Source organism: Canis aureus, chromosome 16, assembly GCF_053574225.1.
Source record: "Canis aureus isolate CA01 chromosome 16, VMU_Caureus_v.1.0, whole genome shotgun sequence".
NCBI classification, from domain to species: Eukaryota; Metazoa; Chordata; class Mammalia; order Carnivora; family Canidae; genus Canis; species Canis aureus.
Genome location: NC_135626.1, coordinates 48,342,392 through 48,461,598, shown reverse-complemented (window position 1 = coordinate 48,461,598; position 119,207 = coordinate 48,342,392). Strand labels below are relative to the sequence as shown.

Genomic DNA, 119,207 nt, shown 5'->3' with positions numbered 1-119,207 from the left:
CACTGGGTAGTTCATGGTGTGGGAGGTTAGTGGCCCTCTCTCAAAAGTGAAATGTGTAGGTATGTATGTTGGATGAACTCAGCCTTCTCAGACAACAAGGAATAGTTTTGGCTAAAACAAAGTTTTGCCCTTAGGAGGGTGCATGGTGTAGTGATCAAGGAGCATAAGCTTTAAAATCAAATTGTTAGGGGACGCCTGGGTGGCTCAGTGGTGGGATCCTGGGTTCCCAGGATCGAGTCCCACGTCGAACTCCCTGCATGGAGCCTGCTTCTCCCTCTGCCTATGTCTCTGCCTCCCTCTCTCTCTCTCTGTGTCTCTCATAAATAAATAAAATATTTTAAAAAATCAAATTGTTATGAGTTCAAATCCCAGCTCTGCCTGGCCATCTATTAATTATGCAAATGTAAACAAATTACTTAATCTCTCTGAGCCCTGGTTCTGATTGTCCTGGGACTTACAGCTAAAGACCAGAAATAGCATTCCCTACCTTTTAGGACTGTCCCGAGAACTAGAGTTAAAATGTCAAGCCCTGCCTGTGGTAAGCACTCCCTTATTAGTAGCTCATGTTATTCTCAAGAGGGGAGATAAATCTGGATTGTGAGATGTCACAAGGAGCTTGAACTCCACCAGACTGTCACTGTCTTGCTTAAAACCCATCAATAAATTGGATTTCTTTTTTTTTTTTTTTTTGATTTCATTAAAATTTAAAATGCCTCCTCCTTGAAAGACAGGAAAATAAAAAGGCAAAATATTCACAACACATAGATATGAAAAAGGATTTAAAGAATTCATATAATTCATTAGTAAGAAAACAATTTTAGAAGTGGGCAAAAGATCTCAACACTTTATAAAAAGAGGTATAGTAATGGTCATGTGAAAAGAGGTTCAACATCTTTGGTTATCAGAAAAATGTAAATGAGGGGCACCAGGGTGGCTCAGTCAGGGTTAAGCGTCTGCCTCCGGCTCAGGTCATGATCTCAGGGGTTTGGGATCAGGCCCTGCATCAGTTTCCCTGCTTAGCAGGGAGTTGGCTTCTCCCTCTGCCCCTCCCCTTGCCCCTCTGCACATGTGCTCTCTCTCTCTGCCTCTCAAATAAATAAAATCTTTAAAAAAAAGTTTTTAAAAAGAAAAGTGTAAATTAAAACCACCATGAATTATCACATTTCTACTAAAATGGCTAACATTAGAATGAGTGACAATAACTAGGATTTGAAGTAACTAGAACTCTCATACGTTGCTGGTGGGCATGTAAAATGGAAAATAGATTGGCAGTTTCTCATAAGGTTAAAGATATATGCTTATCACATGATCTAGTAATTCCACTCCTAAAAGGAAAGCAAATGTCCATAAAAAGACTTCTATGCTGATGTTCCTAATAGCTTTATTCATAATAGCCCCAAACTGGAAACAACCCAAATTCTGTAAACATGTGAATGGAAAAACAAACTGGCATATTCATAGAATGAAATCCTACTCAGCAACATAAAGGATTGGATTACTGATACAATAACATGGATGAATATGAAAAATATTAGTTTGACAGAAGTCAGACACAAAAGTACCAATTGCAGGAATCTTTTACAAGAAAATCTAAAACAGGCAAAAGCATTCTGTAATAACAGATCATGGACTAGTGGTTGCCTGAGTTGGTGATTGAAGGGGCGAGCACTGACTACAAAGAAGCAGGAAAGAAGCATTTTGGAGCGATGAGAATTTTGTGTCTTGATTGTGGGGAAGGTCATGCAAATGTGCCTATTTGTAAAAACAAACAAAAACCAGAGAAACAGACACTTAATATGGGTCCCTTTTATTCCATAGAAAGTTGAATTTTATTTTATTTTTAAAATATTTTTTATTTACCTATTTGAGAGAGCATGAGAGGAGAAAGAAGCAGGCTCCCTGCTGGGTGCTCCCTGGCTCCCCTTAGGGCTCCATCCCAGGACCCCAAGATCATGACCTGGGCTGAAGGCAGATGCTTAACCATCTGAGCCACCCTGGAGCTCTAAAGTTGAATATAAAATTCAACTTTATTTTTCAAAAAAAATTCATTTTTATTTTTTTATAAAGTTGAATTTTAAAAGAGCAACAACAGAAGAGAAAATCTGATTGTCAGCTGATTGGTCAATGGTCGTATAAAAATATATTAAGTGCGTTAAAAAGTTAACTACAATGAGATACCATTTTATATTCATGTATGAAAAGTCTGACAATATCACTAATTGGTGAGGATGTAGGCCAATGCCACAATGCAAAGTGGAGCATTCACTTTGGGAAGTTATTTGTTATGATTTAGAAAGTTGGAAATGTGCCTACGTTACCACCCAGCAATTGTGCTTCTATATACCTACCCCAAAGAAATTTTTTTGCGCACACACACAAGAATGTTCAGAGCAGATTCATTTGCAATAATGAAAGCTGTAGCTATTTTAAACATCCGACATAAAGAGATGTGTAAAGTGCAATGTAATTGTGTACTGAGATGCTACACAGAAGTGAACCTGGTTGCATTACTACAATTACTGACTGCATATATACAATGTGAATGTCACCAATATTAAGTAATAAATATAGTAAGTCATAGAAGATGCATATATATTCTATTTCTATAAAGCTCAAGATCAAGCAAAATTAAATAATATATAAATATATGAAGGAAAAAAAAGGAAACAAGACAAACTCCAAACTCAGGATGGTAGTTTCCTCTGAGAGTGTGCGAGGGAAATGGAATGAGAAAGGGCAGAGTGAGCTTTAAAGCTATTGATAATAAATAAATAAATAAATAAATAAAAATAAAGCTATCGATGATGTCATTTTTCTAAAAGTGGTGAGTATATGAATGTTCAATTTGTTAATAATCTCCAAACCACACATATGTTATATATGCTCTTTTGTATGCAGAGACATTTCATACTAAAAATCTTAAAAGGTAAATATTGTCACATTGGGTTAACCATGATAAGCCAACCATGTACCTCATACAAAGGACACACTGAAAATAAAATAACACAGAAAGGTTAAAAATAAAAGGATGGGCAAAGTTATATCAGCAAACACAAACAAGAAGAAGACACAAGTAGAAGTGCTAATATAAGACAAAATAGAACTAAAGGCAAAAAATAGGAGTGTTATTTATATTTATATATTTATAGATACATGTAATCCATGATGGACTATCATCAGCCACAAAGTGCAATGAGATAAATAACATAGCCTCAAAATATACAAAGCAAATAATAGAAGTTATCAAGGAAAATGACTGAAGCATAATTTTTTAATTTTTCATTTTTAAATGTCACACTGTAAAGTGAAACCTTCTGGGGGTATAGTTCTATGAATTTTGATAAATACATAAAGTCATGTAACCACCATGATCAAGATACAGAATAGTTGTATCACCCTCAAAAATGCACTCCTGCTGCAACTTTGTAGTCAAATGCACCTGCACTTCCAATTCCTGGAAAAATCTTTCATCTGTTTCAGTTCCTATTGTTCTCTATTTTTAAAATGATTTTATTTATTTGAGAGAGAGTGTGTGTGAGAGTATAAGCAGAGGGAGCAGCAGAGGGAGAGAAGCAGACTCCCCATTGTGCAAAGGAGCCTGACTCAGGTATCCATCCCAGGACCCTGAGATCATGACCTGAGTCAAAGGCAGATGTTTACCTGAATGAGACACCCAGGCACACCGCCCCCATAGTCTTCTTTTTTCTAGAATATCATATAAATAGAATCATATCATCTTTTGAGTCTGGTCCCTTTCGTGCAGCATAATGCCTCTGAGATACTTCCAAGTGTTGCATGTATCAATAATTCATTCTGTTTTATGGTCCGATAGCATTCAATTGTATGGATGTACCACAATATTGCTTAAGATTCACCCAATGAAGGGCTTTTGAGTAGTTCCACTTTGGAAGCATTATGAATAATGTTATAAATATTTGTGTATAGGGATTGTGTGTAAACATAAAATTTTGTTTTTCTTGGGTAGGTTGACTTTATGAGAAACTGTGCAAATTCTTTTCCAAAATGTATGTACTATTTTGCATTCCCAAATAATAATGGAGCAAAATTCTTGTTGCTTTGCATCCTCCCCAGCATTTCATACTTGAAACATAATCTTAACAAATCGCAGTCAATGACAGTACATATACCCTCCTGATCAAGAATAAAATAGATAGATGTTTGGACAATATGATTACAACACAATTAAGGTTGAATTAATAAATACTTCATGTCAATGTACATGATAGTGAAAACATCTCCATTCCAAGAATCCATGGAATATTTATTTATTTAAAAATATTTTTAAAAGGTTTTATTTATTCATGAGAGAAATAGAAGCAGAGACATAAACAAAGGGAGAAACAGGCTCCATGCAGGGAGCCCGATGTGAGACTCGATCCTGGGACTCCAGGATCATGCCCTGAGCTGAAGGCAGACACCCAATCGCTGAGCCACTGAAGCATCCCTCTTTATTTAAAATTTTGCTTATTGGGATCCCTGGGTGGCGCAGCGGTTTAGCGCCTGCCTTTGGCCCAGGGCGCGATCCTGGAGACCCAGGATCGAATCCCACGTCAGTCTCCCGGTGCATGGAGCCTGCTTCTCCCTCTGCCTATGTCTCTGCCTCTCTCTCTCTCTGTGTGACTATCATAAAAAAAAAAAAAAAAAAAAAAATTAAAAAAAAATAAAATAAAATTTTGCTTATTTATTTGAGAGAAAGAGTGCACTCTGGCAGGGATGAAGGGAGTGACAGAGGGCGTGGGGGGCAGGGAGGGTTGTGGGTAGGCAGAAGGGTAGGGAGAGGGAAAGATGGAGAGAGAATCTCAAGCAGACTCTATGCTGAGCTTGGAACCCTTCTTGGGGCTGGATCTTATGACCCTGAGATCATGACCTTGAGCTGAAACCAAGAGTCGTCCAATGCTTAACTGACTGAGCTACTCAGGTGCCCTGAGAATCTCTGGAACACTTATAAAAATAGATCATATTCTAGGCCACAAAGAAGAGTCGTATTCTTTTCCTAATGTAGAAACTGTACCACAATGTAATAAATATAGAAAATAATAACAAAAATTTAAGTAGCAATAAGAATGATTGCATAGAGGTCATAAAACCATTTGTCAAAATAATAATTACTTTGGGTCATAGAGGAATTAAAAATTTTAAAATTTTATTAAAGATTTTATTTATTTATTCATGAGAGAAATAGAAGCAGAGACATAAGCAGAGGGAGAAGCAGGCTCCATGCAGGGAGCCTGATGTGGGACTTGATCCCGGGACTCCAGGATCACACTCTGGGCCAAAGGCAGGTGATCAACCACTGAGCCACCCAGGCATCCCTTTAAAAATTTTTTTGAGTAATTTTTAAATTTAACCAAAGACTGTGTAGAAAATAATGAAAATAAGAGCACTTTTCAACTACAAGCTCAGGTTGAAATGCTCTTCTTATTACATTTTCTTTATTAAATTAGGAGGAAAAAAGGAAAAGATCTCCCAAAGAGAACATTGAGGAAATAAAGAAAGCCAGATATTGTGACAGTCCAGTTGCGGTTCTCTCTCTGGGTAGATCAAGCTCTTACGGGGCAGGGCCATATCATTTGCCATCACAGTTGACCCTTGAAGAACATGGGTTTGAATTGCAGGGGTCCACTTTTTTTTCCAATACATACCGTATAGCACTGCAAATGTATTTTTTCTTCCTTTAGGAGCTTAAGAGGAAGAGAGGGAGAGAGTGTCCATGAGCAGGGGGAGGAGCAGAGGGAGCAGAGAGAGCAGAGAGCATCTCAAGCAGGCTCCACACCCAGTGAGAGCCCCATGTGAGGCTGATCTTAGCACCCTGAGATCAAGACTCAGATGCTTAACCGGCTCAGGTGCCTCTCCTTTATGATTTTCTTAATAACATTTTCTTTTCTCCTACTTTACTGTAAGAATGTAGCATATAATACATGCAATGCACAAAATATCCGTTCACGGGCTATTTATGTTATCCGTAAGGCTTCTGGTCAACAGTCAGTACTACTAGTTAATTAAGCTTTGGAAGAGTCATAATTGAGTAAAAAAATTTCCACTGCCTGGTGGTGGGTGCCCCTAACACCTCCCTCATCCCCTTCCTTGTTGAAGGGTGGTGAAGAGTGTGCCTGACTTTCAATATGAATTCAGTACTTGGAAGTACTTTTCACCTTCCCAAAGTTAGCCATTCTCTCCTTGGTGCCTCCACAATAGGGTATTTTAGCATTTATTAAAGCGCTGCACTCACATAAGCTTCCCACATCACGGCAGTCCTTTATTTATTTATTTTTTTAATATTTAATTTACTTATTCATGGTAGACAGAGAGGGAGAGAGGCAGACGACACAGGCAGAGGGAGAAGCAGGCTCCATGCAGGGAGCCGGACCTGGGACTCGATCCTGGGTCTCCAGGATCACGCCCTGGGCTGAAGGCGGCTCTAAACCACTGAGCCTCCCACGGATCCCGCAGCAGTCCTCTAAAAACAATTATTCTGGGGCACCTGGGTGGCTCAGTCGGCTAAGGATCCGACTCCTGAGGTCATGATTTCAGGGTCACGGGATCCAGCCCCACGCTGGGCTCCGTGCTGAGTGTAGACTCTGCTTTAAGGTTCTCTCTCTGGGGCACCCGGGTGGCTCCGTGGTTGAGCATCTGCCTTTGGCTCAGGCCGAAATCCCCAGGTTCTGCCATCGGGCCCACATCAGGTTCCCCGCAGGGGCCTGCTTCTCCCTCGGCCTATGTCTCTGCCTCTCTGTGTGGCTCTCATGAATAAATAAATAAAATCTTTAAAAAATGATTTGGGGGCGCCTGGGTGGCTCAGTGGCTGCCGTTGGCTCAGGTCATGATCCCAGGGTCCTGGGTTCCAGCCCAGCATTGTGCTCCCTGCTCAGCAAGGGAGTCTGCTGCTTCTCCTCTCCCTCGGCCTGCTGCTCCCCCCTACTTGTACTCTTGTCAAATTAGTAAATAACCTTTAAAAAAGATAAACACAACTGTTTACCACTCAGAATGCACCAGGCAACTGACGTTACTTAATCGTCATAACTTTTTTTGATATCATTTTCCTCAAACTGAGGATCGTATCACAAATTCGTCACAAAGACAGGATTTGGTTGCACACCCTCTACTTTCAAAAACAGGCTCTTTTTTTTACCCAAACAGGTTTTCAATTCAGGAACGAGGTTAGGCTGCCACCTAGGTACGCTCAGCTCCTCGCCTAGCTCCTGGCACGGAACATCTCAAACAAGTGAGCGCCAGCTGCGTCCCGTTTGCAAACTTCCCTTCGGTGTACCGTACAGAGACACGCTAATTACGAGCACCCGATTTACGCACGGAAAGAAATCCACAATTTAGGACACAGCGCGCCTTGCGGCCCTTCTTTCACGCCCGTCTCTATGGTTGGCAGGTGACCACTCTACACTCTGGAGGACTCAGCGAGGACAGCCTCTCCTGAGGCCCCTTTACCAGCACGTGACCGGAAGTCTGGCTTGCTATTGGCTAGAGCCGGTAGAGCCCGCCCAACCGCCTCCTGTCAGTTCCTTTAAGTAGAAGCCAGAGGCCCCCGCTCGGCCTTTCGGGGACTGTGACGCCGGACCGGCCAGGTGCGTTTGTGTTGGGCCCCGGCGGGCCGGCCCGCAGCCTGGTGGGTCGCGGGGGGCGGCCTGCAGTGATGACACTCCAGAAAAATGCACGTGTTAGACTGCTGACGCGGGTGATGCGAACTACAGTCTGAGTCGGGCCTCCGCGGCGGCGGGCAGGAGACGGGCAGGCCCGCGGGCGCGCAGCCGCTAACCACCGCTCTCGTTCTTGCAGGTTCCGGCTGGGCCGAGGACGTCGGAGCTTCCTGCCCTCCTCCCCGCCCACCTTTACCCCGAAGCCTCGCAATAAAATGGTTTGATCCAGCGCTGGTGTTAAGCGTCTTCGTCGTCCCGACGCGCTGCCTTTGAGCCCCCGCCGCGCCTGCGCGTGGCGCCGGGGGTCAGGCTGCAGCGCCAGAGCACGCGCTTGCGCATAACTGGGGCCGCCCGGTTCCCCCGCCGGCGGCCCTTTTAACCGCGAGCGACACGGCGGCACCTGCAGGGGACGCGAGCGTGGGGCGGGGGCGATTTGCGACTCCAGCCTCAGCCCTTGAAGCCGAGGCTGAAACGCCCCGGGCAGACGCGGCGATCCTCTAGGTCCCGGTACTCAGGGCCCTGCATGTTTCCTGGAAGTCCTGGCCTCCGTGGTCTTCGAGACCTGCAGGCTAACCGCGGCGTGGGTGGCCTCTGGAGGGAGGGAGGGAGGGGGCTGTCCGTGAGCAGCTGGAAGGGCCGCTGTATACTTGACGGGAACTGGTTTCAGTCTTGAATGCTTCCATGAAGTTACCTCACCTGGTTAAGGTGTAGCAGCGACCCACTTCGAGAAACTACAATTTAGGGTCAACTGCTTACCTGGATACTGTGCCAAGCATGGGAATAAAAGCTTTGCAGTTTAGCCCAGTTAGCCTAAACAAGGTAGTTCAGATGAAGTAGATCTTATGCATTGCCGGGCACATCAGGCACCTAAGTAAATGCACAGTCCTTCCCGGTCCGGATGATTGGTGGTGGTCTCCTCTGGGTTTGGGTGAAATATGCAACTTCGAGTACCAGGCAGCTCTGTTGACGGGCAAGGATGCCCAAGTGCAGTGTTTAACCTGCTTTGGCATGTAATAACTGGGGCATCCGAAGTTAACAGGATTACTAGGCTATTGAGGGTGTAAAATCCAGCACAGAAACAAAGACGGTCGCCCTCAGGTTTTTAAAATCCTTTGAAGATCACACCTACCTCCTAATATTAGAAAACCCATCTGGTGATCATACCAGGAAATGGAAGCTGCTTTGGCAGCTTGAGTGCCCAAGTGATCTGTACACCTTGTTTATCCTCTCCCTATTAATCTAAAAAGGAGGATTCAGCAAAAATAACTTAGATGCTTATCTAGTATTTGACATTGAGATATTTATTTTGTGAAACAAAGCAAGCGATTGTAAATCCCCACATACTATTTGAGTGCAATAGGGTAGTCGTGTGTAATCTCTTTACACAGTAGTGCATCTAGTCCTTTGCCTTTAGTTATTGCACAAAAATTATAGACCAGTGAACAAGACATGCGGACTGACAGGCAAATTGGCCTACACATTGAGAAATTAGAAAACAGTACACCAACTGGAATGATCAAATAATTTAAGTCAAATGTTTTAATGGTGCAATTAAAGTAATCAAGGGTTCAAATATACTTTTTCAATATATTAGTTTCTTTATCTTTAAAGTCCTGTTCAGGCAAGGTGCTGTTTAAAAAACCACTATTAGCTTTGTCCACAGATGTTATCAAAAGTTATCCACGGTAGTTCTGATGTTGAATGCAGCTTTAAACAATAAAAAATTGTGTTTAAAGAGTACTTCTCAAAGCAAATTACATACCTAGGGAGCCCCAAACTTATAAACTAAAGATTCTGACACAAATGCACAAAATAAAGTTGGCAACATTAAAGAAAGGTCACATGAATTTTGAGATAACGTAGTGTTTAATGTTGAGCAAACTTGGTCGTGACTCTCAAAAGTGATAGAGTTCTGTTTTGGCTGTCAGAGGAGGAAACTGCCCGCAACCTCAAAATACAAATCAGATTAACAAAGCATTTTAGATGCCTATATAAAGCACAGAGCACATAGGAAGTGCCAGATAGAAAGATGGCTCTGGCTTTCTGCTCCCACCTCAATCCATTATGTGCAGTATTTGACATTTTCACATCTGCTCGTGTCTCAGGAAAACATTTGGGATTAGAAACCAGGTGATTGTACCTCATTGGTAGAAGGCTTTGGATGGTTTGATCTCATGGCTTTGCCTAATGTTCACATAAATCCCACTGTCCCCACTCGAGCTGATAGTATGTTAGTGTGTGTATGTTCTATGGCTACTTGCTTCCAAAATGCACAATAGGAAAAAAGTTGCTATGCATACCTCTTTTTTATCATCCATGAAATGGTTCACACAAAATTCCACTCCCCACCCTCCACACATTCCTGAATTGACATTCAGGAAGTATGGAGGGCTGTATCACCTATAAACTAGGAGGAAACGTTCCATTGTGCACTGGCCGCCTGAGGAAAAGCTTTGGAGTTGAGGCAAGGGGAAAGCCTTCCAGCTGTATAGCTTTGCTCTTACTGTGCTCTTTGGCTGCCACAAAAACTGGTGGACTCAAAAAAGCCATGGTGTGAGTCATCTGTAACCTCCAGATCCACTGTGGTGACTCTTCCACAGTCTTCTTTGCTGAGTCAAAGCTTTGCAGCAAGGCATTTTGGGCCCCAGTTCCCAGATGCGTGGAATGACGACACGTCACAGTGGAATGGGCACCAGCAGGCAGAGGGCAGAAGCTGTGGCACGAGGAGGGGCCAGTGCTACAGCACGGATGGCAGCCAAGAACCCCACACCTTGAGCTAGATCTAATACTGGGAAGGTCGGATCTTCACCCATCACAACTGATCAGCAGCCTCCACCAGTGAGTCTTTGAGGAGGCAGGAGGCGGAGCGAGGGTCCATGGCTGAGTGCATTATAGGGATATAGACATCATCCATGTTTGGCATGACAAAGACTTTCTGAAGGAAGAAAGAGACATGTAGAAGAATGCTTTTAGATAAGTTTTAAAAGTACCTTTTCACATACATTCTAAACTAGCTCCTGTCACATTTAAAGAGTTGAATCACATCAGCACACGAATACAAGAACCCAGTAAGTCAGCTCTGAGGCAGAAGCGCCTTTGATTTCATGACATATAGCGACATTACTCATGAATTCATCAACCTTCAACACCATTACTTTAACAGAAATGGCTTAACCTGCTCATGGTATTTCCAAATACTATGTCCAGAACACATATTCCAAGTGAATTTATTCATTTAAATCTTAGCAACAAAATGTAAGCTAAGTTTTTTCACCCCCGAACAAGACAGCTATATAAGAAGGAAATCCTACTCTAATGAACACACGAAGAATAGTGATTGATAGTAATGGTGCTTTGCCTATCCTGCTTATAAACTAATTTTACATAAGTGAATTTTGGCAATGCACTCATGAAGTCTCCAGTAATACCCTCTTATGAAAGCATATATGAAAGCAAAAAAAGGTGGCTATGGGAAGTGGTAGCAATTACCCATCAACTTCCCAACTTGCCTCAAAATACCAGGTGCAAAACACATATGGTGGCTTCCAGAAGCCTGGGTGGCTCAATCAATTGGGTGTCCAACTCTGATTTGGGCTCAGGTCGTGATCTCAGGGTTGTGAGATGGAGCTTTGAGTTGGACTTCAAGATGAGCTCTGTTCTCAGCAGGGAGTCTGCCTGAGATTCTCTCTCCCCTCCCCCCAATAAATAAATCTTCAAACAAAAACAGGTGCCAACCTCTGTCCCTTTGTCTTGTCTTTTAGCTCCTTGTACCCCAATACCCCTGAAAGAAATGGCCTCCTCTAATTCCTATTATAGGATCTAGGAAAAGGAAAAAACTAAAGGTTCAAATTACTTTTCCACTTGGTGATATTACTAAACTTTACAGAAACTGGTTTTCAGTTAATGTTAGTCCATAGCCTTTAAATATAAGCTTTTATTTATAAATATAAACTTTTAAAGGCAATAGCTCAAAGTATACCATGGCAAAAATTAGTCTCCTTCAAAAGGTGAAGTGCATTATGAAGTAAATTGTTTGCCAATCCATAAAATCTCAAAACACAACTGTGCCTCGAATGTGATAAAAATTTGGTAGAAGTAGTCATCCCAGGGCCTCGACTACATTGCTTTTAGCTCTGGTGACAGAAAACAAGGCAGACATGGAGAATGAGTTCTGGCTTAGTGACTCACCTTTTGGGTTTCCTCTGAATTACTTAACAGGGTTCTGTGGATAAGGTTCAGGATTTCTGAAACTGGACCTAAAATGTTATGCCTGTTCGATCATGACAGGTACTTTCCTAGGATGAAGGTCCAAAGCTTTCATTAGCTTCTCAAAAGAAGATCCTGACCCAAATGAACTTCAGAACCTCTGTTCTGCTCTGAGCTTTGAGAGTCAGGTGAAACGCACACCAGACAAACACCACATGTTTACCTGAAACTCTTGTTCCAGTTTCTTCTCTATCCAGTCTGTCACATGAACTAAAGTCACTTCTCTCTCTCCAAGTTTTGGCCGAGCTTTCAGCTCTACATATGGTGGCTTCCGGAAACCATACCTTTTGAAGAAGACAAGTAGTAAACAATTACATTTAGACATTTAGATGCAAAGAAAGGAAGGACATAAGTACCAACAGCAGACCTAGTTCACTTGCCCAGGGCTTTATCACTATTTTAATTGTTCTCTTACTCTGAAGATCCCCTCTAAAAATGATGCAAAGCAGCCAACGCAAATTGTGAGCTCCCACATCCCCGGGCCGTGTGTAGGACTGTGATGATCTGACAACAGTCCTGACAAAATGGTAAAGTCAGGAAGCACCACTGGAAAAGTCTGTGACCTGGGCACTGCTTTCCGGTTTTTTGTTTTTCCTGAAACAGCAAGGATCTTTCTTGTTTCTTTTTCAATAAAGGTAGTGTACATACACTACAAAACCCAAAATATACATGTGTATAAAGCATAAAGGGAAAGATACTGCCTCTCTGAATCTTACCCCCAAGACACTGAGAGAAGGACTACTGAGAGAAGTGGGGTCGATTTTCCCCACACTCCTACATAAATAGAGAATATTCTATAACCTGCTTTTACGTTCCATACCCCACGGCATGCTTGTTAAGGCTTCCTAATGGAGCAGACTGACACTCAGCTGGTAAAGGATCCAGACAAGAGACTGTGTGCTATCAAACTACCTAGAAGTTTTTCGTCCATCTGTCATGGATCGATGTTTTAAAAATTACAACAAAAATGTCAAATTGCTATAAGCATTTCTAAATCTCTCAATATCTATACTTAACTTTATGGATTAATAACAAATGCAGTGGGTAGTACTACCCCAGAAGCCTTTAATTTTATCTTCCACTTGGGCCCCCTGCTCAGTAGTGAACCTGCTTCTCCCTCCCTCTGTCACTCCCCCTTGCTTATGCTCTCTTGCTCTCTGTCAAATAAATACAATCTTAAAAAATTGTTTTCTTTTCTTTCACTAAGCAGTAGCACCTGTAACTGATTTTTTTTATTTGTTCCCACTTTTTTTTTTACAATGAAAATACTACTGTCTCACAACAAAATCTATAAAGGTATTTTAAAGTTTTTACTGGGAAACACCAATATCATCATCAAATAGTCAATTCAAAAATCGCCTTCTGATCATTCTTATAAACCCTTCCTAATGCCAGGGATATGCACTAGCATGGAAGTTTCACTCTAGGATAGAACAGAGCTATCTTTTTCATACCATTGTAATTTCTGGTACAATGAGACCTCCTACAATCACTGTGTACACTTATGTACATTTTAAAGGACCTAGAATGCCAATCTTAAACTTCAATTCACAGATAGTGATTTTCTTCTACAGGACCCATGAATAACAGGTTAGTTCAGTGGTTCTCAATCTTGGCTTTGTCCCCCAGGCCCTGGATTCTGGGGACTGGGTGCATCTTTGTTCTTACCAAGTCCCCAGGTGACTGTGATATGCAGGCAGGGTTGAGAACCACCAGTTCAATGACAACTCCTTGGACAGACCTCCTACCACAATTACCAAGTGCATAAGCTCTGCCTCCTTAACATCTAGGTCTAACCCAAGGAGTCTTCCCTAAGCACCACAGGCTCTGCTGCATGCATGAACCCCTTGTGTAAGGTGGGGTAACAGTGCTACCTATCTCTGCAGGATGCTGTGTGGACTGACCAGGTGAAGCAGCTACACCCCAGGCCAGGCAGAGAATAAGAGCTTTACAGATGGTGGAAAGAGCTGGCTTTAGAAGACTGAGAAGAAAAACATATGAAGATAACACTTAACATGTGAACGAACCATTCACAGAAGAAAATAGAGTTGGATTTACAACAGACATTACGTTCCATGAAAAAACGTGTGAAAGTGCTTCTGCCCAAGAGGAGGTACTTCCCATAATGTCAAGGGTAAGCATGCTGGGATCTTTCTAGCCACACAACAGGCTGTACGCACCATATCCGGTCAGTCGGCGGAGGTGGAATGTTGACTGCCAGGGTTCCTCTGCATTCTTGTACTTCCACAGTTAGCAGCAGGGGTGTATTGGAGACTTCTTCAATCTTCTTCTTAATGAACTCTGTCTCAGTTGCTTTTTGGAAGTATTTTGACTTGGTAATCTTATCAACAAACCTCATAATCTTACTTGTTCGATGACCTCCCACATACCTTTAAATGAGGGACACAGACAGGTGTTAGTATAAATTTTGCTCCTCCACACACACAAACTCTGTGGCTCTTCGTTCACCTCACTTTAGACCAGAGTTTTTCAACCGAAGCATTACTGACATTTTGGACTGAGTATTTCTCTGCTGTAGGGTCTGTCTTGGGCACTGCAGGATGGTTAGCAGCCTCAACCTTCTAGATGTTAACAGCAGGCTTCCCCCAGTCATGATAATAAAAAATTGTCTCTAGACATTGCTGAATGTCCACCGGGGGTGGGGGTGGGGTGCCGGCAGGGGCACAAAATAACCTCTCAGTGAGAAACTACTACTTTAGAGATGGTATGGGGATCAGAACCCAAGTCTTGACCCATGGAGAGACAAAGTTGTCACAGTGCAGAGAAGACATCAGACCTTTCCTCCTTAATAACCCTCTGCTAGTGACTGTAAATCCTGTGTCCTCTTAGAGGAATCTCCCCATCTCTACACTTCAAAAAGGAAATCATGCTGCATCAACAGAGACATAAAATACAGTATTTAACTGACTGTCTTTTAGGTGATATATCAATTTTAAATGGCAACTACTTTTCAAAGGGCTTAGAACTTCTTTCTAAAAAAAAAAATGCTAATCAAGCTGGCATGCTAGCAGGTCAAGAAAGCAAGCTTTTCTATCAGGTCATAGTTACCATAAGACTGCTTTAAGAAGGGAAGATATTTGTTTTTTAAAAAACGCACACATGGGCAGCACGGGTGGCTCCAGTGGTTTAGCGCCGCCTTCAGCCCAGGGTGTGATCCTGGAGACCTGGGATCGAGTCCCACATGGGGCTCCCTGCATGGAGCCTGCTTCTCCCTCTGCATGTGTCTTTGCCTCTCTCTCTGTGTCTCTCATGAATAAATAAAATATATATTAAAAAAAACCTGCAAACTTTAGATATCAATTTCTCAAATGTCTGGATTCTTTTCATATTCTGTAGGATTTCAAAAGTGAATAGGCTGATATCTTCTTACAAGTGCTTCTGAATCTCTGGTTTCTTTACAATCTTATTTTCTTCAACTCACCTTAAATAACTAACAGATCCTTACAGAGAAGCTATTTAAGCACTCTGATTATTCCAGAGTCCACATAACAGTCAAAGGGAGCTCTGAAAATGAAGTCATGATCTAAAAGATCAGCTAAGTGACCCACATCTTTAAAACACACCAAAGAAATCACTAGACTGTTCCAGCCTTGCTAGAAGGAACTGGCAGGCAGCTCAGCATAATTGTGACCCGACTGAAGGGGAGCAGTGCTCTCCACCCGGCACCAGGGGGAGGTGTTGTATAAGCTGTGCCCCTTGCGAGAAGCTCGCCTTTCAATTCTCTATGCATAATTTTCTTATATTCAAGTGATGCATCACTAAATTCTACTCAAACTAATACTACAATATATGCTGAACTTGAATTTAAATAAAATCTTTAAAAAATACTTTTTTTTTTCAATCGCCCAAGAAAGCCATCCAGATGGGGACCTTCTTAGCTAAGAAAAGCTATTTGGATCTTTTGGCTGTGGGGCCTGGAGTTTCTAGCCACTCTGGGTTCTTAATGCAAAAACCATTCACTCGATGTGAAGGAGGAAGAAAGATTACCAGGAAGAGGGGGAAAAAAGCTCACTCCCAACTTGGTACCCCAACCCCTGGAGACCCTCAAAACTGGATCCACTCACCCTTCAGCCCCCGGGAGAAGTGGTTTGTCTCCTGCGCTGGGCTCTGGAGCGTCGTCTTCATCAGAGGAGCCAGCACTGGAGGACTCCTCATCGCTGTCCGCCAGACAGTACGCCCTGGGCCTGCAACTGATCAGGGCAGAGTCACCACCGTAGCCTGTCCTTCAGGCTCTGCTTAGAAAGAGAACACACATGCTCCACCGCTAACAGGTCCTCAGTCTCCCCACTCTGCCCAGAAAAGAAGAGGCCCAATCCAAGAGTCCTCGGATTGGTCAGGCTACCCAGGAGGCTCTTCAGTGCCAAGTTCCCTAAGAGCAGTGCAAAGGACTTGGACCTCAAGAGTTCTATTTTGTGCATGCGTCAGGACAGGTGGTGGGAGTGTGATGCAGTCCACACAAAATGCAGGGATCTCATCAAAGTGCAGCAGGAGCCAAGTGGGAGGGTGAATGGAAAGAATGATGGTTGCAGGGGTGAGGTGACAGCTTATGTTGGCGACATGACCTCCCCTCACCCATGACGGGGATGTTCAGGCAAGTCCCTTGACTCTGGCTGAGTTTAACAGCTATGATGCTTTCTTATTCACCTCCACATTAGTTTTGACTCGAGACTCCTTTCTAGTGAAACTACATATGTTACCCCATACCTGCCCTAGCCCCTAAAGGCCATAGAAAAAGCTAACAATCACACATGACAAATCTCAAGGGACTCGGGGAATCAACTGACAGGAGAACCCAGGAAGTTTTCTGGAGAAATACAAATTTAAAAACCATTTTAAAAATAAAGTAATAAAAGCATGTCTAGGTGGTTCAGCAGTTGAGCATCTGCCTTTGGCTCAGGTCATGATCCCAGGGTCCTGGGATACAGTTGCACATCGGGCTCCCCACAGGGAGCCTGCTTCTCCCTCTGCCTGTGTCTCTGCCTCTCTCTGTCTCTCATGAATAAGAAATAAATCTTTAAAAAACAACAACAACAAATAAAGTTATACAAAGCCTCATCAACAAGCAAAGTCTCTCATTCATCTTCCCAGGTTGAATACTCAGTTTCCAGAGGCATAGGGATTACTAGATCACCAGCAGTGGCAAGTGCCCCTCTAATGGTATGGGACAGGGGAGGAGGATTCTTGGCTGAGCTTCAGCCCCATAGAAGGCAATTTCCTTCCTGGATGGTGGCTTTGCTTCAGAGAAGCAGAGAGGCAGGGTCCGTCCCTGAGCCTCAGAGACTTAATTGGGATGAAGCGAACAAGAGACAAAGTAGTCTCTGAACACACTAAGCAACCAAATAGTCACAAAGCAGAGGCAAGGCCTTGTATTTTTGATAAGGACAAAATTACCAGGAGAGAGGAGGGCAGTGGAGCTTAGGTCCTATCCTTACAGGTGCAATGCCTTTGAGGTCTTCCTCTGATCTCACATCGAGCAGCCATCCCTTGGCCAATGGGGACCAAGGGCACCCAGGGCAGAGTACATACAGGAGGGCAGACTTAAAGGCCCAGCAGAGGCCCCAGCCCTGGAAGGGTGGGGCTGAAATCTCCACCCCTGAAACAGGAGCTTGACTGTAAGAAGACCCCACCAGTGTCCTCCCTGGCAGGACACCCGGATCTTCCTCAACCCCAGCTCTGAAACATGAGAGCAAGCTGTTTCAGCCAACAGGCTTTCATGTACAGTTAAAGGGAAACTCCCCCTGCAGATACAAAAGGGCATGGGGATAGCATCTAACTGATTCTTTCTCCTTCCGTTAGAATCCTGGCTAGTCCAGGAATGTATATGGGTGCTCATTGATCACAAAGCCATTTTGGAGCTTTCCATGGTTAGGCAGTCCTTACAGAGATCTTCTCTTATATAAAATGTGCACAGCAAAATATTATTCCCAAGAAAGCCCAAATTGGGTGTTGAGATGAGGAAAGTTGGGGAGTCAAATCCCCAGATAACACAACCAGCTGAGACATCCATTTTCCTTGTCCATAAATACAATGACTAGGCTCCCTGGGTCTCAGACCTAGAGCTATCAGATGAGGAGTCTGTGTCCTGACTGCACAGGTAGCCTGTTCCCCATCCACGCAGCACTAAAAAAGCTGCCTTGAGATCTGGGACTGCAGTGAAACCTGCTGAGCCACCATCCCCTCCTGTCCCCACTGGTATTTGTCATCTGGCAGCCTCCAGACTTGAAGCAAAAGATGCCAAAGGCTGAGCACTGCAGAGAGCTCTCAGGTTCCCAAATTAATCCTCTGCAGGATAGAGAACAGGATAAATTTTTGTGGCTGAAGTTAATAATTTAGACAATGCCCTATCAGTTAAAGTAGATTAGGTGACATGAAATTCTGATTTTGACCAAACAGTACCTCTATGTGGCACCCAATACTTAACTAATTAAATGGGTAACTAAATGTTTGGCTGTTACTCAGTTTTATAACTGAACATGCATTTTATGATATCATGATGTCAGTATGAACTTCAGAGAAAAATACACTGCACATTCTTAAATAAGGTGTGCTAAACATAATAAGCCTAATTTTTAAAAATGCTTCTTAGAATCCAGCTATGATATCCTTTCAAAGAGCCACCTTAAAGGGCTAATTCTAGTTTTGCTGCCTCTGCTAAAAATCTATTTGGATATGAGCTTGGAGTCAGATACATAAGAAAAAGTGAATTAAGCACAGCCCTGGTGGCTCAGCGGTTTAGCACTGCCTTCAGCCCAGGGCGTGATCCCAGAGTCCTGGGATCGAGTCCCACGTCAGGCTCCCTGCAAGGAGCCTGCTTCTCCCTCTGCCTGTGTCTCTGTCTCTGTCTCTCTCATGAATAAATAAAATCCTAAAAAAAAAAAAAAAAAAAAAGGATGCATAATTAGATTAAACAGCACAGTGAGGTGGCCACACAGGAGAATGTATTTTCTTGGGAGTGAAATTGGCACCATTCATTTGCCACAGACATGCATGTGCGTATACCCACAGAGCGAGACCAAGTCACAGTGTGGGCTGCAGGCACTTGGCTCACAAAACACAGGAGCTTCAGGGTTGTGGTGGTTGGGAGTATACTGTGACCTAGGGACCCAATTCAGAGGTCACAATGGCCCCCCTATGGGGACTGTCCCACCAGACCCAGGCTGCAGTGGAAGAACATGAACTGGCCAAGTGCCTCCAAAGCCACAGTTCCTTTAGAGAGCAGCCAGCCTGTAAAAAATTCCCCTTACTGACTCACTCTGGTCCTCTTCAAGTCATTTCCTAAAGTTACTACCTGAATTCCACTTTGAGCACCTTATTGCCCCAAGGTGATGTAAACTACAATATGTAAGAGGGTGGCTATTTGGGAAATAGAGACTAAAGGAAAAATATCTACAGATATAAAGACATATTTCAGAGAAAGGACTTCACTAGAATAAAGCAACACAGATTGGCATTTCTCACTATCATCCTCAGGATAATAACGTGAGGACATGAACAAACTTTCTAACAATAAGTGGGGCTTCTCACAGGTTGAGCAGCTTCTTCTAGAGACTCCCCAGGCCACAGTCATTTGCACACTTGAAGGGGACTGAAAAGAAAGCCATGAAACAAAGCAGAGGCCCAGCCACAGCCTCCACTTTGGAGAGATTTGCCAATAAGGAATTTCGGTCTCTCAGTATTTAGACTTAGGGGGATTCTGGTGTGCTCATGATTGAGGAAGTGATGAAGTGGGTTCTAGAATCTCTTCTGGGATTAGGTTCTTAGTTATGGATGGGCTTTCAGAGGCTCTCAGTGCTCCCAGAAATTGTGAGTCAAAACCGTACAGGTATAGACATTTTCAGGGAGGATCCAGAACTCCTGAATTCCTAAAGGGGTCCTTTATATATATATATATATATATATAAAGTTAAAGATCTATCTTTCTAGGCCTTTTTCTCTCAAATGAAGTACTTGGAATGGGTTTTTTCCCTTGCTTTTAAAATTAAATGACAGCCAATTACCCATCAACATATAACGTAACACCATAGGAAGAGGCAAAACATTTTATACCCGCTCTACTAGGACAAAAATGGTACTTCAGAAGTATATTACAAAATATACCATCATATTCCAAAAGCAGAGGATTTTTTTTTCATGTAGTCTGGAGAAGCACTGCTTACTCAGAAACATGCCCATCCTCTTTGATCAGCCAAGGTTTATGAACTTGAAATTGTGCCAAGAGAGTCACATGAACGTGGCACACCTAAATGGCCAAGATCTCAGGGACCTGGCTGTGTTGGGGCCCCGTCTGCTACCCAAGACACCCCTTTCTAAGGAGTCCAGTCACCCTGTGCTGTTGAGAATGGACTCCTTCCACAAGGCTTCTGACATTTGCTCTGCCCTCTCCTGTATAGTTAGAACTCACTTTCAAGGCTGCTTCTGCCCATGGTGCTTTGTCTTACAGGCTGGGCAGCTAATACACAGCTGTGCATGGCAGTGGGGTGGGGGCGTCCAGACACAGGAAATTGAGTCTGATTAGAGAACTAGATCAAAACACCAGCAACTCAGATGAGGGAAGTTGGCAAGACTTTCCCTCCCAGGAAAGCCTCTTATGTACTCTGACCTCAATCCTCTTAGGTCTACAAACTGAGCCTTTATGTTCAGGGACATGATGAAACGACAAGCTTCCTAGTGGCGTCACATGGGACCAAACAAGACTCAGCACCTACAGGGTATGAAATGCTACATGGAGAGTTGATAAACACCACTCACCAGAAAATACAATCCACAGATTGCCGAATCCAAACACATTTTAACAAATAGCAGAAAAGTGAAAGGAAAACAGCACAGATACAGGTTAGATTGCATACAGGTAGGGAAATTCTCCAATTGTTAAAATAACATTTCATTAAGTAACTGGGAGAAATCAGAATAATCTAAGTAAAAGCACATTCTCAAATGTCTAACCATCCCCCCCTCTGCCAATCTGCTATGACCATATGTATGAATACAAGCACTAGGTCAGCATCATAACCAAGCAAAAATCTAAGAGTCTGTGTGTCTTATATATAGACCCTGCGAAGGTGGCTCCTTGTGGGGTTTTTCTGTCATTGTACTGTTAATTCCATGCCAACGGATAAAAATGTGAGAAGTAGACTCTAATCAGTATTTTTAGTTTGGTCAAAACAATAATATAAAGGAGTATTTTAAGGCATATGGAAAACTAAAGTTCCAATTTATCCATTCTAGGCCTCTAAGGGGGAAAAAATAAACCTTTATTACCTATCTCACGAATTTGAAATATTTACTAAATCAAACAAACTGTGGGCAGCAGATGCAATATCTTCTACAAAGAGAGGAATTTACTAAGTAAATCAATATTTTATTATTTAAGGAAAATACATCTCAAAACACTTTAGAAGCACCCTGTTGGCTACAAGATCAATTGAAATAATTTAGACTTTATGATTAAAGCAGATGGACCGACCCCCCCCTCCCCCCGCCCCCTCCAGGGACCTTAGCCTTCCCACACAATGCTGTTTGTGGCTGCAAGTTGACAGAGGAAGTTTCTGAATGAGGATTCTTTTCACAGAGCATTTTCTTGTGCAGATGAGCCTGTCCTACTGGTCTGAGTCAATGATGCTTTCTGAATAATTGCTCTGTGTGCCCCCCTGGCAGCAATGAGGCCAAAAGGTGCTGAGCAGAGGTGGGGACTCCCAGTCTTGGGGAGATGGAAGTCGGGAACCCCTCCCTGAAATCCTCTGTGGTCCAGAAGTACATGCATGGAAGCTCACTCAACATCCGAGGCTATTACACATCCAAGTTGCTTCCCAAAGGCTAGAGGAAGAGGTTGGTTCCCCGGGGATGGGTTAGTAAATTTGTATGGCCCCTTACCCTTCTTTGCCAATTTCTCCAACCTTCAGGGCTTCAACAAGAGGCTCTTTACCTAGTTTGGTCAAATTCATTTTGGTCTCGAGAGTCATCAGAAAGGACCCATTGTAGGACATTTCCAAATCAATCCACAGTCCTGGAGAGAGAAACAGTGAAAAAACAGAAGGTTCCCATCCCTGCCAAAAACACGACTATAAGTGACAATATAAAAACTTACATTTTAAGGTACTGAAGTAGGTATCACATTGAAAGCCTGTAGATTTATATTGCCTGTACTATCAATGCATGCAACAGGAGGTCATGTAAAGAAAAGCTCCTGGAAATGGTTCAAGTGTTTGTCACTTTGCCAACATGTGAATATCCATTAAAATGGTGAGCTCAGTGCAACCTGTCAGTCCTGGAATGGTCCTGTTCTCTGGGTTTTTCTCGCATTTATTTATTTAATTTTAAAAATGATTTTATTTATTTATTCATGAGAGACACAGTCTTCTCACATTTAATAAGAAAATACACTCCCAACAGGAGGATGGCTTGACCTAGGGCAAAACCAGGACAAAGTCGCTGATTCCCAGCCAATTATGAGGAAGAAGAGAGGTGCGGAGACCTCACTGAATGCTGGGCTATTCTTTAAAGCCACACATGAGAACCACTGCCTTAAAATAACCTCATGTTGGTGGGGGAGTGGAGCACAGGAAATGTTTCAGACTGAGCTCAGTATGATTGGGATAGGGACAAACATTTTTAGCACCCTATTCTTTCTGGAAATTGCTTAGTAATGGAAACAAAAGAATTAATGTTCAAGCACCATAATTATCCAGATAAAGTGGGATAACTGCTTTGTACCTTAGTTTAAAACCCTGTTCCTTAGAAAAGACACCAGTATCAGTGAGATCGTATCTAAGAGGGTTTCAACTTTGTGGAATTTCAGTGGGATGGCCCACCAACAGAAGCAGTCACTGACCAGAAGTCCAAAATGCAATCAGAGATTATCTCCTGACCTTCCACACAAGGACTCTAGGATTTGGGGTAGAACATGCTACGTTGTGATTTTTAGACTCAAGGTTCTGTGACACTTCATGGACTTTCAGTCAAAATGTGATTGTTCAAGTGGGTGTTTAAATGTTAATCCACTTTATAGATCCTCATAAGATGCATGACAACATCTAAAAGGAAGCAGGAAACTCATCTAAAACCATCGCTGACACAGAGCAGCATTTCAAGCAATTACAGTAAATAATCTATCCCCTATTTGGCTACCATTTTAGATAAAAGCTTTGCTTAACCTCAAGAAGCACTAATGGTGTAATTCCTCACTACAGGCAGAATAATTCCCATTTTGTTTTCAACAAATTCTTTTTATCATAATTAAAGGTAATTGTTTTCCATGAATGACATTAGGTGACATGTAGGTCAATTGTGACTTTGTTTGTAGCAACTCACAAAACTGCTTTATTTCTTGCTTACATTAAGCAGTTAAAAATCATCAATTAGCTTGCTCTTCATAGGTAGTTACTGGAAACAAAGGGTACATCTGCTTTATTTATTTTTTTTTTTAATTTTTTTTTTTAAAGATTTATTTATTTATTCATGATAGACATAGAGAGAGGGAAAGAGGCAGAGACACAGGAGGAGGGAGAAGCAGGCTCCATGCACCGGGAGCCTGACGTGGGATTCGATCCTGGGTCTCCAGGATCGCGCCCTGGGCCAAAGGCAGCCGCCAAACCGCTGCGCCACCCAGGGATCCCGGTACATCTGCTTTAATGAAGACATTTAGTCATTAATCACTTCCAGTGGAAAGGGAATAGGGCAAAAAGCCAGATATGAATAGGCTTTAAATTCAGTATAGATAGAACATCAATAAAGAAGGTATTTATTGCTGTATAATATGTCGACCTTTTTTAAACTTGAGAATCGATAGACCCCAACTACCTGGCTGTTGTTATGTATTCAGAAATAACTTCTGAGAATCCTGGTCAGGTTTCTAATAAATATTAATAGTGTATGTAGTGCCTTTGAAGATTGTCATAATAAAGGCAATGCAGAATTTTCCTTCTTATAAAGTCCAAGGTTTTGTCTGTCTGTTTTTTTATGAGGAGGTGTGGATACAGCTTAGTGCACTGCTGACTTACACCCTGGTAACTGGAACATCCTGCCCAGTGACATGTGGTTCAGCGCTCCCTCCGCCAGGAGTTGAAGTGAGGCAGGCAGAGGGAAGATGCATGTGGAGCCCTAGCACATGGACCAGGGCTGGAGTTCCCTTGCAAGTTTCTAGATCTCCTCATGTGCACAAGGGAGGGACTGCACTGCCTCTTCAGGGGAGGGCTATGTCCATCCTGGCCAGGGCTCGTCCCTCTGCTGTCACCAGCCCCATGTCCTTACTTCCAGGACTCTCTGCTCCAGCCTAGTTTTCTGCTGCTGCCAAGGCAGATGGGGACTGAACGAGAGAAGGCCACTGGGCCAAGGGGACACAGGGCAGGCAGAGAGCCCTGTCTGGGCTGGGGAGGGTATGAAGCATGGACATCTGATCCAGCCTCTGCATGAGGAATGGGGTCGGTTTTTTAATGTCATTATACAGGCCCCAACAGGCCCACCCCCAGGGCTATGTCCAGCCCTGGCTGGCGGGGAGAATATGAAGGAGTCAAGAAGGTCTTGAAAACTTTAAAAAACAGATATAAACTGCAACCATTCCAACAAATTACTTGACACACTTGCTTGCATTTAGATGAGGGTAAGGAGACTATTTTAGCATTAGGTGCAAAGAACAACTTGCTTCTGTGACAATGATTTGGCGAGCCAAAGAGCCCCCCGAGAACCCTGGAGCACACACAACCTGGAGCCGAGAACGACCAGTCACGTCACGGGTCAGTTGGGAGGCTCCTGCCTGAGAGGACTGGACAAGGAAATTAATGGCACCTGGGAGGCTGTCTTCTCCTTGTGGACAAATGTGTCAGCAACGTAAGGATGGAGACACACCCTGTTCCACCAGCGGTGTCTTAACCAAACTGAAGGCCACTCGCCTGGATGAACGTGGTTGCAGAACTCTCTCTTTTGTGCTTCTGACAAATGTTAAGACTCCTGTGAGGCATTCCACTTAAAATGCTGCTTTCTGTCACGATCTGCTCTTGCTAGAGCTCAGGGACAAAAACCAGAAGTTGAGCAGAACAAATTTTTAAGCCTTTAATAGGAGTAAGGCTGTCAGTGCATTCAGAGGTCTCCAGAAAGGCCATGAAAACAAAGGGTCTTTGTTAGTCTGCTTGGGCTGCTATCACAGAACACCACAGATTGGGCGGCTTAATCAGCAGGCATTGGTTTCTTGAAGCTCTGGAGGCTGGAAGTCTGAGATCAAGGCACCGGCCAAATCAGTCCCAGTCAGTGTTCTTCTGGCTTGCAGAAGGCCACCTTCTCCCTGTGTCCTCACACGGCAGACAGAGAGAGCAAGCTAGCCCACTGGTCTCTGCTCATGAGGGCACAGTCCCATCATGAGGACCCATCCCTCATGAACTCCTCCAAACCTAATCACTGCCCCAAAGCCCCACCTCCAAATATCATTACATTGTAAGTTAGGCCTCTAACATCTGAACTGGGGGGAACAGGGGAACACAAGCGTTCAGTCCATAACAGATCCTCCCCCACACAAGAAAGGGTCCTTGTGCAAAGAGGATGTCCAGTGATGAAGAGTGGCAGCTGATTACCAACAAGTCCCTACAAGACGGCACTTCATCTGGCAAGATGGGGAACAAAGTGACGATGACAACTTCAGTCAGCTTTCATGCCAGAACCTGTGAGGAGCTCAGATGGCTGCTTTTCTGCTCTTCCGCCAAGGGCAGGATCAGTTACCACCATCACCACTTGGAGGGACACTGCAGCAAAAGTTACAGCCTGTTCCACTGAAAATGTTTCTCGAATTCTCAGTGCAAGACATTACGGCTAAAGACACTGAGATACATCCCCGCCTTCAGGCACCTTAGGCTCGAAGATGAATAAAGATGGCCAGGGGCACCTGGTACATGGGAGATAAGCATGTCTTAGCATGTGTCACCACGGACAGCATGAAAAGAGGCCCTTCAGCCTTCTCTTGGTATTCTATTTGACAGACACCATGCCTCAGAACAGTCTAGCTGTGGCCATGGATATCTAGTCATTTCACTCGGCAGCTCATTGTTTTATTATTATTAAAATAGCTAAAAGGCATCAGTCTCACTGGAGTAGGCTTAACAGGATACCTGCTGCTTAAAAGGGGTAAGAGAACCCAAAGCCTTGCTCACCTGAGCTTGGCCCTTATGTTATCTGCTCCTCCATTTCCCTCTAATTGTGACTATTACTGGTTGATTTTCACTTTGAGAGGCACCATTTGTCATCCAAAGAACAAACTTCTTAAAATGGCACATTTAATAACATATCATGAACAGATGTTGGTTAATGGGTTCTTAGAAAAGCACACCGGTGATTATTTTGTTCCTGGTGCCATATTGCTCACTCAAATACCACAGAAAATTAGCATTCCTTGTATTAGGATGTATCTTTTAGGACAGATGCTCTCTACCTGCAACTGTTCTCGGAAACAGCTCTGCCTCTCAAGATTGATCTAGTCACAAATCAGAGTGTCCTCTCTTCCACCCCAACAGAGTTCCACAAAATGGTATTTTTCTCTCTTTTCTGGAAAAAGTAATTTTTCTTCCTGCAACATGATCTGGTTAGAGTGTGTGGGTCCATTCCTGTCAGCACTGAGCCCCACGGTCTGGCCCTGTCGCTGTGCTCAGCCCTGGGTTGGCTGCTATATTTGCTCTTAACAAGGGCATAGTGGAAGGAATGGGCGGGCCACAGACGGACTCTGGGTCCAGTTTTCTGCAATACTCAGGGGCAAAGTAACTTCAGTTTCAGCACTGGATAAAGGTACCAGGCACTAAAGGTTAAGGTCCAGAAGATGATCTGTAGATGGCGGACACCAGCAGTCACAACCAAGGGCATCTCCGAGAACAGACAAGGTTCCTGTTCCTGTGGGACACGGTATTCTTGCCATAGAATCCAATACCTTCTGTCATGTGTTAAACACATGCGCCGCACACCCTGGAGACTAAATGAATTAATCTGAATCTGAGGGGTCACAGCCCACATCCATGGTTCATCCTGACATTGGGTGACATGCCTGCGGGTACTGCCCAGGTGTCTGGGCCCACTGTGCAGCCTAAAGGAAGAAAAAAGACCTATACACATCCCTCAGTCAAAGGTGCACATGGAGTGAGCAGGGCTCAGAGATGAGGTGGGAGGTGCACAGCCAGTTTCCAAGGGACAAATCTTCTCTATCTTCCATCTACCTGCCACTGGTAGGAAGTGAAGACGCCCCTGGGAAAGGTGGTCATTCAACCTGAGGAAACTGGCTGTGTGTCCTGGCACTTGGACAGGCCAATGGTAGCCAACATGTGATTTCAGAACTATAGGCGTTGCTTAGTGGCAAGGCCACAACAACTGAGAATGGCCTTTTTCTTTCCATTTATTCCTGTAAAATGGGTCAACTGGGCACCAGAGCCACCCACATTCTAAGCTCTCCAAGAGCAGCAGCAGCAGCGAAGGTGCCACTACTAATGGTAAAAGTAACAACAGCCGGCACTTCCCACGCTCCTCTTCCAGGGGCCTTTCATGCACTAACCCACTCCACCCTCAGACCAGCCTAGCCTACCAAGTCATATAGTCTCCTCACTGGAGAGAGCAGTTAGCAGGGTTTATGGAACCTGCCCTAGGCTGCAGAGTGGTGAATCCCAAAGCCTGACCCCAGAGCTGTGCTCAGAGCCACGGGTCATCCCCTCATCCCGAGGATGGAGTGATCCAACCAGCTGTGGTCCCAACAGCCAGCCCCCTCCACCCCCTGGCCAGGTGCTTCCAACAAACACGCACAAGTTAGGAAACATTTAAGAAAGAAAAAAAAAGGGTATGTGTGGGGATTCCCTCCCTAGAGATCTGGTGGCCGCCTTTACAGGGCTTGCATTTCCTTGGAAGGTGAGCTCTGCTTTCCAGAGTCAGTGTTAGCCAGTCACCACTGATTTTCATTTCCTTCAAAGAAAAGTTTACCTTAGAGCAATGGAATCCAAAACAACACATTTCCTTTATGTTTATTTCTATTTTGACTATCACATGCATCCTTTGCAGACTTGGAAAAGCCTAATTTGATGGAACTTTTAAAAACCACAGGCTTTATGTCTTTCATCATTCCTTTCTTTCGTAACATTTCCTCCCTTGTTACATAAGCAGGCAGACGTCTAAAACTTGCCCTGAAAGGAGTTAAATAAGAATCAAATGGATTAAAAACCAGCAAAGCTTTGATCTGGGTAGAAAAATGTCTTGCCCCAGAGGAAGAGGAAAGAGACTTAAGCATTTGGTGAATGTCACTCAAAGCCTGACAAAGCTGCCCTGGGAGGCCGCAGAGTTCAAAGCTATAGAGACACTCCTTAGATGCCGCAAAGCCCAGTTATGGCCCTGCTTCTTTCTTGCTGGAAATTTCTACTAATGCAACAAAGGACAGAGATAAGAGACTGCTAACACATTAGGAAATAGAGCATGTCCACATATTATTTACTTTATTTAAGCTTGACTCTGTGGAGGTGTACATTAGCTGATCATTTACCAGCTTGTTACAATTCCTAAAAGGGCAAACAGCAGGGCAGCCCGGGTGGCTCAGTGGTTTAGTGCCGCCTTCAGCCCAGGGCGTGATCCTGGAGACCTGAGATCAAGTCCCCCTGCATGGAGCCTGCTTCTCCCTCTGCCTGCATCTCTGCCTCTCTATCTGTGTTTCTCATGAATAAATAAATAAAATCTTAAAAAAAAAAAAGAAAAAGAAAAAAAAAAGGCAAACAGCAAAGGCGAGTCCAAAGCCCACCAGAGCCAGAGGAAGGCAGGCAGCCATCAGGTGGATGAGGTGGAGATCCTGGCTAGGTACTCACCACACAAATAATGTATCTTTTAACATTTCATATGCTGTTAAAAGAATTCTAGCTAAACTGTCTGCAAATTACCTTTTCTAGTTTTACCCTCAGTGAACCAGAAAACAGCTAAATCAGGAGCACATGGATTCAATAAAGTATAGACATGGTCAAGGGGTTCCAGGTGTTCTCAACACACAGGTATTAGGTGGACTTTGGCATTTGCAAATAATACTCTGGTCTATCTCTGAAATCCACGGGATGCTAAAAACAAGGAAATACAGGCTCAAAAAAAAAAAAATACAGGCTCACTGTTGGCTGAAATACTGCTCAAGAGATCATCAGAGCTGCTAATTGTAGGGCTAGAAAAAAATCTCTGTATTTACATCAAATGTATACAACACAGAGAGTGATTTCACTCAACATGATTCAAGAGCCATCTGATACAGCCATGCAGAAACAAAAGTAGATGCTATAGTCTCTAAATTTACAAAACATTTACTTTGAAACAAATATCAGTCTCAGAAAGTTGTAATTATTTTCTCCCCTACCTTGGTCCTGTGCCTTTTGAGGAATGATGTCAATCCAGTTTAGGTGGAAAGAGGTATATAATGAAAAGGACTACTACAGAAAAGAAGTCAACTGCTTCCACGGTGGGAAGATTTTGCCTGCCCGTTCACGGACTATTCTGACTTACTGGCCTCATGCCTATTTTCACCCCACTCCTGTGTATTAAATTTTCCATCATGGTCCTTTTAAGCCCATGTGCCACAAAAGACACATAAATCTTTACATCATAATTTTATTTAAATGCTATATATCCGAATCAACTCTTCCTGCCCCAACCCACAAGAGTAGTTGTAAATAACGTGTCAGGAGTAGGTCTTATTTTTTTTTTAATTTTTTATTTTATTTTATTTATTTATGATAGCCACACAGTGAGAGAGAGAGAGGCAGAGACATAGGCAGAGGGAGAAGCAGGCTCCATGCACCGGGAGCCCGACGTGGGATTCGATCCCGGGTCTCCAGGATCACGCCCTGGGCCAAAGGCAGGCGCTAAACCGCTGCGCCACCCAGGGATCCCAGGAGTAGGTCTTAAAACTCAAATCTGAGCACCTTCCCCCAGCAGACAACCATATTCCCAAAATATTGCTGACAACACCTGTTTTCATTTTTAAAACACTTACTGAGCACCTACTAGGTGTGGAAAGGAACAGCAAGATGTAAAGCATGAAGGTCAGAGAACTTGCAACCTAGGGGTTGGGTCAAGGCAAAGGTGTGAGTGCGCACAAGGAACAGTGGCAGCTCTTGGTGAGAGCTGAGGGCTGCTGGCTATTTTCTAAATCACATAAAAGCCAACAGGTATAAAGCCATGTCTGGGCTGGGGCAAGAATGGTAGTGATCCGAGAGACTAGAAGGATTAGCAGGGAGATCTATTCCTAATCTGTTCCTCATCAGCTGAAAGCAGTGACTTAACAACAGAAAACAATCAAAGTAAGACAGATGCTTAAAATGTCCCTGAACTCCCTCCCAACACAAAGCTTTCGTATTCGATCTGCAGAGATGGAGACATTTCGACACTCATATAAATGGTCAGTTCTCTGCGAGAGATTATTAAGAGTTACCTTGGTGATCAACGTAAGGCTTGAAGGCCTGAAGGATTTTTGGCATAGCCACCCCCATGTCAAGTTCCGTCAGAGTTAGTTCATTCATAAAGTAGGGGAGCTGGAGGAGAAAAGTAAACAATGAATGAGACATTAGTAACCTGGTCAGTGTTAGAATTCAGCATCTGCTCAGAAGGAGAGAAGGTCAAGGTTTTGGGGACACATTCATTTCCCTGAAATTTACTGAGTACATACTGCATATGAGGCATCATCCTACAGAGAGAGCTGTGGACAAGTCAGGCAAGCTCCTTGCTATCCTGGGGTTTATGTTGGAGAGGTGGTAACAGATAAATAAGTAGATAAATAAATAGTTTGAGAGAGTGGTTAGTGTTACAGAGACAGTAAGGCTAGTGGTGGGACAGAGGGAGCCAGGATGTGGGTCGGGGGTGGCTATTTTGGAAGTTGGAGAAGGCTTCTGTGAAGAGTGCCGATTGGCCAAAGACCTGACTGAGGAAGGGGGAGCCAGCCATGCTGGTCAGGTTAACAATGCCTGGCTAGAGTGTGGGAAAGTGGATCCCTCTTAGACTACTAGTGGGGAGTTAAGAAATTGCTGTAACATTTATGATAGGCAAATTCACAATATTTATTAAAATGCTTGGAAAAAAAGAAAATTCACATCCCTTGATACAGTGCTGGACATTTTCTGTTTGCACCCCCTGGATTCAAGTTCTGAGAGGCTGGTCTGTGCAAAGCACACCGATGGGCTCTCCTGCCCTCTGGCTTCTGGTTGGGCTGGCCGATGGGATCCACCAATGCGCAGGGAAGAGGGGAGGTATTTGGAAAAGAGTGCTGTCAGGTATTTGTCCCCTCCCTCTGTTGAAGGCCACAGCTCCTGTCAGACAGGCAACCTCTCCACACAGCCATGGTCTGGTAACTGCTCCCTGCTTTCCCCCTACAGAGAGTGCTAAGAGCTCCCCACTGCTGCCAGCCCTGGGTCCTGCCCTGTTCTTGGTTTCCTTACATTGCCCCACACATTTATAAATCTTTTCCTTAACAAACTCTCCTCTCAGGTGATGCCACTTGAGTGTGCCATTTGTTTTCTGCTGGGACCCCAACTAATACAGTGTCAGTAGGAACCTGCTCTAAAGGAAATAACAGGAGTACTAATATCATGCTTAGAAATTCCTACTTTGCCTTGAGACTGAGGAATTAATTCATCTATTTCTTTCACCTGAATTTAGGTATGTGTATATATTATTATTTTAATTTGTAGTCTAGTCTTCATTTTAGTATAAGATATAAATCAGGGATCCACTTTAAACTTTTTTCCCCAATGCCTTCTCAGGCGTCTTATTGAACAACCAATACTTTCCCCACTAACTCGTAGCGCCATCTTTATATATGAGATTCCCATGACACTGGAGCCTATAATGAGCCCCCAGTTTTTCTACCAGCATCAAACTGGCTTTTTAAAATACACATACACTGAACATTTCCCATAAAATGTGGTAACATTTAGCCAGGCATGGATTTAATGCCTATTTTGGCTGGACCTCTTCAGCTAAGTTGTACACTTTGACAATTCACCAGAGAAGTTTCTCCTTCTCTGTTTTTCTGCAGGGGTGGGATAGTTAAAGAATTATGACATCTGTGATGAACAAAATGTGACCAAAGGCAGTACTCAAATGTGCATTTTGAATTGGTGGTTGCTGGATATGGAAAACCTTTTTTCCAAGGCATCACTGTTATGTGGTGGCTGACCTTCCAATCAGCCTACTTGGCCAAGAACGTAGCCAGATTCTTGCACCTTTGCCCCAGACTGTCTATTATCATCACTCTAATACCCAGTGAGTCAGGAGCATGCTGGGTTTCTATGGGAACAGGAGTCCAACACTGATCAAGGGGAGTGGATGCAGAGATGGCATTCCCAGTCCCCTGTCCAACCTCCCAGCCCTCCCACTCTGTACTCTGTGGTTCCTACAAGGGTAGAGGAGGGACCTGAGACAAAGGGCTGAGGGACCAGGGACTGGGAAAGACTCAGCAGGGTTGGGCCAGGCCTAATCATCAGTAGGCAGAATGAGGAGGGGCTCTGCAGGGCCCAGATTCCTACTTATTCACCTGAGTGCCTAACTCCAAGATTCTAGAACATCTCTCACCCTTCCCCTCCAAATCACAACTGCTTTGAATAAAAACTCTTAGAACAGGCCCCAGCCTAGTCAGCCTCCTTCCTACTCTGCAGGGGAAGGCAAGGAAACGTCACTCCTTCTGCTCTTTTCTACCAGAAACTCTCTTCTTCCCACCCAAAGGCATCACAGAGAGACAAGAACCCACTGCATGTTCTTTACCCTCTTAAGTGAACCCAACTGGACATTCAGGTGAATGGAACATTCTCAGGTTGGTGGGAGGAACTGCTGGAAGCTGTCTGCAATAACAACATTTGCTGACACAGGCATAAGAGGCCCATGACTGAGGGCCCCGGGGCAGTGTTGGGAGGGGCCGGCTGAAGCCAAGAATGTACTTGCTGTTGGGGCAGAAACCCAGATTGTTTTAAACCATCACTGGGCACCAGATACACACACAGGGCTGCTCTTTCACAACATGAGTCATTATCACATGTGAGGGTGACAATCTGAGACCGCAGGGCAAAGCCAGCAAAGAGTTCTCCATATGTCAGGCCTTGAAGGGAAACCAGGAGATGGGAGATCTTTGTCAAAGCTCAGGCTCCTCCGGCTATTCTGGCTCTTGTATTGGCCATTAACCAACACTCACTACTAGATTTAGTTCTTTCCAGAATATGTGGCTTTCCAGAATATGATGATCAGAGTCTTTTTGGTAGGGGTGGCAACAGGTTCAGAATTGGTAGGAATATCCTGCTGCCTTTCTGTTTATTCCATTATATCCAGGGTCTCCTCTAGTCTTGCAGGACACTCAGGTATTGACCTGCTGGTACTACTGGAGCCAGGCCATTTTTTCCATCCTAACCTTCTAGCACTTCTGACCTCAGTTTTAAGTCTGCAAACTGAAAAAGCCCACATGACCAGCAAAGGGAGAAGATGAAAATAAAAGACTTTCCCTCAGCTTCCTCTGGAATGAGAGAGCCTATCATTCTCCAAGACGGTAGAGGATCCATGGACTTCCAGCACTCAAGAGAAGCGTGGGACAAGACCCTGCCTCAGTTTGTTTTGGAATGTGTGTAATTGGGACAGCAACGTCCTGTCCGGAGTTGAGGCACGCCCTGCTTTCTGCCTCCCACTGCCAGGACTCCCAGCCCTCATGTTCAGGGAAGGGCCCCCAGCAGTCTTTGGGAAAAGAAGAGGGCCAGCCCCACTTGCGTGTCTTTACCCAGAACTCATCAAGCTCTCCATAATTTTCTAAAAAGGGGGAAGAGGTGGAGTGAGCTCCAGCTTGGCTGCTTGTGTGCGAACATGGAAGGGTCACTGCTGCTTCCTACTCCCAGTTGGACCTGGCTAGCAGAGTGGTTTCAACCCTCAATCTACCTGAGAAACAACAGGCTGACCCAGGTCAACTGAGCCCTCCCAAATCCTTGCCCTGAATTCTGCACGAAATCCACTCTTCCAGCTCAGATGGTGGTCTCTTTTCTTCATGTCCTCTTAGGGAAGAGAGGACATGGGCCTCCAGCTTGCCAGAACTTGACTGAGCCCTTAAGATCCTTGGTTTGCCACCCAAAGGAATTACACAAGTCACACTGAAGTTTCTTCATGCCTGCATTTTCTAATGAAATTTTACCTTAGCCCACAGTTCCTAACCTGGAGTCCTTGAACTCTCTGAAGTCATGGGCAAAATTCTGCATCACTGTGCATTTTTCTAGGGAAAGGATTCATCTGTTTCTGCATCTCAAAGGTATCTCTGACCCATAATGATCTACAGCTGCTGACTGTGCCACTTCTCAGTGAAAATTTGGGGACCAAAGGGACTCCTCCTTGGTTGGGTCTTCCTTGGGTCAGAAACTTACTTCTATGTAACCTTAGTAAGGTCTCTGGGTTGGCAGAGGTGGTACTAAATGAGTCACTTAGTGGCAATCATGAGGAATATTTATACAGTTTAAACTTATTTCCAAGTGGACCTTGATCAGCACCAGGACTGGTGTTTTCAGCAAAGAGAGAGCCCAAAATAAAATACCATCTGGCCACAAGTAAAGGTCAGACCCAGACACATTTGGAGTGCCATGCTAACTTTCCCAGCTTGGAGAGAGAGCATGACTTGGGAAAGAGGTCTGTAGTCTGGCACTTTCTGCAGCAGAGATAGAACAGCCCCCAGACTCTGAGGCCGGGTGGGCTCCTGAAGTATGATTTAAGTTCCTTACTGATTTAAAGACAACAGAGGTCTACATGACACACCAGCTACAAAAGCTCCCATTTTCCCAAACCAAATTCTGGATTATCACCTAGAGTGGGTAATAATGAGGGGCACACAAAGGAAAAAGTAAACAGGCACATTCACTAGGGTCCCCAGGTCGGGTGAGTCCTACAGTCAAGGTCACAGCTCAAGATATACTGTGGTTCTCATATGTTATATGCTTTAAGCCAAGTTTTTGTCCCCTTAGGATATAATGATACAAAACTTCAAAATTAAGAAAGATGAAGAATTGGAAGCCTCTTGGGTGGAAAACGGTACCTTTATTTTGCTGAGTTTCATTTGGATTTTCTTAGATACCAGGTCAGACCAATATTTCTCTCCTAAGAAGTCCCAAAACATTCTTCCAAGGAAGGCGTTCACCCAGGCTTCCTGTTCTTCCTCCTCAGAGGGCGGAGCCTCTGGCAACTGGCAAAAGAAAGAGAACCAAAATTAGCTGGAAAGCAACTGGAGAATAAGACAGGTGCTTATTTTTACAAAGTCACTGAAGGTCCTTCCCTATAGAGATGGGCGGCCACGGGAGTTTTATTTCTCCCCTACAAATTACAAGCCTCATGTTATGTCAGTGAATAGAAAAAGGGAGCAACAAAAGCCACCATCACAGATAAAAACTCCTATTTGTCTCTTTTCTTTTTCTACCAGTCTTCCTGTGAATGAGCTAATATTTCATACAATTAGCTCAACCAGATTGCCCTGCCTCCCAAATGAGCTTGGTACCCACTTCTGATTAATGACACCTCTGATCAAATGTCTGCCTGTCTTCTTCCAGCAGAGGCTCCCTAAAACATATAACCATCAGGCTGGTCCTCCCAAGGCAGCCCCAAAGCCTCTAGGCCCAGGACTCCCTCAGTCAGCTGTGAACACACAGCCCTCTTGGGCGTGGGGCAGGGAGCTGTTTAAAAACACTGGTGCCTGGGCCCTACACCCAGAGGTACTAATTTAAGTGGGTATCCAAATTTCCAGCAGCTCTCTCACTGATGTAATGAACAGGTGAGGCTGAGAACCACAGCCTCAGATTAGAGAGAGCCTGTTCTCAGGAATTCTGTGAAAACCCCTCCGGCTGTTCTCCCCAATCTCAGCCCAATGACATACCCTAGACCTCACCACCGCTGGGTACAATCGGTCTTAAACATCTAGCACAGCCAGTATGCGAGGCAGGAGGAGAGCAAACGTGAGTTAGTCTCTGATTTCCAAGGCTAATCATCAGACGATGGACCCTTGCCCAGAGAGGGCCACGTGGGGTGAAGCAGGAGGGAAAAATAGGTGGCAAGGTACCAGCAGTGCAGGTAATGCTTGCAGACCACAACTGTCGTCACAGGTGCCACCAACTGACCCTGCGCCAGGCCCTGATAAGACAACTTCTCAGGCTCCCTCATTTATGCCTTACAATAGCCCAGAAAGACGGAACCTTTACTTCTATTTTAGGGGTGAGGAAATGGACTTGGAACCATTCATGTCCTGCCTGAGGCCCCTCGTTGATCAGTGCAGCCTGACTCAGAGCCTCTTTCCAGAAGGTGGTGTGACCAGCACCTGGTGTGACAGACATTTCCTTATGCTGAGATCTCTAATTAGACTACAGCCTTACTGAAACAATTAGCCTGGAAAGCAAAGACCAAAAAACCCAGAAATGCAGAAATGAGCAAACTGTTTACCCTTTCTCTTCCCTCTGCGGTTTGTACAAATGCATCTGCCCTGACCTCCGGGCTGCCTGCAGCCATAACACACATCAGACTCCTGCAGTATCTCCAGGCTTGCTGCATGAGCTCACGCTAGGGCAATCTGTGGTGGGCGGCTGGGTCTAGGCCAGGGGGACTGTACCCAGGTGGCCTAGTGCTCATGCATTTGACACCTGGAGATGTGATGACTTGTGAGTACCCCAAAGGTCTATGGCATGTACCCGTGTGTGATTTTTCTGGAGCCTGGAGCTCTGTGGGTCTGAACCGCTCACTGAGCTTGTGCAGGGACTGGTGGACTGCCCAGCGCCCACCTGTCCACTAGTCTTGTCAGAGCAGGCGCCGTTTCTCTCTTTGGGGGTCTGGGAGTTTGCTTGTGTTTTTATATTTAATGTTCTCACGTATAAGGGGAGATATTTTATGTTCTAGGAGTCCTTCAAGTGTGGGTGTTTTTGCAGGTCTCCCTTAGGAACGTTGGTGGGTCTCATTTAAAAAAAATTAAACTCTGGTTTAAAAAATAATACATGTTGGTCATTCCATTTCAGAAGACATGGCTCTACCTCACTGGTTTCAATGGCTGTACAACGCCTCTGTCCTTTCTAGTGCTGTAATATCTTTTGTTATTAATCAATACTTTTTTTTAAGATTTTATTTTTAAGTAATCTCTATACTCAACGTGCAGCTCAAACTCACAACCCCAAGATCAGGAGTTTCACACTTCCCCAACAGAGCCGGCTGGGCACCTCTCACCCAAGACACTTCTACCACCAGGTCTTGGGTACAAGAGCAGAAGTCTGTGATCACTGGGCATTTGGTCATGCTACAGGTATTACATGTTTTTTGGAATCACTTTTCTCTCTGCCTGAACATCTGCGCCCACCCCCCATGGGGATCTGGTCCAGCTTTTCTGAGGTTACGGTCTTTGAGTCACATCAGATTATCTACACAGACTTCCGAGTAAACACCCATCCAAGGACGATGCCCTCCTCCCCCAGGTATTTAGGCAGTGCCAAGTTGTGCCCACACCAGGCAGTGCATGTCTTGCTTAGATCTGGAGGCAACATAAGAGAATTGGTCACTTTCCCCCCTCTATTAGCCTTTCTTTACAACCCTAGATATTCACAGCAAACAGGTTTGGCACAAAAATAGCAAGGAACAAAGGGCTATTTCAGAATTTACGTCCAAGCCGAAGGCATATGATGTGGAAACACATTTCTGAAATAACTGACAAGCAGGTTGTTTTTTCTTTTCAACAGTTCCTTCTGCAGGCTTCTCTCCACAGATTCACTGGGAACAAAGAAAAATCCAAGAGCAGCAGGACATTGACAATGCATCAAAGCAGCTTTATGAACAAAATCTGGATTCACTGGACTACTAGAAAGAACTCACTTCCAATGAACGTCATAAAAATTTAAGAGCTTAAAGAATAAATATGCATGCGTTTCCTAACACTGCCATTTGCCTGCAGGAAGGAACGTGAGAATATTCATTTCACCATTTCAATTGCACATGTACATGTAGATAGGGTACCTTTCTCAAAATGACTGCCAAAAAAAAGGTCTGGAAGGTCTGACAGGCAGAAGCTAAAGGAGGCTACCAGGCTTGTCTGAGTAGCTTTTGGGATATAGTTTATTATAAGCTAACCTCCAGAGTAAAGTACAAATTTACTTAATTTTTTAGCCTAATCTTTGCTGTAACAAATGGCCAGGAGGCCAAGGCCAGCCCAGCTTTTTTTGTTCCAAAGAGAGCTTAGTGCCTCTGCTCTAAAGGTTTGGTCACACACAATCTGGTGCCACTAGGGTTTCACAGAGGACTACTGGGTCCAGAAGACACAATGGAAGACCTTTCCTCCAGATCTGTTAGCTGTTTTCCCAATTATAAAAACAATACATATTTATTGCAGAGAACACCCATAACCCCACTATCCAAATGTAAGGCTGATGAGAATCCAGATAGCTGACAACCTAGGGACAAAAGGAATTTGGGGTAGGGGGATTCACTGGTTGTAAGAGAGTTCTATTTTCTTTTTTCTATCAGTTTTTTTTTTTCAATGTATGCTTTTAGGATACTTTTTAGGATACAGAACTTTTTAAAAAAACAAAATTGGATCAAACTAACATGGTTTTGAATCTTCTTTTTTTTTTTTTTTTTACAGCTTTACAGAGATATAGTTTACATAACACACAATTCACCCATTTATCTAAGAGTACAATCTATGGTTTTTAGCATATTCACAGAATTATGAAGCCATCACCACCATCAACTTTAGAACATTTTAAAAAAATCTTTGAGAGCGAGCAAGCACACACACACATGTGCAGAAATGGTGAGGGACAGAGGTAGAGAGAAGAGGAAGCAGACTTCCTGCTGAGCTTGGAGCTCCCAGTGGGGCCTGATCTCTTGACCTAGAGATCACAACCTGAGCTGAAATCAAGAGTTGGATGCCTGACTGAGCTACCCAGGTGCTCCAACTTTAGAACATTTTAATTACCCTCCAAAGAAACCCTGTATCCCTTAGCAGTTACTTGCCATTCTTCCCCAACTCCATCCCTGCTACCACCGTTCCCACCGGCACCATCCCCATTAGCCTCATCCCCAACACCAACACCTCTCCCCACAAGCCCCAGGCAACCAACCACTAATATATCTCAGCAAATTCACCTATTCTAGATATTTCATATAAATGGAATCCTGCAACATGTTCTTTTGTGACTGACTTCTCTTGTAAGCATAATGTTCTCAAGATTTACCAATGCTGTAGCAGGTGCTGGCACATTATTCCTATTACAGAATAACATTCTATCGTGTGTATACACCATACTTGATGTAAGTTTCAGTTGCTTCCACTTTTGGCTACTGTGAATAATGCTGCCATGAACATCTGTGTACAAATTTTTGTGCAGACATAGGTTTCTATTCATTTCTCTAGGATATATACCTAAGGGTGAAATTGCTAGATCACATAGCTATATGTTTACTTTGAGAACCTACCAAAGTGCTTTCTACAGCAGCTGAATCATTTTACATTCCCACCATCAACCCAAAATGGTTCTACTTTCTCAATATTCTAATACTTGCTATTTATTATTATTATTATTATTATTATTATTATTATTATTATTATTAATTCTAGCCATCCTAGTGGTTGTGAAGTGGTATCTCATTATGGTTTCTTTTTTTTTTTTTTTTTTTTTTAATTTTTATTTATTTATGATAGTCAGAGAGAGACGGAGAGAGGCAGAGACACAGGCAGAGGGAGAAGCAGGCTCCATGCACCGGGAACCCGACGTGGGATTCGATCCCGGGTCTCCAGGATCGCGCCCTGGGCCAAAGGCAGGCGCTAAACCACTGCGCCACCCAGGGATCCCCTCATTATGGTTTCGAATCGAATTTCCCGGATGACTAATGACTGAGTATCTTTTCTAGGCTCACTGGCCATCTGTATTTCTTCTTTAGAGAAATGTCTATTCAAATCCTTTGTCCATTTTTTTTAAGGTTTTATTTATTTATTTGACAGAGTGTGTGTGTGTGTGTGTGTGCACAAGCAGTGGGAGCTGCAGAGGGAGAGGGAGAAGCAGGCTCCCCACTAAGCAGGGAACCAGGTGCAGGGCTTAATCCCAGGCAAACACTTAACTGACTGAGCCACCCAGGCATTCCCCTTTGCCCGCTTCTTAATTAGGTCATTTACCTTTTAAGTGTTCCATTTTAAGTCCTTTGTTTATTCTAGGTAACAGAATATCAGATACATGATTTGCAGATATTTTCTCCCATTCTATGGGTTGTCTTTCACAATCTTATTGGTATTGTTTGCAGCACAAAAGTTTTTAATTTTGACGAAATCTAACTTATCTTTTAAAATGTTTTTGGTTGCATGTACTTTTGGGTATCTTATCTAAGAAAGTTTTACCTAACCCTAAACCACAGAGATTTACTCCTGTGTTTTCTTCTAAGAGTTTTATAGTTTTAGCTCTTATATTGAAGTCTACAATCCTTTTGAGTTAGTTTTTGTATATGGTGTGAGGTAGGGGTCCAACTTCATTCTTTTGCCATGTGGATACCAGTTGTTCCAGCACCCATTTGTTGAAAACACTATTCTCTCCCTCCTACCTCCTTGAATTGTCTTGGCACTCTTTTCTGTATCCTTTCTAAAATTTATGTTTATTTTTTTTTATTTTTTTTTAAAGATTTTATTTATTTATTCATAGAGACAGAGAGAGAGAGGCAGAGACACAGGCAGAGGGAGAAGCAGGCACCATACAGAGAGCCTGACGTGGGACTCGATCCAGGGTCTCCAGGATCACGCCCTGGGCTGCAGGCAGCGCTAAACCGCTGCGCCACTGGGGCTGCCCTAAAATTTATGTTTAAAATGGCTCTATGGCTTCATATTTTTTATTCACTGTATGAAGAGCACTTTTTAATTCTACTTTTAAATGTCTGAAAAGCTGACTTTGAGCAGGAAAGGGGAAGCCTTGGAAAACCACTCTGCCAACTAAGATTTCCTGGTTTCTGTTGGATTCCTATTTGCTTTTTTGGGGTTCTTGTCTCATGATCCAGTTAATAGGTGACAAGATAATTAGTACAACTGTAATAATGAAAACAGGGCTCTCCAAACCTGGGAAGCTTACATTATTTCTAAACATTTAGGATCTTCCCTGAATGAGTGTGGAAGTGTGTGACATGATCTGAATACTAGAGCCTTGCACCTGCCTCAAGGATAGGCAAAGCACTGCCCCACCGATGGTCCTCTCTCCCAGGCAGTCCACTCTGGGGCACACAGAATTAGTAGCCTCTCTGGCCTCACACCCCTGAGCAAATCTGCAAGCAGCCTGTGTGGTCTCCCTTCTTGAGGTAACCACACTAGGGGTAATACTATGCCACCCTTAGACTTTTTTTAAAAGAGAGCTTCCCTCTTAACATACAGTGTGCTCTTAGTTTCATAAGAGTTTCCTTATTTTCTGGTTTTCTGAATTACTATTAAAATCTCCTCCTCCAACCAAGCCGACTACCTTGACAAGACAATAAAGCTCTGGTCTCCCCAGCCAGCCTCATGGTCTCTCAACTACTCTAGAGGTTAAGTTGCCTGAACAGTGAGAAAATGGCTCCAACACCACAGAGATTCAGAGGCTTGCACAGTCTGTGGCTGCGGGACAAAGCAGTCACAAGGGCAAGTCAGGGCTCAGTGGCTGGTCACTAACCACTACACATCTGGAGAACCAGGCCCTTCCCCCAAAATAGTAATTTTATGATTCCAATTTTGAGCTCCAAAATGGTTTCAATATGCAGAATCCCCTGGTTATGTTTTTAATAATAAATATTTGTATTTATTATAATAAATAATAGTAAATAATTTAATAATAAATTATACTTTAAGGAAGGATGATCACCAAAAGTGTTTTAGCATTGTTTAATGCAAACTTTGTCTATATTTACTAATTATACCCTAAGTGTTTTTAACAGTGGTTTGACTCCTGAGCCCCAGTGGCCTTATTTACCTCCAAACCTAGCTTAGCAGTGGGTGACATGTCAGAAAAGAGGCCCAGCGGGTGGAAGTTGCCATTAGTCTCAGAGCCCTCAGGGTAAGATACGCTTTGACCATGGCCAAAAAGAGGCAGCAGCAGGGGGAGAGTAGGGAGAAGAGAAGTTGAGGCAAAATCTGGAGCTGTCTCCCCAAGCTCCCTCTCTGAAAGAGGAAGGGGCCTGCTACTCTGGGTAAGCTCTGGCTGGTGGCTGACACTGACTATGTGACACTGTAACATGAAGAGATGTCAAAGGTTCATTTGTGTCTCTGAGCCCTTTGAGTTTCTCCTAGACTTGTGATATCAGAGGCACAGAGTAATAGTTAAATAACAGCTTATTCAAGACTGTCTTAACTAGCAGACCACCCGAGAGCCAGGACATGGCCCACACACGCTTCAGGCAGGTCAAATGGATGCGGGAGCCCAGCAACGGACCTCATGTGCTTTCTTCCAAAGATCCTTTTTTTAAGGACAGTCATCCTGTTTGCACAATAATTTTTTTTCCCCCCAATTCTGGCTTTCTGGTTTCCCAGCCTACACAAACTAGAATTGTTATATTAAGGGTAGGGGTGGGAGATGGGCATTAGCACTCAAGGAAAATCCACTAGAAGGACATATACCAACACCAGCCAACAGACAATCCAGAGAAACTACTGCACAATCTGCAGCCTGGGATAGCTCAGATGGGGGTGAAAGGTCTCCAAGCTCAAGTAGGCCTGCATGACGACAAGCCTGAATTTCTGTTTGTTAAGTCCTTAAATTATCAAGATTAAATCATCCATGCCTGCTCTGCCTAAGGGGGCCAGGAAATGCAATGTGGTTTTTAAAGATTTTCATCAGATTTAGGAAAGGAAAGACATGTTTTGGTGCTTAAAGAGGTAAATGCCAAGTACTCAGAAAGGAGGTTTGCACTAGAAAACTCTCCCCTGCTTGGGGGGCAGCAATGCTGGGTGGAGGGGCTGTGTTATGTGCCATTGGGGCCTCCCAGCCCATCGTGGGGTTTCCATAGACTCCAGCAAGGACAGGACACATGTACAGGTAACACACTGAGGAAACTATGTTCAAAGACATGTTTTTGTATTTTTAACTTAAGGAACTCTTTTAAAAAGCAAGCATTATCATTAGACAATTTTCTTACATTAGTATACAATTCTCCCCCTGATTTCCCTGAAGCTGATGAGAATCCAGATAGCTGACAACCTAGGGACAAAAGAAATTTGGGGTAGGGGGATTCACTGGTTGTAAACAGGACATTCCTAGAATAGTCTTTTATTACCCAACTCCACCCTAGAGGAAGGCCTACTTCCCACTCTAGTTGGTAACTTAGGTCAGAAAGCAGAGGCAGTGAGGAAGGGACCAGCTGAGGCACAGGGTCTTTTTGGCCTGACAAAGTCAGCTGAATGACGGTTCAGGGGCCTCTTTCCCACTGAAGAGGATCAACAGAATTAGTCAAAACCCATGACTGACGAACAGCACAGAGAAGGCACCGAGTGCTTCCCATGAAGAACAGAGATATGGTCACTTGAAGAGGTCAAACATTTCAGTAAGTTACTGAACAGGAGAAAAACGGGTTTTGTGCTACACAGGCCAGAGGTGGTGCTTAGAGCATGAGTGGAGGAGTGGCAGGAAGCCTCAGGTCCAGCACCAAAATGGCAGTGGTGGCAGCTGGGGGCCTACGAGTGTCAGATCAGGTTTTGTCTACGCCATCACTTAGCAACTGTGAAATTAAGCTACTTAATTCTTGTGAACCTGTTTCCTCATCTACAAAATAGAGAATACCATTCATCTGCAAGACTGTTGAAGGGGTCAGAGTAATTCTATTGCAGTGCCTAATAGAATCTGGCATATGGCAGCTTAGATTAGCTATCTTATTGCAAATGATCCTGAGTCAATGGCCAGCTTGTTACTCTACAGGAGGAATGCTCGTGGTAAATCTTCAAAAGCACTGGACATAGCTAATGAGTCCAAGAATCTGAGAATACAAACATAACTGAGGAATTAAGACCTTTATTACTAATGATTCTGAGAACTTCCCTGATTGCCCAGTTGCTCAGGTCAAAGGCCCCTCTGGTTCTCTCATACCCACATCTAATTCATCAGCAAATCCAGCCAGCTCCCCTCCAACACATATCCCAACTGCAGCTGTTCTCACCACCCACTGCTCTCCCTCATCACAGCCCCATCCCCCACAGCCCCAAGGGTGCCCCCTGCCCCCCCACTCTCCATGGACAGCCATTTTTAAACTTAAATCCTCCTTAGAACTGATCCCATGAGGCCCTACCTCTCCGTCATTGCAGGGCCTCATCACAGTTCCTTATACTCCAACCACATCCCTGCTTTGGGGTCTTGGCACTTGCTGGTCCCCTCACCTGGAAGGCTCCTCCCACACACAGCCCAGGGCTCACTTCCTCACTTTGGTCAGGTCTGTGCCCAAATGTCACCTCCTCAAGGAGGCCCTCCTGGACCACCACTCTAAAACAGCAGTCTGGCCACTTTCCATTCCCCCTTACTTGGCTTTATTTTAATTCTTGCCACCACCAGATGTTTGTTTCTTGCTGTCTCCCTGACTAGAGTATAAGCTCCCTGAGGGCAAGGCCCTTATCTATCTTGGTCATTACTGTGTCCCCAGTGCCTAGAGCAGTGCTAAGTGCTTATGTATGAAGAAATGAGTTTGAGTAGAAAAGCAGTATAGCCACAGCCCAGGCAGCCAGCTTTACCTTCTTCCCAGCCGTGGGGCTGCTTTCCGCACTCTGCACAGGGCTCCTCTGGGGGCTTCGATTTTCCTGGGGGACACATCTGGCCATGTACACACTGTAGTCCAGAAGCATCTTCTGCCGCACACTGCCCACCAGCTCCTTCTGCTTCGGCTGGGACATGATCTCCTCCACGCTGCCTTTGCTGCTGCTGCGGCTGTGGGTCAGGTGCCCTGAGGGACTGTTGTGTCTGCTGTGTGAAGGCAAAACACCTGCAGCAAAGAGGGGCTGGCTGTTAATGCACGTGAAGGAAACAATTGCAAAGTCAATGGTACATCAAACAAACCTCCCTGGGCTGAGTTGAAAACTAGCTAAAATGCTAACAAGTGAGTGTTTAAAAAAAAATATTTATAAGGTTATTTCCTATCTTGGAAAATATCTTCCACTCTAATAACAGATCATTTTTTTTAAAGTTTTTATTCTTCCCTAAGACAATTCAGAGGAACTGAAAGCCATGAAGTCCATGTGGTAAGTACCTTTTTCTTTTTTCCTTGTGATCATTTAAGGTCAAATACGGAACTGACATACCCCATGGACAAATGAAAAGTGGGCAGAAAGCTAACTGTTCACCCATAGCTCATGGCAATTCCAGACCTGTCATCTTTCATTTAACAAAGATTTTTATCAAGCAGTTTCTCTGGGCCAATTCCACATGAAACAAAGAATAAGACATAATCCCTGCCCTTGGGTTTGGGCACCTAGGCAAGTAAATCACAGCCCTCTATAAAAATCATTGTAACTGAAGCATAACTAAAGGACTTTCAAGACAGAAAGAAGAGGGTGACTATCTCCACCCAAGAGAGACCAGGACTAACTTTCACAGATAGTGTCCTCTGGGCTGCCTCTGGAAGAAATAGTTGGCATTTTCCTGGTGCAGGTGGGAGGAAGAACACTCCAGGTAGAGGGAAGAGCACATGCAAAAGCAATGACAGATCCCAGTATGTCTGGAGAATGCTGAGAGGTTCAGTGAGGGTTCAAGTGGCATACATGGGGCAGAAGGACAGGAAATGAACAGAGGCTCATTTATCAGTACAAATATGAATCAGGAGGCCAGGGGACTCTGCATTTTTATGGTGATCTCAGGTTTAGAGAACCATGTTTACAGCCAGGAGTTTGAGAGCACTAATCTGATATACTGCCCTGACTCATCCATCTCCTTATCACAACCAGGATTCTCCTGAGGTTTCTTCTCTCAGAGGAGTCAAAATATAAAGTACAAATAAATATAATCCTAAGGAACCAACAGAGGTGAAAAACTATATATCTGCAAGCTGTTCCAAAACTGGTTAAATGGTTTGGTACACAGAGCTGCCTAGAAGTGATCAGCACAGTGATCAACCTAAAAGGTAAACAACTCCTAGGTACACTCCTTAGGTAGCAGACCATCATCAGTTCAGGGTGGCTTTCCTTCCTTCCTACCTGGGAATCTCTCTCCCTTGCCTATGTGCCTTTTAAAAATACTGGAGCATTTAGCACGTGTCATTACCTGGTTTACTTCCAGAAACACCAGGTGGCTTCTTGATTTCTGACTTCAGTTTAGATGCCAGAATAAATCGCCTAAACCACTCCTCTTTCTCTCGGCCAGTTCTCCCAAAGAGATATAGTATCTGATCTCGCTGGCCAGATCTTGTTCCCTCCTGAGGATGGGGTGGCTTCTTAGGGTCCTCGCCTCCCAGCTCTCTCTCAGCTGGTGGCTTTTCTTCAGAAGTCTCTTTATCAGTCTGGGCCTTAGACATAAAGTCATCTTGTCGACCAAGTTCAATGCAAATGGGGTACTTTTTATTCCAAATTCGTTTTCGAGCCAAACTTTTAGGCACAAGATAAATCTACAGGAAAGAGAAATGATGATTGACATAAGAAATTAAGAACTAGCCACACTGTGCATTAATATTATGCAGGAAACAAATGCAAACTTTATAGCTTTTTTGACTAAAATAATGAGCGTAAAATAATTACCACCCATCTACAACAGGACTATAGAAACTGGGATAAATTTTTAGAAGTGACTTGTTATTCTTCAAACCCATTCCAGAAGTAGATATTTAAGAACTTTGCAAGAATTACAAGTATCTATAATTTTCAGGTAACAGTGGCATAAAAATTATTAAGCAGGTTATCATCAACTAAGTTTCATAACCCTGGATCAACTTTAAATTTGAAAAAAAAAGAGTTTATCGAACTAGATCTAGATGGGAAGCTCAAGTTTATCAGTCTCAAGTTAAGAATGAATTTATACAAAAATGATTTTAAATACTTCTGTCATTCAGGGTAAACTTAAAGCTCACTCATTTGAGTTATAACAACAGAGAACATATAGCTTTTTTGGAATAATAAACAATTTACATTCTCACAGTAGTATATAATACTTATCAAATGTAGTTATGTTGCATAACCATAATTTTCAGAGTCTTCATTCATTATTACCCTAGCACCACTACTCATAGCTTTTCATTGGACTGAAAAAGTTAACTCTCAAAGTCAGATGAGTGTGCTATGCCTTTGTTCCTCAAAGTGTGGTCCATGGACCAGCACCAGAGTATCACCTGGGAGCTCATAAAAATGCATCCTCTCAGGCCCTATTCAGACTTGCACTTAGAATCTGCATTTAAAAAGATGCTTGGGGGATTTGCATGAAGGGTACTGCCCTAAATTATAATAATACTTTAAACACACGCGTGCACACACATATATACATATTACACAATACACATACACCTTTTTGAGGGGAAAAATGCAGTAGAACAACCAAGATTCCAAATGCTTTTCTTTCATTTAAATTTCTCAAATTAGCAGGCTTACCTTGCTGTCTGAAAGGTCGTAGATTTTCTGGCTGATGTAGGTAACCTCTGGCTTTGTTTCATTGTAGCTTGCCCTCCTAGATATATTTTTATTGGGCTTTGAAAGTCTTAAGGTCCCACCCTCAAGTCGAACAAAGACTGAATGTGTCAAAGTTGCATGGTAGGTTTCTGGATCATAGTTGTAAATCTCATTCATCCATCCCTGATGGAGAAAAACTTCCATTAGTGAAATTAGAATAAACACAAATCTTATTCGATACAAAAATGAAAGTATTCGGGACACTGAAACCAAATCTGTGACGCAAGTATCAAGGCATTGGTAACTAGAGGTTGCTAAGACAAATGTGAAGCTTGAAGAATGATAATCAGTGTTGAGGTGTAATCTGCTAGGTTTTTGATAACTAAAAATCTGAATTTGGAGGGATAATGATAATGTCCATTTCTCTAAATAAAAGGTTCCTTTCTTTTTTATTAATTATTTTTTAAAAGATTTTTATTTATTTATATGACAGAGAGAGAGTGAGCACAAGCAGGGAAAGTTGCAGAGGGAGAGGAATAAACAAGCTCCCTGCTGAACAAGGAGCCTGACATGGGGCTTGATCCTAGGACCCTGGGATCATGACCTGAGCCAAAGGCAGACACTTAACCAACTGAACCATGCAAACTTTCTTTCCTTTTTAAAAGATAACAAGCAAATCAGGAAACTCAAACGTGGTTTTTTTTTTTTGTTTGTTTGTTTTTTTGTTTTTTCAAACGTGTTATTCATGTAAATAGAGAAAGTCTTTCAGCCTGACCTCTAGGTGTGAATAATCCCACCCAGTCTGGCCTTCTTCAATTTGCCAAACTCATCCTCTTCTCAGCTCACCTGCAAAACATCTTTGGAATTTTACAGATCATATTCATTCACGCTACCATTCCAGGACTGAGAGAACTACCACTCCATTACTAACTCACTGAAATCACACAGTAAGGCAGATGGTATTAGGCATTAAGTATTATAGATATATGATCAATAGTATGTCAAAATCAAAAGATATATAGTAACTTAAATGAGTTATATTATGCCCCAGGTCCCCCTCAATCAACACAAATGTACTTATACATTGATCTTCAAAAGGAGCACATATATTAATATGTACGGACAACACACCATAAAATTATGCTAAAGCTATTCTCATAACAATACTCAATATTTATCATCTAATACTCTACCTGCCCCACAGTCCCTTTTCAGATGATATAGTGGCCCAGATCTTTTTAAAAGAAGTTCTCTTGGGAATTTTAATTGATTCCCTTCCATACCCCTCTTTTTTTTTTTTTTTTTTTACGATTTAGAGAGAAAGTATGCATGTGCACATGGGGGAAGGGAGCAGAAGAAGAGGGAGAGAGAATCTCAAGCAGACTCCCCACTGAATGAGGAGACCAATGCAGGGCTCAATCTCAGACCCTGAGATCATGACCTGAGCTAAAATCAAGAGTAGGAATGCTTAACCAACTGAGCAACCTCAGCACCCCTATACTCCCCTCATTTTATACATGTTTTTGAACCAGAGAGGTACTAAAAATCACAATGCAACTGAGAATGTCCTTCTTTTCAAAGAATGGCCATTTCCACAATGTGTACTTGAGCCTCACACTGAAGTCCCGACCTGAAGCCTCTGCAAATGAGGAATCCTTAGAATTCTTTTTTATTTATTTATCCATTCATCAAAACATGCACTGAGTCTATATCCCAAGTAATGTGTTAGGAGTTGATTCAAAAATTTTTTAAAGGACAGGATTTTTGACCCAAGCATGCTCCCAAATCAATAGAGAATTAGGTCTTCATTTTTACAACCCTCCTGGAGTAACCGTTAAAAGGTCATCACCAGGTGCCTGGATGGCTCAGTCAGTTAAGCATCTGCCTTTGGCTCAGATCCTGATCCCAGAGTCCTGGAATCGAGCCCTGCATTGGGTTCCCTACTCAGCAGAGAGCCTGCTTCTCCCTCTTCCTTTGCCCCTCCCAGCTCGTGCTCTTTCTCCACTCTCTCTCAAATAAACAAAATCTTAAAAAAAAGAAGCAAGAAAAAGGTCATCACCAAGAGTATTCTGAATGTTAAGTAAAAACAGACAAAAGTACTTTTTCGTGGGGTGTGTGTGAAATTTATGAGCTAATTATATAATTTTATATATCTTAGCACAGTTTTATGGGGGTTTTTATTTTTTGTTTTTTTTGGGGTTTTTTTTTTTGCATGAGTTAGGAATATCTCTCCTTCCTCCCAGTGCATCACTGCATTCATTAAAAATGTTGAATGAGCAAGCAGTGGCCACAGGAAGAGGGTGTAATCTAGGTGTTACAATGATCAGAGCAATGAAATGAACAGGGGACAAGCGACACAGAGCACAGTGGGACCTGGAGTGGACTGTACTGCCAGGGTATCAGTTTGGGTAGGTTTATTTGGCTAAGTATAGAACCAAGCACATCTTTTGGTTCATAGTTTTTTTGCCTTTTTACTTAGTACATTCATTGATTTTTGAATGTTGAAACAGTCTTACATTCTTAGTAAAATTATGTATTGGTCACAATGTGCTGAAGTTGGATTATCCCAGCTCACAAGAGCTAATTCTACACATCTCTTCCTGACTCTGTGCTTGGGGACCTCACAGTGGTAGCTTACAACTGGCCGTGGTGGGAGTTTTTCATTTTTTTGTGGGATTTTCTATACCATGGAAATCAGTGAACAGTACAAAGAGGGCTTCCCCTTAACCCAGAGAGCCAGTTTACCAGCACAGTACTATAATTATCCTTTTCATACATTGCTGAATTTGGCTTGCTAATAATATTTTGTTCACTTGTCCCTCTAAGCTCATAAGGGAAATTGATCTATAGTTTTCTTGCAATATCTTTCAATATTAATTAGCCTCATATAATAAGTTGAGAAGTGTCCCTTCTCCTATTTTCTGGAAATTTGTATAAAATATTTCTTCCTTAAAGGTTTGGCAAATTTGCCAAGGAAGCTATCTCAGCCTGGAGTTTTCTTTATAGAAAGGTTTTAAACTATGAATTCAATTGAATTTAAATAACATAAAAATATAAATAAATAAATAATAAACTATGAATTCATTTAAGTTTCTACTGGAAATTACACTATTTCTTCTCGAGTGAGCTCTTGTAGTTTGTGTCTTATAAGGAATTTATCTATTTCATATAAGTTGTTCAACTTCTGGGCATAATGTTTGTAATATTTCCCTATTATGCTTTTAAGTCTGTAGAGTCTAGTAATATTACCTAATATCAGTAATTAGTACTTCTAAAATGAGCACTTAATGCTATTAATTTCCCTCTAAGCACTGTGTCAGCTGTAAATTTTGATATGTTATATTTTTAATTTCATTTCATTAAAATATTTTCTACTTTCCCCTGTGGCTATCTTTGGACCAACAGGGTAATTAGAAGTATGCTGTTTAATTTCCAAATATTTGAGAATTTTCCAGATATCTTTGTTATTGGTTTTTAGTTTAATTTCATGATGGTCAGAAAACATGCTTTATAAAATTTCCGTTCTTTTAAACTTTATTTTTTATTCACTAAGTTTTTGAAGTTCGTTAAATTCAAACATTCACTATAATATGGTGTATCAGGTGAATGTTCCATGTACACTATAAAAATATAGACTTTCTATAAAGAACATGAAGCAGATCTGATTTTTCTGGACTGCTTCAGAGCCATGCTCGAAGGCCAGGCTGTATTTACTTGCAGAACTACTAAACCCAAGAAGAATCTGTGGAGGAAGGGATGGAAGGACTGGTGCTTAAACATTTCTTAGTCCCAGGGAATGACAATGAGATTTCATTTATTTTTCATTTTATCGTGTCATTTATGAGCCATTTAGCCATGCAGTCCTCACTTGGGAATGCTCTTCTTGAATTATTTCACTCTGAGTGTACATTTCCTACCTAGAACACAGGCTATTTGAGGTGACACCCTCTGTGGGGTCCATATTATATCTTAGCTGAGATGTTAAACCTTTATTTAACTGATTATTCAGTTATAATAATAATTTGATATGTCAAAAGTTTCTACAATATCTCCATATAAGATTTTTCATTTGTTTCTAGCTATGTAAAATTATAGAACTAAAAAGCCAATAGAACTAACATGATACTGGAATTTTGGCTAAAATACCCAGCATTATAAGTTATCATCTAGATATCACCAGATTAGAAAAGGCTGAAAGAAAAAAAAAAAAGCATATTATGAAGTTATTCTCAAATAACAGGACAGTTTCTGAGAAATAGAGTAAGTAGTGTGAGCGGTTTTGAAACTTCTGAGATTGCACAGGTTAAATGATTTATGAATAAGAGACATTTTGAAAAAAAAAATTAAGAGACATTTTGGGGAAAAAAAGGTTGTTTCTCTCCAATTGCTTTCATTTTATTTTTCCTAGTAAGTCAGAAAATGTAGAGTTGTCCCGGGAAGCACTATCTGTTGGAAATATAATATAAACCATAAATATGCATCATGAAAATATCTAATTTTAAATTGTCTAGTAGTAATAAAAAAGAAAAAAGCAAGTGAAATTAATTTTAACAATGTATTTAACTCAATACAGTTGACCCTTGAACATGGGTTGAATTGTGCAGGTCCACTTACGTGCAGATTTTTTTAATGAATACAGTATATTAATGTAAATGTACTTTCTCTTCATGATTTTCTTAATATTTTTTTCTCCAGCTTATTTTAAGAATATGGTATACAATACACATACTGTACAAAATATATGTTGACTATTTGTTATTGGTAAGGCTTCCTGATCAACAACAGGTTATTTGTAGTTAAGTTTTAGGGGAATCCAAAGTTATACAAGAATATTCCCGACTGCACAGGGAGTTGGTTCAGTGGTCCGTATACCCAAATATTATCATTTCAACATATAACATTAACAATTTCTAATTATATTTTACATTCTTTGTTTTGTACTAAGCCTTCAAAATCCAGCACATATATCACACATAGAGCACATCTCAGTTTGAACCACCTGCACTGCAAGTGCTCAACAGCACCATGTGGCTAGCAGCTACTTATATTAGTACACATCCAATACATAGGTTCTGGCTTTTGAGCCTAGACACCAGGCTCAAGCAGATCGATCAACATCCTCCTCTCTTCTCTTACTGTACTTCCAGGATTCTAAATTTTATTTTATTTTAAGCAATCTCTATGCCCAACATGGGGCCTGAACTCATGACCCCAAGATCAAGAGTCATATGCTGTACTGACTGAGCCAGCCAGGTGCCCTTCTTGCTCAAACCTCCAACACAGGCAGTTTTATGCTGTGTTCTACACTCTGCTTTACCAAATTACATGAGAGAAGATAATCTAAGTAATCTCCAGATGAAACATCCAATCTTAGAAATTCAAAACCACTCTAAAAAGCTAACACGCAGGGCAGGGCATCTGGCTGGCTCAGTCAGAAGAGCACATGACTCCTGATCTCAAGGTCATGAGTTCAAGTCCCATGTTGGGTGTAGAAATTACTAAAAATAATAAACTTTAAAAAAAACTAACATGCAATCTTAAAAAGTATAGAAGTAATCTAAGTAAAAGGCTAAAGTTTTTGAAAACCCTTACAGTTCTATAAGATCATTAAAAGATACTCAATTTGTGAACAAACTTACAGTAAGTTTTTGCTTATTCCTCTGTTTTTTTTAGTAGAAAAGACAACAGAAAAAAAAAAAAAAAGAAAAGAAAAGACAACAGGACACACAGGCACATGTATTAGGACATAAGCATGCTTCAGCTCACCTGTTTACAGGATCACTGGTGAAGAGCCATTGCTCAGTACTAGTCTAACGAACTGCTGCCCCATTACTATTCCTGGTAAACTTCCTTTATCTGGTTAACAAGAATAACCATTTCCACAGTGCTTCAAGGATTTGCTCTCGACCTAGCAGCCTGAGCTCCTACCCAAGCCAAGAGCCAGCCCTCCAGAATTCTTGTTGGGCTACAACCCAAGACCCCCAACATGGCCACAGTTCCAAGATGATATGTGATTGTCCTTCGCTGACTGCTCTGACAGGTCACTCTCTACCACTTGCCAAATTGCAGCAATATTAGAACCACTGGATATATAGAGGCATGTGGAGGAGAAAAGAGTTTCAAGTCCTACACAGTTTAGGAACAAAACCCCACACCTGACCCATGAGAGGACACAGCAGTGAGAGGCGAGGGTAGGCCTAGGGAAACATTCTAGGAGATGCCTTCCCTTGGGAAAGGTCATGGGGGCTCCAAGTTCCCTTCTGGTTCAGGGCTGGCTTGAGCCTCCTCTTCCCCACCCACTCCTTTCAGAACCACCAGTGGCTGCATTCCAATACAAAGGGCCCTGTGACTTTTCCTTCCTTTTATCTTCCTGCTTCCTGTGCTACCATTTTCTTTTCTTCAGGTTCAGGAGCTATCAGAGGCTAGAGCCCACAGCTGCCAACAAACAAATAAATAAAACCCATGAATCAGGATTTCAATTGCACGTCTATTGTAGACAATCATTTGTTAGCTTCAGTGAGGCGTGACCTTGATTCAGTGACGCCTGAATACTTGATTACATGACAGACTGCTGGTCAAAACACATGCACTGCAACCTACCCACAAATATTAGCAGAACTGCTGCATCTGACACACCTGCATTCCAATCCTGGCTTCACCACTTTCTAACTGCCAGGCTGGATGATGCTTATCCCTAGACTCTCAGTCTTCAGGCCAGTGAGATGGTCTAACATGGCTTACTCCCCAGTTCCATGCCTCCCCCATCCCCACATCACCCTCTTCTCTGGCCATTATGAATTTCTCCATGCTGATGGTACTTTATTGAGGTATAATTTGCATGCATACTAAAAGGAAGAAATCTTACTCATAGGATATTTAAGAATAATTGTAATAATAGTTGACATTTGAGCTCCTAGTATGATCCAGGCATTTCAGGTACATTAGCTACCTCAGCCAATTACCTAAGATTTTCTAAGAGAGGTTGAGCGATTTGCCTAAAGAATGGTTAAAAAAAAAAAAAACAAAGTGGCCCAGAGAGTGGCAAAGCCAGTACTTAAGCCAAGTCTACCTGACTTTGAGCCCAGTCTCCTACCTCCTCTCCATGGCATGGCCCACTTTCTGTCTGGCTAGTCATCCCCTAGGTCGTGGCAAAAGTGACATTTCTTCTAGGGAGCCTCTCTGATCACTGAGGCTCTGTTTTCTATTACCTTCCTCCTATCACTGTATCTGTTAACTGCCTGGTCTACTTAAGTACAAACACTGCAAGACCATTGGAGTTATAACAAATGTTCGTTGACTCAATACATGACTGTAGCCTAATTTGGACAGCGCCTGTGGGGATTACATGAAATCTGTACAAGTGAGTTGGACAAGCTGGTGTCCCCTTCACAGCCTGCAGTAGTATTCTAGCTGCTAAGTAGAAAGAAGCACAGAGAGTGGCAGAGGTTACTTTGAAGTAGAAGGCTTGACCACTGCTCCCAAGGAGAAAAACCAAGTTATAATTGCACAAAATAGCACAGAACAAGAGAAAAGGAAACCTCAGGAAGAATCTTAAAAGATGTTAAAGCTTTTCAGGACAAAAACTGAATTAGCTACTACTCCTCTGTAGCAGAGAGAGGCAGGTGTGATGACTGGTGCTCAGGTTTCCTGATCCTCATGCAGGGCTCCTTCCAGAACATCACAAGCTTTGAGAGGAAACCTGGAGAGACTCACAGGGGCTGCTACTTGCCCCATGTCAATCAGGCAACCAGGATGCTGATGGCCATTGGAGGCTTGGGCCAAGAGGTGGCCAGGTATGATTCTCCCGCTTCTGTTCCCAAACCACACAAGTCTGTCCTTGCAGAAAGTGATCTCCCAATTGCCTTTTGATACCATCAATCAGCCAATTTCTCCCCTGTGGCTTGACCACCGCCCCAGATTAAGCTGCAAGTAGAATTTCCAGAGCTAAGCAGTCAAAGATCAAATCTTGAGAGCAGTGCAGCAACTTCAAGGCCTTCACTTGGTTCACCATATAGTGCCCAGCTGTCTACTGCTCAGCTGTTCAATAACTCTTAACCCTCAATTTCTCAGTAGGTAAGATATTTCTCTAATTTTATTTTGTTATGGGACATGGTAGTGGGGATAAAGAGTTATAGTATAGAGTTAGCAACTCATTCCATTTCAACAGCTCAATTAAAAAACTCAGAGATGCTCTCAACCCACACTAAAGCAGCTCAGACAAGCCTTGTTTCTTTCTGAGGCTGGAAATGTTAAAATGGAGACAGTGCACACACTGGGGGGACAATGACCACAGTCAGCCGGGCTGCAGCTGTCTGGCCCACAGACTGGTCCTGTGATCCCCTCTGTAAAAGGTCAGGGGTTTCTCTTCAATTCTCCACTGGATTTAGAAGTCATATCTCTCTGAAAATACAAACCACAATCTATAAATGGACTCATTTAATGCTTGGAAAGATTAAAAGCTGCAATTAACCTTTTGCAAAATAATAAAGTCTGCAAGAACTACTACTGTGTCTACTTTCAGTTACAGGGCCAACCAGTAGGTCAAGACCAATGCTCTCTTGGTCAGCTTGATGCTGTGCGGACCAGAACAAAGTGCCAGCCCTTTGGCCTGGGGAAGCTATGGGGCTTTCCCTATCTATCTTCAGTGTCTTGTAGGCTGACATTCCGCCATCATATGGCTGTGCTGGTATTTGAGGCTGCCTGTCACTCAGCTCCCCTGCATCATTCCTTCATCTAGCCTATCAGGGAAGGAGCAAATCCTAAACAGAAGGATGGAGCCAGGGCTTGGGGCCCCTGCTGCTGGAAATCATCTCTGAGGAAGATAAAAAAGTCATTACTTTTCTGTCGTCCCCAAAACTAAAACACAAGCAAGGTTTTCTCTTTGCAGGTTTCAACTCTTTTTGATGTGTTAATGGTTTAGAACTGGAGTCATCAGTCAAAACATGATCTCACAGATCATGGACTTAGAGAATATGGCAGGAACAGTCTCCTTAAATTTACAGAACTTTAGACACAAATTTGATTTTACCTGTAAAAGACAAAAAAAAAAAAAAACCTACAGACATATAGACTTCATGCTATGAATTATTGCCTCAAGCAAATAATCAACATTCAAAATAAACACTCTAAAAGACCTCATCAAGAAGAGAAAAAAGCCCATCAGGGGAGAGAAGCACCAGCATCAATACCATCCACATCCTCCAACTGCCTACTTCACAGCCACATCACTAGAAGCAATGGAATCAGAGCTAAAGGCACAGACTCTGCCTGGCAAAATGGCCTTGATCTCAGCTTTTCCTATCCTCCAGGGTAGCATCTACCCAATTCAGAAGACCAAAGAACACTTTTTAAAAAGTTTTTATTTATTCATGAGAGACACAGAGAAGGAGAGAGGCAGAGACACAGGTAGAGGGAGAAGCAGGCACCATGCAAGGAGCCTGAGGTGGGACTCGATCCTGGGTCTCCAGGATCATGCCCTGGGCTGAAGGTGGCACTAAACCGCTGAGCCACCCAGGGTGCCCCAAAGAACACTTTTTAAAACATACTGGTAAATAGTAGGAGAAGTAAGAAAATGAACATTCAAAAAAAAAAAAAAATTGGGGAGGGGGGCAGAGGGAGAGAGAGAGAATCTTCAGCAGACTACACACCCACTGCAGAGCCCAATGGGATTTCAATCTCACGACTCTGAGATCATGACTTGAGCTGATATCAAGAGTTGGACACTTAGGGACGCCTGGGTGGCTCAGCCGTTGAGCATCTGCCTTCAACTTAAGGCATGATCCCTGGTCCAGGGATCAAGTCCCACATCAGGCTTCCTGCAAGGAGCCTACTTCTCCCTCTAAGTCTCTGCCTGTCTCTCATGAATCTTTAAAAAAAAAAAAAAAAAAAAGAGAGTTGAACACTTAACTGACTGAGCCACCCAGGCACCTCTGGACATTCAAATTTGAAAGAAAAATAACACGATCTCAGATGAACCAAAATAACCAAGGTCTTATTTATGTTAATACATGATAACCATTAAATCATATTAACAAGTTTTGAAATTATAAAACAATAGATTAGCAAGCCAATAATTTAGTAGCCTCTAAACTTTTTAGATCATACCTCCTATCAGCTAAAAAAGTTTAAGTATATATCCACAATATGTCCATTTACTTATAAGTTATATATATATATATATTCTATCATATTACAGCTTTTATGAAGGGTAAAAAATAGGAATTAAGAGAAAAAGATGAAATAATTAGCCTTTTGGTAATTTTTAGTTTTTCCTTCCTGATAGCTTTGTACTCTGTTCAGCCGACACCTCAATGCATAATAATATATACTTAGGGTAAAGCTCATCATTAATGATAATGGATATAAATCTGTATTTCAAATAGTCTTTTTAAAAAAATATTTTATTTATGAGAGAGAGAGAGAGAGAGAGAGAGAGAGAGAGAGAGAAGCAGGCTCCATGCCAGGAGCCCAACGCAGGACTCGATCCCAGGACTCCAGGATCGCGCCCTGGGCCAAAGGCAGGTGCCAAACCGCTGAGCCACCCAGGGATCCCCCATATTTCAAATAGTCTTATTGATAATCATATATTGACCTTTGCTGAAATACTTAGAAATTATCTGTATGTTAAATATTAGCAATGCTTATTTACTTTCTTAGATGGAAAGAATAACAATATATACAAATAGAGACTTTAATACTTTCTTCGTGGATAGTGTCTTCAGCAACTCATCTTGGAGACCATTGAAAAGAAGCAAAAGAGGGATGCCTGCTTGAGGGTTTGCCTTAGGTTCAGGGCATGATCCCAGAATCCCAGGATCAAGTCCCACATCAGGCTCCCTGTGTGGAGCCTGCTTCTCCCTCTGCCTATGTCTCTGCCCCTCTCTCTGTGTCTCTCATGATAAACAAATAAAATCTTAAAAAAAGAAAGAAAGAAAGAAAGAAATGAAACAAAAGAATGAAACAGTTTACAATAGCAGCCTCAGGAACCTCAGGAACCTCCTTTCCTTGTCTTTGGGGATACAAATATCCTCTTAAAGTTTAGCTAATTTTTGGGGTGGCTGGGTGGCTTAGTCAGTTGTGTTGTGACTCGATTTTAGCTCAGGTCATGATCTCAGGGTCGTGAGATTGAGCCCTGCATTGACTCTGTGCTGGGTGTGGAGTCAGCTTTTCCTATATTCCCTCCTCACCCTCTACTCTCTACCCCCACCTCGCACATGCACACTGCTTCCAAATAAGAAAAAAAAAAAGAAGATTCTCTCCGCCTCTGTCCCTCTCTGCCACAGGCTAACTATTATATAATAAGAATAGTCTTCAATGAACTTAGTACCTTTTTTATACGTTAAAATAAATTTTAGAGTGAAAAGATATCTAGCATTGATTTTTTTCCATGGTTAATACCCTACTCTTCCAAAAAATATTATTGAGAACTTTCAGGCCCACTGTACCCACAGTCTCTCTCCCCACCCCATACATAAAACCTACAACAAAACTAAAAAGCATAGTCCTGAAATACCTAGCCAGAATTCAAAATACATTTTCTCAAGGAAATGATGCTATAAACTTAGTCATATATAAGTGAACTGGAATTACTGCTTAGTCATGTTATAAGCTGATAAGTTGAGTGAGAAATTGGCAAAATGTTGATAATTGTTAAGATGAGGCTGGGTGTTGGGTACATGGAGTTTCATTATACTATTCTCTCTACTTCTGTGTATGCTAGACATTTTCTACAATAAAAAGTTAGAAAATGAAAGTTCAAGAAAAAAAATTGTTCTGTAGTCACCTGACCTCCTTAGCCACATTGTTCCTATGTAATTCAGGAAGCATTTTCTACAGAGTTAGCTCTCCAACCAATTTTAAAACACGGGTACCTGCTTGTGAGGGCTGCCTGCAGCTGATACTTCTCAAATGACAAGGGATGCTGGGAAATAGCCATGTTTATAAAAGCCATCCATAAAATTCAAGTGACAGGATGCCTGGTGGCTCAGTGGTTGAGCATCTGCCTTTCAGCTCAGGGAGTGATCCTGGGGTCCAGGATGGAGTCCCACATCAGGCTCCCTAAAGGGAGCCTCCTTCTCCCTCCACCTATGTCTTTGCCTCTCTCTGTGTGTCTCTCATGAATAAATAAATAAAATCTTAAGAAAAAAAAAATCAAGTGACCCATTACGGGAGCAGGATATTTTCAGTTCAGTATAATATAGAAAGAAATGTTTTTAAAAAAATAATGTTCTCCCAACAAAATTATTTTTACATATCAAAACCAAAGCCTATATTTAGAGAATGCAATTATTTAAAAAATCTATCCCTCTTACTAAAAATCTAAATGTGATATAACCCAAGGAAAAAAGGTTCTCCAAAATTCATTTGTTAGTCTTGCAATGGTGGAAACATAATTTTAGTCGGCCTTTTGGGTCATATCTTTTAAAAAGAGACAGATCATCATTCCAGAAACCAACATTCTACTGTTGTGTTCTGCAAGTGGTTTGAAAGTCTGAGATAAAGAATTTACCTGTGAATATAATTCAAAACTGTATGAGTCATATAGGCAAACATAAATCCAAGAACCTTATGAAATCTTCAGGAAACTTATCATTACAGACATGTAGAAGCATCAGTGAGCAGGAATAGCACTGAATTAATTAAGTACACTCCTGGTCAAGTGACAAGTACATTCTTCGAGAAGTAGCAACCAATTTGCTTAAGAATGCTCAGGAAAAACAAATATCCCAAATGCAATGTTAACGCTAAATGGCTCACTCTCCCCATGCCCAAACCTACTCTTTCCCAGGGTTCCCAACTCACAGTATCTAGCTAGTCACCCAAAGTAAACCTCCCAGAAGGTTACCACACAGGAGCTGCTGCTCAAAATGAAGCCCTGGGACTCTGCAGCACACACACGGCTCTGCCTTGAGCTAACAAACCCAGGCTGCCAAGCTTTCAGGCACATTAGCGTCTCCTAACATTTTGGTCTCACCCACTGGCTTTCACGCATTCCACTTGTCACTTGGTGCCTGTCTAGCCACCTTTCTCCTATTTGCCGCTTCTCAGCATCAGCATGAATGTATGAATTCATCAAGTATGAAGATTAATGTATGAACATTAAGAACAAGCAGGCCTTGGAGGAGGCTCTAAGAGTCGTTCTGTGGGCTCTGTGACAACTATTTGGCCTCATGGAGGTTTTGACTGCTTCCGTGCCAGTGGAGAGAGCTGCTGACTGGCAGGGTTGAGTGAGAGATAGTGGAGGGTCATGAGGCCAAATCAGCTACATACCAGTCTTTGAGAACAGCTACTCCTTGGCCACTAACCAATCTTTGTGGCTCTCCATCCTACATACTCACCACAGCAGCAGGGTCATTCTTTTAAAGATTTTTAAAAATTCATTTGAGAGAGAAAGAGAGAGGGAGCAAGAACATGAGCAGGGGGAGGTCAGAGGGAGAGGGAGAAGCAAACTCCCCACTGAGCAGGGTACTCAATGCTGGGGCTCAATCCCAGGGCCTTGGGATCGTGACCTGAGCCAAAAGCAGACACTTCACTGACTGAGCCACCCAGGCGCCCTTGTAGCAGGGTCATTTTAAAATACAAATGTCCACACTAGATGGAATGGTAAAATCACCTGGATAAAGTACAAAAGAGCTTTACTTTTCTCCTTCCTTTCATCTTCATGTGAAGTCTCATTGAAGAAAAACTGCAGTGCTTTCTGAATTGTTTATGGAGCCAATTTAGGACTCCGACTCTCAGTCCTGGACCCATCAATGAGAACTTACATGCCTCAGAAGTTTAAAAACACACAGTCTCCTAAAATAGTCCTGGAGCACTAACTCTCCGGCCTGTCTGGTTCATGGGGTTCCCAGATAAGAGTCTGCTTAGGGCATGAAGTGCGTAGGATCACTGTCAATGGGCTGTGCCTCTATACTAGAGATCTTTATCACAGGCAGGTTTTATAGCCTATGTCTGTGAATTTTTTTTTAAAAGTTTCCATACCTTCCCTCAATAATTGCACCATTACATCCTCTATAAAAGCCAATGGAATAGTACCAGATCCACAGAAAATAATTCAAAACTGCTAATTCCCTAAACCAAGCTATTTTCAAAAAGTGGCTTTTTCAATCCTAGAACAGGTTCACAGATCTGTTTCATAAAGAAACCAAGGCCAATCTCCTACATCTCTTTTATTTTATTTTTTCCCCCAGTTTGTCCCCTTTTTAATTGTACACAGAAGGCAGAGTCGGGACAATCTACATCTCTTTTAAAGCCATAAATCTAGACAGCAGAAATCTAGAACCTGCCACCATTTCCATTTCTCTAATACTCGACTCGGCAGATGCCAGCAGTCATTTTCCCTTGAATTCAGGAGGCCCCCACTGTATGAGTGCAGGTAAGAGAAAAGCAGACTTGCTGCCAGATGATTTCTAAACAGTAAACACCAATTTCCAGATCCTGTCAAAGATGGACCATCTTGGCCTTTTCACTGCAGTAGGAAAAGAAAAAACTCTTCATAACCTTATTTTCTAGTAATTATTTTTTGTCTTCTTAAAAGACTACCCCTTTCAACCTGACTACATTTTTTCCTTAAGTAACAGGGATTTCTTATAAAAAGCAACTTCATTAGGAGATGACAGGGTCAATATTGCCTCACCAGTTACATTTCCTAATAAAGCCTCATTCATTCATTCATTCACTCATTCACCATCCATCCATCTACCCACCTATTCATCCAATAATTATTTATCATGTGCCCAATATGTGCCAGGTGCTAAGGACACAATGATACAATGGACATGGCCTGTGCATTCATGAAACCTATGGTTACTGGAAGAGATGAACAATAAACACGCATATAACTAGGGCTCTTATAAGTACTATGAAAGTGAGGCAGAGAAGGCTAGCTGTGCTTTCAAACTTTGGGCATTTTCTTCCTCTAGCTGTTGCAGGGAAGAAGCTGTTCATCCAAGTCCCAGAACCCCGGACATTTTGGAGGACCATGTGACTAGCTAACAGCGGAATGTGAGTAGAAATCACGTGTGTCACTTTCAGGTCCAGGCATCATCAGAAGGTATGCCTTCTTCTGCTTTCTCCTTCTCCTTCTGCCAGCTGAATGAAAGAACTCTAACACCCTAGGGCAGGGGTCAACAAACTGAGCCTGAGGCCTATTTCTACAAAGTTTTATTGGAACAAGGCCACACTCATTTATTTATACATTGTCTGTGGCTGCTTTCCTGCTACAATAAAAAGTTGAGTGACTGCAACAGAAACTCATGACCCACAAGCCTAAAACATTTACTATCTGGATTTCTGAGAAAGTTTGCTGGGCCAGAAGCTGGAAGGAACTTGGGCCTCTGAATCAACACGTGCGGATGGCCACCCACCCACCAGGAATAGCCATACTGAACTGTTTCGCAGGCAAGATACAAACTTCTAATTTGTTAAAATAGCTAGTGTTATCCTACCTCATATAGAAAGTAAAGCACAATGTCCAATGAGAAAATATAACAAAACAGATGCTCGAAGTTAGACTCCAGCATACTTTCCTTTTCTCACTACAGCATTTGAGTCCTAAATTTAATGTCAACACTGCTAAATACTTTAAAGTTGTCATATTTTTAAAATGGTTCCCAAGAGTATGATCTCCAACTCAGTAAAATTAATTGGCCCAAAAAACATTTACATTTGAAGTCTTTGGCTTACAATATACAACCTACCCTTCTAATCTGTAGTAGTGTCCCTTTTTAAAAATAAAGTATTTAGCCAGGTTTCTAAAAAACAGCCCTGTATACCCAACAAAAGAACTCAGGCTAAAATATAACTTTTCCTCAAGAGTAATGAAGCCATACCAAACAAGCTAAGGCTAAGAAGGAAAAAGAATTACCAAAACAATCAGTATTGTTCAAACATCAATCAGAAAGAATATTCATAAAACAGCATAAGATAATTTGTCAGTCCATGACTGCATTTAAGGAAAGTTAGGGCAAAACATCTTCCTCTTTAAAAGAATAATTAGTACTGCTTGGCCCGACCACTCACAGGCTATTAGTCAGGAGCAAGAAACCTAACTTTCTGTGCCTCCATTCCTCATGAGCACTCCCTAATTAAAAAGGGTTGGGATGAGAATTAAATGAGAGAATGTACCAAACACCTTTTTCACTATAGGTGCTCAGCATCCCAGGGATGCCTTTACTGCTTCAGTGATGCGATCAAAACAACCATACATATTTTCATAACAAAAATGAAACCATCTTTGAACTACTAAAAAACTACCAAAAAACAAAGAAATAAACACACCAAAAAACAAGCGTTGGCAAGGATATGGGGAAATTAGAACTCTTGTGCTCTCTCGGTAGGACAGCTAAAATGGTATAGCCACTGTGGATAACAGTACAACAGTTCCTCAGAAAAATAAAAACAGAATTACTATCTGATCCAGCAGTCCTACTTTTGGGTATATACTCAAAAGAAATGAAAACAAGATCTCAAAGAGCTATCTATATACACCCATGTTCACAGCAGCATTATTCAGCGTAACTATAACGTGGAAGCAACCCAAGTGTCCACTGATGGATGAATAGATAAGGAAAATGTACCATATATACACAATGGAATATTATTTGGCCTTAAAAGAAAAGGAAGTTCTGACTAATTCTGATTATACTAAATAAAATAAGCTAGTCACAGAAAAAGACAAATGCTGTCTGATTCCACTTTATTCAAAATCAAAGAGTATTCAAAATCAAAGATGAGTGAACTATGGTTGCCAGGGTCTAGGAGGAAGGAAGAAATGAGGAGTTACTGTTCAATAGGTATAGAGCTTCTGTGGTACAAGATGATAAGAGTTACAGGGGTGGGTGGTGGTGATAAAGTGCACAGCAACGCAAATGTACTTAATGCCACTAAACTGTACTCTTTAAAATGGCTAAGATGGTAAACTGTATGTTATTTGAATCTTACCACAATTAAAAAAACATATATAGGGACACCTGGATGGCTCGGTGATTGAGCATCTGCCTTCAGCTCAGGGTGTGATCCCAGAGTACCAGGATCGAGTCCCACATTGGGCTCCCTGTATGGAGCCTGCTTCTCCCTCTACCTGTGTTGGGTCTCTGCCTTTCTCTCTCTCTGTGTCTCTCATTAATAAATAAAATCTTTAAAAAAAAACCCCATATATATATATATATAACGTGTATGTGTGCCTATGACTTACAAACTATATAAGCTACAACTATATATTGTGTATATTTTGAGACACATACACAAAACCCAGAAGCTTTTTAAATATGCAAAAGTAAATGTGAACGGAAGTTCTAATATTTTCTTCCTGCACCAGGATGGATCAACCTGACACCCCTTGAGAGGCCCAACCTGAAACTGTCATGCACCGGAAAGTGAGGTCTCTTTCTCCAGCCCACATCTCACTGCACACATAGGAAAGAGCAGTGCCAGCCGTGACCAGCCACTGACATCAATTTGCCTTCTCTTTCTCCTTTCCTTCTCTGGCATTCCGGGAGTGCTGAACCCTTCTCCAGGGTCTCAGGAATAGGCAATCCTAACAGTCTTAGCTATAACAAATCCTCAGCAAGTAACAAATCCCTGGAAAGTTTAAAGACTGAAATACAAACTGGATGTAAATGCTACTCTCTAGCATCGCGGAGATCCTTGAAAAACTACTTGGTGGATTGGTAAAACCTGAACTAGGATGAGATTTACCAGAGAAGTCTCTCGGGCATCCCAAAAACAGGGAGATCTAAAAGCCTTAAAAACAGTGCTGTGTGAAAACCCACAACAATCAACTAAAATAATGAAGTTGGATTTAAAATCAGGCTGGATGGGAGAGAGCACGTGTGCACGCCAGCTGCTGCAGAGACTTACCTTTAGTATTTCTGGTTCTTTGATCTCCAGAGATCTTGTGTTCCGGTGTTGTAGGTTTTTATGAAATCTGTGATATTTATGAGCACTTGGTGGTGTAAAAAACCAAATCATGCAAACCGCAGTCATGAATCCAAGACCAATTCCCAGAAAGAGTCCACTCACATAGTGGGGTAGAGGGAGGATGAGGTACCCATAGACACACATTATAAAGAAGCCCAGTGTCTTCACTGGTAATTCTGGGTGCTGCACGGCCAAGTGGGCCTCGTCCTCACTGTCAAGGGTCAGACCATCATCTGCCAGCACCTCCGGCTTGAGAGGGACATCCGGGAGCTTATCAACTGTACTCTCCACCTCCGCTTCCAAATCAAAGTCCTCGGTGTACAGTTCGCAAAACTCTTCATCTTCTTTGCTCACTAAGGCAGACAAGGAGCATTTCTCGAGCACAAGAGAGCTGGTCTTCAGGCCTAAGTCCTTCAGACCGCTTCCCTGGGATGCTTTAGGCTCCGCCTCTCGAGAGGGCTCATCCGAGGACCTGGGGTGGTCACTTCCGGGGACACTGGGGTCACTCCCGGAGCCGTCCCCCTCGGAATCACACTCCTCCTCCTTGATGCTGTAGTTGTTATTGCTTTCCAAGTGGCCGTTCAGGCTGGACAGATTGGAGAGTTCTGAAGCACTTGAAGATAAGGCTTTGGGCCTGTGGCTGCCACTCTCTTCCCCGATGATTTTACTGAGGAGCTGAAGGGGCTCACATATGACTTCTGAAAGGCGGCGCTTCGTGTCCTCAATTTTAGCCTCCATTTCGGGCACTTTAAAAAAGGAGCGTGTGTCAGAGGGAGAAGTGAGTGGGGAAGAAGGTGCAGTTTTGGAGTCTCCCCCTGTGTTTCGCGGCTGTGTGAACTGCTTGAACAGGTGTAAATTGAGCTTGGAGTCGGGTGGTTTGTAGGACACGGTATCTGACTCCTGCCTGGAGGTGTCTGTGGACAGAGACTTAACTAATGTCTTCATCAAGTGCCTGTGCCGCGAGGGGTGTGGGGATTCTTTTGGCTCCACCTCGGTCGACAGGGACTTCACAAGGCTCATGAAGGGTTTTGCACTGGAAAGCGTGGAGGATGAGGCACTGGATGAAAGGATTGGAGACTTGGAAGGAGAGGACAACGGGGAGGAAGAACTGGTCTTCTGCTCCGAAAGAGATGACACGCTGGGAGAGCTAGCTAAGGGCCCTGACGAAGACGACCCTGGGGAAAGAGCCAATGGCACTGTACTTAATACTTGCACTGCTGGAGGAGGGGACTCCAACAGCTTTACAGTGTTCTCGGAGACGGGCAAAATGGCAGGGGACACGGACAGTCCATCTGCCAGGATGGGCTGGGCGGCAAGGCCAGTGGAGTCATGGCCACCCTGGGATTCAAGATAAAGGTCTTCCTTGGCTTCGAGCCCCGTTACAATGCTTTGGTCGTCCAGCCCCTCCTCGAGGTACTCCCTGAACTCCTCCTCCTCTTCCTCCTCCTCCTCCCCGGATGCCGAGAAGTGAATGGCGATAGTGTCTCGGGACACGGACCTCTGCACGTGCACTCTGGGGGCTGATGGTTTTGGCATGTCAATGGTTTTCTCGGCATGGCGACCATCCAGACTTGTCATTGCCGGCTTCACGAGGGCTCAGGCTCTGTGGAAACAGCAAGGAAACCAGAAGTCAGAAAGCCTTTTCTCCACAGGAGAGGCTGTCATGTGCACACTGGAGCACAGATGAAGCTCACTTCCAAATGGTGATTATGTTTTTACTTGGCAGATGGCCACGGTTTTTCACTTGAGCAGGTTTGATGGTTTAATTTTCACCAGATAAATCCCAGTTAGGCATTCTCTTTTATGAGCAAACTACAAACCGGTACTATAAATGCCATGCAATCTATCTGACTTCACAACATCTGAGTAATCGTTTCCTCCCTCTTAACTGGCTCATTTCTACCAGCCATTCTATATTTCAACACTTGGAATACCCGCACAATAGATGTCACCAACATTACTTCGGAAGTCCAACAGGATAGAATGCAGCAGCCTGATGATTTTGAGGATCTTGGAACAAAAATTTCACCACTGTTTTCTAGCTATAAAAAGCCAACCCAGGAGGATTATTGCTTCCATTGCTATTTTCCCAGCAATCCTAACAATTATTTGGCTTGCTTCTCCCACCAGGACTCATAGTATCCTGCCACTGCAAAGCAGCAGCAAAGTCTCCAAGGGTGGAAAGGGAAATCTCTAAATGAATTGCTATCACCTGTTGGCTTCTTTATTCCCCAAACGGCAGAGTACTTAGGGAGCCATGAAGACATGGCCATATTCTGGGGCTTCAGGATAAAGGAAACATATTTTAAACTGAAACCAGGATTCAGAGGGCAGGGAAATTAAGTATCAATGCTGCAACCTACCACCAACCAAGAACTCTGTTAAGGGCTATGGTGAGAGACATGGAAGCTATGCTTCCTGCCCTTCTGGAGCTTAGCAACCAGCTGGGGAGAAGACAGCTGAAAAGCTGGGGAGCAAAACAGAAGACACCAAGCTGCCCCTGTGACATCTAGTACATTACCTCTCTCCCTATTCACTAAAGGCCCCTTTACTGGACACCACACATCGTGACCCTACAAAATGGAAATTAATACCACAATCTGGAAAGAGACCCTGTCAAAGGAGCTAAAACACACTTGCGGAATGAACTTCAGGTGTTCTGAGGAGGCTGAGACCAGTGTGGGAAACAGGACACCTGCTCAACTTTTAAAACTGATGGGTAAGGGACACCTGGCTGGCTCAGTCAGTACAGCACATGACTCTTAATTTCAGGGCCATGGGTTCAGGCCCCATGTTGGGTGTGGAGTCTACTTAAAAAAGAAATAAAAATAAAATAATAAATGGATGGGCAGGTTGTGGAAGAAGGGGCATGATCAGAAAGCAGTGAGAAGGTGTGAAGATGAGCATGGGCATGATATGTCCTGCCAAATGGGTCTATCCTTTACCTCCAGGAGGGTGGGTAGGTGCTGGGGAGCAGTGGGAGACCACCAGTACAAGAGCGGCATCATGGGGAGTGGAAGAGCAGCCTTGGGAGCTGCTGGTATATATATGCTGGCAGGCAAATAGGGCTTCTGGTACTTGCTCCTTTTCCAGCTGACTCTGTGGGACCTTGAACAAGCCAAAACTTCTCTGGTTCTCAGAATCTTCATCTGTAAAATGGAGGATCAAGAGTTCTTTCCAAATCTAAAATCCTACATGTTTATAGATTGTATAAAACCCAACATTATACCCTTATACAAGTAATCTACAATAGACAATCAATGTTACATTGCTTGCTTGTTTCTTTAGTATGAAGAATTCCTATATTTGAGTCTTCCGTCAAATATTCATGTTCAAAATGCTGGCACCTGATACAACCAACAAGAGAAAAAGTAAACTTTTTGTGGGGGTAGAGGGTCAGTGATCCTAGGTCACCAGAACAGAAAATACCCCAATAATGAGGAGAGTTACCATCCAAGAGCACAGTCACAACATGGACACATCTGAAACTACGCCTTTTTAGCATCAATACCTAAGAGAAGTTACGTTCACAGAAACTTTCCAACAGAATTTTGCCCATGCTCACCATGACCCTCAGGCTCTCCTACCCCAGGAGATTCAGGAAAACGAAATGATCTTTATGGACAAAGCAATTTAAATCCAGCAGCTGAAGGCAAAATGAAAAGACATAGGACAATCCTTCCTGGTTATCTTTACACCAACAGGTTTATAGGCTTAGTAAGAAGAAAAATACCAAAGTGCAACACATGTTTTTCATTTAACTTTCACCTAGTTTTATAAGAGTAATTTAAAAAGAAAATTATAGAGGTAATTTAAAAAGAAAAGTATGATACTTGATAATTCTCAGTAGGCTGAAAAACTAAGCTTCACTTAAATTGCTTTAATAATGGGGCACCTGGGGGATCCCTGGGTGGCGCAGCAGTTTGGCGCCTGCCTTTGGCCCAGGGCACGATCCTGGAGACCCAGGATCGAATCCCACGTCGGGCTCTCGGTGCATGGAGCCTGCTTCTCCCTCTGCCTGTCTCTCTGCCTCTCTCTCTATCATAAATAAATAAAAATTTAAAAAAAAAATAATAATGGGGCACCTGGGTAGCTCAGTCTGTGAAGTGTTCTACTCTTGGTTTCGGCTCAGATCATGATCTCAGGGTTGTGAGACTGAGCCCCAGGTTGGGCTCCCTCCTCATCATGGAGTCTGCTTGAGATTCTCTCTCCCTCTGCCACCACCCCCCACCCACTCACACTCTCTCTCTCAAATAAATAAATAAAATCTTTAGATTGCTTTAATAACATAAAGGATGACCTATAAGGTTCTGCTATTCTGAGGCTGCTCCCTGGGTAGCAGTGGCCATGTGTTAAAATGACTGTGGGCACAGGTGTAAAGGCAGAGCATCACTTGGGGGGCTGAACAGTGTGAATCGCTCCTCTGGGGGAGCAAGGCAAGAACGGAGAGGCCTGTCTGTAGTTGAGGGTGGGATGGCCTGGGTATCTGCAGACAAAGTCAGGTCCAGGCAGCAGCCAAGGGGAGAAAATAGTAGTGTATTCAGCAGCCTGTGGTAAAATGAGCAGGCACCTGCCCAGGATAGACCACCATCAGGGGCCTACTTGCCCAATCCTCCTTCACACAGTCAGGCCCCCTGACTTGGCAGTTGAAGGGCTTCTACTAATCTCTCATCAGACTGTCTCAAGGCCTATGTCAGCCAGTAGAGCTCAAGCTGGACCCCAAGGAGAGCTCAGTGCCAGGTACCAGCTAAGGGCAGGCAGCCTGGCTTAACATCCAGTGTCTTTCTCCAGAGCTTGGGTAGCAGTGTCAGAGATCTGGCACAAATTCCCCCACATCCGAACTGACCAAAGCCTTGCTCTACTTAACCAGTTTGGGGTTTTTTGTATGCTTATTTTTATCTGTTGTATCTGGTAAAACATTGTTAAAACATACCCTGTGAGGCAAAAGCAGCACTTCTATTGCTTAAATACAAGAAAATCTCAGGACCCTGTTTGCTCATCTGCAAAATGAGGGGATGAGGCAAAAGAAAAACTGCTTCTAGACCAAAACTGCTGGATACTTGAGGGAAATGGGACCAGAGTCAATGGTTTTGGGTTCTAGACAAGCCATTGAGTGGTCACTCCATCCTTGGGGGCTAATGCAAGCACCCACCTTTCTGTTCTCCAGATGGCTAGCTGCTGGGTCCAGAAAAACCCATCCTCCCACAGCCACAGCCCTGCAGGACAACCAAGATCAAGAGCAAAGAGCACCTGACTGTTGCCCAGGAAGATAACATGGTTTGTCTAAGGCCACAGCACTGAGAAGGGGGAAGGGAGAGACAGTTAGATGTGGGTTTTTTCTTTTTTTTTAAAAAAAGATTTTATTTATTTATTCATGAGAGACACAGAAAGAGAGGCAGAGATACAGACAAAGGGAGAAGCAGGCTCCCTGCGGGGAGCCCGATGTGGGACTTGATCCCAGGAGCCCGGGATCACAACCTGGGCCAAAGGCAGATGCTCAACCACGGAGCCACCCAGGTGCCCCTAGACGTGGGCTTCTGACACTGGTGTCCTGATGTCTTTTTCACCACAGCAAACTGCCTCCTCCAGCATGTCATGCACATTCTTTAGGACTGCTTTGTCCTGGACTTGGCATTCGCCCTCTATGCTCCAGCACAGACAGCTCTCCCAGGAACTAAAAGCTCAGTTCTCACCCACCAGCATGTGACCAGCTGCATGGAGAAATGAAGAGTCATCTCATTATCCATCTGACAATCTAGTATCCTAAAAAAAGTAACTAGCTCCTGCCCTCTACTATTGGTACAAACTCAATTATAACCGGACTTCAAAAAAGGAGAAAACCTTATCAAGCCCTCAGCAACTGAAAGGCCAGAAAAAGAAATTTCCTTCCCAAGAGGTCTCCTTCTTCCAAAGTCACCAGCAGATCACAGGGCCCTGGGCTTTTTTGATACTGGCTCCTGAGTCCTACGAGGGGTGGGCCTATAGCTCCCCTTGCCACGTAGGTGGATTTGTGGATTTCCTGCCAGAGGTGTGTTGAAGCAAAAGTTTGATTTGGTCATGAGCAAAGTGAGGCTGAAGAACCACATCCAGAATGAATGTGGATAGCAGAGGCAACATTGATAAACTGAGGCCAGAGGTCTGGTGTCTAGGAAGGCAATGTCTATCACCAGGCTCACCATTCTGCTGAAAACAACTAACACTGAATTCAACATTAAAAAGAAAAAAAAAAATTTTGGAAAGCACTGAAACTTTAACCACTGGGAAAAGAATAACCAGGCTGAGACTAAGGCAAATGGGAACCCAGAGAAGAGCTCTAGACAAGCCACTCTAGCCCTCAAAACACTGGACGACTCTGACAAATTGGAACGTTAATTTTAATGATCTCCTGAGCAGAAATCAAAGTTCAGGCCTGGCCAAGATGAAGCCCTAACTGAAGACCCTTCTACAATGAGCTGGAACCATAAAGAGCTACTACATCTACTCAGCAACGAGGGAACGAGAGGCAAAGGGGGCCCTCCCTAGATTTGAGAACTTTGAGGACGTTCCATTAAGTGAAGAACGTACGTCAGTCACAAAGAGACAAATACTGAATGATCCCACTTACCTGAGGTATCTCAAGTGGTCAAGCTCAAATAGAACACAGAATGGCAGTTACCGGGGGCTGAGGGTGGGGGAATTGGGAAATTGTTCAGTGGGTACAAATTTTTGGTTTTGTATGATCAAAAAGCTCGGAGATTGGTAGCATAACAATGTGGATATACTTAACACTACTGAATTGTACATGTAAAAACAGCTAATACGGTAAAATTTTATGCTATGTGCATTTTACCATAAATTCAAAATAAAAAATGTTTTTAAAAATATTCATTCAAAACTTTACAATGAAATAATAAAACTGCCAACTGCCCTCCCTATCATGAAGTCTCTCAAACTTAGTACAGTCAAGGTTAAAGTATGAACCAGTTATCATGCCAACTAAAACAATTCTACTCAAAAAGTTCACATTGTTACTTAGCATTCACCCATGGTTACGTTCTAAGATAACAAACGCAATTGTATTTATGTTCCCATACTTCTTGGGGGTCCAAAAAAAAGCTGTTTAGACACCAGTGCTCTTCGAACCTTAGCCTTGGTCAGGTTTATGTTTCAGAGAAAAAGGACATTTCAAACTTTTGCTGATGGGTCTTTCCTAAGGTCCTGACTACAATTCTCCACCAAAGTTCCTATGCCTTGTAAAGATGGCCACTGTTCTAATTAAGACTGAGAAAGCCTCCTTTATAAATAAATAAGTGGTGCCTGGGTGGTTCAGTCAATTAAGCATCCGACTCTCGATTTTGGCTCAGTCATGATCTCAGGATCGAGAGATCGAGCCCTGAATCAGGCTCAGCACTCAACATGGAGTCTGCTTAAGATTCTCTCTCTCCTTCTTCTTTTGTCCCTCTCCCCCCTAAGGCACATGCTTGCTCTCTACATAAATAAATTAACAGACTGTGAGAGTCTCAGAGAAGGGCTTTTCTCCCTAGCATTTATGCAGGATTCTATTCTGTCCAGACTAAAGACAAGGAATAAACTGATGGCTTAGCTCCCATCTAATCTGAACTCATTAAAAAAAAAAAAAAAAAAGGGCTTTAAACAGGAAGCCATTAGTCAACTGCCCTATCATGAAGTCTCTCAAACTTAGTACAGTCAAGGTTAGAATATGAAACATCCATGAAATTTATTTTATTTCTAGTCACTCAAAAAGGTTAGCATCATTAATTAGGCCATGAAAAACCAATCAACAATAAATCAGACTATATAATGAAAAATGAAAAGCTATTTCAAGATTCAATGTTGGCATTTATTAACTCAGATATAATAACATCCCTGAATTCTGGTGATTTGGAGGGGGGGTAGCTAATTTTCTAATAAAAAATTGCCCTTCCTACCTCCAATTGTCTTTGAAACAAGTCAATCCTGGGATCCTACAGAGCCATAAACAGAGAAAATAGCTCCTTCCAGGTCACTCACTTATCAGCAATTCATCCACTTGGTCCTCTCACATTAAAACAAATAGTGAGGGGCACCTGGGTGGCTCAGACGGTTGAACATCCAGCTCTGGATTTTGGTTCAGGTTATGATCTCAGGGTCCTGAGTTATTTTTTTTTAAGATTTTATTTATGTATTCATGAGAGACACACAAAGAGAGAGGCAGAGGCAGGCTCCCTGCAAGGAGCCCAATGCAGAACTTGGATCGTGGTATCAGGACCTGAGCCAAAGGCAGACACTCAAGCACTGAGCCATGCAGGCATCCCTCGGGGTCCTGAGATTGAGTCCCATCGGGCTCCACGTTTGGCAGGGAGTCTTCTTGGGATTCTCTCTCCCTCTCCCTCTGCCCCTCCCCAGCTCACACACTCTCTAAAATGATAAATCTTTAATAATAATGGCCACATCACTACTTTTTTAATTTCTAATTCGTATACTAGATTAGAGGAAGTGCTGGAGGAAGGAAAATGAGGAGAGAAATACGGAGGGAAGAGAACAATTTTGACTGAAAACTGAACCAGTCTCCAGAGAAAGAGTGCACAGTAATATAGCAAATCTTAGGAGGCAAGCCTGTTTGGAAAATGCCTCATTTCTCAGGAGCATCACTAATCCTTCAAGATCATTATTAAAATGCTTTGTCTTTGTAAAATTCAGCATGTTGGATATTTGCTGCCTCTGAACAAACTTGCACTTGGATATGTGATGCTAGCATGGGTTGTGTCAGTCAATAATTTCAATTCAAAAACTTCTCTTGCCAGGGGAAAAGAGGCAAGCTGCATTGTGTGGTGGAGGATGGCTTAATACCTCTTATCTGTGTATTTTTAAATAGGATTTGGTTTTTTTTTTTTTTTTTTTTTTTAATTTTATTTATTTATGATAGTCACAGAGAGAGAGAGAGAGAGGCAGAGACACAGGCAGAGGGAGAAGCAGGCTCCATGCACCGGGAGCCTGACGTGGGATTCAATCCCGGGTCTCCAGGATCGCGCCCTGGGCCAAAGGCAGGCGCCAAACCGCTGCGCCACCCAGGGATCCCGGATTTGGTTTTTATAAAAAGTAGTGACGAGGCCTTAAAACTCCCATTTTAACGCCTTGATGCTGCAGAGGAAACAGCTGAATCTGGTCAAATCGACCATAATGGGAAGGTCTGATCTAGCCTAAAAATTTCAGGTGCGTCTTAATAGCTGTCTCTTGATTCATTTAAATTCAATGAAGCAGCTCAGAATTGCTAGCAGCCATTCTAATCTGTTACTACTCCACCTTGCAAACAAAAATCAATATTGACATTATAGATAATGAACTAATTCTGGCCTTAGTTTCATTTAAAAAAAGAAAAGAAAGAGGAAAGAAAGTACCCTGCTTCCAGCACAGGCAACCCTTCCAAGGCACTTTGTCAGAAACTCAGAATGCCTTTCCCATTAGTTATTAGGTTCCAAGACCCACACTCCAAAGTCTCTTCCAACCCAGCAGGGTCTTGTACCTCAAACACAGGCTTTCGACTGTCCACCCTCTTCAGCCAATGCATGGACCCTCTACCTACCACAAAGAAAGCCCACCCAGGAGAAGTGCCGTAACTATGGAGGAGAAAGGTGTTCAAATGCATCAACCCAATTAGAATTTTGCATTATAGACTGCTAGCTGGTTCCAATAATGAAATCCAAGTTCAGTTCATAGTATCTCATTCAAAACCAGGTCACACCTCCAGCACAGCCACACAAGGCCCATGGAGGCCGAAAAAGGGTAACACCGATGCTACCCATTGTGGGGAACTCAGGAGATAACAGGTGGATATTGTGTATGACATCTTGAAAGCAAGAAGACCCCAAAGTAAAATAAAAAGTTAGAACAGGCTTGCCCCAATCAGGTGGTGGTAATCAAGTAAAGATGTCTGGGAATATTTTCTTTTAAAGCAGAAAAGTCATGTCTCTGGCCTAGACATGAAAAGAATATTGCAGATATGAAATATGAATGCAATGGCAAGGCACTTGGGACAGAAACAAGTTAGAACAAGAGGGTGGGTCAACAGCTCAGTTAGCTGTGGCTGTGGTACCTGGCAGGAAGGTGAATATCTGAGTTTAGGGGCAGGGAATCGATTATTCAAAACCTTTAAAGGCTAAACATTTGGATTTATATTTAAATCTTAGGAAACAGAACCCCTGTGGATTCTTGAGGAATTTGAAAACTGGGTGTAGATGTTTTTGCTCAGTGAATGCCTGGAACCTAGGAGACTGGTGCTGGGAATCTGGAAGGAGGGTAAGAAAATAGTTTGTTAGTGGTGTGGTCCCCACATAAATGCATTTCAACAACTGACGTTCATGGGGTCAAATGTTAACAACAGGCCAACCTGGGAAAGGGTATATAGTGCTCCTTATTCAGTTTTTATTTTTGCAACCACTTAAAATTTTGACATTATTTCCAAGTTTAAACAAAAAAAGGCAGTGTTCCCTCGCCCTTATTTGGCTTTGGATCAGTTGTCAAATGTTGCTCCCTCCCACCTCCCACTGGCTCTACTAGTCAGAATGATCAAGGCCAGGTAGAGGTACTAACAGGAGGGAGCCTGAGTTTTAGCATACCTTGAACTTTTTTTAAACTTTATTTTGAAATAATTAGAGGCTCGCAGTAAGTTGCAAAAGTAGTACAAAGAATGCTATGTACCTTTCGCCAATCATTCCTTAAAATTTTTTTATTTTTACTTTTTTAAAGATTTTTTGAGAGAGAGGAAGGAAAGAGGCAGCAAGGAAAGAAGCAGAGGGAGAAGAGACTCTCTGCTGAGCAGGGAGCCCCACTCAGGGCTCCACCCCAGGACCCCAGGATCATGACCCAAGCCGAACAGATGCTAAACCCACTGAGCCACCCAGGTGCCCCATTCCTCAAATTTTAAGGCCAAATCAATCCCAAATGGTTAAGAAATCAGGTTTTAAGCACAGACCACCAATTCATCCCTGTAAGAAAAATGCATTCCACCTGAGAGTGAAACTTCCCCTTATAATAAGGACTGATAGTTTTTCTTAAGGTCTTAAAAATGGTCAGGTTTAGGAAGATACATATCATCAATAGGTAATTCCCAATATATCATCACAAGATACATAAACAGACAATTCACCCAAAAGTTCAAGTGGCCAACACACAAACAAAAAAAGCTCAACTCATCAAAAACAACGGCTGGGAAACAAATCAGTGAAACAATTTTGGTCATCAACGCCATCATTCCATCATTAAAGTGTGATGCTGTCAAAGGCACATTGAGACAAACCCACTATTGCACTAATGGTTGGAACATAATTAATAAGAACTTTTCAGAAACCAATTTTGCAAGTTCCTCATTCCAGGGGCACATGGGTAGTTCAGCCAGTTAAGAGTCAGGCTGTTGATTTTGGCTCAGGTCATGGTCTTAAGGTTGTGAGATGGAGCCCACAATGAGCTCCGTGCTCGTCTGTCCCTCTTCCTCTGCGCCTCCCTCCGCTGTGTGCACGCTCTCTCAAGCAAACTAATCAAATCTTTTTTTTTTTTAATTTTTATTTATTTATGATAGTCACACAGAGAGAGAGAGAGAGAGAGAGGCAGAGACATAGGCAGAGGGAGAAGCAGGCTCCATGCACCGGGAGCCCGACGTGGGATTCGATCCCGGGTCTCCAGGATCACGCCCTGGGCCAAAGGCAGGCGCTAAACCGCTGCGCCACCCAGGGATCCCTTTTTTTTTTCTAATAATGTTCATTCCACACATACACCAAACAAAAATACTGTTTTAATGTCAGTTTTGCTTATCAGTAATTTTTATTTTCCAGTTTTAGGTGTTTCCAAATATTTTCATAATCTAGAAAAATTACATGTAAATGCATGTCAATCTTTAAAATAAAATCGCGATCTTTGGAAAATAAAATTGCACTAGCCCATCCCCCTCAAGTTATCCATCAGAAAACTAAGGCACAGAAAGATTCATTTTTATAAAATAAGACACACCATATGCATTCATGCAATCTGTTTTTATGCAAGATTATACAGTGATCTAGCATATAGGTATCAATGAGGCCTTTGGCTTTCAGTTCCACCAACCTAGGAGTATGACCCTCAGGCAAATTATTTACAATAATTAAGTCTCTGTTTCTCCATCTGTAAAATGGGAATTGCAAAAGACTTCAGATTAAATAAAACAATTTATGTAAAGCACTGAACGGTCCTTGATACAAATTAAGCATTCTCTAGATGTTAACTGTGCTTATTAAGTATTTCCTCAAGTCAATAGAGATTCTTTTACAGGTGATTTTAAATAGCTACATAAAATGAATTTTCCATAACATAACCCTTTCAACACAGGATACTATTGGAATATGTTGCTGTTACAAACAATGCTACAATGCATTATGATTCTATACTAACTTTTGGCTGCCTCTGATTATTTTCTCAGTAAACGGTTTTAGAAGTGAAATTACAGGGTTACATAGCATCTATACATTTGTATTCCATTTAAAAAAACAAAACAAAACAAAACAAAACAAAACGCAGTTTTAAGCTCATTCTAAAAACCTTCCAAGGGGATCCCTGGGTGGCGCAGCAGGTTAGCGCCTGCCTTTGGCCCAGGGTGCGATCCTGGAGACCCGGGATCGAATCCCACATCGGGCTCTCGGTGCATGGAGCCTGCTTCTCCCTCTGCCTGTGTCTCTGCCTCTCTCTCTCTCTCTGTGACTATCATAAATAAATAAAAATTTTAAAAAAATGTTTAAAAACCTTCCAAAACTGTTCCCCTCAAATCAACTGCTTGGAATGTATCTTTCCTAAGAGAAAAGGAAAAAAGAAAAGAAAGAGGAAAAAAAAAAAAAAAAGAAAAGAAAGAGGAAGAAAAGAAAGAAGAAAGAAAAGAAAAGAGGAAAAAAAAGGATCCTTCCTCCTGGTCCTTTTGTATTTATAAACAAACAAACACATAAAGCTGTTTGTTTTTAGTCTGAAAGATCATACTATACATACCATTTTGCAGTTTGTTTTTCACTATTTTTCCTAAGATTTTTATTTATTTATTCATTTGAGAGAGAGAGAGAGACTGAGAGCACGAGCACGAGTAGAGGAGAGGGGCAGAGGGAAAGGGAGAAGCACATTCCCTGCAGGGCAGGGAGCTCGATGCAGATCTCAATCCCAGGACCCCAAGATCATGACCTGAGCTGAAAGCAGACAGGTAACTAACTGAGCCACCCAGGTGCTCCTCGCTTACTATTTCTTGGATTTTTTCTTATGCCTATATATATAAATTGACAGGTATACATATACACACATGCTTTCTCTACATAGTACAAATATACCATCATCCACTTACTCATTCCTTTGGTAAAAATTAGAGTTTTTTTTAGTTTTCACTATTAGAATTAATGTTATCTTGAAAAGCCTTCTATATAAATCTGTACAAGCAGGTCTATCTGTAGGATACATTTCTAGAAATGGAATTGATGGATCAAAGGAGGTGCATATTTACAATTTTGGAACTGCCCTGCCAATTTCCCAATTTAATAATTACACTCCTACCAAAAGTGTAGAAAGTGTCCACTCTGAACTTTTGTCAAGACTGAACATTTTTAATTTTTGTTCATCTGATAAAAAGGCATCTCGATGCTTTAATAATCATTTCAAGTTTTCCCCCCAACTGTTTCCCTTCTTCTGTTAACTGGTCATTCATAGTTCTCGCTCAAAGATTTTTCTTATTCACTTTTTGAGTCATGAACAGTTACCACTTTCTCTGTCTATTGCAAATATTTTCCCCCATCTCTGACCTGCCTTTTAATTTTTAAATATACAAAAGTTTTAAATTTTGAAGTGCTGAATCTCTCAATCTCTTATAGTTTCTGGGTTTTACAGTCCTGAGGAAGCCTTTCCCATTCTATCAGCATAAGAGCATTAAGTCTGAAATTATTGTAGAAAACAATGACAATGGTAGATGTAATGTGCATATTGTTCTCTGGTTCCCACACAAGGATCAAACTCTTCATTTTAGAAAAACTGACAGATATGAATGATCACTTCTCTGTACTTTCTAACTATAATAAATAGCAAAAGTATTTGGATTTTTACCCCTCCAAATCATATTAGTAAACTGGAAAACCTAGTTCACATACCTGAATCTATTAGTACCTACAGACTGTTCAGCTTTTCCATGTAAGTAAAGTATTTCAGATTAATTTTTCACAAATTAGTAAAACTCTTTTTTTTTTTTTTTTTTATGATAGTCACACAGAGAGAGAGAGGCAGAGACATAGGCAGAGGGAGAAGCAGGCTCCATGCACTGGGAGCCCGACATGGGATTCGATCCCGGGTCTCCAGGATGGTGCCCTGGGCCAAAGGCAGGCGCTAAACCGCTGCGCCACCCAGGGATCCCACAAATTAGTAAAACTCTTAAAGAAAGGAAGCAATGGGTGGAGGTAGGGGAAGGTGACTTGAAGTTTCCCAGAGGTGTGTGTGAGTTGGCCCTTGAAGACTTGACAGGCTCTCGCCAAAGAGACTCAGTGTTGAGAGTACATTCCAAGTGAAGGACAGCAGCCAGGAAGCAAGCAGCCACACTGTGGCTCCCTCCAAAGAACATTACTTGCCTACAGGCCCCATCAGGTAATGTTCCCCACCCCATCTCCTGCCATCCTACTCAACCACCATTGAGGGTGACAGGAAGGACGTGACCTGAGAGCAGCCCAATGATATGACGCAGCCCAACAGTTCTATCCAAGTGTGTGATTTTGAGAGTTGTTCAGCTAGCAGTGGAATCAGCCACTGAAAACTCATACGAAGTGAAGCCATGAGGCAGCAGGGCCAGGAGCTCTGAGGAGGACCAAGACCCTCCAATGACAGTACCCAATTCACTTCCCTGACCCTGAACTCTTCCACTGTAAACTGAGGGGACTCTCCTCATCTTCAAGGAGTTTTCCAAAAGCTCTAAATTCTATGTCTATGGTCTGTGATTCAATGTTCATGGAACAGAACCTACTGAGAGTTCCTACTTTTTCATTTTGCCCAGAGAAATCCCTGGCAATCGCTCAAGTCAAGCAAAGGAACCAGAGTACACTTGAAATGATTAACATGCCTAAGGCAATTAAGTCAAAATATTTTTCTACTAATATTGAAACAGTTCATCTTGCATTAACAAATACTTCTAAATCTTGTCTTGCTTTTAGTCCAGCTGTGGAAACATCCCTCACTTCTGGTCATAGGTGGAGAGTCTGCCCAGTCTACTAAGAATGAGATGCAAATAATCAGCATTTGCATGTGCTGTAGCAACAGAAAGCCCCACCCTCTTGCGGATTCAAACTGTACCTCCTTTATATTCCCACCGATCCTCACATAAGGCCACAACTCCATACCCCCTCCTACTCTGCCTGGCTCTTTTTTTTTTTTTTTTTTTTTAATGAGAGAAGAGAGCAAGGTAAGAGAATGGCTGGCCTAGTTTTTAAGATGAAACCACCATCTGTATTTTCAGACCAAACCACCATCTGTACTACTCTCTAAATCATTAACACTGCTATCTACTGCCTGCGAGACATCCCCCCGCCCCCATGCCAGCAAGTCACTCCCACTGCTGGGGATCTCCATCCCAGCTAGGGAGGGTGTTGGGGGAGAGGGTTGGGTGGGGGTTGCTTCAGATCCTAGTCAGGAGGTGAGTACAGCATGCAGACCTAGCATAGGACATGGCTGTTTCCAGAAAATTCCTGAATTAGTTCATTGATTTCCTGGTCCGATCCCCCCCCCCCCCCCCCCGTGGTGTGATTCCAGGTCTCATCTCCCATCCGGGCATCCAATTTTCTCTCTTTTCTCCCTCTAAGCAGATGGGCTCGCCCCTAATTCACTGGGAAGATGGTAGGAGTTGCCATCTTGTCTCTCATACCTAACTATAATACACGAATCACTATTCCCATCCCTTGGCTAGAAATTCTTCTAGCTGTTCCTCTCTAATGTACACCCACACACAGATCCTATCTCAGTCCAAAGAGGCCTAATTCTAAACCAAATGAACCCATCTGTCCCCTCATTCCTGCCCACCCAACCCGACCCTATACTAACTTCCTCTCATCCATCAAGGGACCACTGATTTTCCAACCACCAAGGCTCCAACCCCAAAGGGTCATCTCTGATGTTCTCCTCTTCTTTATCCTCCAAACCTCTTTTGTTCCCCAAGTCTTGTTGATGGAGTTTTTGTCCCATCTAATCTCTTTGGCTTTTAGGCTCCAAAGTAACCCAAGCCCCTCTATCCATTCAACCTTATTTTCAGTTACTCTCCAGTGTGTTCTCAACATTCTGGTTGGGTCTGATGATCCACTGGCTCATATAAAAACCATCCACCTTCCCACTTCCTCTCATGCAGCTCCCTGTATTGGAAATCCCTTCCACTCTCGCCTCTGCCTCGTCAAGTGCCAATATCCTCCATGAAGCTAGCAATGCTTGAAATGAACCCCAGGCCTTCCTCCTAGACAACTCTGGCCTCTCAGCTGACCTCCTACCAATATTTATGCCACACAAGTAATCACAGAAAGTGAGTTCTCACCCAAGAGTAGATTGTGTCTCAAAAGTTCATCAGCAAAAAGTTCAATTGTTTGAAATTCAAAATCCATTTATCCTGAAGGAAAATACATGGGAAATAGGTTCCTAGGCCCACAAAACTTATGCAATCCACAATGTAACTTAACTGTGATAAAAATGTACCTTTCCAACCACACAGGACATAAAACAAAAACATATTCTGAATTTAGATAATGCCAGGACCCTAGAATTTGGGCCCCCTGTCCACACTCCCGAAAAAGACAATTCTAGAGAATGGGAAGACAAAGGCCCAGGGTGTAAACCCAGACACTTCTTACCCATCTGACCCAACCAGACTTGTAGAGTCTGAACTCCAATTTCCAATCCAGCCCAAGGACATGAGTCTGTTTTAACTCATGTGTAAAATTTTCTCATTCAATAGAACCAAGACCCTGGAAAAATACAGAGGAATTGGAACTTGCCTGCCCCCGAGACACACAGGGGGCCAGGCAGCAGTCACAGAAAATGCTTCCTCTTGGGGCCCTTCTACGCAGCAGATCTGCTTCGATGACTTCCAAGCATCACCATGGCAAAAGGCATCAGGGAGAACACGGGGAAACTTTTTAAATTTGTCCAGAGGATAGAGCAAGGCACACAGATAACTAATTAAGAACTTGGTGGCCACTCATCAGTGGGGATTAGGTTCTAAGGTCAAGGCAAAAAGCTATCAAGAGCCAAAATTACTCCACAAAGTACTATAAATAATGCTTCAGGCAACTCTGTGCAGTCATTGTGCCAAGAAACGTCAAGATAGGACGGAACTAAGGAAAAGACCGTGGGCTGGCTGTTCACCCCACTCTTGCCCCAAGGAAGACGAACAAAGCTCTGACTCCGATGGAAGGTTCCCAGAACTTCTGCTTGCCTGCAGCACTTGTTCTATTTATCTACTTATTTTAATACCAAGACTCTGTGACTTTACTGCACACTAACAGATGTGTTTGTTACGAGGATTAAGGTGGAAGGTGGTGAATTGTCTGGTCAGAGAAACTTCATTAAGAATTCAAATGCAGGATCCCTGGGTGGCCCAGCGGTTTGGTGCCTGCCTTTGGCCCAGGGCGTGATCCTGGAGACCCGGGATCGAATCCCACGTCGGGCTCCCGGTACATGGAGCCTGCTTCTCCCTCTGCCTATGTCTCTGCCTCTCTCTCTCTCTCTTTCTCTCTGTGACTATAATTAATAAATAAAATTAAAAAAAAAAAAGAATTCAAAGCCTAGGGATGCCTGAGTGGTGCAGTGGTTGAGCGTCTGCCTTCGGCTCAGGGCATGATCCTGGAGTCCCAGGATTGAGTCCCATGTCAGGCTCCCGGTATGGAGCCTGCTTCTCCCTCTGCCTATGTCTCTGCCTCTCTCTCTGTCTCTCATGAATAAATAAATAAAATCTTAAAAAAAAAAAAAAAAGAATTCAAATGCTGCAGGCCACCAGGGTGGCTCAGTGTTGAGCATCTACCTTTGGCTCAGGTCGTGATCCCAGAATCCTGGAATTGAGTCCCACATTGGGCTCTCCACCGGGAGCCTGCTTCTCCCTCTCTCTGTGTTATTTAATCATGATTAAATAAATAAAATCTTTTTTTTTTTTTTTAAAAAAAGAAGGAATTCAAATGCTAGCATTAAACTAACCCAGGTTCAGATCCCAGCTGCACCTCCCACCAGCATCTGACTGAACAAATTACCACAAAAAAGCCTCTTTCTCCTCATTATACAAATAAAATGGAGATAACAGTGCCTACCTCAGAAGGGCTGCTGGAAAAACTAAGAAACAATATTTGGCATATGTAAATTATTATTATCAGCATTTGCAGCAGGCATGAGCGCATCTTTTTTATCCATGCTGACTATGCCACCCAGCCATGTCCTCAAGGAACAAATAGCTTGTCTCTGGCTTCTCTAACTACCCAAATTTGCCTGTCTGGACTGTCTGACTTCAGGTTTAGTTCAGGCAACTGTGACCATTAAGAATTACAAACATAGGGGCAAAGCAGAAATATGGAAAAGTCTATACATTGTAGCACATGAAAAAAACAGAACTTGGGAGAGTGTGCATGAAAAAAAAAAAAGGGTACAGCCAACAGGATCCTAGGATCCTACACAGACTAAAGCTTAATAGTTGTTTTTCTTTTAATTTATTTATTTGACAGAGACACAGAGAGAGTGAGTATACACAAGCAGGGGGAGAGGCAATGAGAGAGGGGGAAGCAGATCCCCATTGGAGGGGGAGCCCAACACAGGGCTCAATCCCAGGACCCCAGGATTATGACCTGAGTTGAAGACAGACACTTAACAGACTGAGCCACCCAGGCACCCCAATAGTTGGTGCTTTAGTGTGGGCTGCCTTCTTTGCTTTTACTGCAGACCTGGTTAAAATGATCGCTTTAAAAATGAATGCACTGGAGACACCTTGTGGGGCTCAGTCTGTTGGGCATCTGACTCTTGCTTGATTTTGGCTCGTCATGATTTCAGGTTCATGGCATCAAACCCAGTAACAGGCACTTTGCTCAGCAAGGAGTCTGCTGGAGATTCTCTCTCCCTCTCCCTTTCCCCACTCGTGCTCCCACGCTAAAATAAATAAATATTTAAAAAAATAAATAAAATGAAGGCACTGAATGAGATCTGCAGTATGACCAACCTTTAAAAAAAAAAAAAAGATTTTATTTATTTATTTGTGACAGACACACAAAGAGAGGCAGAGACACAGGCAGAGGGAGAAGCAGGCTCCATGCAGGGAGCCTGATGTGGGACTCGATTCTGGGTCTTCAGGATCACACCCCGGGCTGAAAGCAGTGCTAAACTGCTGGGCCACCGGGACTGCCCCCCCCCCTTTTTTTTTTTTTTAAGATTTTACAACCTCTTTTTTTCTGTCCTTTCCCCACTTTGGCCACATGTTTTTGCCAAATTCTATAAAACAATATTTAATAGTAATTGGTTAATTCTGTTTACTATTTTTCCATTTCAATGCTGATCCAAATTTTAACCAACAATCCACATTTATAAAGGGTTTTAAATAACATTATGAAATCAAATAACTGCAACAGGTGTAATGATGATAAACACCGCTAAGTAAGCAAGAAACAATCAGTTGCTTAACTTGGACAGTCAAGGTCAACCTCATTCTAAAGGCAGTGAGAACATTCAGTTTGGAGAATGAGACCTGATACCAGCTCTAATAACAATGTCTAGAATTAGACCAATCCTGTCTCAGAAGTTCTTATTATGTCATCCACAGCCAATTAGAACTTGGAATCAGCAAGAAAACATACAGACTTGCAATTCCAAACAGAAGAAAAGAAACTTGATGATTTGGGTAGCTTTTGTGTCCTTATCCTGGGTAAATGCATAGTTTCTATTAAGTCTTTTGAAATCCTGAAAATGGCCCCCTGGCTCCCATGGGTTCCTTTGCAGATGTCAAGTTAGAACCACCAGCCTCTATCAGCTCCACCCAGCAGACTGCAGTGGGACAGCTGATCAGTCATCTCTGTGCACCTTCTCATTCCTAGTAATCAAAGGGCAGGTACATCTTGATATTGGGTAGAAGGCAGGTGTACCAGAAAATCTTAGGAAATGTATTCATGCAAACATGACATGTCATACACAGCCACCCCTTCCCATCTCAGGACCTGTCATACTGAGGAGGGGGCATCAGAAGATAAATAGTTTGAAAAAAATTCCCCACTAATCACAGCCTATGTGTGTGCATACACATGCCCCAATATCTACCATGGAATTGAGACTAAATCATCTTGGAATATCCGGAATGCAGTATACTCACTCACTAACTTATACACACATGGGAGAAGGTGATGAAATAATAAAATCACCAGAACTCAGCTGGAGATATGGTACCAGCTATTCCTTGGCACCAACAATTAGTTAATCCAGTCTACATCTATGTTAGAAGGCACACCTTAGGGGCAACTCCTTTATAAGCGCTGACTTCTCTATACCTGTATTAAAAAAGAGGGGCAGAAAAAAAATTAAAAAAATAAAAATAAAAATAATAAAAATAAAAATAAAAAATAAAAAAGAGGGGCAGGCCTATCTCCATAAAGGCTAATCAGTGAACTACTTCGGGTATTTCAAATGAAGAACCATAGGTGGGCCACTGCTTCCATGGGCACATGACCCAACTGGACTGAGTTTTGCTTTTTTTTTTTTTTTTTTTTAAGGATTTTATGTATTCATGAGACACACACACACACACACACACACACACACACACACAGGCAGAGACATAGGCAGGCTCCCTGCAGGGAGCCTGATGGGGGACTCAATCCCAGGACCCCAGGATCACGACCTAAGCCAAAGGCAGATGCTTAGCCACGAGCCACCCAGGCACCCCTAAGTTTTGCTCTTGATCTTTGATACACTTGACTGTGCTGTTTGTCCCTTGAGTTTCAGCCTCATCTCCTGGGGCTGGTCTGAGCCACTCCCCTCCCCAGACCCTAGGTAGAGTTGACCCCAGCCAAGGCCTCCACAGCTGCCCATTCCTGAAGGTCTGTTTCATTACCATCTCAAGGACCAAAGCAGGACAGAAGGCAGAAATGAAGGGCAAGTGAAATAAGCACTTGGATGCTCAAAGTAACAAGAGAAAAAGGTGCTTCTTGGCAGATCAGAGAAAATAAACACAAGGAGCATTTCATAACCAGAAATACGAGTACACCTCTTGGAACCAAACTGCCTCATCTAATTCTGGAGGTACTATAAACCTGACAGGGGCTCCATTTGATGTTTCAAAGAAGCAAACACTATAAAGTGTTGATCTTGATGTTCTTCTATTCACAGGTCCAGCCAACTGCCTAACAGCAGCATCCTGCCCTTTGTTTATTTCCCTTGCCCTTTCCAGATGACTAGTGCTGAGTATGTCATTGGGTTTTGTCTTCCAGCTCATGTGGGTCCTCAGAGAGTAGTCTCTGAGGACCCACATAGCCAAAAAATGCCAAAGCAAAATGCCAAAACAGGAGCAAAATTTTCGGGCTGTCCATGTGTAATCAGGATACCATAAAACCCCATAGAGATAACTCAACACCCAAAAGTGTAGCCCTGGACAGCTGAGGCTAACTGGGAAGAGCACCAGCTTGGGAGCAACCTCGCTGGGACTGCATTTCATGATCTGTCAAATGAGGGTCATGATGATGAAAACCCACACCTCAAACTGCAAGGAGAAAGAATAAATGGGACAGCACTTCATAAACTGTGAAGTTCAGGCACTGACAGCATAGCAATGTTATAAGTAACCACGATGCTCTCTCCTTATGGACAGGATGGAGTAAAGTATACCAAAAGAATATTATTGTTCTCAGAAGAACCTGTTTGGCAGTTATTCTATATAAAGATGTATCATGGTCATCTTCAGAAGACACAAGAGGTTTTTTCCCCTCCAAAAACTTTGTGACAGCCATTTAAATTTCCATGGTAAAGAACATCAGCTATGTACCGGGTAGCACATAGCCCAGTCACTTAAAGCTGCAGCAATTTTTTCTCGGATGAAAGGAGGGCCGGGGCCCATACAGATCCAAGTCAGACACAATCTGGACTTGAGAGGATGTATCAGAGGGATTCTGAACTGATAATTAACTTTTACATAGGCCAGGCCTCAGGGCCTTCCCAACAAGATCTCATATATAAGCTCATGACTTGGCAAGGTAAGTACTATTATGATTCCCACGTTTCACAGGTGAGGAAAAAGGATGAGTGGTTTGCACAACTTATCCAGGCAACAAAATCACTGACTAGCAGAGCTAGGGCTCACACTCCAAGGCCATTCCTCTACACTCCTCTACTAACTGCCTCATTCAGGTATTTCCAAGGACAAAAATCAATCCCTGATCAACAAAGGCTCTCTACAGGCGCTCTGTGCTTCAAGAAAGACTTCCATCCATTCATTCAACATTTACTGAGCACTGGCTGCACGCCAAGCCAACTGCTGACAGACAGACCTTCACACTGTCCAGCGGGAGCCTCAATTCCAGGGGGGACCCTGAGTCTAAAGACAACTCAGGAAAGCAATGAAAAGTACTTTTCAAAAAGTCCCAGTAATTCACAGAACAGGCTATAAAATACTTTATTTTCTCTATTGTTATAGGCCCCTCAAAGCTGGCTTAGGATAATCATCCAACTAATAAGGAAATATGTTCCACATTGGGAAGACTTTCTTATAGTACGGTAAACCACAGTCTACAGCAAAAAGAAATCAGTAGGCTCATATCAGCCCTCAGCACTACTTGTCCTACCCACCCCCCTTCTTCATTACTGTATATAAGTAAATGTTCTATTGCATATACTAAAAATCTTAAGAAAGCCCTAAAAATACTGCACATCCCTTTTTGTGTGCTATGGGAACATATTTCCATCTTAGGGAAGTTGGTCACAATTAGCTGGGACTTCACTGAACCAGTGAGAGGATACATCAGATGAGGCTGCTGTTTGCAGCAAATGTTCCACCCATGTTATTGATTTACCTGGTGATTTTATTGATTTCTCTGTCTTCCCTTTTATACTAGCCATCTCTGGCGGTTGCTACCACAGATTTCTCCTATGTAAACCACTCCACAAAATGCTCCTCTACGTGTCTCAAGGTACTAAGATACAGAACCTGACTTCAAAAACAACACCTAAAAAAAAAAAAAAAAAAAAAAAACAAAAAAAAAAACAAAAAACAACACCTAAGGACAAACTGGTATTCCTCTCAATTTACTATGTATAAAAAACAAACATTTGGAGTTGATCGTAGATCTAAGGCTCCTGATTTTACAATTTATGCACGGTACAGGTCTGTTTGCATGAACCTTTTTTCTAGCTGGACATGTGGAATTTAAGCTCTGAAAACAGAGACACATTTCAGCATTTAGCACTTGCTATTCATTTCCGGCCTTACCAATGCACAAAGCAACAGAGTACTGGAATGGCCCTCAGGGGGCTTAGAGACGGATAGGGGGGTGGGGGGTGGGGCATCAAATAATCAATGCAAAAGCTGTGAAGGAACGTGAAGAGTGCCAAGAGAGCACAGCCAGTAGGGAGACCCAATGAGTTTGGGGTTCAGTCAAGGAAGGGTCCCTGGAGCAAGTTGGAATTGAGCTGACATTTGAAGGATGAGTCAGAGTTGGCTAGGATAGTAGTGTGGGCAGTACACAAGGGAGAATGGCGTGAGCAAGGGACCTGAAGCAGGAGCAAAGCCAAACAGAGGAATCCAAAGGAGGACCCTTGAATATGGGAACAGTGTACACAGCATGAGACTGGAAAGGTGAGCAGGGACCAGGCCATGTAGGACTTTGGAGGCCGCACTGAGGAATGGGTTTTTATCCCAAGAGCAATGAGGAACAACCAAAGGGTTATTGTACATGGTCCAGAGGCAGTATGGAGGTGATCAGATCTACATTCTGAAAAACTCACCAGATGCAGTGTGAAGCAGACTGGAAAGGCACAAGAAGAGACTCGGAATGGTCAGTTATGCTCTTATAACATTCTAGGTGAGAGGTGACAGTAGCCTGGACAATACTGTGTGAGTAACATGTGTCATAAAACCATCTCAGAAATGTCCACCTGAGTTCAACTTTTTGGAACATCTTTCAAGAGAAATTTAATGTCATCTATTATTCTACACACACCCACACACCCACACACCCACACACAACACAACTTTTGGGACCCTAAATTAAACCAGGCAGCAAACAAGAAACTTCAAACTGGAGCAGGAAAAATAACTGTTTCCTAAAATGAGGAGCAGGGTATGTGTGTGTGTGTGTGGGGGGGGGGGGGGGGGGGGGGCGGGATCTTGGCATTACCCAGACAGCTCACTTGGCATGCACTAACTCATTTGAAGTTCTGAGTTACAGAGAACAAACTCTGATTCAAGATTTAAGTCCCAGATACATCAAGACACTCTTCATTTCATCTTCTGGCCCTAAGAGGCAGGAAGTGCGTTTTCATTCCAAATGAGGAATGGGAGACAGAGAAGTTGAGAGACTTGCCTATGGCATCATTGCTAGTAAGGGCAGAAATGCAAAGCAAACAGTCTGGGCACTCCCTTTAGTGATGTCCAACACCACCAGAAAAAGGAAGCACCAGCTATTTCCTTGACGCCAATCCTCTGCTGCAGAAGTTGGACATTGGGATGTTTATTTCAGAAGGTATTTCCTATGATTACCTGTCAAATTCATCCTTAGCTTCAAGATAACCTTAGTTTTTAAAAAGTTTTGTCAATTCAATCCTACTTTAGCTTCTGAAAAGGGTTTTGCCTGGTTAGACATGTAAATCGTACCCAAAAAGCTTTGTTTGACTTACGTGCTTTTACAAGCTATATGATTGCCTATAACAGTGGGGTCCAAATGTAAACTCCAATCTGGAAAAAAAACAAATATTTGTTTTTCATCAAATGCCTACTACATGCTTCCAGTCAAAAACCACTGAAACTATGGTGAATAAACTGCCTCTAGCTTACAGAACAATTCTGTAAAAACCACTTATTCTTAAGCCAAACTCAGAACTTTTTCTCCTGAAGAAGAAATGCTATCAGGTACATTCCTTGCCAGGCCACAAAGCCTAACAACTCAAAGAGTCAACCAAGGATCCTAAGTGTGTTAACAGGAAATATTACATAGTCCTTACAAATAGTTAGTATGGGGGCACCTAGGTGGCTCAGTCAGTTGGGTGTCTGCCTTCGGCTCAGATCATGATCCCAGAGTCCTGGAATGGTGTCCTGTGTTGGGCTCCCTGCTCAGCGGGGAGTCTGCTTCTTCTTCCGCCCTTCCTCCTGCTCGTGCTGGCTCTCTCAAATAAATAAATCTTTAGAAAAAAATAAGTACGTTCATTATATAGAAATGGGGCAATATGCAAATGAAATCATAATAAATGAGGAAAAGACAGACTAGTATTACATGGATTACACAATGTTTAGAAATATCGGGATCCCTGGGTGGCGCAGCGGTTTGGCGCCTGCCTTTGGCCCAGGGCGCGATCCTGGAGACCCGGGATCGAATCCCACGTCGGGCTCCCGGTGCATGGAGCCTGCTTCTCCCTCTGCCTGTGTCTCTGCCTCTCTCTCTCTGTGACTATCACAAATAAATAAATAAATACCTTAAAAAAAAAAAAAAAAAAGAAATATAACATGACTGATACGCTAGTGATATAATTTTCCTCCAGATCTCCACACACACACAGATACGTATGTAAGTATACGTATACACATTTATGTGTGTATGTGTGTGTATAAAGTTGTCAACAAGTGTTTAAAGTCTATCAGCCCTGCAGGGATCTCGGAAGCACAGCTCAATCTGGTACCGCCCACCCCGCCCTGACAGACTCAGGTAGGCCGCCAGCTCATGTACCAGGCAAAGTGGCTGAGGTGACTCTGAAGAGGAGGGCAGAGCAGGAGTTACAAAGGAAAGAAGGGAGCAAGGGAGAGGTGGCCTGAGGCAGGTGAGGCAGGCCCTGGCAAGGTAGTAAAAGCATGCTTTTCCAACTCAGACAGGGAGCAAATCCCAGCTCTGCCCTTCACCAGCTGTGTGACCTCAGACTAGTGACATCACCTTTTTGAGCTTCAGTTTTTTCATCTACCAAATGGGAAAAATAAAGTCTACCTTGCAGCATCTGTGTGGGGATGAAAGAAGTTCTGCACAAGCCCTTATACAGGCTTCTCCTCGGATGACTAGTGCCCTTCCTTCCTTGACAGGTATAGTTAGTTTCCTGGTCAGCAACAACAGGATGTTGTGAGGATTAAGGACAGAAGTACAGCCCTGGGTCTGTCCAGCGCAGCCCTATGCAAATATGTGTTATTAATGTATCCTGCAGCTACTGAGCATAGGGAGCAACCATGGGGCTGATTAACAGGCCCCAGGTGTGGAGATAGGCTTTGGACAGTGGCAGCATCACTGGCAGAAATATATACTATTTCCTAAAAGGTTGTTTTATAATTTTGTGATTCAGTGCTTAAAAATGACACTCAGGAGGAAAAAAAAAAAAAAAAAAAAAAGCCTTAGGCCAACAGCTGTAACCCTTCAGCCTGTACTCGGACCCCTGTGTCTGGGACTCGGGGCCAGCTCCAGTTAGCTGGCCTCTAGATACAGGGACCCTTCTCAGGGAAAGCATTCAGGTTGTCAAACCTTGTGGAGTGACAAGTGAAGGGTCAGTTCGTGCATTTTAAAGACCTCTGGGCGTGCATAACACCAAAAAGTGAGGTTCAGTAGTCAAGCTCCAAGCCAACCCATGAGCTGGGGGATGCTCGGGTGGCTTTGAACCACCAGGACACCAGCCAGAGGCAACTCTCTCTCCTCCTGTTTGTGCCACAAGAAAACTGACAGTAAGAAAAAGAGGGTACCAACCAGAATAAAGCCAGTCACTCTCTCAAAAGGTCACTGATACCAAAGTCTCAACTCCTCAAAAGGTCCTTCAAATTAATCTGGCAAAATCTCTGTAAAGAAGCTTCACTGAATCCTATGGCCCCAAAGACAATGGTTACTCCCCAAACCTTGTAGTAAAAACAATGTAGTAGAAACAATGGGAGGCCTCAGCTTTCTGAAGATCTCTTCAGAAAGACCTTCCTGACCACCTATCCTAAAAGCACAACCTCCCCATCCCCTTTTATTTTTAAGAACATATTACCACCTGACCTTGTGTTACCTGTCTACCTACTTGTTACCTCTCAGCCCACAGAATATATGCTCTACAGAGCAGGCACTTAAATATTTATTGACTGAATGACAGAAAGAACACTGCACTTAATACCTAAGTAACCTGTTTTTGTTTTTTTTTTTCTAAGTAACCTGTTTATGTCCTTTTCAGAAAATTCCATATGGGGTAGAAAATAAATATGTTATTTACAGTCCAGGAGATTTTTAGCAACGGGGCATCAGGCTTTAGCTCCAGAATGTAACATATGTATGACTTGCTAGGAGAAAGTGAGATCTAACTTCATACCCAGATCATCTCTATTGGATACTATCCTTTGCAGGAACACAAGCCTTTCCTAATGCAGACTATAAGCATGCTCTCTCCTTTCCAAAGAGCTACTGTGTATAATATTGTTTCTGATGGGAAAATGTATTTCTTCCAGGAAACCAAAATTCCAAGCCAGCTGCTGTCAAAAGAAAAGGATCCTTCGGTCAGCCCCTGTGGCTCAGTGGTTTAGCACCGCCTTTAGCCCAGGGTGTGATCTTGGGGTCCTGGGATCAAGTCTGCCTTTGGACCAGAGCCACCCCACTCCCAGCTTGTCTCACACACCAGGCCCACTGGAAAGTGGAGCAGAGGCTCTGAAAGCAAGACACAAATCCAATACATGCAGTTTTTATGAGGTACTTTCTTAAAAATATATATTCTCAAATGGGAGAATTCTGAAATCATGTGCATAGGAAAACATGCAATGCCTCCTTTATAACTTATATAACAAGCAATTTATCTAACAAATTATTTTAGGCTCTTAAAACCCACTTGGTCAAAGGCCGTATCAGTCTTTTTACTCTAAGGGGAAAACCATATGAGTAACGAGGTAAATAAATGCAGAGTTGCTATTGCTTTGTCATATACATATAATAAATGATGGCACTTACAAAGACCTTCTCCAAAAAGCCTCTGACAGCAAACACTGGGCCCAGCTCTTGAGGGGAGCGAGGAGTTAGTTGCACCTTCTGGAAGTACTACTCAGATTGTACAACTCTCTCAAAATAGTCCTGGCTGCATGTTCCAGCCCTGCGAAATCTTACTGTCCAACAACCCACAAAGTACACTCCCAAGCGAGTGCTTCTACCCTCCCAACGAAAAATGGCATCTGTACCAGCAGCAAACTCCTTCCAAATGCTCTTCAATGAACCTTGCATCCTATTATTTTACATCGGGGTTCTTAAAATCCTACACGCAAAATTTGACCTGTGTGTACATGTGTGGTTTCCTAGGGAGACGGCACATAGTGTTCAGAGGTTCACAGGGGTATATATTCCAAAAGTTAAAACACCACTCTTGGGGATCCCTGGGTGGCTCAGCGGTTTAGCGCCACCTTTCAGCCGAGGGCGCGATCCTGGAGACCCAGGATCGAGTCCCACCTCCGGCTCCCTGCATGGAGCCTGCTTCTCCCTCTGCCTGTGTCCCTGTCTCTCTCTCTCTCTGTGTCTCTCATGAATAAATGAATAAAATCTTAAAAAAAAAAAAAAACACTCTTTCAAGGGGTGGCAGAATTATCCATTATTTTCGGAACCCAAATTTTCTAAGAGCCACATCTGGTAAGCAAGATTTTTACCCAGTTGGGAACTGTTGCAGATCAAACACTTTTTCTCAGGAAAAATATTAAGAAGCCAAAGTACTAGCTGCAACACTTGTTTTATGGGTATGGATCCCTTGCATTTCTGGGGTGCCCAAAAAGAACCCATTGGACCACATGATAAGGTAAGTCAAGATGGTAAGGGAGCAAGAGGTCTGCACTTAGGATGTTGATTCCTGAATTTGTTTTGGACTCTCGAGTGTTGGCCTTTTCCACTGAAGGGCTTTGACACTTCATGATAACTACTATTTTTTTCCTCAGAAACAGATTATTTTATCCAGCTTCGTAAAGATCAAAATTAATGTTGAGTCTGCAGTGCTTCATACATCACTCAAAATGCAGGGCACATCTCTACAGAAACTTTCCTCCTAGGCAAGTTTTTTTATTTGACTGAGTGCTTCTACATCAAATGTAATCCTTAAGGCACTGTTCCTGCTGTCCTCTGGCTCCCTCAAAATCCCTCAAATTTAGGTCCTAGGTACCTAAATTTTTTTTTTCAACATCCTATAAGATGCATATATGCACTTTCCGCCTCCTGTTTTTAAAAATTTATTTCCTACTTTGGTTTTAACAAACCGTTGTTCTCTAGTTTTTCCTACCTTGGAAATTTAAATATCATACCAATTTAAATATTCTTCAGATTACATGGACTCTCCACTTCCACCAACCCCAGCTGCTAAACCTGCTGTGATCGCACATCCTTTGTTTCTACAAGCCACATAAGAAAGTGACCTTATTACTCTGAAAATCTCACCTTCATTTCAACTCTACCCAGTTACCAGTATGCTTTCACACATACAGCAATTCTTGGTCTCTCTTCAAAAATGTGGCCAAAGGTATAATAAAAGAGAAGCTTAAAAAAAAAAAAAAAAAAAAAAGAGAAGCTAAAAAAAAAAAAAAAAAAAAAAAAAAAACACCTGTTCTCTGTCTCCTGGACCACAATCTTTATCATTTCTCCTAAACCAAAAGGTACCACTGTATTTGGAAAATAATCAGTTTTGTAAAAAAGTATCTTTACACTATTATTTCCAGAACTATTTGTACAGAAGGAGAAATTACAATCTGCTGAGGCAATTGCAAAATAATTTCTAACACTATTTGTTATAATTTGACAATTCTGTCTTCAGAGTCTAAAAACAGTACGATTGAGATGTCTCAAAACCATTGTCCTGAAATCTGTTTAAAATGGAACAGTTAGTTGTTTTTCAAGTCAAATAGAAGCACATATAGACCAGAGATCCTTTCTATTACATCAAGGGATGATATACCTATAAAGTATATCACAATATAAAATAAAAATTTTAGCCGCAAAATACCTCAGCCATTTATCTCAGTGTATGTACACACTGATCTAGAGACCTTCAAATGTTGACATACACACAAAATGAAACACTGAACAATGCTCCTCTAAAAAAAAAAAAAAAAAAATCGGGGATCCCTGGGTGGCGCAGCGGTTTGGAGCCTGCCTTTGGCCCAGGGCGCGATCCTGGAGACCCGGGATCGAATCCCACATCGGGCTCCCGGTGCATGGAGCCTGCTTCTCCCTCTGCCTGTGTCTCTGCCTCTCTCTCTCACTGTGTGCCTATCATAAATTAAAAAAAAAAAAAAAATTAAAAAAAAATAAAATAAAATAAATAAAAAAAAAAATCAATGTCAGGAAAAGCAAACATGTTCTATTCATCTAGCTGATTTTCACTCACAAGTGTTCATTCTCCATACATTTTTATTGTTTTCTTTTAAATACATCGGACCTTTTGCTTCTCTGTGTTCACAGAAGAGAAAAGTGGAATGGATAATGCCAAACAATTGACTTGGGAATACACGGCATTTTTTGCTAACTTCCCGTTAAAATGGGTCCATGTGGGAGGAATGTGAACCAAGCAGAGCGGAATGGGAAGGGAGCCCACGGGCACAATGGGGTGCAAAGGGAAGCCAGCTAAAGGCTTAAATAGACCAGCAAGAAGTAATCTACTCAGATAACTGAGAGCTGGTGCCATAACTTCCTCTGTATTTAAAATCCACAGTGCTAACTCTTCATTAATTTTAGATGAATTTCATGGTACGTTTTTTGTAATTACCAACAGCTTGCATCACTAGCTCATGAGATGGCTCTATCAATTAAGAGATCTGGTTTCCTAAGCAGAGTTTCCTGGATCACATGCCTGCCTCCATGTGAAGGTGAGTGCTGCCAAGGGGCTAATGAATCCTCAAAAGCAGCAAGAGAAGGAGACTTTCCTCCCAAATCCATTCAGGACCAGACCATTGCCCCCCCCCCCCCCCCCAGCACTGGGGGAGAAATTCAGAGAGGGAAAGAAGCTTAAACTACCCAAGGCAGAAAATGATCATCTTCTGTAATTTAAATTTCTGCTGTTTGCACATTTGTCACCAACGCTCTCTTCTATAGTGGCCTGCCCCTGCAAGAACAGTCTTTCTGGGCAGCCTGGGTGGCTCAGCAGTTTAGTGCCGCCGTCAGCCCAGGGCCTGATCCTGGAGAGCCAGGATCGAGTTCCATGTCAGGCTCCCTGCATGAAGCCTGCTTCTCCCTCTGCCTGTGTCTCTGCCTCTCTCTGTGTGTGTCTCTCATGAATAAATAAATAAAATCTTAAAAAAAAAAAAAAAAAAAAGAACAGTCTTTCTGAAAGCAGTAACTTTTGTCTTTTCTGCCTCTGGCAACACTGAAATAAAGCATATAAAATGGAATCATACTTTTATGAACAGAGCTCACCAATCAGAGGATACATATGCGGTCCACAAGGAAAGGCCAGAGCCTGTGACAGCAATTGTGTGTGTGTTCCTGGCCAGGTGGAGGCCACCAGAGCAGATGGCTGGACCTCTGGGATGGAAGAGGGGGAGCCGAGACCCCAAGGCATCCCAGGGAGGGGCAGGATCCACTGTCCAGAACCACAGAGCTAGGAGGACCAGCCTCTCAGTTCTCTAACTCTGGGCCCCTTCTCTGGCTGCAGACAAAAATTATGAGACCTAAAAAGAAAAGCCAATGACAGGGAACAGACTAACTCAGAATACATTAAGGGGAAAAAAGGGAGGGGGGAGATAGAAGGGGAGAAAGAGAAGGTGATATAAGGAAGAAGCACAAGACAAATGAGAGGAGAGGCTTACGAGAAGTTAAGGAGCAGCTAGGGCTTTGGTCAAAATAAAATTACTAAAGAAACCAAAGACAAAATATCCTGGCACGTGGTACCTGGCTTGTAGGACAAGTTTATCCAGTGCTCTCTCAATAAAGGATACCTCAAGGATTTGAAGAGAGGAGAGGGCCCAGCAGGGAGGAAAGAGGATCTCAGGGACCCAGGGGTAGCCAGGTATGATGGTAGAAACCAGGCTTGTGTGCATGGAGCTACCAGTCAGGAACCTGCAGTCTGTACTCTAGGTTCTTCCTTACTGTTAATATGTCCCTCTGTTCTAAAAAGCTGGCTTTAGAGCTTACTAGCTGAGAGGTACAGAGACTTCAGAGCTGGAGTTCTTCCTTTTCTCCTTCAACAGCTGCTTGAAAGCCTGATGGACCTAAGTAAGACACCCACCACCAAACACAGATACACAAATACCCGCAAGATTTCACCTTCAATTTGCAAGAAGATACAAGACTGTTCCCTTCCCCTTCCCAAGGTTAAAAACCCTGATTTAAAGAACTCATTACACTGTTCTGAGTAAGAGGTAGAGAGTTTTGATGTATACCGTTTGGATAGTGGGTGTGTGGTCTCTTAGAAGTCTGGGCAGGAGAGAAGAGAGAGAGCAAGGTGAAGTCCTGCCCCAAGAAAACAATGTCTCCCAAAGCTTCACAGAGCCAAAACCTTAAGGGAAAATAGATGGCTCCTTTCTAGACACTCTACAACCAACCAAAAAATTGAAAAGCAGGGGATCCCTGGGTGGCGCAGTGGTTTGGTGCCTGCCTTTGGCCCAGGGCGCGATCCTGGAGACCCGGGATCGAGTCCCACATCGGGCTCCCGGTGCATGGAGCCTGCTTCTCCCTCTGCCTATGTCTCTGCCTCTCTCTTTCTCTCTCTGTGACTATCATAAATAAATAAAAATTAAAAAATAAATAAATAAATAATACTGGCTTTGGATTTTAAAAAAAAAAAAAAAATTGAAAAGCAAATATTCCAAAACATACTTAAATGCTTCCTGAAGTTAAAAAAGAAAAACTGGCAGACTAACGTATAAGCTAGCTATTAATCAGGAAGAAAAAAAATCTAATTAGCCATTCTTTAATTAAGAATTTATCGTGTTTAATGCTATGCAAATACTTGCTTTAAGATTCTTCGAGACCTGGGCAGCCCCAGTGGCGCAGTGGTTTGGCACTGCCTGCAGCCCAGGGTGTGATCCTGGAGCCTCGGGATCAAGTCCCACATCGGGCTCCCTGCATGGAGCCTACTTCTCCCTCTGCCTGTGTCCCTGCCTCTCTCTCTCTCTCTCTCTCTCTCTCTCTCTCTCTGTGTTTCTCATGAATAAATAAATAAAATTTAAAAAAAAAAAAAAAAAGAAAGATTCTTCGAGACCTTCCTTAAAAAGAATGACAAAGTGGACAAAGACTTTCAAGAGACTCTTAAGAGAGTTACAGAAGACTGACTTTAACTGCAAGAGAGAGTCTGGACCTGCCCCCATGACAGTCTCCAAGCACAGCCACTGTCTTGGGAGCAGTGTCATCTGCTGAATGCTCAAGGGATCACTGGATAACCAGCCCATATTAACTCCATGTGGGGATAACCCATTTGAGGACTCCTTTCTCAAGCCCCAAAAATTTTGGCTTGAAATCATTAGGCTGGTTAGACATGCAGTTCCAAAGCTCGTTTCAGGGCTTCCTGTTTGTCTGGCAGGGTCACTCCCTTCCTACGCAATAGCATCACCCCACTGAGAGATGTGGATATGCACCCTACAACAATGAGCAGACACATGAACTGACAGAGCTGAACCAGGTAACGACCCTGCTTAAAGGTGGCAAAAACCTCTCATTTCCCCTTTAAACACCAATTTGGGCACCCATATGAATTCCTCAAATAGAAAACTATGGCAAAAAAAAAAAAATCACACTTTTTTCCTTAGCTTGCTATAAAGTACCCATCTCACTGAACATTTACCAACGGTGCTCGCTCACTCTGCGGTGCCGGGCGAGAGGCCACCATACCCTGGTGTAGCGCTGTGCGAGGAGCCCAGGATAAACAGGAGGGTATTTCTGGAAGAGGAAATCGCAGCTAATGGGTCAACTCTGCCAGATAACACAAAATGGCTAAAATTCTTAGGCCGCAGTACAGTTAGGATTTAGAAGTAGCTACATCTGCAATTCCTGGAAGACTACTTCTAAGCTGTGGGTCATATATATTTTTTTCTTTTTGAAAAACATGTTTAACATTTTATTTTTTGAGATTAACACTCTGGCATTATACCATTCATATAGCTGGAAGGACCTCTTGACCATCCGCCCCAGAAAATTCTTGCTTACATTTGCTGCCAAAGCAACTCTCACTTAATTCAGAAACTCAAGATATGTTTTTTCTTTTCATAAGATTTTTGAACCACAAATCAGACCTCATGAAATAAAATTTGCTTCAGGCTGTTACGCCTCTGCCAACACCCCTCTTGATCGCAGTCAAGCCTTAAGACAAAAGCTAGGCTGACCAAATGAGTTTAGTCTCTGGCTCAGAGTATGATCAATAGTCATTTCTGTTGGGAGTTTTAAGCCTTAAAAAAATTAATGTTCTTGCTTTACTATTAACCTACCCCATCAGGATCGAATACCACTCATCACATCCCCACAGACATTAGCCTACCCTGGGAAATTAAAACAAAGGCAACTCCTTTCCCATGGGTTTTCTACTACTCTGACTTATTTTCCACTTCGATCTTGCCTCTGAACTTAGCCAGGGCAAGCAGCTCAACTCTCCCTGAGGATAACTCCCTTCAGACTTCTAGGACAGGTATTGCAATTTCTACTCTTAACTCTTAGGGTGATGAGGCAGATGGGAGACCGAGGAGGAGCCAAACCAAATCAGTCATTACTATGGCCTGATACTCAAAAAGTCTTTTCCAAAAGGATCTGGATTTGAGGACATGAAGATGGCTCCTGTTCAGCTTATGTGAGGAGCAGTTAGTGTCAAAGGAAACAATAGTATAAGGTAGGAGATGCTCCAAAGGCAGGGGCTGTGGAGCCAGCCTGCCTAAACCTGAGCTCTGTGCTTATTTCTGGGCTGCGGTCACAGGCTCCCTTGCCCTCTGGATGGCTTTACCCTACCCACACTCTCAACTGGCTTTTCCTTATTTGTCATCATTAGATCCAAACAGCACCCCGCCCAGCGCGCGCGCGCGCGCACACACACACACACACACACACACACATACTTCCCTCTACCTGCTCTCAGAGGTAAAAAAAAAATACCAGCAAAATAGTATTAAAATTTACTGCATGGTCCACTTCTAATAAAATTCACCTACAAAAAAAAAAAAAAATTCACCTACAAACATTTTCATGATCTACTACATTTGTCGAAGGCCTCTTTTAAGATCTATGGAACAAAATCATTGCCACCTCGGTGTGGCAGGCCAGCCTACAATTACATACCAGCTCTTTCTGTCATAACTGGAATGCTTGCCACCAGCACTCTGTGGTCAAGGAACAAAAAGGGAGTCTCTCCTGGGACTTTGTTTGGGGCCAGGTGTGCCCATACTACTTTGCTCTATTCCAATCAGGCCTACCAGCAGATCATATTTACCTGGCTGTGCTGTTAAGGTTTCCAGAGCCTGGAGGCACTAGGCGCTCACCCTCAGGCATGAGTTTACAGATAGATACCTGACCCCTTCCCTCCACGCTGTTCTCAAGCAGCTTTGGTGCTAATGTCCACTTGAGAGTTTCTGGGCACCACACTGCTGCTGAGTCACACAGGTCTCTGTTATCTGGTTCTGCAAATTTCCTGTATACTTTATCTTTTTTTTTTTTAATACTTTTCTCTTCTATCCCCTTAATACTCAGCTTAAAGCCTTCCCAACCAGACATGCAAGGCTCCTGGAAAACACAGCACTCTTGTCTTCAATAAATACCCTGTCTCTGGTCTAGCGACCCAAACCATTCTTCCAGAACAAAACAAAAGAAAAAAAGAGTTACCTAGGAAACCAGCTAATGACATCCCACATCAGTTTTCTCTCTCAGAATTACAACCACCAAAGTTGTAGAAGAAATGTAACCGCTATCTCTGCCTCAAGACCATTTCCTGTTTAGAACTTCAAAGTCCCGGTGAAGATCCAGGTGTCTCCTATGATTTCCTCCCACGTAATAGGTGATCTGAGGAGGTAGATTTCTCCCTTTATTGGAAGCTGGCCTCAAGGAGAGGGCAAATCTGCCCACCTGCAGGGTCAGGTGTAAACACAGCTGCTTCCGTTCTCTGTTCTCTCCAACTGGGAGTCTCCCAACATCAGGAAGATTCTTCCCCTCCTACTGCTGCCCAGAGCCCTTTTTAGGGCCCATCTAGCGTTATGTTTGAGTAGTACCATTAGGGGCCATTAACAAACACCTGGTGAATACCTCCAAGGGCAGAACACTCTGGTTTGGGGGTGGGGGAGTGGTCAGGAAGTATGAGAGGGAGAGGACACAAATATAAACAGGGCATAGTCTCTACCTTCTAGATAGAGAGAAAGACTACTACATCCCTGACTGTGGGCTGTGTATGGAAGACGCTAACCTTGAAGCCTCAATTTGGAGCCCCATGATACCGATGACATACTGATGACATACTCGGCAAGAATGATGCCTCCTGAAGCTTGGATAGGAAGCCCATCCAGACAAGAGGGCTGCCCTTGCAACATGGCCCATATGAAGGTTGCAGGACGTAGGGCAACCCCCAGCCTGGAGGATGCAGAGACAGGCTGAGGGCCTGAGCTTCCTTGGTCACCTATTTATTCCCAGCACATAGTAGATGCTTGATGAATAGGTTTCAAAAGTGGATGACAGTTTTCAAGAATAGATTTAAGAGCAAATATGGAGAACAGCTTTAAATTTATCTAGAAATTCTGAAAAATAGGTGCCAAGGGAAGTGTAATACCAGTGAGTTGCAGAGTACGCACAGCCAATGTTTTCTGCCAGAAGTAATTTACATTTCTTTTCACTGCAAATGCAAGCTGGCCCTTACCTAGTCCTTCACAAGTGCTGTGATTTTATTTTTTAAACCTCTCCTGAATGGTCTCTTTCTCTCCAGTTTTGCTGCCACCACTCTGACCCAAAAGACCACCTTTTTGCTTGGAAGACAGCAGCAGCCCCCTCATGGCTCTCTCCACAGGGCTTCCATCTATTCACCCCACTGTAGTGGGGGTGGTTTTAAAAACTCCTAATATGGGGGCACCTGGCTGGCTCAGTCAGCAGAGCATACGACCCTTGATCTCAGGGTCTTGCATTCAAGCCCCATATTGGGGGCAGAGCTTACTTTTAAAAACAATTTAAAAATTAGGGGCACCTGGGTGGCTCAGGTCACAATCTCTCCATCCTGGGATTGAGCCCCGAGTCCAGCTCCCCTGTCAGCAGGGAGTCTGCTTCTCCCTTCCCCTGCTCTTACACTCTTGCTCTCGCTCTCTCCCCCTCTCAAATAAATAAAATCTTGTTTAAAATAATTTAAAAATTAAAAAAAAATCCTAATAGGAGCATGCCACATCCTTGCTCAAAACATTATGAGAGCTTCTTGCTACTCATGGAATAAGACCCGTGTTCTGCAAAGTGCTGTATGATCTAGCCCCTCCTGCCTTCTCCCTCAGCTGGGCCTGTGCCTCTCCTCTTGGTTTATGATATTCCAGGCACCTTTCTGTTCCCAGGAGGAAGGGAGCTAGGCCTTTCAGAAACCGAACCACCTGCTCCTTCATCAGGAAACAGCTCCATCTCTCACCTTACTCGGTTTGCTCTCATCCTTTGTAGCACTTCTCACTACTTCTTACGACATATTTGCTTTTCTCCTTCCTCCAGGAGGACAAGGACCTTGTCAATTTTGCTCACCACTATATACTCAGTACCTAGCACACTATCTGACGCATTGTGCAAGTTCCTTAAATGCTGGGTGATGAATGAATGAATGCAAGCATGGTAGAAAACAAGGGGAAAATTGAGAAATGCTCTTCACAGTTTGGGTTCACTGAAGGAATCTAACAGTTTTTAGAGTAGATTAATCCAGAAAGAGGGTAAGGGGGAAAAGAGTCCATGGGAATCCATCCTTGGAGCTGTCCAGGGGATTCAGATTCATCCTATGAAAGGATTTTCCATGCCCTTGACCCAGACTTGAAATGCATCAGGCTCCCAGCTCAGTGGGAAGTCTGCTTCTCACTCTGTCCCTTACCCTGCTCATGCACTCACGCTCGCTCTCTCTCTCTCTCAAATAAATAAAAGTCTTTAAAAAAAAAAAAGACCAATTGTCAAAAGAAAGGAAGAAAGAGGAAGGAAGGGAGGAAGGAAGGAAGGAAGGAAACAGAAAGGCTAAAAATCTACCTCCCATATGAAACACCAAAGCAGACAACTGCAGGAAGGAGGTGAGGAACAAGGGTTCCGGTTGAGCATGGCCCCCACAGCAAATGAAGCTGAGTGTTCCCCAGGCACAGGTGCTCCATGGTTAGCGCATCACAGACTGTCCGACACCAAGCTACCCTAGAATGCATCCAGTAGCTGTGCATATTAGCCATCTTCATCTCCTCTTCAGCCCCGTGGTTACTTTACACATGGAAGGACAGAAAATGCTGACCAAGAACAGAGGCCCATCCACTCCACATTAAGTTCCCCACTGCGTGAGAAATCAGCAAACCTTTACCCCCAGCCTTTCCTGCACATGCCTGGCACTGCTCTCAAGACTTCCCAGATGTCAGCGCATTTCCCACTCAAAAGTGGGAAATCTGGGATCCCTGGGTGGCGCAGCGGTTTGGCGCCTGCCTTTGGCCCAGGGCGCGATCCTGGAGACCCGGGATCGAATCCCACATCGGGCTCCCGGTGCATGGAGCCTGCTTCTCCCTCTGCCTGTGTCTCTGCCTCTCTCTCTCTCTCTCTCTCTCTCTGTGTGTGTGACTATCATAAATAAATAAAAATTAAAAAAAAAAAAAGTGGGAAATCGAGGCACCAGGAGCCTAAGAAAGCCCCATGTCCCCTGAAGTACTGCCTGGCTCCTAAGGCCAGCCTTGCATGGTTCTCTCTGTGTCTCCCCTTCCCCCCATTTCCTTCCCATGTCACACTTTCTACAAGCTGCTCCCTCTAGAAATGCTTTTCTGGACACTCCCAATGGCTGGCTCCCTCTCCTTCTTTCTTCTCAGTGCCCTGTTCTTCCCTTTCAGAGGAAGAAGCCTTCACACTTATCACAATGTAATATATACACACAATGCATACATCTCTTGACTTGTTTATTGTCTGGACTAGATAATGCGCTATGTGCCAGCAGGGACCACATCTATTTTGCTCCCCAACGGATTTCCAACGACAGGCACAACGGTTGGCTCCAGTAGATGCTCAAATATTTATTGAATGACTAATAATCATTGTTCAGGCAGTCCTTTCAATGGAAAGATTTTTAAATTCTCTATTTCAAGCCCTGAATGATAAATATAACCATCTTTAGGAACACTGCTTAAAAGACAACATTAGATGTAAAAAAGGATTTAAAATTAAGTAAGAAAACAGGCCAGCTTATGTCAGCTATAAGAAAGAAACAACAAAGAAATGAAACTAAAAAAATGCATATTGTGACTCTGAAAGGTGACTGCAGGAGGGATCCAAGGGGTGGGTTTAAATCTCAAATCCCCAGTAAGCTTACCACTGAAGAGGGCTCCTCTTGCCCTGTGCCATTCTCAACTATTAGGATAAGCCAGGGAGGCACTCAATTTGTGAGTTCCTATAACCTGCCTAGGGAAAAGCCCTTAGAACCAACATTCTAGGCAAACCCAAAGGGAAAGGTTACCTGATTGTTTCAAAGACCACCCGCGTTTCCCATCCCACCAGCTTCCACACTAAAGGACTGGATTCTGCTCTTAACAGTCCTGCTTATGTTCACAGTGACCCAGCTTGTGGCTTCTGTTCACCAAAGAAAAACCTTGCCTTTCAAGGACTTAGGTTGCCTGCAACGCCCATAGGGGCTGTTCTTTAGGTTGAACAGAGTTCTCCCAATACACAGCAGATGTCCTGAACAAGAACTCAAATTTAAACAGGTGTCAGTACCTGATAAAAGACTAGGAATATACGACCTCAAGGCAGGGGCAATCCTGCTGGAAAACTTCCAGAGCACTTGGCTTGAGAGGATTCCAAGATGAGGCAGGGTCCACCTGAAACAACCAAAGAGCTCGTACTGGAGAGTAGCAGAAGCCCTCTTCATCTTTGCTATGTGACTTCAGCCAAGGTACTTAGTTTTCCGAACCTCAGAGTTTTCATCTTAAAATAAGATTAACAGTGGTCTCTCCTACTCACCATGTGCCAATGTGAAGTTGCAAAGGAGACAGTGTCCGTCAGCACATAACAATTCTTCACGAGTGATACTCATATTGTTATCACCTAACTATCATTTTCTGCTTTACAAAGCCTGATCACAAACACCCAAGTGAGACTTTGGGAGTCCTGAATGAAGAACTTCTTTCAACCATTTAATTTCCCAGATCCTTAGTTCATAAACTCACATAATCTCTGATACTGTGTTGGAAGGAGTCAGAGGAGGAGACTGAGAAATCAAGTCCTCATTTTGGAAAACCCTCGAGGCCCAGAAACACCCTGGGGTCCAGAGCCCAAGAACAGACACAATAACAAGATAAACCCTCCAGAACTGGGACCAGGCCTTCTGATGCCCACTCTAGAGTTCTCTCTACCTCATCCAGTGCTAGTCGAGCATGTCTGTACCTTCATGACCTCCTAGGTTCCTTCTGATTAATGGCATCTTATGACATTTCACCCAAAGCAATTAAACATTATAAGGAGTTTTGAAAGGGGAAACACAGAATCTTGTATATAACCTTGAGGTGCTTTAAAATTCACATGTAAGACTATTCGCATCAGTGTAGGCTTCCAAGCTTCTTATAATGATATTTATTTTTAACATGGGATTTAAAGTTGACAAAGACCTTAATGAACAGGCAGGACAAAGGGAGCTGTCTGTCCATGGCTCGTTAGCTCCTGAAGTTAATGCTTCTCATGGGGACAAGAGTCAGCCAAAGGACAGAGTTCCAGGCGAACTGGAAAACATCCCTCCAGCCCACAGATTATGCATTACTGCCTAGGTTCCAAGTGGAAAATCTTATGAGATGTTCTCCAGATATACCCCAGAGCCACCTACCAGTTAACCCTAGCCCTGTCATTCAGAACCATCAACTGATATTGGGTGCTCACTATGTGCCAGGCACCACGACTACCTATAAAGAATGTACTATGGAGTGCCTGGGTGGCTCAGTCAGTTAAGCACCTGCCTTTAGCTCAGGTCATGATCCCAGGGTCCTGGGATGGAGTCCTGAGTTTGGCTCCCTGCTCAGCAGGGAGTCTGCTTCTCTCTCTCCCTCTGCCCCGCTCCCTCTGCCCCCACCCTGCTCATGCTCTCTCGCTCTCTCTCAAATAAATAAAATATTCTTAAAAAATAAAATAAAGAATGTACTACTATAGTTCATCTAACGTAGGACCCCACTACTATAAGACGTACCATCATTGAATGTACAAAAAAAAAAAAAAGACACCTCTGCCAACTACAACTGTGAGAACCACAGATTTTAAAATAATTTTCTTTAGATATGTTAATATGAGACAAACTGTACTTGTCTTAGCATTGCTGGAATGTGAATACTGTCCCATTTTACAGATAAAGAAACTGAGGTACAGAGAGAAACAATAATCACAGAGCTGCTCAACAGAAGCATTGGGATATGCCCTGGTAAGTTGGGTCACCTTTTCACAGCAGTAAACTCAGATTTCCTGGCAGCCACATGAATGACCCATAAAGGTACCAAGCAGAGACACAGGGTGCAAATTCTTGATTCACCATAAGTACATTAACTGTGGCAATTCCCTGAACATCTCTGAACCAGACCTTTCATATGTCCAAAGAAGGCACTGTGCTAGCATGCCATTCCTCTTCTGAGAGAAGTAATGCAGTACAATGGAAAAAGCACGTTTTGGAATCAGAAAGTCCTAGATTGAAATTCTTGCGCCACCACCTAACCAACTTATCACTCTAGACAAGTTACTGAACTGCTCTGAGCTTCAGTTCCCTCTTCCATAAAATGAGGCTACCTCCATCGATCTCCCTCAGAGGGCTGCTCAAGGACTGGAGAAGATATCTCTATCTATATTTATAACTATACCTATATTGATATAGATATCTCCAAGGAGAGAGAGAAAGGAAAGTGGTCTATAGCAGAGTTGAAATTCAACAGATGCTCTTTTCTATACTCCCTGCCTTCTGCTTTGGGACAGAATGAAAGAACACATGTTCCCTGTGACCTCAATAACACCCAAGAGGACCCTCAGGAGAGAATAAAGATCAGAGAGAGGAAAGTAGATGCTGAGGGTTACTCAGGCAAAGAAAATGAAATGGAAGCACCTAGAGGCCAGGGACAGTATTTGTTCAATGAAGTTCTAAATTTTTGAATAAATAAATTGATGAGGGAAAAAGGGGATCTCTGAGTGGCTCAGGGGTTTAGCGCCTGCCCACGGCATGATCCAGGAGACCCGGGATCAAGTTCCGCGTTGGGCTTTCTGCATGGAGCCTGCTTCTCCCTCTGCCTATGTCTCTGCCTCTCTCTCTCTCTCTATCATGAACAGATAAATAAAATCTTTAAAAAGAAAGAAAAAAAGAACAGGAACTGACATCATGAAAAGTTATTGGTCAATAGATATGAGGATGCAGATAGTTTTATACCAAACCTGACACAGAAAACCACTCTTTGAAGTTTCAGTTTGACACCAACAGTAAACTACAGTGGGAAGAATTTCCCATTGTTCTGTTTTGCTCTTACATTAAGCAATATTTTGTGCATTTCTCTCCTTTCTTTCCTCAAGGACTTCAGAACATCCTCAAAAGAGAGCTTTTGACTTGGAAGGAAGGCAAACCCTATGGCAGGTAGAAAACAAACCCTCTATCCGTTTTGTTTTTTTCCACCGTAACCCATAGTGCCTTGCAGTTTCTGGCACACTACCAACTCAAGAAAAATTAGTTGAATGAATATTTTTCCGCTATATGCAATTACTTTTTGATGCAAACTCCCAAACATCCTGTACATTTATTCTACCTGAAAGCCTAACCTCTCTTGCTGCTTTTCCAGAAGTATTCTAAAAACATAATCTCTGACAAACAAAACGTTTGGTATATGTGATTATCTCCAACCCTCCCACAGGAGGACATCCTATTCTCTTCAAACCTCCAAGCTCCAGATAACTTAGCCAAAGGAAACTCCTGCACTTCCCTTCCCTTCCCTCCCTCTGTCCCAGCCCCTGGGCTACTACTTGTCAGTTGTCTCCATTACCTCCACCTCTGACTTGAATTGGATTGTTAATCTCCTTCCTCTCAGGCACAGCACCTCTTCCTGGAGATAAATGTACAGGCCAAGCTGAGTTCCCCCAGAGCCCTCCACATACTGACTTGAGGCCTTCACTAGTAACATTCCTGGAGAGGCCTGTGTGAAAGACAGAAAGTGTATGGCAAAAAACCCACTCTATACCCATCACCTTAGGAGGCTTACTAGTTTTCCATAAGTTGGAAATTCCAACTTCCAATTCTTGGAAGAATCTAAAATACCAAAATAGATTAAGAGTTGACCATGAGTTAATAGGAAAGGCTGGTTTGGTTTTTTTTTTTTTAAAGATTTTATTTATTTATTCATGAGAGACACATGGGGGTGGGGGGGGGTGGCGCAGAGACACAGGCAGAGGGAGAAGCAGGCTCCATGCAGGGAGCCTGGTGTGGGACTCGATCCCAGGGGGACTCCAGGGTCACACCTTGGGCTGAAGGCAGGTGCTAAACCACTAAGCCACCCAGGGATCCCCATGGAAAGTCTGTTTTACTCTTCCAGCACCTCCTATGAGATAAGCTTCACGGTGTCACATCGTTTTAAACCCACACACCCAGACTCCTCAAATACCCCCTAACCTGGAGTTCAAGGATCATTGGCTCCTCCGGTTTTTCCTCATTGGTTTCCATAAAAAAAAGTCACTCACTGTTTTCCTTCCAGCTCATGTCTGGCTCCTCAAAGGACTCCTTTAAATCCTCTGATGAGAATCACTGAAACATGCAGAAGGCTGGTCCCTTTCAATTCTTGTGCGGAGCAGCAGCCATGGTGGACTTGACACAGGAATACGGCATTACCGCCCCTGCCTTCGGGGGAGCCCACGCTTTCCCTTCAACTCTAAAAAAGTACGTCCTCCCTGAGCCGTGTCTGTAAAACGTAGTGACAAAGTACTTCGTCGCTTTGGAGAAAGAGCGAGGGTGGAAACAGACTTTGCCCTTACATTTGATGCCCCGTAACCATAACAACCGATGGTTTAAGGAACCATCAACCCACTGAAGGGCTAAGTTTTCTAGAAGCCGTTTTTTTTTTTGTTTTTTGTTTTTTGTTTTTTCAAAAAGGGGCAGACTCCCCTGCACCAGCTCCCGCGTCGCGCGTGCAACGTGGCGGCGTGCCCGGTGCAGCGCGGAGGCTGTGCGTTCCGTCCCCGGGTCCCCCGGGCTCCGCGGCGCGCTCGCCAGCCGCCGGCAGCACAGCCTCCACCGTCACACCCGCGCTCCCGGGCACGGCACCTGGCGTTAGGCCTCAGCCCAATGTCACTTGTTAACCTTCCTATCCCCCGGCGGTCGGCACGCTGCCGCCTCCTAAGGACACGCAAACCAGCCCACGGCCACCCGCGATTCCCAGCAGCTGGACAAAAACCACCTAAGCGCAGTCAGCCCCTGACGGGTCCCCGTAAAAGTAGCTGCGGTTCTGCACTTGCAAGCGCCTCGCTACGTGGGCGAGGGGGGCGGCAGGAACCCGGGGCCCCATTCATAAAATCGCAGGCTGTTTTGCCTTAGTTTGCGTGCGGACTGCCCTCCCGGGCCCGGGGTGAGCCCGGAGCCCCGAGCCCGCCACCGCAGGCTGCGGGGACCGGCTGGCCGGCGCCTCCCGTCGGGGTCAAGCCCAAACCGCCACACCCGCCCCCAGAGGAGACAGGGGTTCGCCCGGGGGCGTCGCAGGTGCGCGTCCCCGTCAACCCCGGGCCGCGACAGCGGGGCGGGGCGGGGCCCCCGGCGGCCGATCCCCGCGCCCCGGGCACCAACGGCCGCCGGCCCCCCGCGCAGCCGGGACCCAGTGGGGTCGGGCCGCCCCCGGCCCCGGGCCTTCTCCGCGGGCGCTCCTTCCGCCGCCTCCTGCCCGGCCCCGGTCGCGCTCACCCCGGCTCCGCTGGCTCCTTCATTGTACTGCGCCGGCGCCCGTGCTCCGCGGCCGCCGCGGCTCCGGCTCGGGCTCGGGCTCGGGCTCGGGCTCCGGCCGCTGTCCTGCCGCCCGCCCGCCCCCGGGCACCGGCCGCCCCGCCCCGCCGGCGGACCCGCCCCGCGCCCGCGGCCCCCGCCGCCAACCAGACGGCGGCAGGGGCGGGGCAGGCCGCGCGCCAGGCCCGGCCAATCCAGCCCCTACCCGCGCTCCGGGGAGCGGCCTTGGAAATGGGCGTGCGATTGGTCAGGTCTGTTAAAGGGACCACCGCCCACGGGGCTGGAGAGGGGCGGCGGCGGCGTTACCTGGAAGAGTCGGGATGGGAGGGGCGAGAGCTTCTCTTCTCTCCCCAGCCCCGCGGCTGCTGCGTTTCTTCAGTTCTTTGCGCTTATTAATTTCCTTGTCCCGCAGCCTAGGTAAACAAGCGGAGACAGAACCGGCCCCGATCGGAGGGGGAAACTGAGGCTGAGAACGCAAGGGGTCTCACGCTGGGCATAGTCACTGACATTTGGGTTTTAGAAAGCCGTCATCTATTCCGTCCAATTCCAAAAATTCACTTCAAAAGGCACATTTCTCAGCCTCGCCCTGGAGGATTTTAGCATGAAGATCCCTAGGTCCCACTTGAGTCTCTAATTTCCCACGACTGGAATGAGACTGGGGAAATATCCCATGGATCTAATGCAGGTGGTGCAAGACCCACACGCTCCGGGGCATATTTCGAGTCCATCATAGTAACGACATTTAAATTTAACTGCCAAAAACAAAGCAAAACTCTTTTTTTTTTTTTTTTTTTTAAATCCTCAAAATCAGTAATATGGCTGGGAGACTCTCTAGCTGGGCTGGAGGACTAAACTCAGAGCAGTGCCCTAAGTGGGTCATGCTAAGAATTGAATTTGAAGGGAACTGGACTGGGATGAAACAACAAACCTGCCTGGTTCTCTGCCTGGTGAGACAATGCTGAAATATCTTAATGGCAAACACACCCAGACACAGTCATAAGCCCAGGAGGGTGCCTTGCTCCTCTGGAGCTTCCTTCCGATGTGTTGAGCCCTGCCCACTCTCCCAGCCACATTCCTCTCCTCATCCAGGTGTCCCAGATACACATCTGACCTGGAAGTCACTGCCTTCAAGGTCAGCCCCATCCACCTGGACACCCCTATGAAGAGCAAATGGCCTCCACAGGAAAACCCATCTTTTGCTATAGTATCTGCTAGGTACTGTGTTTGCCAGGGACGGCTCCACACACACATGGATCAGCCTTGTCAGGGTTAAGTCTCCCGCTTGCTGATATCACTGCCTGGTATTACCATGTCTCCTCTTGGCATTCCCAAAGGAAAAGAAACTCTTGTCTCAACAGGAGAGGGCTCCGTTCATGGGTATCTGGAAATGTGCAACAAGAGCGATCATCGGTGGAGAAACAGCCCCCAACTTCTGGCCACATCTTAAAACCCCCACCTCAGTGGGGGGTTGGGAGGGTAGGTCCTGAAACTGCACCACTGCCAGGGTCCACGGAAGCTGTGCCCCCCTCTGTGTCCATTTCGAGCCCTACATAAATCTTAGATTAATTAATGCCTTATCAACCTGACCTAAACTAGAGTCCGATAAGATCCAGCATGAACACTTAGAAGGATCCCTCCTTTTTGAAAAGTGAGGAATTTGGGTGCTTTGAAAAATAAATGAATGTATAATAACATAATATTAACACTTCCTGCCTATTAAGAGGCTACTATACACCTTACTATGTCAAGGCCTTTTTACATATTAATTCAATGAAACCTTACAATAATCCTGTGTGGTTGATAGGATTGCTATTTTCTCCATTTTACGGATGCAGAAACTAAAGCCCAGAGAGGATTGCTGATGCGTCCAAGATCACAAGACTAGCTAAAGAAAGAGCCAGCATTCATGACCCTAATGACTAGGATCCTCCTAACTGCTCTGCTCCAGTGTCTGCCAAAATGCCCTTTGTTGCTGCCAGAAACAGGATGGATAACTTCAAAAGGCAAAAAGAAGCAAACATCACTAATTTTTAATGAAAGACATAGAAGCACTGCCTTGGAGTTGAAGTTTCACTGCTCTAACTTACATCTGTTTGACTTTGAACAAGTTACATAATTATATCTCTTTAAGCCTTGGATTGCTCATCTATAAAATGGGATAATAACAAATTCTGATTCCTTGGGCTGGTATGAAAATCCAGTCAAATAAAGAATACATATGTGAATATACATGTACTTTGAACTTACAAATGAAAAGAGTAATTTCAGAGCTTGGCATCTGTGACTCATTAGAGTGCCTGTGACAAAGATCAAGGATTCTGATGCTAAATTTAGATATCAAGCAAGAGTCCTTACTCTATGCCCCAAATAGCTGCTCTATATGTACATCATGTACAAAGTAAAAAAAAAATTTTTTTTAGAGGTAGAGGCAGAAGTCATAGAAATTCAAGCCCAAATTGTTAGTATTACTCTGGCATCTGCCCCCTGCACTTTGTCCCAACCATCAACCCAATCTCTTTCACAACCCAGATTTCAGCTTAAGCCTACCTAGGTTCTGGCATACTTAAATTATTCCCCATTATGACATTTTAAGATAATCCCTCTTTTCTCTTGAAACTCTAAACAAACAAAAATGCTCTAAGATTTTTAATTCAATATTTTGACACTGCATTGCACTTTTGAAGGAAGAAATGATTACAGAAGTATACAAAAACAAAAATGTTGATCCACTTGTTTGCCTAACAAAGGCTAGGGATCCATTGTGCCGCAAGCTGTACCATTGATGAGCAATCGTTGAGAGCTCAGTAAGTACCAGATGGAATACTACACACTGGGGATGGAGATGAAGGTAATTATAAAAAAGTAGGAAAAAAAGGTGGAAGGGTGCCTGGGTGGTTCAGTTGGTTAAGCGTCTGCCTTCGACTGGGGTCATAGATCCCAGGATCCTGGGATGGAGCCCTGCACTGGGCTCTCTGCTCAGTGGGGATCCTGCTTCTCCCTCTCCTTCTGTCCCTCCCTCTGCCTGTGCTTGCTCTCTGTCAAATAAATAAATAAATAAATAAAATCCTAAAAGAAAGAAAGAAAGAAAGAAAGAAAGAGAACGAAAGAAAAAGAAAGAAAGAAAGAAAGAAAGAAAGAAAGAAAGAAAGAAAGAAAGATAGATAGATGAATTTGGGGACAAGATCTAGTAGAGAAAGATCATCAAGTTGATAGCCATTATAGGCTTCTGTGAATATAAGCCCAGGAGCTAATGGGGCACAGAATAGACACTAATAACCCCTGGAGAACCCCAGTAATGTTTTAGGGGTGGCCAATTTAAGGCTATTAAGAAGAGAAATCAGAAGGGCGATAAAAACCCAGGAAAGAATGTTGTCACCAAAGCTGAGGAAGAAGGTATTGGAGAAAGAAGTGGTCAATAGCAACATAGCCTCAGAAGGTTCAAGTTGGAAGAGGTCTGAGGAGTGAACCTTGGGATTTGGAAATTAGATGGTTATTGAGTCACCAACCAAAGCAACATAGGTGGGGAAATACAGAGGACCCCCCCAGAGCTGGGCTAAGGAAAGAGAATGAAGAATTTGGATAAGAGAGGAGCCATGGGACAGGGTCCCAGGAGGCCCACAGGGAGAGGGAGCCATGCTGGAGCAGGAAGAGGGTCCCCTCTTCCACTGCAATATGTTCTATGCAGCTAAGAATGGGTGTGGGTGCAGCTTCATTCATAGGTGGAAGGCAGGAAGTTGAGGAAATTCCTGCCTGCTGGCTTCTATTTTTTTAGCTCTAAAGTGAGAAGCAAAGTCATCTCTTGAGAGTAGGTGGGAGGTGATAACAGGGGTTTGCAGGAAATAGTGAAGAAACTGGAAAAGCCTCTGAGAGGAATGAAAGAGGGAGCTGCGAAGTCGAGAGGGAGAATTCTGGGCAGCCCTCAGGGGCCCAGGCACTTGAAGTGGCCCCAGGTCTTTGGAGGGCTAGGCACCTGGACCCAGGTGTGGGGAATCCAGAGTCACAAATCCACAGGGTCAGGAACAGGAGGAAAACAAAACAGCTCAGATACTGACAAGAGGGGGTTGAAGTGATGGGTCATGGGTCCTACCTATGTTGGACAGAGATAGAAGGAAATCCAGGGAAGAGGGGATAGGCAGGAAAGATGAGAAGAGCCAGTCTTGCTTTCATTCAGTATAGGATGGTAGAGGCAAGGTTTTCACAGAAAAGTGATTCTCAGTGATGACAAAGTCAGGTGTGGCCACAGTTAGCATGTGAGACCTGGGTTTACCAAATATAAATGTCTCAAAGCTCTGTCATTCCCAGGGTCACTGGGGGACTGGTGGCTTCCAATTGATGTGGAGCAGAGCCAGAATGGAATTTCTAGGGAGAAAGGCTAATATTTCCCTCCTTTTTCCTGCTCACTCCATGCCTTGCCTCTCAGCTCCCCATTGCCCCTAATGCTCAGAGAATGAATGCACAGTACAACAGTTATTCCCTTGTTTTCTCTATTACCTTGATGTCACCCACCATCCTGGCTACCTTCCAACCACTAGACCCACTGCTCTACTGCAGCACGGGACATTCGATCTCCAGCTTGCCCAGAATCACCCTGAAGCACAGTCCTAACCCCAGGGATGAGAGGGTCAGCCGCACAGCCAACAAGTGTAGCCCCAACCCTGCATCTCTCATTCCCATCAGAACACATCAACCCCCCCTTTTAAAAAAAATATTTTATTTATTTATTTATGAGACACACACAGAGAGAGAGGAAGAGACACAGGCAGAGGGAGAAGCAGGCTCCATACAGGGAGCCTGACGCAGGACTCGATCCCAGGTCTCCAGGATCAGGCCCTGGGCTGAAGGTGGCGCTAAACCACTGGGCCACCCAGGCTGCCCCATATCACCCCTTAAGTAACAGAAATGGGAGGGCTCAGCTGGCCATTTAACAACATATATATCCACCTAAACACAGGGGAATGTTGGGCTTTTTGTCTTTGGTTTTGATTTTTAAATCTTGAAAAGGAGATTTATATATAATATATTTATATTTTTATATACCCTGGTATATTTCCCATGAGTCGGTAGGAAATGTTAGCTCCTGACCAGGTTGTTAAAAAAGAATTAAAATTAAAGTGGAATTGCTCGTCTTGACCATTTCCACACATCTATTCTTCTCAACACCTATGCAGTTCAGAAGACAAAGATAGTCTGTATTTGAGTAGCACTTAGGCAAAGGAAATGTTTGAATCTGTACTGGCCAGGGTTCCCCAGAAGGCACAGCTTGAGACTAAACTCACATTGAATACATTATTGTGGAGTATGAAGCCAGGAAGCATACCCAGAGCTCAGGACTTGAAGCAAGGATAAAAGCAGAAATGTTTGATAATGTGTCATTGGGATGGCCACATTCCAGGCTGCTTAATTTGGAGGGACTGAGAAGCCCTGTGGAAACATCTCAGGACCCACCATCTGGGATGGGGGAGAAAGGAGAAAGCATTTATCCAAAGGCTTCTGCCCCCATTGGTGAAAGGCTCTGTACAGGATGAGCCCTGACTCCAGGGTGCACTGGCCAGGCACCAAGTGGCTGTTGACACATGCCTGGGTTGGGGCTGAGAGGTGCCAGCTGTGGGCCTGAGGCAAGACACTGTCAGATTGCACCTGCTGGAAGCTGGTAGGAGTATAACCACGAACTGGCCGCTGCAGCAGTAGCTGGAAGTTCTCAAGTGGGGTTAAGAAGTTACTGATACAAACTCCAATCTCAAAAAGAGTGCCTTATACAATCCCCCCAAACTGCCATCTTGGGGTATCAGGATATAAGCTTTCAAATGTCTTTTAATGCTGTTATAATGTTCTCTTTAGGGAATCAGCGTTAGGCTAATGGCTTTGGGGGCCATTTGGACCTAGGTTCAGGTTTTGCCTTTGTCATTTCTGAGCCATGTGGCCTTGAGAAGATACTGGATTTCCTCGAGCCCCTGTTTTCTCATCTGTAAATTGAAATGCCCACATTGTATGATATTGTAAAGATTCGCTGTATACATAAATGCCTAATATAGCATCGTTACATAATAGGTGCTCAATTAATGGAGGCTGTTGTTTTTCACTCTAGGGAAAATGGAAGGAGACAATAGAGTGACATGCTTAAGCCTCAGCAATAAAAGTGAAAGAAGATATCACATGGTCGCAGGAAACAAACTAAAAGGACTTCTAATACTTTAAACAACCAGACAGTCTTAACTACAGTAACTACCTATCTTGGAATTTCCAGGAAAGCATCAATATCAAATATTCTATCAGTACATAAGTTCACATTTGAGAAGGAGTTACCTTGATCTTGGACCAGAAAATGGCATTATAGATCTGTCCCATCAGGAAGGAGGAACGTTAGCCTTCTACTTTCCTTTGCCTTGCCCACTCCTGGAGAGTGGGAAGCACAGCTCTTCTTTAGAGGAGGTTCTTCCTCCCACACCTCAGTGGAGGGGTCAGCTTTGTTTGCACAGGTGAGCTAATTAGCAGCTCCATAACTTTCAAAAGACCCAGACACTTGAAGCACTGTGAATGCCACACAGTGAAGGAAGAACCAAACTCCACAGGTGGAGGGGTCCTCCCTCAGCAACCCCCCCCTCCCAGGTCCTCCTCCAACCTCCCAGCACCTGTCTCTCTTCCTGGGCCTGTGTGATCCACCACAGCAGGAAATGGTTTGGGGTTTCCTATTATGAAAGAGATAGAAGCTCAATTTAGAGTATTAAAAAAAAAAAAAAAAAAACCTAGAAGAAGGAAGAAAAAAGCTCACTCATTTTCTTACTACTTATTAAAACCGTCAACATTTTGGTTGTATTTCCTTCTGTTCTCTTTAAAAAGCAGAGTTCGATTTAAATAGTTGTTATTTTTCACGTATACAATGTTGTATTCCCTATTTAAAATTTAACATTGTAATATATTGAGCATCAGTATAGGCTAAGGGAAAGGAGGGCTTGGCTTGGATTATCAGAAGGGTCTGAGTGTTAACCTCAGCTCTGCCACTTACTCACTATTTAACTTTGGGTGTATTATTGACTTTTTCTCAGCCTCAGGCTTGCCATTTGTACAAGGAAAATAATAGCCACATCCATTCTCTGGCACTAGTTTTCAGTGTGGTCCTGGATGGTAGGACCTAGACTATGATCTAAACTGTAAGTTCTGCAAGCTCAAAACTCTTCTGTCTGGTCCTCTGCTAAATCCCTAGGGCCTGGCTCTGGTGGAGTAAAGACAGTTACAAAGTCTTGGTCATTCCTCCCAGCCAGAGGTAGAAGAGTCTATTTCTCCACCCATTGGAATCTTGAGCTAGCTTTCTGTGATAGCCAGCCTCCAAATGGTCCCAGTGATCCTCACTTCCTGGTCTTTTGTGTCCTTTCATGGTCTCCTCCCACTGCAAGTCAGGGCTAGTCTAGCGTGACAAAAAGATATGGCAGGGGTGATGAAATCTGTCTTCAAAGCTAGCTTGTAAAGGACCGTCTTGGTCTCTTGGATCACGTGTTCCGGGGAAACCAGCTCCCATGTCACAAGGATACTCATGTGGGTTATGGAGAGGCCCGTATGCAGAAGAACAGAGGCTTCTTGCCAGAAACAAGCCCAAATTTGCCAACTCTATGAGTAAGCCATCTTGGGAATGGATCCTCTAGTCCCAGACAAGCCTTCAGATAAGCACAGCTTGGGTTGACATTTTGACTGCAATCTCATGAGATACCCCAAGTCAGAACTGCCCAGCAAAACTGCTCCATATTTCCTAACTAACCCTCAGAAGCTGTGAGAGATAAATATTTATCATCATTTTAAACGACTAAGTTTTAGAATTATTTGTTATGCAGCAATAGGTAACTGATACATACTAACACTGGCTTTAACCAATAGAATGCAGCAGAAGCTTCCAGAGCCTGGGCATCAAGGGGACTGTCAGCTTCCACTTCCCGGCTCTTGGAAATCAGTCACCATGTTTTGAGAAACCCCAGCCATGTGGAGAAGCCATACAGAGGAGAACTGAGGCATGCCAGGTGAAAGACCCAAGCGATCTCCCAGCCCTCAGTCAGTGCCAACTGCTGTCTCTGTGAGTGAGCCACCTTGAAGGTTCTATCTGAGTCTTGCCCCAAATAACTGGAGCCTCTGCCATCACCATATGGAGCAAAAGAACCACACAGCTGAGATCAGTTGACCCACAGCTATGTGAGAAATAATAAAATAGCTGTTGTTTTAAGCCTCTGAGTTTTTGGGGTGATGTGTTGTGCAGCAATATCTAACCAAAACACTGGCCCAGCACTTGGCACATAATTGGCTCTTGAGAAATGTGTGGTGAAGAAATGGATGACCTTTGTTGGGATTCAGCCTCCTTTAAAAATCACAGAGGTTAGGCCATTCCATGCCTTATGTTCTATATGTGTCCATCTGTCTATTGTCTTATGGCTGTTTACCTGGCTGCCTGCCATGTGGTCACTTTACTATTATGAGAAGATTCCAATGTCTATGGCATCCCTGTTCCTCATCCTGCATAGTTCTGTTCTTCTTTCTTCCCGTGGCACACATACATTCCAGGCACCTGGTCCTCGTGAAGCTCTCCTGGGGATTTTCATCACAGACCAGTGACACTTGGCAGGAAGAGATCAGAGAGG

General features: G+C 43.5%; 1 protein-coding gene and 2 non-coding genes across 7 annotated transcripts; 2 read left to right on the top strand and 1 right to left on the bottom strand.

The window, feature by feature from the left end:
- Positions 1 to 7,660: 7,660 nt before the first annotated feature.
- LOC144287318 (small nucleolar RNA SNORD104) lies at positions 7,661 to 7,731 on the top strand. The gene has a single exon (XR_013355153.1). It is a non-coding gene; the product is annotated as a small nucleolar RNA SNORD104 (small nucleolar RNA).
- Positions 7,732 to 7,930: 199 nt separating this feature from the next.
- Positions 7,931 to 8,064, top strand: LOC144287336 (small nucleolar RNA SNORA76). The gene has a single exon (XR_013355175.1). It is a non-coding gene; the product is annotated as a small nucleolar RNA SNORA76 (small nucleolar RNA).
- An 891-nt stretch (positions 8,065 to 8,955) lies between these two features.
- On the bottom strand, positions 8,956 to 110,699 carry TEX2 (testis expressed 2). Of its 5 annotated transcripts, none has more exons than XM_077853785.1 (13): positions 110,551 to 110,676; positions 68,340 to 68,543; positions 65,335 to 66,997; positions 47,458 to 47,658; positions 46,145 to 46,484; positions 44,623 to 44,870; positions 34,978 to 35,124; positions 30,364 to 30,463; positions 21,828 to 21,960; positions 16,022 to 16,147; positions 14,117 to 14,326; positions 12,100 to 12,220; positions 8,956 to 10,605 (listed from the first exon to the last, which is right to left on the bottom strand). In XM_077853785.1, exons 3-13 carry the CDS (start codon positions 66,970 to 66,972, stop codon positions 10,483 to 10,485), a joined length of 3,387 nt encoding a protein of 1,128 aa, XP_077709911.1. In that variant the 5' UTR covers positions 66,973 to 66,997; positions 68,340 to 68,543; positions 110,551 to 110,676; the 3' UTR covers positions 8,956 to 10,482. The 5 variants fall into 5 exon arrangements, with proteins under 5 accessions (XP_077709911.1, XP_077709912.1, XP_077709910.1 ...); XM_077853786.1 differs by lacking the exon at positions 68,340 to 68,543 and adding an exon at positions 109,341 to 109,558 and having other exon boundaries at positions 110,551 to 110,670; XM_077853784.1 differs by lacking the exon at positions 68,340 to 68,543 and having other exon boundaries at positions 110,551 to 110,699.
- Between the last annotated feature and the right edge of the window lie 8,508 nt (positions 110,700 to 119,207).

What these genes read in the sequence shown, in the direction of transcription:
- TEX2 (XM_077853784.1), bottom strand. Translation starts at nt 66,972, where the DNA reads ATGACAAGTCTGGATGGTCGCCATGCCGAGAAAACCATTGACATGCCA. An exon ending in CTTCTCCCGGGGGCTGAAGG is followed by an intron (nt 14,327 to 16,021) that starts GTGAGTGGATCC and finishes CCTCATTTAAAG; the next exon opens with GTATGTGGGAGGTCATCGAA. An exon ending in CCGCCGACTGACCGGATATG is followed by an intron (nt 12,221 to 14,116) that starts GTGCGTACAGCC and finishes CTTCTTCAAAAG; the next exon opens with GTATGGTTTCCGGAAGCCAC.